The following is a 144,179-nucleotide window of genomic DNA, read 5'->3' on the forward strand; positions in this document are numbered from 1 at the left end:
TGTGATTTTTCAATGGAGCATGTAGCACATACAGCTAAAATAAGCCATTTGTAGGCTGATTTTGGCAAAACTTGAAAACATTGTGACTTTGTAGTGCATTCAGCAGAGATGGAGACTTGCAAACAAAATTTGACATGACAGACATGTAATCAACTAAAATAGAATTGACTTGCACTCTAAATTAGAGACTCTTGAACTCCCTGTGTATTTATACCCTGTGTTCTCCCTCATTCTCTGTCCATTCTCATTGATGCTTTGTCATGTATGTTAGTTCCCTTTCGAGGGAACTTCCGCTGCGTCGAAAATCGACACTATGGGGAACGCCTTCAGCGTGACGCGTCTGAAGCCTGTATGGAACTAGTCCAATCTTGATTGGTGCTGCGTGATGACGTCACTCGTGACGCCACATGTGACGGTGAACCGGAAACTATAAAAGGGCACCGGCAGCATAATGGCGCCAGCTTTCTGATCTTCAGCAAGCGTTCTATGTGACTGTGTGTCTTATTTGGTGTTGTTTGTGATTGTATATTGTATTGATGGCAGCAAAGAAGCAGTTCAGACAGTGTGCGTCCCCTTGTCCACGCTTTTTGAGCGAGGGTGACACACACTCGCTCTGTGTTGTTTGTTTGGGAATGGACCATGCACAGGCAGCACTCGAGGGTGCTGTCTGTGCAAATTGTGATCTCATGCCCATGAGAACGCTCCGTTCCCGCCTGTGCCTGTTTAGTGAGAAAACAGGACAGGCACGCGCTCCCCAGGGATCGGGTCCCGCGTCTGCCGAGGCAGCGCGGCGCCTGCATTCTTGGGGATCGCAAAGGGATCTGGTTGGGGATGTTGAGACGGCTGAGGCCCTTTCTCAACATTCATCAACCAGTTCCCATGGTCGCGCTCACGGTTCGGGAGCCCGCCCTGCGGCTTCTCCCGCCCGTGATGAGGACCAGATGCTCGAATTGTCTGCCTCTGAGGAGGTGGATGATTTGAGCATCGATGCAGGGGAAAGTGGGGATCTGCCACCCCACTCTCCTGCATCTGAAGAGCTGCTGGAGGTTGTGACCAGGGCTGTGGCCAAATTAAATATCAGTTGGCCACCAGAAGTGCAGGAAGCGACAGTAAAAAGCAAACTCGATGAGTGCTTCCTGCATACCCAGTCACAACCTTCACGCCGGAGTCTTCCATTTTTCCACTATCTCCACACCGAGGTGTCGAGATCGTGGGATAAGCCCTTCTCCTCTCGACTTTCCAGCCCCAATATAAATATATATTCTACCATAATGGGGTCGAGAGAGATGGGCTATGGGACGATGCCTCGGGTTGAAGAGACGTTTGCTTCTCATCTCTCGCCCGAAGCTGCATCGTCCCTGAGGGCTCCGGCGCTTCCCTCCAAGCCCTGCCGTACAACATCGGCCTTGGTTGGGAAGGCATATATGGCGGCAGGTCGGGCTGGTGCATGACTGCACACAATGGGGCTCCTGCAGGCATACCAGGCCGACCTGTTAAAAGAGGTGGACGATAGCGGGGAGGTCGCCTGCGATGACATCCAAGAGATGCGTCGTGCGGTTGACTTGTCTCTCCGTGCTACTAAGGAGACGGCCCGTGCAATCGGCCGTTCTATGGCAGCCTTGGTAGCAACGGAGAGGCATTTGTGGCTGAATTTGTCGGGCGTCGGGGACAGGGACAGGGCCTTCCTCCTCGATGCCCCGATTTCGTCTTCTGGCCTTTTCGGCGACGCAGTCGATACTGTCGTCGAGAGGTTTCAGGAGACGAAACGACAATCAGCCGCATTAAAACAGCTAATCCCCCACCGTCGTCCCAAGTCTCGTGGGTCTGCTGCCAGGGGGCAGTCCCACGAGGCGGCCGCCAGCTCCTCACATATGCAACAGCAGAGAGAGAGTGTTGCTTCTCGTGCTCCCCCGAAGAAGGTCTGGAGCCAGAGGCAACCCTCTCAACCGAAGTCTTCCGTGCCGAAAGCGGATCTTTCGGCCCGGTCGAGTTCGCTTCCTCTCAAGAGGCCTGCAGAAAAATTATTTCAGTTAAAACCTGCCAGTCATCTGCTTCAGGTCACCGAGGTTTTAAATATAACACCAGAGGTCAGTCTCGAGAGACTGATCCCCCTAGTAGAATATTTAGACTCCTGGAAGGATCTTCAAAATATATCTCAGTGGGTCCTGCACATAATAGAGAAGGGCTACAGAATCCAGTTCGAATATCGCCCGCCAAGATTCAGCGGGGTCGTGCACACACTGGTCAGCTCCGAGCAGGGTCAGGTTTTGGAACAGGAAGTCCAGTCCCTCTTAGCGAAGGAGGCCATAGAATATGTTCCTCCTCAAGAGCAGGAAACCGGGTTCTACAGCCGGTACTTCATAGTTCCCAAAAATAATGGGGGTTTACGTCCCATATTAGATCTCAGGGTATTGAACCGGTCTCTGAGGAGATACAGGTTCAAAATGTTGACCATACCTATGATCGTAAATCAAATCAGGTCCGAGGACTGGTTTATAACGATAGATCTAAAGGATGCGTATTTCCATATTTCCATCCTTCCGCAGCACAGGAAGTTTCTAAGGTTTGCTTTCAGGGGAAAGGCTTACCAATACAAAGTTCTTCCGTTCGGTCTAGCACTGTCACCACGCACCTTCACCAAATGTATGGATGCTGCTCTTGCTCCTCTCAGACTTCAAGGTATTCGCATCCTCAATTACATCGACGACTGGCTAATTCTAGCAGAGTCGGAGGTATTAGCAGTTCAACATCGAGATGTTGTTCTGCACCATCTAAGGTGCTTGGGACTGAGACTCAATGTCAAGAAGAGTTCATTGACTCCTTTGCAAAAGACTATTTTCCTGGGAGTAGTTTGGGACTCACTCACGATGCGGGCACAGTTGTTTCCTGCTCGTGTAAATACCATCTTGACCACAATAAAGAGTTTCAGGCTGGGCCAAACCATCACTGTCAAGCACTTTCCGAGAGTGCTGGGTCTCCTGGCGGCAGCGTCCAACGTAATTCCTTTTGGCCTGCTGCACATGAGAGCCTTACAGTGGTGGCTCAAGACCAAGGGGTTTTCCCCGAGGGGAAACCCTTTTCGCATTATCAAGGTAACGCGCAGATGCCTTCATTCCTTGATAATGTGGAAGAAACCTTGGTTCCTCTCCCTAGGTCCTGCGTTGGGGGCACCGTGTCAGCGAAAGATTGTGACCATGGATGCTTCCCTAACAGGCTGGGGTGCGGTTATGGAAGGCCGCTACACCAGGGGTCCTTGGAAAGACCACCATCTATCTTGGCACATCAACTGCCTGGAAATGTTGGCGGTAATTTTGGCTCTCAAGCACTTTCTTCCGGACCTCAGGGGCCATCATGTTCTGGTGCGAACAGACAATACGGCAGTGGTCTCCTATTTAAATCGACAGGGGGGCCTGCGATCGCGCCCTCTGTGCAGACTGGTGCACCAGGTCCTCCTGTGGGCCCAGGGCAAACTTCTCTCAGTCAAGGCGATGTTTATCCCTGGAAGCAGCAATGTGGGAGCAGATATTCTGTCGAGGCAGGGGCTGAGGCCCGGGGATTGGAGACTCCACCCAGAGTCGGTCGAGCTAATATGGAAGGAGTTTGGACAGGCCGAAGTGGATCTATTTGCCACTCACGAGAATACTCACTGTCCACTCTGGTTCTCCCTGTCGCATCCAGCTCCTCTGGGACTGGATGCCATGGTACAGACGTGGCCGAGGCTACGTCTGTATGCGTTTCCCCCTATCACTCTGCTCCCAGGGGTTCTAGAGAGAGTCCGGCGGTACGGGATCAGCTTACTCCTAGTAGCCCCGTACTGGCCGGCCCGAGTATGGTTTTCGGACATCATGGTTCTTCTAGCAGGCCCTCCTTGGCAAATCCCGATCAGGAGGGACCTTCTTTCTCAGGCCGAGGGCACGATATTTTACCCTCAGCCGGAGTTGTGGAAGCTGCGGGCTCTCCCCGTCCACGCTTAAGGTCTATGTGGCGGCCATAGCTGCCTTCCACACGCCTCTAGGGGTGGGCACCTTGGGGAGACACCCACTTATTGTTCGTTTCCTTCGTGGAGCAAGGAGGATGAGGCCTGTCGTCCAGTCCAGAGTTCCCTCTTGGGACCTGACAGTGGTCCTCGAAGGGTTATCCCTGGCCCCCTTCGAGCCTTTGGATGAGGTGTCTGAGAAATTTATGTCCTTTAAGGTGGCCTTCTTGCTAGCAATTACGTCCCTCAAGAGAGTTGGGGACCTGCAGGCTTTATCGGTTGCTCCCTCCTGTCTCGAGTTCGCTCCTGGCCGGGTAAAGGCCATTCTCCACCCTAGACCTGGCTATGTGCCTAAAGTGCCGTCAAATGTGGCACGGTCTATAATCCTTCAGGCGTTTCATCCTCCACCGCATGTGTCGGATGAGCAAGCTAAGCAACATTTATTGTGCCCGGTCCGAGCCCTGGAGGTTTATACTCAGAGGACCTTGGGCTGGAGGAAGTCAGACCAACTTCTTGTGTGTTTTGGGTCAATTAAAAAGGGTTCTCCTGTTTCTAAACAGACTATCAGTAGATGGATAGTAGAGGCTATATCTTCAGCTTACGAGGCGCGCAGTTTGCCTTCGCCTCTTCTGGTGAAAGCCCACTCGACTAGAGGAGTGGCTTCCTCTAAGGCTCTACTGTCAGGAGTTTCTCTTCAAGAGGTCTGTGATGCCGCAGGCTGGGCCTCCCCTCACACCTTCATAAAACATTACAGTTTGGATCTGCCCTCTACACGGGGATCACAAGTTCTCTCGTCTTGAGTATGCCAGATTTCATACCAGGGCGTTTCTCTCAGAGTGGCGCAGTGGGCATTCGTTCCCCATAGTGTCGATTTTCGACGCAGCGGAAGTTCCCTCGAAAGGGAACGTCTCACGCTGCGTCCCTCGGCCACTCCTTCGCGCTCCTGAGAACGACTTGCTTCGGCCAATTGAAAGCTGGCGCCATTATGCTGCCGGTGCCCTTTTATAGTTTCCGGTTCACCATCACATGCGGCGTCACGAGTGACGTCATCACGCAGCACCAATCAAGATTGGACTAGTTCCATACAGGCTTCAGACGCGTCACGCTGAAGGCGTTCCCCATAGTGTCAATTTTCGATGCAGCGTTTCGTTCCCTTCTCAGGGAACGAGGGTTACAGTCGTAACCCGAGACGATTTACCCCTCTGATCTCGAGTTTGTCATTAAAGACATTTATCCTGTTTCTCCTTCGTTCTGTGACACTGTTCGATTGGTGAAAATACATAATTTTATTCAGCAAGGCTGTGTCAGCAAAGACCTTTACATTGTTAGGGTTAAAGTTTTTAAAAAAAATTTTACTTTATATTCATCAAATAATCCTGAATTTTTTTTTCAGGGTTTTCACAAAAATATTAAGCCTCACAACTGTTTTGAAGATTGAGAAAGATAATGTTAGAATGATTTCTGAAGGATCATGTGATGGCACTAGACCTTGGCGATATGAGCCGCTGAGCATGTGTAGTAATGGCTGCTGAAAATACAGCTTTTCCATCACAGGAATAAATTACATTTTAAATTATTTTCAAATAGAAAATATTTATTTTAAATTATAATAATATTTCACAATATTACTGATTTTACTGTTTTTTTTTTTACTGTGATCACATAAATGCAGCCTTGTTAAGCATAACCATTTAAAACTTTTGAACGATAGTGAACATTAAATATTTGAGCAACTTTGGGAACTTACATGGACCCCCAATGTCTTTTCATTGTGATTCATTTCATTGTACATTTGCATTTAGAGCCCAAAGTCTCAAAAAGAAAATATATTCAAATATACATTTTTAATTTATTGATTTTAAAATTTACTTTAAATTATTACAATTGTACTGTATTATTGATCACATAATGCCTTGGTAAGCATAAGAGACTTTTTTTTCAAAAAATATTAATATGAATCTTAAGCCCCTTTCACACAGCGCTTTGAACCCGGCAAATTGCCAGAGTGCCTTCTGTGTGAACACAAACACGACCCGGGACTGATGCCGGGATCGATGCCGGGTTGGGGACCTAGTAACATTGCCGTGTTCAGACCCGGAACGCGCGCTGTGTGAACAAAAGCCGTAACCAATGCCGTGTCGTAATGATGACGCTGAAGTGAAGTGAAAGCAGGCTAGTGAAACGGTACGTAATGCGCTAGTTTATGATCGAATCAGAGAAAAAAATGCACAAGCGTGGTTTCTCCAGAGAGAAATCGCAGCTCATAAGCAAACTATACACGTTGCTGAGACATTACATGTCACATCGATGTCACGTGTCTTTCCGGAACATACACGGGTTGTGTGTGAACGCGCTCTCTGATTCCGGCAAATCACTGGCAGTGTGAATGAAGCAAAATCAAACGAACCCGGGTCAAATCCCGGGTCGCTTTATCCGTGTATTTTCCGGAATCTCTATTCAAAAGTTTGAGGTCAGTAAAGCCCCTTTCACACAGTGTATAATGAAATATCACATATTTAAAAAATATATGAAATGAATTGAACTTTCTGAAAAAGGGTTTAACAAACTAAACTGCAGCAAAATTATATATACCTATATGAAACTATTTTATGTGACAAAAAGGAGTGATTTGAATACTGCAGCAGAACCTGGCAGTTAATGCTCAAACAGAAAAGAGAAAGGCTAATAAGGTGAGAGTAGTCTCTGCCTGACATGGATGGAGGTCATACACTTCAAATAATTTCCTAAGAGTGAAAGAGATTGAGAAAGTGAGGGACCAAGAGAGAGAGTGGTGAGGGTGAGAGGAAGAGGACAGAGAAGAGGATTAAGTGAAAGAGTAGACACACAAATCAGAATAAAAGGAGAGGTGAAATGGACACTATAGCACTGAAGTAGGTGAAGGTGGGAGACAGATGGAGGTGTGAAGTGGAACAGAAACAGAGATAGAAACCTCTCGAAGGACGAGAGCGAGAGAAAAGAGATGGTTGAGAAGACAATTAAAGAGTGGTTAAAGGTGAAAGCGTGTCAGGAATTCAATGAGAAAGTTTGGTTTGGGAAATAAAGCAGATTGAAAAATATCCAAAGATTGCAAGTAAACTAGATAAAAAATGTGACGTATTTGCCACTCATGTAAAACTTGCTGCCACAATGCAAGAAGGGTGAGGGTAGATGGAAGAGCCCTGAAGTGCAATTGCTAAGGTGTTCTGCTAAGGCGTTCAGAAGTTTTTAGAAGGTATGGTTGGTGTTTAAGCTGTATGGTTGCTAGAGTATTCTGGGTGTAAATTGTACAATAGCTGCTCTCCGTATCCTTTTCATTTGATTCCTTTCCGAAGGAGAAACAAGGGACTGTTGACTGTGACGAAACAGAGGTGCAGTCACATTTACTGTTGTTCATTTCAATACTGTTGTTCAATTCCACGCTATCTGGAATTTTGCGTGAGGGTGAAAGGAGTTCTGCTAAGGTGTTCAGGAGTTTTTAAGATGTTCAGATCCCGCAACTGCATGCCAGTTGTACGTGGCCCCCCAGCTGGTGGCGGAGGTATCCGTGGAGACAGCAGCATGCCTGGACACTTGTTCTAGGGGAACTCTTGCCCGTAGAAACGAAGGCTTCGACCAAGGGCTGAAGGTTTGGCTGCAGGCCGGAGTGATTGTCACATAGAGCGTGCCGCGTTGCCACGCTCATCTCGGGATCTCCACCCGTAAGACCATCAAGAAGAGAACATTGCTCTTGGAGAATCCCGATTGTCGAGTTCACGCGCGATCATTAGTTATATTTGTTACCAATGATCGCGCGCGCGAACTCGACAATCGACTACTGTGGACTTCGAACGAAAACAGGAAGTAAATACAGGTATGTGAGCTGGCTGAATTAACATCATTTTTATTAATATCTCTCACATCTACTGCAGTAAGATTGACCGTGGTCACTCTTAATAACGCCACTCACATGGCTGTGCACTTGTAATGACACATTAAGGCAGGGCTGGACTGGCCATCGGGCATACCGGGCATTTGCCCGGTGGGCCGACGTGCTTTGTGGGCCGATACATCTCATACTTAATTTTTATTTTTTATTTTTTGTCTGAACGGCCCATAAAACTCGTATATCGGCGGCCCATTGCATTTAGTTTTGTTTAATTGGCGGCTCTGGGATCTTTGTGCCGGTGTAATGCATTGGACAAAAAAGTCAGCGTAGGTTTTTCTTTTTCTCACAGACCGGCGCATGATGAAACGCGTAAATCAGCAGCCCATTGGTTATTTTCTTGATTGACACTGGGCTGGTCCAATCACATCTTTAAACTCCTCCCCCTTTGAGCTCTGAGTGAGCGAGCAGTGTCAGTGTGTATCTGTCAAAATAGTCAGAGCGATGGAGAAGAAACGCAAGGAATGTGCAGAGAAATAGCGTGAAAAAAAAAAGAAACTTCAAAGGCCCTTCAAGTGTCTGATGAGGATAGTGAGGAGGATAAGGAGAGAGATGAGTGAGTGCAGAGAACTGTGGTAAGCAGAACTAGGCTACTGTCACAACAACACTTATGGTGTGTTCACACCGAACGCGAATAGAGCGTCAAATACGCGTCTATCGCGTTTAGTTAGACGTTTGAACATTCGCTCGAGTTCAAATTTTTCAACTTGCGCGGAAGACATTCGCGGCAAACGTGTCGCCCAATTCGCGTCATTCGCAACGCCCGGCGCGAATGATGCGTCTATTCGCGTCTTTGCATTGACTTTGTATGTAATCTACTCGCCCAAATAATTAAATTCGCGTTCGGTGTGAACACACCATTAGGCTATGTAGGAACCCACTACCCAGTTACGCATTATTTACACATCTGCATATTTGACGATTACGCATTTTATTAGAATTGTAATGAGACAATAATGAGTAATGAGTTTGTAAACCATATTTTTCTTCAAAATAAAAGCTCGATGCTGTTTCCGTCAAAATAAAAGATCATGTGCTTATCTCTGTATAGAAATTAGTACGAAACTAATTATGAAAGTTGCTTTTATTTTTCAGTGCATTTGTTTTACAACATATGGCTATTACTGCCATGGGATTAATATTATAACTATTATTATGTAGTAGTGTAATGTAGACAGACACTATATCACAACTAAAAGAGTTTTGAGTTTTTCTTTGTTCAATTTGCACACTGAATATGGGTTGGAGCTCTTTATTTTTAACTCTCAAAGTGCACCAGATTGATGAATTAACATAAAAAAGCACAAAATTTTCTTACGGGGGAGCATGCCCCCGAACCCCCCTAGAGGGACAGAGGTGCACTCACCACAGATTTCACAAAAACCTGTGGGAAAAACCCGTATTGCTATCCCAGCTTATAGCTTTCTTTAGGATTCATCACTGTGGAGTATAGTTCAACTTAGTAGTTATTTTTTAATCGGTTAACTCTTACTCACTCCTATTCACTTATGGCATTAGTGGTTTTAATAGGAGTTGGTATACATATTCAAGGGCGTGCAAAGTTCGGTTGTGTTATATAGTGGGCCAGTCTGGGCCAAAATGCCCGGGCCGATTTTTTGTCCCAGTCCAGCCCTGCATTAAAGGTTGTTAAGAGGCTAAAAGCAGGTTTAGAACTTGCCCCATTGAAGTCAACAGGGTGCGAATTTTAAAAAGAGGATAACACGGTGTAGGCAACACCGATTTTTGTCGTTTTTGTCTGTACTGACAGCACTCCAAATGTACAAAAAAATGAGCTCAATGTTAAAATTGACCGGAGTTCTCCTTTAAGTGTGCCCAGCATTAGGTTTGTTACCCAAATTTCTTTAAGAGTTGCTGCACCAATATGTTAGTATGTATACAACCAGATCATCTAATCATATTGTTTTTGTTTCCTTCCTTTTGTTTTTAATTGTCCTTTTTGAAATTTCTCTTGGATCTGTTTTGCCTCCATTTATGCTTAAACAAGTGGATCCCGTAACTGCCTAGCTTAATGAGAGTCTACAAATTAGTGCCTGACGAAAAAAATATATATATTTCCAACATAACGTTTATTTATCTCTCATCCACTCGCGACCCACCCACAAATGGCCCGCCCGAGCCTAATGGCCTAATGCACACATTTTTAGCGTGAGAGCTTGATTAAACATGGGGAGAGTGACAAGCAAAAGAAATAATCACACAATAATCTATATAAACATTTTAGTAGTGGTTCTCCTAACTTTTTTCCGGTTTTTTTTTGGGGGGGGAAGATGGGAGCACCAGTGCTACCAATTATTTTTAAAAATATATATTTCCAACATAACGTTTATTTATCTCTCATCCACTCACGACCCACCCACAAATGGCCCGCCCAAGCCTAATGGCCTAATGGACACATTTTTAGCGTGAGAGCTTGATTAAACATGGGGAGAGTGCCAAGCACAAGAAATAATCGCAAAATAATCTATATAAACATTTTAGTAGTGGTTCTCCTAACTTTTGTCTGCTTTTTTTTTTTTTTGGGAAGATGGGAGCACCAGTGCTACCAATTTTTTTTTTTTTATTTCGAGCCCTGGCGCAAGCCCACCCTCCAATGCTGCAATAGACAGCTCATCCTCATCGCGAACCACAAATGAGAAACTAAGCTCAACCTGAGGCGAGCCGTCATGCATTTTAAATGCATGTTAAAACCAGGTGGAAACAAGGCCATGGTGAGCATCACTAATGTAAAGTGTAAGACAGCATGCGTGTGAGTGCATAAGAGAGACAAAGAGAGAGAGAAAGCAAGGATACAATTAGAAGTGTTCCCTGCTCAGCGGCTCCTACACACCACTTCACCTCACACTTAACTTTACCACACACACATATTCTGCCTCACCTCAAACATTGCTCTCTGACTCCAATTAGATCCCAATCCTCTTGCCCAGATTGCTCATTTACATTTTAATAATTTAAAATCAATCTCTCTTCACACCTGAGAACTCTATACACAGACACACACACACACACACACGTGTGATCATGTGTGAATGTATATTCCTTATAAATCCACTCAACTGTTAGTAACCCACCTGGTGCTCTGGAACGTGTGTGTGTGTGCGCGCACGTGTGCGTACTTCACTTCTTCTGCATGATCTCATATCTCCTGCAACATCAGCCATTAAACCAGACCCTTCCTCATGCCTCATGAGAGATTTCAAAGTAATTTTGCTGTGTGTGTGTGTGTGTGTGTGTGTGTGTGTGTGAGAGAGAGAGAGAGAGAGAGAGAGAGAGATAAAGAAAGAGAGAAAGAGAGAGTTACAGAAGCACGATGAGCTCCATCCAGCGTGTGAACTCAAGTGCTTCGCTCCCATATGGTTGTTACACGAGGTCTATCTGTCAGCCCCTCTCTATCACTGACTAGAGAGACATCATACCCACACCCAAACTCCGCTTTACTGCCGCTCTAAGATTTCAAAGCACACTGTATTGTATGTGCTGTGCTGCAGTTTTAGAGGTGTGAGGTTGTACGGTTATAAGGGAGTTGCCTTACACGTAGTTTTACTATCCCTTTATTCGACTAGAAAGTCTGATGTTGAAAATCTGACAGTGATGATGCAACCGGAATGTTTGCATAATCAATAATGGGTGTTTCCTCTTTCTTAAGCTGTCTTCACACTGCAAAGGTGGCACACTGGCCACAGAAGCTGCCTGTATCTATTTATCCATTTATCCATATATACTGCATATTACTATTAGTGGGCAATCAATGTGGGTTTTTTGATAGTTGGTGCAGACATCTTATAGAGCAGGGTGGCCGACTGCTGATATAAAGTCTATATATTTGATATCACACTATTTAATTAAAAAGACAGTAAATATCACATGCATAACCAACGCTACAATAAGTTCTCTTACGAGAGGTTCTCTCGTATTGCGTAAGCTAGCTTACGCTACGGGAAAGATTAATCTTTTCTGAGAAATAACTTTTCTGAGAAATAACTCTCTCTTTTCACACACACACCCTCTGGGCATCAGGGCTCATTCCACTAGAGGCATGGCCTCATCGTGGGCATGGTCCAGCGGAATTTCCATTCATGACATTTGTGTGGCAGCGGGATGGGCTTCCCCCTCCACCTTTGTCAGATTTTACAATCTGGAAGTTCCCGCCTTGCAGGCTAAACTACTAGCAGTCTAGTATGTTACAGCTCTTCTGGTTGAGCTGCACTATAGGGAGTTATTCACACAGACCGGTTAAGCTCGGTCCCTCTCTATCATGTGCTTATGTACTACACAATCTCCGGCCCGCTCTGCTGGCCTTTGTCACATGTACATATATTTATTCCCACTCATAAGGGTTCCCTGGGGTCTCCCCTGGGACTCATAGTGGATGCTTAGCACGCACGGCGTTGACCAGGTGTTCCCGTAGCGTAAGCTAGCTTACGCAATACGAGAGAACCTCTCGTAAGAGAACGAATCGGTTACCTAACGTAACCTCGGTTCTCTCTAGATGAGGGAACGAGTATTGCGTTCCTGGCCGTGCTTGTGCTACTAGCGTTCTCGCTTCATTCTATGAAAACCAGAGTTTACAGCCTAGGACGGCAATATTATACTCTCTGACCACGCCCGTTTCGGCGGGCTCTGACGCAATGAGAGCATGTCAGACTCTCATTGGCCGAGAGTTCATTCGCGAGCTTACTCTTCTTGATTCTGTAGTATTATACAATGTTTATAAATAAAGATTTAGTTAAAAAAAATGAATAAAGATGAAGTAAAGACTGTCAGTAAGTCTGTGAGCACTGGGGATCAAATTTTTCAAATAAATACAAGGAAATAGTCATTTTAAATACAGCAGTGTTTCTTGAAAAAGTGGGCTTCAAGACCGTTCCGAGTGCGTCACCGAGTGTGTAGTCAAAGAAACAACAACAACAAAATGTTAATGTTTTTCTGATGCAAGACTTTTGAAAGATTTTGAAAGATGTGCACGAAAGCTGTTGACTCTTCTGCAAAGACTTTGCTCTTTTGAGACAGAACACATTTTTCCATTCCACCGCGCTACTTTTCCATTATTTTTCTATGTAAATTCACTAGATTGATGTGTTTGACTGATTCAGTATCTGCTGTTAGATGAGATGATGTCAGGCTATATGTCAGTGTGATAATACAAATGTTATTTTCCTAAATTGTTATGGCCAGTTCACGCAGAAAGCGTTATGCGGTTAAAATTACAGGCGTGCAACATTGCAGTTACATTGTCAATTACGAAAAGTACGAAAAGTACCAACAAATTACGTAAGTCGTATGTTGTGTCTAAGCTGGGAAGGATTTGCATGCAGGTATGATGTTCATTCATCAGGATGAGTGTCTATATGTCTTGTGTCTTATTAACAGCCCATGTTAATATTGTGTATTCACCATGGCAACTGTAGTTTCCATAACCGTAACCCAAAATACCACCAATTCTATATTTTTGATGATGTATTAGGGATTTACAACATGTTCCCTCATAAAGTTGCTGGTTTAGGGTTTGATGAAATGTCATATATACCCACAACAAAGCATGGGCCGGCTGCAGTCTTCAGACATTCTTCCAGTAGTTTCATCCGTAGTCTCTGCAGCTCTGGACTATCCCACTCCTCTGGATCAATGCCCCAGTACAGGTCCACCACCTGGAAAACACACATACACAGATGTTTAAAACATCAAGATGTAGCCACTGAAACATTACAAACTTTTACCTAAACATTACACACACACACAATTTCCGGTTGCAACTTGCAAGATATAAATAATTTTCATTAAATTAATTCTAAAATGACTTATTTTATTGAACTCAAAAAGAAAAGTTTAGCTAAATGTTCTAGCTACTCTTTTTCTTTTCAATGAAAAAAAAAAAAAGGGCATAGGATTCAGAGAGGGATCATTTCCGTAGACCCACTGTATATCAACACCCTTAACTAATGCCTAATTCTTTTTTATTACCAAGTAAGAAAGATCTGGGGAGTAATGAATGCCTGGGAGAGTATGAATTTCCACACTCTTTCAGCACACATTAGCACTTTAAAAGAAACCATAGGGAGAGGAATGAGGGAAGAGATAGAGAGAGACAGAGAGAATGAAAGAAAGGAATAGGGGAACGTAACAAGAAGAGCAACGCTGAGAATGTGCACTGTAAAAACTAATCTATAGAATTTACCCAATAAATGTGAGGTAACAATTTGCATCGACTTTGGTGGGGTAGATTTAATCCCATATATTGAGTATAAACTATCTGAAGTAAAAAGCTATTAAATACTTGCATAAATTGGGTAACAATACCTCACATTTATGTATATATTCAACAGCTACTTACTCATTAAAATTAGGTAAAAATTATCTCTTCAAATCAAAGTTAATTAATATCAGTTAATAACAATTACTTATTCAGAGAAGGTAAAATGTACCCCCCACAATAAAGACATTCAGATGGTTCATCAGATCAATGTTTTTAATCCAAAAAAATCCTATGAAACACTCAAAATATAGTGCAGCACAACAGCTTTACACAACATTTCAAGTAATGAACATGTTTTATAACTCACTGATCTATCAAATGTTGTTTCAATAATGTTGGAAATAAAACATATCCCTGTTTTAGGACATCCGGATCAGAGCAGAAAAGAGAAATGAGGAAAGAAGGGAGCAGAGAAGAGAAAATGAAAGGAGAAGTGAGGAGATCAGAGCAGTAATGGATGTCCAATCACATTTTCTTGTATCTAAACTCTTAGACTAAACTCTTTGGCCCGGTTTCACAGACAGGGCTTAGATTAAGCCAGGACTAGGCCTTAGTTAAATTTGGACATTTAAGTAGCTTTTATAAACGTGCCTTAGACAAAACATTACTGGTGTGCATCTTGAGACAAAACATTAGCAGACATATTTTAAGATATTTCAGTGCAAGTTGCTTTCAGTTAAAACAGCTCAAACATGCATTTTAGTCTAGGACTATCTTAAGCCTTGTCTGTGAAACAGAGGGGTTTGTGTCTCTTCAGATTTAAACAACAGTGACTGACCAAATCTGTGGTCCAGGTACATTCATATAACAAATAACCGAACAGCCTTGTTTATATGCAGCAATGATGCACCAAATTATAAAAAAACACAGAATTAAGTGCTAAATAAAGTACAAGGGAAAAGAAGAAAAATATAAAACTACACTCCATTACAACTCCATTAAAAGTATGTCCAGACAAAAGATCCTCTTCGAACAAGAGGGGAAATGTGTGTCTACTGCATGAGCTTATTTTTGAGGCTGTGGACCTTTTTCAGTAGTTTTGCCCCGTCAATTTCCCAAAAAAGTTTTTGAAAAGCTTCAAACGTGTTCTTCAGCTCCTTTGGATATTCGATGTCGATTGCATAAATGAGTCCCATCAGCAGTATGCATGCCTTTGTTCGGCTTCCACATCCTTCCATCACTTGGTTTCCCTCGATCACAATAGACAAATCTGATGGATCCTCCTCAGCCATGACATTGCTTCACAATCACCTTCATCGTTTTGTCTGTGTAGTCCTCCTCACATTCCTACATGTTAAAAAGAAACAAACAAAAAGCATACACATTTTTATTTTATTTAAGATGCTGTTTCAATATATTTCAGTTTATCTAAAAGGAGAGCAGAGGGGGAGTGGAAGGCAAAAGGAGAAGGTGGATACGAGAGGAGAGGAGAGGAGGATCCCTCGAGTTAATCAAAAATCTGTTATCAATATGACATACCTGGCAGTCATGGAAAAGATCTTCTAGTCTTTCACCGAGGTAGTTAATGAGGCAGCAGACAACAGCATCTGTTTTTTTCTCAATGTTCTGTGTCTGTAGGGAGATACAATTTAGTGATAAGACTGTTAGCGGAGTGGGGAGTGATTTACATATACTAAGACCGAATTCCGGCCCTGCAACAGACTGGCGACCTGTCTAGAGTGAACCCTGCCCCTTCGCCTGATAAATGTTGGCGTTGGCTCAAAAATCACTATCATAAAGATTATATCGATTAGCATTACATTATAAATATAATCTATTATGAAGATATCTGCATGGCTTAAAGAACACAAATACATCATAAATCGTTGCAATCATGTTTATTGCGTCCAAAACATCCTTATCTGCATGTATTCAGCGATCTTTGGAAACGTTGTTGTGGTCAGGTGGTTTCAGGTGTCACATGTCATGTGGCTCTTCTTCGTGATATAGCTATATGGAGTATAATAATATGCACACGGCGCCCCCCGGCCCCGGCTGCCAGTGTGTATTGACAACACACTACGTCTGAGTATCCAGCGCTCTTATGATTACATCGGCCCATTTTGGGTATATTCAATAAATATAATTCCTCTATACAGAAATCTGACATAAACCTATTGATAATCTATAAATATTTCTCCGAATCTGCATATTTTTGAGCAGAAAGTACTGAGGGACGTTATTAGGTCGAGCTCTGTCATGACGACAACAGAATGGGAGCCGATGGGAGCGGATGACGCGCCTAATTCACATTAAAGGCATCGACTGTTTTTTTATTGCATAACATAACAATACATAACGGTCACTATAAATTTCTCAGAATAAAATAGTGGTCAAATACTGAAACCTGAGTCTTATAGCTGTTTAATAACGTATAATTTGTCAAGGTAATCACATTAAATCTGATTTTTGAACTTTGAACACGTTGCCCAACGGCCGACCGTCGGCTTGATGTGTCCCGGGCCATGGTGACGCCAGCAACAGATTCAAACTTTAATTTCAAGTAATGGCATGTTAAACAAACGAAAGCCGAATACAAGTGAAGTGTAATATCTCATAATTAAAAATATATATATATACAGCACTCCTATGTAAATAGCTTACCTTAACTTAGCTGTTCGATAGCAGCCAGAGAGAGGATCCAGCGTCGTCCACACTCACTCAAAAACGCGGGCTGACGCATGCGCAATTTAAATAAAAAAAAACTCACGGTTTGGGGGTAAATTTTACTGCATTTTTCTATGTGATGGTTCTTACTGTTCATGAATGGGTAGCATATGTAGAATTTACCCATTACTTTAGAATTCGTTGGCTAGCTGCAATAATCATGTACATTTTATATGGTTTCCACAGATTATATTTACCACTCTCCAAAATCACTTTTTTCAGTGTGTTCCTGCAGTCAGCTAAACGCTGTACTCATGCTGAGACACATTTCATTGCTAAAACATTCTGAGTGTCTCACACAAAGCCATTCAAAAGGGTTATCATTTATACTGATTATTATGAAGAACAATATGCTGGGCTGCCATATTATTTTGATTCAATTAGTTGAACTCATTTCTCCACATACACCGATGAGCCAAAACATTATATGACTACCTGCCTAATATCCTGTGTCTGCCAAAACAGCGCCGACCCGATGAGGCATGGACTCTACAAGACTACTGAAGACGTTCTGTGCTATATGGCACCAAGACATTAGCAGAAGGTCCTACAATTCCTGTTGGTTGCAAGGTGGAACTTGTTGGTCCAGCACATCCCACCGATCGGGGAAGATTTGGAGGCCAGGACAACACCTTCAACCCTTGCCACTCAGTGTGGCAGGGTGCATTATCCAGCTGAAAGAGGCCACTTCCGCCAGGGAACACCATTGTCATGAAGGGGTGTAACTGCAACCCACAATCCTTTCCATTTCAGAAATACTCTGACCCAGTGGCGTAGGCACAAATTGTATTTTGGGTGGGCCAGTGAAAATGTGACTGGGCCTATAGTTTTTCCTAGAAAAAAATGACTTTAATAATAATTATTGAAAAATGACTTCTAGAATAATTAACATTTAATAGACAAACTGAAAAAAGTTACACCTTTATAATCATCATGTTCAACCAACAGAGCTCAAAGGCTGGACAAACCAGTATAGACAATAACCTGTCTATTTTATTCTATTCAGCAGTGCAAATACAGTTCACCCGAAAATAAAGTAAGCTAAAATAATAATATCACACTCACAGTTAGATCGGCGGATAAACCCGCGTCAGGCTGACGGGGAGAGAGGGAGCAAGAAGCGGCCGGCGCCAGCACCTGACTAACCTTCTCCTGGGGTAATGAGTCGGAAGAACTGGGCTGGGTGGACTCGGAAGATGAAGGCAGTGGTGTGTCTTCTTCCTCAACTCTTGCTGTTTTTCAAATAGCACATTAAAGAAAGTTGTTTAGCCATTATTGTGGCGCCGACGCCTCTGAGAGTTTTCCTGTCGGAACCCCCAGCAACCATAGCGACCAATAACGTTCCGGAGAGAGGCTATATCTACAACTTGCTTCACCAGTTAAATTTTATTCGGAAAACAAATTAAACACACACAGCAGTCAACAATTAATCAGGTATATATTAATATATTTTCACAAATATATTTGAATAATAAAAATAAACTAAAAATGTATTTTTATCAAACTTGCCTGGGCGGGCCAGTGAGTAATGTGGGCGGGCCAGTGCCGCCCTGGCCCAATACTGGCTACGCCCCTGCTCTGACCCAATTGCCTTGCCATTACAATTTGGCCCCTGTCAAAGTCACTCAGATATTTATTCCTGCCCATTCTCCTTAATCTAACATGTTGATTACAAGAACTGATTGTTTCCTTACCATCTAATCCCAGACCTTAATATGTGGCCTTTTTAGCAGATGATCAACGATATTCGCTTCACCTGTGACTGCACATAGTGTAATCAGCGTATACTGTATACATCTTAAAGGGGATGTCACATCTTGCTCATTATTCATATTTTTGGCAAGCAGGGCAAGGTTAAGAGCTGTGAGAATACAGCGAGGTCGCAGAAAGGAGCGCTGCAAAGCAAACTGGTCTCGATTTCCACGGAAGAGCTATACGGAAGGACTTAAGAAAGAGTTACAACAGTGGAAGGGAGCGAGTGTCAGGGTTGAGTGCAGGTTACTGAATACGAGGACACGGGCACTGCAGAATAGTTGCTTTAATTACAAACTAAACTTAACAGAAACAAATGAAAACTCCAGGAACTCAGAATACACAACCATTCAAAGACGACGACCAACAAACACTGAGGGAAAACACAGGGCTTAAATGAACAGGGACTAATGGGATAATTAACAGAACACAGGTGAAGGGAATTACTAATCAGACAGAGCGGAAAACTAACAGGACTGAACCAAAAATCACAAAAGACGGGGGAAACAAGATCTCAAAACTGAACTAATAACAGGACTAAACCAAAATCACAAATACAGGGGGAAATCAGATTACAAAACAGAACTTAAACACATTGAAACATGACAGCGAGAGGGAGCCACAGATTCTGTGGCATTTATTTTGTTGTTTCTTTTATCTTAATGTGCAACAGTCATTTTGTTTTGTTTTGAATTTTATTAAGTGATTCAAATGTATGATAATATCCAGACAGAATTTTATTTAACATATTTATGGTACACTTCCGTTCAAAATTTTTGATTAAGTAAGATATTTTAGTGAAAGAAATTATTTTTGTTTTATTAACTGTTTTCATCATTAAGAACAAGAAATATTTCTCAGCACCAAAGAGCATATTAGAAAGATTTCTGAATCATGTGACACTGAAGGCTTTGCCATCACAGGAATAAATCACACTTTTAAAAAATAAAAATAAACTATTATTTTAAATTGTAACAATATTTTACTTTATTTTTTATTTTTTACTGTATTTCTGATCAAATAAATGCAGCCTTGGTGAGCTTGATTAAAAAAAATCTTACCAACCCCAAACTTTTGAATGGTAGTTTATTTATTGTATTTGTACTGTAAAAGTGGTTGTTAAGGCCAATTTCATAGAAACCAAAAGTTTGTATGATTCATTATATCTGGGAGCATGACTGAATTTAATTTGCTGTGGTGTTTGGGCAGAGAAGTACGGAGCCCCGCACATGCATGACATGAGGGGGAAAACAATATATTGTGGCCACAAATTAGGAATTCATTCCCACGAATTAAGAACTTGTTAGTAAACCATGGCCACAAACTAAGAAATAGTTCCCATGACTTAATTCGTTCCTTCATTTTGATTTAACTAAAACAAGTGAACAAATTATTACGTGACCACGATTTAGTAAAACGAGGGAACAAATTAGTAAAAATGTGCTGACGTATTAGTAAATCGTGGGAATTAATTGTTAATCCTTGGCCACGACATAAATGCCCCATCCCCCGCATGTCATGTACATGCAGAAGCACAAATTAGCTGCTTAAAACACACAAACACAGATACATTTACACATACACACACTTTTATATCCGCACACCAAAAAAGCTGTACCTGAACTGATGGTAAAATAATAGAGGAACAAGAAATCGAGATAGAAAAATGGCTCCTGTCTTTGTGTGTGTACTTAATGAAGAGAGACAGGAAATTTCCTCAGCACCAGTATGACAGGACACAGGAATATCCCTGGACACATTTGTCAGAATCAATGTCACTGGCGCAGATAATTCAAATGGCAAACACGCTTCAGGGGGAATCTCTCCCTGCTGCACGCATGCGAGCGTGTCTCGCTGAAGGACTCGGTTATCGAGTATGTGTTTCTGTGTGTGCTGATCACGTCTTTTCAATGTGTGAGTATGAGTGTGATTTGTTTAATTTGATGTTGATTTAATGTCTATGCTGGTCACGTATTTCTCTTTCTCACAATCTAAAGCAAGCCCAATAACATTCTGGTGTCATTCACATAGCTCTTTAGGACCCCAAACACATTTATTTTGCTCGGCTGGCAAAAACCAAGCCACTGTGAGCCCTGCCTTCCTTCCAGACTTCATTTAACAAATTCAATTATGGCTTCCATCCAAGAGCACATAAGCACAAGAGGCTCCCTACATAATGTGAACTCTACACTCAAGCTTTCTATGCTAATCAAACTTCTAAGAAGAGAGAAATACTTCATATGAAAAATGTCTTGCTTCTGTAAGTATACATTATAATGTCAAAGGGAAAATCCATGCCAATTCCCCCCCCCAATCCATCCATCTAAATGTTCCCTCACTGTCATGCAAAATGTATTGGTAACACTTTACAATAAAGTTAAATTTGTTAACATTATTAGTTCATGACCTAAAGGATTAACTAATGATTTTTTGTTTGTTTTTGCAACATTTACTACAGTAAAAAAAAAAATTTACACAAATTTAGATTCAGATTTGTAAGACTGACTTTATTTCAATGACTGACTTCATTAACTCCTAAGTAAGTAACTCTACTTTGTTTCGTCAATTTTAATTTGTTTATTCACTAAATGTAAAATGCCTGGTTGACCAATACATTTGTGAAGGCAACTACAGATTTCTTTTTTTTTTTCAATTAGTAACAAACTGATGTATAATATATACTATAGTTTTATAGGACATTTCACATGCGAAGTAAACTATGACATCTTTGTTTCTGAATGAGCAAGTAGGCTATATCAGACAGTAGCTGTATCCTACAACAGTAAACACATAATTTATTCATGCTTCAGTGCATGCTGGGAACTCACAACCCCCTAAAATTTCAGCTTGCTCATTATAAAATGATTTGTTCAGACAATTGTTTCACTATTTGGGTCAACATTTGGGAGAATTCTGTTGGTCTAACATCTGTTTTTATGTACAGTATTTGTTACACATTACACAAGTAATTCACATTTATTAGTATTTGCGAATCAAAAGGTCCCATAAAACTAGAACATATGTCGCTTCTTTTTTTTTACAGTGTGAAAGTCAATGTTAATTTACATGTTAATTTATAGGTAATTTAATACATATGCTAGTGTTTATTGTTAATGCCTCTTGTTCATTCTTAATAATGTATTAGTACTTGTAAATGTTAACATGAATCTAGATTAATAAATGCTTCAAAAGCACTGTTCATTGTTAGTTAATGATATGCATTAAAGAATTCAGCCTTATCGTACGTGCTACCAATTTATTAATTTTCATATCGCAAATGTGTTTATATACAATGATGTTTATCTATCAGTTCACAAAATGAAATTTGAGTAATGGGCAAACATCTCTAGCCTGACTACGTCAGACTTCGTACTTCCGCTCAATTTCATTTCGCTTCTGTACTCAGTCTGAGACAGCGGCCTATCTATCAGTTTTCCTCCAGCCTGAAAACAGCCGGCCAATCAACGAACAGAGGGCGGGCTGAAAGCAGTGACGTAGTCGCTAAGCGCCGAGTTTAAGATTAGGGAAATCGAAAACGACTGCGGATATGGAGACGCGGATGCAATTCGCTCTGTTGTGGAGAATATTCCCGGCATTAGCAAACTGAAGCCCGAACAAGAAGAGTGTGTATTAAACATGGAGGTGATGTTGTGGCCCTACTCCCTTTGGGAAAAGTTTAATTTATCAACTATTACCGATCGTCAGCGAGAAACTGGGGAGCCTTTTGACAGGTCAGTGTCTCCTTTCTTTTCCAGGTCTTAAATATTGCCATGACATGCTGTAATCTTGCAATTAAGTTGCAGCATTTCCGACAGACTCGAGATGAACAAGGAGCTGTGTTTAACAGAACTAATCCTAACTTTGACAGTTGGCTGCAAATATTTTTTTGTTTCTCTCTACTGTCAAATATCAGTTTAGAGGCCCTGATTGTACCGTGGATGTGTAGATTAACTTCGCATAATCTGCAAAAGTCGTTTACAGCCATGTTCACTCCGCTATTTCGCTTGCATCATCAAGTGTTTACAGCAGGTTTACAGTGGAAGTTCAATCATAGATTTGAGTTCGATGCATGATGTCTGTGGTTCGATGCGGCTGTGTTGGCACATAACATACGTCATATATAAGCTTATCTGATTGGCTTACGGGTAACCGATGATTTTAAACTTCAGACAAGCGCCCCCTAGCGAGAGAGAAAACACTTCTCTATTATGCCATTCCAGACTCTGTCTACGAAGCAAAGTGAAGTAGCAGAGTCTGGTATTACCAGGCTAAAACATCTCTGCATGCTGTTAAGGTTTTGAAGGAAATTACATTTGAAATGAAAAGGTTTTTCTCTGGTCTTGATGTCAAAATGCAAATACTGTAGACATGTGCACCTCGAATAAGCCAACACAATGCCATTAAAGATGTTTGAAATCAGGGTAATGGACAAAACTCTGTGTGGCAATCTGGTTTTGTTTAGACCATGTCAATGACTTTATATGCTGTTGGTTTATTAAGCATAACCAGTGTAAATTATGCATGTAAACAAACTCATTTACCTTATACATTGTCATCTGGATTAAGAACCTGGCAGGCATGTTTAATCCTAGAAATGACAACCCTTACAAAAAAATAAATAAGTATAGGCTACTTCAAGTTAATTTTATTAAGTATACTTCAGTAAAGTTCAAGTATATTTTAAGTATTATGTAGTAAGTATACTAATATTAATGTACTAGAAGTATACTTGTAAGTGTACTATTTCAATACCACTTGAGATTAAATTGATCCACTTTTTTGGTAAAAGTATACTTTTAAGTATACTTTAAGTGTAACAGTAGTCAACTTTGAGTACACAACAAGATTTCTTTAAGTGAACAGCATCATACTTATAGTTTACTATTTATATATTATTTTTGCACTTAAAATATACTACTAAGTTTTTATTTAGGTATTACTTTGTTATACTTGAAATATAACTCCAACTCTATAACTCTTTTCATTTCATTATAGCTTCATGCATTATTTTTTATCAATACTTGAATGTAGGTACGTTTTTATGTTGCTTTTTTTAAACAAAACGCGGAAAACATTTTTCGCATTTTTACTCGCAAATACTATGTCCGGATCAGATTCAGAACAATGGTCAAAAAATAGTAGTTGTATCCATCAACGGGATAACAACATAGCTTCACAGTCGTTTCCTCTTCATGGGTTCGAAATTTCATTCGCTAACGTTAGGCAGTTTTGAATTTATATACTGTTTAATGTTTGATGATAGTGTTATTTTACATTTGCGTAAGCAATCTTCAATCACTTGTTTCTGCTTCTTCATCTGTGTTTTGATCCAGAGATTCTGTACTAGGATATGTGAAATAGCACCCCCTACCATATAACAGTGAAAACATGGATAGCCGGAAAATTCAGTCAATGGCGGGGAAAGAGTAAAGCTGATTTGAAGTAAATTCCTATGTACACTTAGCCTGGATGCCAGCCCGAACCCCGCCCACAACATTTTTTGGTCGGGAAGTTCAGTCTGGACTCGATCCATTGAGGAGTAATTATGATCGGTTCAGAATTAGTCGGGCCAATCAAATTGCCAGGGCGGGCTTTATACGATGATGGACAGATGATCTGCAGTTACATAATCATCACGTTATCTAAGAGTGCTTGGGTTGAACTGGTTTCCCTCAGAGGTGACTGCAGCTGGAGAATTGAGATGTATAGATTCCGCTATCGTGTCTGTTGTAAAGGAAATCGACAGCGCATTAACTTTAAAAGACGAACAGAGAACTGCAATCAAGGCATCTGTCGATCAGAAAGATGTGTTTGCCGTCCTTCCTACGGGATTCGGCAAAAGTTTAATTTATCAGCTGGCTCCGATGGTCGCTAAGAAGATGGGACGCAATGAAAACCCTGTGGTCGTTGTGGTTTCTCCTTTGGTCGCACTCATGGAGGACCAAGTAAAAGAAGCAACACTCATTATTTTACTACTTCTTCCAGCGTGCGTGTAGTTGAGGTCTGTTGTCAATTTGCGTAGCTCATAAAAAAAAACACTTACTGCGTTGCTCTGATTGGTTGTAGGTCTATCCAATTGAGTGCAGAGTTTTTTTTTTTCTGGTTCGGTTAAGACACGCCTCATAATCAAAGCCCTATGGAGCAGTTTCAGACTCACATTCTGACTAGAATATGAGTATGACGAAGTCAGGCTATTGTACACTACCAGTGGACTCGCCTACACAAACATCCAGATACTCAAAAGTAGGAACATATTTGGCTTCTTTATAAATCAATATTTTCAAACAATGTAAGTTTATAAGACAGTATGTAAAACTATGTGAAAAAAAGTATTTAATTGGCTACTCAATCAAAAGATTAAACATTTCTACAAGCCAAGTATACTTAGAATACTTAATTATGCTTTTATGGATATCAAGATTGAGTACAAGAATGCCAAATATACTTAAGCAAATATACTTAAACTTTTCTGTCAGTACAAGTTAAGTATACTTAAGTGCAATTTTAAGTATATTTCTGAGAAGTACATAAAAAGTAGACTGAAAGTATCCCTACTTATTTTTAGTTTTAAAGAAGTAAACTAATAGTACACTTGAATAAACTTTTTCTTAAGGGAACTAATAGGCTTCAAGTGACCTGGTCATGCCTTTGATCATGCTTTGTGATTGGCAGATCACAGTAAAGACTAGCCAGAAGTTTTCTAATTGGCTGGATTGTGTTTTGGCTGCTGGCTGTGGAGTAAGTGGTGGAAGAACTGTTTTCACTCAAACAGAGTGAGTGCAATCAGTCATGCTTACACACACACACACACACACACGCGCGCGCGCTGACACTCGTGCACAACACTTACACACATTGAGTTTGATGGATCTGAACTATTAACTAACCAAGCAATTAGAGTGTGACAGCACAGCCCCCGGGAAAGACTGATAACAAGGTATATAGACGGTTTAGAAGCCCAAACATCTGGACATGACAACACAGACAACAAACACATCCTGCTCAGGTTTCACTGAATGACTGAAAGAGGGACACAGGGAGATAATTAGCTTGCATCTGATGCTTTTCATAAAAACAAACCTGAGAAAATTAATCAAGGAGCTGACAGACAGTAAAAAAGCTGTGATGTTTAGCAAAACAATGATATTTTGGGGACCTAAAGTTTTGTAATGAGTGGATGAGTTAGCAAAGTCCACCATAGCATATTAGCGTATTCCCTGTATGCTAACATGAAAAATATTTTATGAACGCAGCGTCTGCCACTGATTCTTTAAATTACGACAGCTGTCATCTACTTTAATGATGCCCATATCTGTAAATGACAACCTAATCATTGTTATGAACTATGAAAACAGCTAATTTTTTACTAGTATCATGAGCAAAGAACTCATACAGATACTGACTTCTGTTTGATTGCTTTCCTTAAAGTCCCACTCCGATCATATTTTTAGCTATTTTTAAACATTCCCAGTGGTCTTTAAATTATGATTATGCCATTTTTAGCCAAAATCACAAAACCTGTGCCGTTTTCTGGGACTTCGCTTCAGCAGAGCGGCAGTAGCTCATTAGCAATTCGCCTCTGCGTTGTGGGCGGAGCCGTTGGCACGGAGACGACCCTCCCCCTTCCCGTTGCTGAGAGCTCTGTCTCTCCCGCTAGCTTACACCCCCAATACCGGTGGGGCAACAGTATTATATACACGTTAATTATTATTATCCGTAGTTAATCAAAGTTATCACCGATCACCAATCATTATTTCACTCCAAGACGTCGCGTGTGGAGACGCCCAGTGGAGTTACTACGTCACAACTCCAGTCTATTTTAGCCGGCATTTTATCGTCTGCTACTGATTCACAGCCATTTGAATGTAGAAATACTCAGAAATACAACTTTGAGCTTATTTTTCTCAAGGTATGTCCTCTAACATCAGAAAAATGCCACAAGAACATGTTAACACCTAGAAAAACATTATTTTCATCGGAGTGGGTCTTTAATGCATTAAAGCCCATATCTAAACCACATAGGGCTACACAATCATGATTTTCAAAGAAAACACACATGCATAATGGGTATCATTAAACACAGTATATAACACCCCGGCGTGGAGTAAAAGAGACTGAAAAGCTGTCATTTTCCACTAATAGTGCATCCATAGAAATGATGATGAGGTTTACTCAGCTACTGAGGGCTCTGGCCATAAAATTTCATAACATGAGGCAAATATGACTGTATTTACATAATTGCACAGCTCAAACTGAGGATTTGCAAACATAATGCTCCATAAATCCCAAATGGCTGGTGATAAAGGGTGAAAGAGTATCAATGTCAATGCTGCAAAAGTTCTACATTTAAATTCGAAACTTGCCCTGGTAAGACATTTGAAGTGACATCAAACTAGGTAACCATAAACTAGTCTCTCAAACCGAACCATAAGAAAATTCACAGACAAAACAACTCAAGCACTGTTGTTGACAGGTTTTAATACTTTCAGGCTTCACTGCATCTATAATCTGTCTTCAAAGAACCACGTCTCGCGCTTCTTCTCTTTTCTCCTCGGTTTTCACGATTATACAGAGAACTTTCAGATGATGCCTTAAAGATGGAACGAAAGGGAATGAAATCATGGAGAAAACTCTCAGAGAAAACAACCCACAGAACAGCCTTGAATTAAAGAACAGGCACGTCTTTGCATGTGACTGGAGAAATAAATAAAAAAATCTGCTGTTATGAACAATCTGGTTTAACTAAAATGGCTAGGCATCTGGTGACATGCTAACGATTTCTTAATGGTGACATTAATTTACTGTTACAAAAATGTAGGGGTAAACAATACTATATACCAGGGCCATATTGGTTAGTTATTGTTTATATATAGACAGCCAGTTTTGGGGTCTGTAATATTTTCTATTTTAATGTTTTGAAATGTCATTTATTTGTTATGTCTATGTCTATGTATGTCTTTTTTAACATAGTGTTACTTAGGAGTTAATTATTAAGTCAACCGTCGAGCTAAATCATTATTTTAGGCTTACCATAGTAGTAATATTTAAGGGTAATGTTCTGAACACAAATTTTTATGAAAAATGAAACAAAAACAAATCTCCAATAGTGTACTTTTAAGTTCCAGAATGTAATACATGATATACTTTGAGAGAGAAAATAAAATGTTGCTCTTTTTTCATTTATTCTGAACTAGCACACTGACTCATATATAATAACACAGTCTACAAACTGCTATACTGTATCAGTAAGCAAAAATTGTAATCTGAGATTTGGTTTGGCATGGCTGCCTGCGGCGATCACAACTTCTGCAAAATAGAAAATGATCATCTGATTGGTAAACACCACAAGACTCAAATAGTTTGATATCCCGAAGTTATGAGCAGATTTCATGATGAGATTCAAAACGACTGAGAGGAGGATACAAACATCTTTACAATGCAGTTGTCAGTTTCAGCCTGATGAAAAGGCCCACGGATTCTCCTGAGAAGAGTTATGATTTATCATCCTTCTGGCATCTGTCTCTACATGAACGGATCACTTTAGAAGAAGACAAATGAGTCCTCTGATGGCCCCCATTAAGGACCAATTAAAAGAGAAATATGATACTCCAACATGTATGGTGGTCGAACACTATATCTACCGCTTAAAACGTTCAATTATCGAAAACAAGAAGATAAGAAGGAGCACAACCATCTATGAGAGCAAAAGTTGGAGAGGAAACAGGCACGCCAGGAAATGAGAAGAGTAAGATAGAGAGAGGCAGAAAGCAAGGAATAAAAAGGCATGTCAGAAGTCCCCTGATTTAAGAGGCTGTTAGCTCCCCCACCCGGAGAGAGAAGCATGTTCCTCAACCCCTCGGAGCAGTCACCAATCTCCATGCCTTCATTTCATCTCACATACTACCCACAATGCACTGCCCTTGAGTGCCTCTGCAATTAGACTACTGCTATGGCAACCAGCTGCCTAGCCTGCTTGCCTTTTCAATTTAGATTGAGAGAGAGAGAGAGAGAGAGAGAGAGAGAGAGAGAGAGAGAGAGAGAGGGGGGGGGGGGAGGTGAGGAAAGAACAGACAAATGTCAAAACCATAAATCCTTTACATCAATCATGTCTATGCCTGGAATGAAATGGCTGATTTTTTTTTCTGCAAATGGCTAATCGATGCTTTCCAACTGAAAATGTAGAAGCCCACCTCAATTCCATGCAAATCCATAGATCAACGAGCCAACAGCAAGTCATAACCTCCAAACCCTGAGATGAATGAGAGTTTGTATCTCGGTCCTTCTAGCTTTTCATCTCTCTCTCTCTCTGTCTCTTTTTGTTTACCCTTCGGCTGTTTTCCATCCCTTTTTCTCACCTTCTCATCTGCTGAAGCACCAATGAGTGCTGACAGATCCAATGTGCTCTCACCAGCATGGAGCACTTACACAACAGGGCATGAATTCTCAGGGTGACCAGAGGGGTTGGGGTTGGATTCATAGCCTGCCGAGGAGTGCGAATGAGCCACCAAATGATGGTTGCATAGGTCATAATCCCACTCTACCACTTTTATAACCTCAAGCAAGGCAATTAACCCTGGCACAAACTGCTTGTATGCTTTTTCCCCCAGTACATTTCCTGGGTTAACTCACGTATTCAGGATGTCATAAAGTCCAATAGTTACACAGGAAAGTTCTAAAGGACATTCATTTGATCACAATAACATAACAAAAGATAAGTCCAAATGTGCATTTTCTCCAGCAGTAGTCTAGTTCGTGATTAAATGGAAATATTTTGGCATACATCCAAATGTAACGAATTATTGAAAAAGAAAAAGAATATATAGGGCAGGGTCTTGGTTTTATTCACTGGTTGTTGATTGGATTTGGAGATATGGCTGTTGCACTTAAAAATAAATGCAAGCATGAAGTTGATTGTGGAGGGGCGGGGTTCAAGCGTACTAAATGATTGAAGAATTCTGGCATACGTCATCAGAGAAGTCTGTCATTTCACTTGGAGATTATGAGTTATGACATTTTAATGAAAGCTACACTAACTTTTTTTTAAATAAACAAAATTTTAATAATGAGCGAGTACAACATAAAACCATCTCCCAAACAGTGTTTCTCTTTCGAATGGGAACTTGCACTGCGTCCCCGGCCTAGAGGACACTATGGGGAATGCCTTCGGAGTGACTTGGGAGCACTTCGACTCGGCGCATATCTATGGACTCTATGGACGCAGTAATATCATCACTCCGGAGAGGGAGATGGGGGAGAGGATTTTTCAGGAGTGATGATATTTCTGCGCCGACTCGAAGTGCTCCCAAGCACTTGCTATGGTATTCTGCCATACATTATAGTTATCCACTTTACACGCTTAGAAAAGCGCAACGTTTTATTTTGTGTCACCATTCTTGGTCGAGTTACACTACTCGTGTAACTGTATTTAAATAGGGAAAACGTGGAGGTGTTTGATCGCTTCTCTTCTTGGATCCTAATGAATGAACTGGGCTAAGCTAAGTGCTATCAAAGTTTCGCCGCAAGACAGAGCGATTTAGTGCACGCACTGAGACGAGAGAGGTATGTATCAACTCGTCTTAGTTAAGGGAATAACATAGTTTAATATGAAAAAACCAGCCCGTTCTCATCCCAAGGCGTCATACATGTGACGCTTTTGACATTTCGTCGAAATCTTACGCACATGGCATCCTTTAGCGCCAATATGAGACGCAGAACCCAAGGCGTCATACAGGTGACGCTTTTGACATTTCGTCGAAATCTTACGCACATGGCATCCTTTAGCGTCAATATGAGACGTAGATCCCAAGGCGTCATAACCGTAACCCTACCCCAGACCTAAACCTACCCATAACAGTGCGTGTTATATTGACGCTAAAGGATGCCATGTGCGTAAGATTTCGACGAAATGTCATATGGCGTCACCTATATGACGCCAAAGGATGAGAATGTGTTGGAAAAAACGGTAGAGTATCCCTTTAACATCTAGTTTTATGCATCAACTGCTAGACGGTCAAACATTACTATAGTAGCTTTAAACATTATGTGTCACGGAATGGAGGAATCAAAGAAGGCAGGCAGAGATGAGGGATCCAAAGGCAGGGATTTTTGAATGAAAATAAACAATCGTAACATAATTCAGGAACAAAATAACACTGAGAAAAACAAAGAAAACACGGGGAACCGCAAAAAACCTGCATGACATCAAACAACGACCGGCAGAGAATCTTCTTCTTCTTTCTTGTTTTACGGCAGATGGCATTAACGCCACCTTCTGCTCCGGAGTGTGGATCAGATAATAGGTTTACAATCTACTTTCCTCACCCTCTTTCCCACTAATACACTCAAATTTACCCTTTCACTCATACCCACACACACATATCACCCACAAAAAACAAAACAAAAAAAACCTTAACCTACTTCATTTTCCAAAATACCTAACTCTGTTCTTCTATACTACTTATAGCCCATTACAATACCTCCCTTACATTCTACTAATTATACTTAAAATCCTATCGAAAACCCCTGATTCTCTTAAAAACATCATCAGTACTCTGATCTGTGCCCTATCTTTTGTGCTCAGCAACCTTTTGAACGTGAACTCCTGCACCCCTATCTCCCTCAGTTCTTCCCAGTTTTTTTATTTAGTGTACAATGTCCCAACCTTAACCTCCTCAACACTATTTCTTCACTTCGATTCCCACTTCCCACCCGATCTCCTTTGACATTCCTTTGAATTTGATACAACTATCTCCCTTTCTCCTCTCCTTCCCACCTTTCTTGCCACCTTTGATTTATTTTCTCCCATATAATGCTTTTAATCTCTGCTTTGCTCATTTTTATTTGCATTTCTATGATATCTTTTAATAATGCCCTCTTTGCTTGCTTATCTGCCATCTCATTTCCCCTAATCCCTGCGCTGGCACCCACATAAATATTACCTGACTACCTTTATTAACTATACTTGTAATTAGCTGAAGTACTTTATACAGGATCTCTTGCCAGCTTTTTGAAAGAAATGACATTAAACTAGCTAAAGCTGATGAGGAGACATATCATTGCTTTGTCCTGTCCTGTCTTTTCCACCCACCTTAATGCAATTATTATTGCCAACATTTCTACAGTATACTCCTAATTTATCCGATGTTCTTCTAATTATTCCAATTCCTTTTGCTGGTATAACCACCCCAAACCCTGTTGTCTCTGTCTCTGTTTTTTTTAGCCCTGTCCGTATAAATCTGTGTAAATTCATTATATTTTCCTCCTACCCGATTTTTAAAAACTCTTACCAAATTAATTTGCTCCGTCGCTTTCCTTTTTTTCTCTAGCACAAACCAGTTTACTTCAGGCCACACCATCTTCCACGGAGTTATCTCTGGAAAAACTACCGTAGGACTCATCCTTAAATTAAAAACTTCTAGATCTATAGCTACTCTATTTCCAATCCGCCCAAAATTGTCCCTTTGATTTCTTGCATTTTCCCAGTACTCCTGGAGTACTGTTTTTGCGGGATGGGAGTCCTTATGCCCCTGCAAACTAGCCCAATAGTTTCCGACAGAGAATCGGAGAATACAAGGGCTATTTAAACAGAGGGGTAAACAAGCTTAACAAGGGAAACTGACACACAAGGAGCAGACTAATGAAAATGAAAAAAACTACAACCTGGCCACATGAAACAGGACACAGGAAAGAACACAGAAACGAGGCACAGAGAAACTTCAACATAAAAGTCATACAGAGCACAAGACACAGAAGCAGATCTGACATTATGAGGTCAAATTGTTTTTTGTGTTTTTTTTATAAACATATATATGGTTCACAATAAGATCTATAACATACAATTACAAAATGGACAGGGAAAAAAATCTGGGTGCTTCTCATTGTTAATTTTTGCATCCTTTCCTTGCTTCCGTTCCTTGCGTTTTAGCTCCACCCCCTTAGGATGCGAGGGAAGGCTGCAAGGAAAGAACGGAGGAATCGAAAGGAAGGCTTATTTGTATATTGGGATGTGCTCAGAGGATCTGCCCTTATGTTGTTGAAGTTTTATTATTTAAGAAATTCATATAATAATGAAGCAAGATGCCCTGTTGAAAAATGTGTGATATATGGTTCATTTAAACTGCAAAATTATTATTATTATTAAAATTATTGTGACATATGTGAAGGGGAGGAGAATTTATACTTGCGTCAGGCTTCTCTACAAGAAAGTCTTCCGCATGGGATACACCTGTATAACCTCACTCATAGCTTCTTTGGAAGCCTCCTCGCTCCTCGCCTCCTCACGGTGCAGTTAGAGAATTGAAAGTCCTTCAAGATGGCTACCTTTGATCAGTTTCTGGGTCACAGACTGGAGGACGGAGGATCGAGGAAACGAAGAAGCATCAATTTGAATATTGAGAAGCTCCTCTAGTCGGGGTTTATTTTGCGATAACAACCAACTGGATGTGCATTATCCTTTACAGTTTATTTGTTACCCAAATAGTATTTTTTTGAACATTTGACATTTTTGTAGTTTCATAAATTGAGTTCTGTGTTGCAATTGTTTCACTGTTTAGAATTCCTGAAGAGTCTATAATAGGCAGTTTAATTGCAGGTTCCATTGTGACCCAATGGAGTGTGACAACACGCCCCAGAACTTAAAGCGTCAGTCTTGTGTTCAGCAAGATGAACCTAATTACGATTATCACTCTCAAAAACTGTATGAACATACAAATGCTTTTCATATGCTTTTCAGCATCTTCTGCGAATCCAACTCAGTCTTACCAAACTCATGGGTTCATCAACATTTATACATGTGTTTGTATGCAAATCAGTTGGTTCAGTAGGCTACCTGACACATTTAGACTTGACTTCAACCCTGTAATCAAACCTCGCCGTCGTCATGGCAGCCAAACAGTATTACCAGCAATGTGCATGTGCCTACAGCTCTTTTGCGCTCTCATTGGATTATTGAGCCCATCATTAAGAAGTGTTGTTAGAATGAAAACAGGACTTCTTGCTTGTGTGTGTGTGTGATGTGTGAAGACTGGGCCTGTGTTGATGTGATCAAGTTGACTGGAAGCTAATCAGGAGTTAGTGAACAGATTACACAGTTGTTCAAATGGTCAGTTGAGGTTTGAGTAAGAGAGTGAGAACCTCTGTGGCCAGCGAGGCGGTCATATGGGGGAAAGAGATCTTATATTTTTGATCTCTTTGAGATTTGTTGTGTTTGCAGGAAAATAAAACAATTAAAGATTTACAAATTGTTTGGGTTCCATTATTACATTAAAGGTCGACTGATATACCACTTTTACAGATTAATGGCACTGATTGTCGCTTTGTTGAACTATCAGTTAGATTCATTAAACTGATTCATCACTGAGATTTTTTGAGACATAACTATGATCATCCAACGTACTTTTGATTTTCTGATTATTTGCTTCAGAAGAAGTCAGTAGTTAGGAAGCGATCCACTTTAGACATTCTACTAACTACACTCACCTAAAGGATTATTAGGAACACCTGTTCAATTTCTCATTAATGCAATTATCTAATCAACCAATCACATGGCAGTTGCTTCAATGCATTTAGGGGTGTGGTCCTGGTCAAGACAATCTCCTGAACTCCAAACTGAATCTCAGAATGGGAAAGAAAGGTGATTTAAGCAATTTTGAGCGTGACATGGTTGTTGGTGCCAGGCGGGCCGGTCTGAGTATTTCACAATCTGCTCAGTTTCTGGGGGTTTCTGCGAAAATGCCTTGTTGATGCTAGAGGTCAGAAGAGAATGGGCCGACTGATTCAAGCTGATAGAAGAGCAACTTTGACTGAAATAACAACTCGTTACAACCAAGGTATGCAGCAAAGCATTTGTGAAGCCACAACATGCACAACCTTGAGGCGGATGGGCTACAACAGCAGGTACCCCACCGGGTACCACTCATCTCCACTACAAATAGGAAAAAGTGGCTACAATTTGCAAGAGCTCACCAAAATTGGACAGTTGAAGACTGGAAAAATGTTGCCTGGTCTGATGAGTCTCGATTTCTGTTGAGACATTCAGATGGTAGAGTCACAATTTGGCGTAAACAGAATGAGAACATGGATCCATCATGCCTTGTTACCACTGTGCAGGCTAGTGGTGGTGGTGTAATGGTGTGGGGGACGTTTTCTTGGCACACTTTAGGCCCCTTAGTGCAAATTGGGCATCGTTTAAATGCCACGTCCTACCTGAGCATTGTTTTTGACCATGTCCATCCCTTTATGGCCATCATGTACCCATCCTCTGATGGCTACTTCCAGCAGGATAATTCACCATGTCACAAAGCTCGAATCATTTCAAATTGGTTTCTTGAACATGACAATGAGTTCACTGTACTAAAATGGCCCCCACAGTCACCAGATCTCAACCCAATAGAGCATCTTTGGGATGTGGTGGAACGGGAGCTTCGTGCCCTGGATGTGCATCCCACAAATCTCCATCGACTGCAAGATGCTATCCTATCAATATGGGCTAACATTTCTAAAGAATGCTTTCAGCACCTTGTTGAATCAATACCACGTAGAATTAAGGCAGTTCTGAAGGCAAAAGGGGGTCAAACACAGTATTAGTATGGTGTTCCTAATAATCCTTTAGGTGAGTGTATAGATATCATGATATCAATTAAGGTGAGGGTAAAATCTCATAACATATAACCAACTGAAATAAACCATAAATTAACCATTTGTTTAAAATACATATACGCAGAAAATAAAGTCTTATCATTATAAGTTGTCATATAAAGAAGATTATGGTATATGGTCCCACACTGTCATGTTACAGTGTCTGATATCCCACCACTGCTAAAGGGATTGAGTGTGTGCATGTGTGCTGTGTCTGGACTAGGAGCCTTCCATAGATGAACACACACACACACACACACACACTCAATCCAGCATCCATCCCTCTCAGGGACGCCACAGGAAATAGAATCAAATAACGGTGACCAGAAAGAATCGCAATTTGCCACATCATATTTTCTGGTTGAGAGAACTCTCTTCTTTTCATGTCTGTCTCTCATTTATCTCACTCACCTTCTCTCTCTCTCACCCCAGTCGTTTCACTGTTTTCCTCTTCCTTTCTGACAATAACTTTGCTTTCCTGTCAGTTTATATTAAATAAATATGTAATAAATCAAATGCAAAAGAGTAATTTATTAGCCAACAATTATTTGGCCAATTTATTGACCAACATATCCAGTAAGATAATAAAAACCTCCTTAAAACAAGACACATTTACTTGTGATGCAACATTGTGCAAGATAAAAAATAAAAACTCTTGAATTAATTTTGAAATATAAATTAGACCTTATGAATATCAGGCCACAAAACGAAAGTTCTGCAGATATTAACAACATTAAATGTATCATTTAAAATTATCAAAACATTAGGCCAAAAAACTATAATCTGCTGTTATAAGCCTACTGGACAAATAATCATTTAATTCAACTTATAAACACTGAGATCTGAGTCTCAGCAATAGAACATGACAGTTTCAATGGCAATTTTTTATTTACAGTTAACGAAATTTTAATTTGACCAGTTACTATGGCCACTGTAGATATCTATTGGATTCATTCAACACCCCAAACATGTATAACACAATGGATCAATGAATAATTTGGGTAGATGACTGACCTTGATGTCTCATCTCACTCTCAAATCAGTCACACCTGATGTGACTAAGCTGTCATGAAAGGATAAGCAGTGATAGAATGGTTCATCTATGTTAAAGGATGAGACAATGATACAACCAGGACTCCAGAGGAGGTCAGTTAATGCTACAGAGTATCCGTTAATGTCACCAGAATTTCCAAAAACAAAGACTGTTTCCAGATATGTAATACCAGTATTCCTGTAGCTAAAACATTAGAGCATGGCGCTTACAATGCCAATGTCATGGGTTCAATTCCCTGGGAAAGCAAGAAGTGAAAATATGTCTAACTTGAATGCATGTGGTGGTATAGCGCAAATCTTGAGCTGAAGCGGCTAGTACGCACATTATACCTAATTTTGAAGTATTCTTTCTTTCTTTATGTTATTTTAAACAAGAAAAGATACAAATAAAATAAAATATAAAAATACAATAAGTATGTTGCAACATACCAAAGAAAAAAACAATATCTATAAAGTATTATAAACAATAATTACAATATGTCCGAAAAGGAGCGGGATGAAGCAGATTAAGTATTAATGTAAACATGGCCATTTATGTCTTAAGGCGAGACACGGCAGGCAAAAACATCGTTTTTTTTTTCATCGGTCAATTTTGAGATTTTGGGCTATTTGTCTTCAATAACATGTCTTCTTTCAGACTTGTGCTGAAAAAAAGTCCAAAATACACATTTAGGTCTTTATTTTACTACACTTTGTCTGTTTGCGTGTGTAGATTTCACATAAATTCATCAAAAGTTGGCGTTCTAAATCATCCCTCTGCTCCGCGATCGCGATCTGCACCCTGTCATCACACACCGTTAGAAAGCTCTCTCTCTCCTTTGCAACGCTATCTGATCCAAATATGGTAATTTCCTGTTTATCAGCAACCAATCTTGAAAGTAAAACCGGTGATTTAACTCGAAATGCACATCTCATTGGCTTATGCCAATTTCTGACAATGTGATTCGTTCAGAATCATCACGTGACGCGCTCTGACATTATATACATGCATCACATAATACTATACTTTACACGCTATATATACAAAACAATTGACGGCTTGAGACGAAGAACCATATAAGTCCATATTTTCAAATTTTGAATAATGACATTTTTTTAATTTGGACTCTGAATATTATATATATATTTTTTTTTTTACTTGAAGATAGACAACAAAAGTTTCACAATTCTAATGAGATAAGATTTTTTAGTATCAATCTTAAAAATAAAAAGTTAGAGTAATTTACATTTCTGGAATGTGGAAGAACGAATCGGTTACCTAACGTAACCTCGGTTCTCTCTAGAAGAGGGAACGAGTATTGCGTAAGCTAGCTTACGCTGCGGGAAAGATTCATCTTTGCTGAGATATTGAAGCCAAAAAATTATATCATAATTTTGTATCCATACACAACGCAGTTCCTCTGCGGCAGACCTAGAGCGGGCTAGCTAGCAGCTCATTGGTTCGCTCAGAGAGAACTGCTTAAGCCTATGGGAGAGCGGGGCTGAACCCGCTTCCAATGAGAGGCGCCCGCGCGCTCATTGCGTCATGACCCGCCAGAATGGGCGTGGCCATGGTGTATATAAGGAGCTCTCCCAGGCTTATATGTTGATTTATTTCAGCGTGAAGCGAAACGCTAGTAGCGCAAGCACGGCCGGGAACGCAATACTCGTTCCCTCTTCTAGAGAGAACCGAGGTTACGTTAGGTAACCGATTCGTTCTCTTACGAGAGGTTCTCTCGTATTGCGTAAGCTAGCTTACGCTGCGGGAACACCTGGCCAACGCCGTGCGCGCTACGAATCCACTCATGAAAAAACCCAGGGATATACCGGGGAAATTTTTTAACGTGGAGTGAATGTACAAAGAGGCCGCAGAGCGGGCTCATGAAGTGTACACATAAGCATGTATGGGGCCAGCAGAGCGGGCACATGAAGTGTATAAGCATTACAGGAGAGCACAAGGGGCGAACCGGTTGTGAAGGACCTCCAGAAATGCAGCTTCTTAGAGAGCTGTTCGTCAGACAGCTAGTAATTTTGCCTGCAAGGCGGGAACTTCCAAGTTATAAAACCTGACAAAAGTGGACGGGGAGGCCCATCCCGCGGCCACACAAATGTCATGAACGGAAATTCCACAGGACCATGCCCACGATGAGGCCATGCCTCTAGTGGAGTGCGCCCTGATGCCCAGAGGGCAGGGCAGGCATTTAGATGCGTAAGCAGAGGCGATAGCGTCCACTATCCATCTAGACAGTGTCTGTTTTGAGGCGGCCAGACCCTTGGTGCGCCCCCCAAACGACACGAAAAGCTGCTCAGCGCGTCTGAACGCGGCAGCGCGCGTAGTGTACAATCTCAGAGCCCGCACCGGACAAAGGAGATTGGCATCGCGCTCACTATCGGATGAAGGCAGAGCCGATAGGGAGATAATCTGAGCCCTGAACGGGGTACCAATCGCCTTCGGGACATAGCCATGCCTAGGTTTGAGAATGACAATCGAATCATTCGGTCCAAACTCAAGACACGCGGCGCTGGATGAGAGCGCGTGAAGATCCCCAACGCGTTTAACTGAGGACAGAGCCGTCAGGAAAACGGTTTTGAGCGAGAGGTATTTCAGATCCACAGACTCGAGCGGTTCGAACGGGGGTGCTTTCATAGCTTCAAGGACTATAGAAAGATCCCAAACCGGAACCGACGGGGGCCGCGGAGGGTTCATCCTCTTAGCTCCCCTGAGGAAGCGGATGACTAACTCGTCTTTGCCCAATGACTGAGCGCGTCGGGGTTCCGCGAACGCCGCGACGGCTGCCACATAAACCTTGAGAGTGGAGGGGGACCTGCCCTTGTCCAGCATCTCTTGAAGGAAAACAAGCAAAGACGGCACCTCGCACGACCGTGGGTCCAGCTGTTTGTCGGTGCACCATTTTGAGAACACAGACCATTTAGACGCATAGAGCCTTCTCGTGGAAGGTGCTCTAGCCTGTATGATAGTGTTTCTTACTCCCTCTGGCAAATCAACGAATAGTCGTTGATCACCCATGCATGTAGCGCCCAGCGCTGTGGATGGGGGTGCCAGATCGTGCCGCGAGCTTGAGAGAGGAGATCTGCTCTGACTGGGATGGGCCACGGGGCTGTCTGTGACAGCTGCGTGAGCTCCGGAACCCAATTCTGACTCTCCCAACGCGGGGCTATGAGGAGCACCGAGTGGCGTGTGTCCCTGATCCTCTGAATTACCTGTGGTAACAGAGCGATCGGAGGGAATGCATAGAGCGGGCGGCGAGGCCATTCCTGGGCTAGCGCGTCCTCGCCCTTCGAGAAATATATTGGGCAGTGAGCGTTCTCTTCTGACGCGAAGAGGTCTACTTCTGCTCTGCCGAATAGTCGCCACAGTAACTGGACCGTTTGTGAGTTCAGGGACCATTCTCCTGTGGAGATGAGGTTCCTGGACAGTATGTCTGGACCGTCGTTCAGATGGCCCGGCACGTGCGTCGCTCTGAGCGAGAGCAGGCGGCTCTGAGACCAAACTAGAATGCGGTGCGTCAGTAGACAGAGATTTCTGGATCTGACACCGCCCTGACGGTTGAGATAGGAGACCACGGCCATATTGTCCGAACGGATCAGGACGTGGTGTCCCTGGATGCGCGGGAGAAAGTGCGAGAGCGCGTTCTCGACCGCCAGCATTTCCAGACAGTTTATGTGTAATGGGCTTTCCTGAATCGACCAGTGGCCGAAGGCCGGTGAGCCCTCGCAGACTGCACCCCAACCCGTGTTGGATGCATCTGTCGAGATGACTTTTCGGCAGGAAAAGGTCCCCATCGTGACGCCTAGACGAAACCATTCTGCTACTGTCCATGGCTGCAGCGCCGTGAGACACGTTTGCGTAACCCTGATCAGCTGGCGGCCCGTGTTCCACGCGCGGTGGGGTACACGGCTGTTCAACCAGAACTGAAGCGGGCGCATGTGCAGAAGGCCCAACTGAAGTACAGCGGAGGCTGAGGCCATGTAACCCAGCATCCTCTGAAAAGTTTTCAGAGGCCTGCGGGTGCCCATCTGGAACGAGGCGGCTAGACGCTGAACACTGCGCGCGCGCTGTGTAGACAGGCGAGCCGTCATCGTGACCGAGTCCAAATCTATTCCTAGGAAGGAAATCGATTGACTGGGATGAAGGGAGCTCTTTGTCCAGTTGACAGAGAGGCCCAGCGTTTCCAAATGGTCGAGGAGAACTGTGCGGTGCGACAGAAGCTCCATCTGTGATTGGGCCAAAATCAGCCAGTCGTCCAGATAATTCAGAATGCGCAGCCCCTGGCTTCGCAGGGGGGCGAGCGCCGTATCCATGCACTTCGTGAATGTACGGGGCGCCAGAGATAAGCCGAACGGGAGAACGGCGTATTGATAAACAAGACCCTCGAAGGCGAAACGTAAGAATGGCCTGTGACGGGGATTTATCTGGATCTGAAAATAGGCGTCTTTCAGGTCTAGAGATATGAACCAGTCCCCCTGGCGCACCTGCGCGAGGAGTTTCCTGGTAGTGAGCATCTTGAACGGTCTCTTCATGAGCGCTTTGTTCAAAGACCTGAGATCTAAGATCGGTCTGAGGCCGCCGTCTTTCTTGGGAACCAGAAAATAACGGCCGTAAAACCCCGACTCGGTCATAGATGGCGGGACTCTCTCTATCGCGCCCTTTTGCAACAGCGTCGCAATTTCTGAGCGGAGCGTGCCGGCGGCCAGCGGGCTGACAGAAGATTCGAGCTGCGCGCGCGCACGAGGCGGGCGGCGGCGAAACTGTAGCAGGTAGCCGTTCTTTATAATGCTTAACACCCACGGGGAAATGCCTGGAATGGCTTCCCACGCTTTGGAGCATGCGGCTAGTGGCCGAATGGCTGTATTGCCCTGATTGCTGCACATAGCGGGCTGGACACAGTGTGTGGGCGCGCTTTGAATGTGTGTGGCAACGGGATTTGCACTCAGAGAGGAGTCTATGGGCCGTGACACAGAGCGAGCAGAGAGGGGACACGTGCACGAGCTCGTGGGCGTGTTTATGTTCTCTGATATTAGAGCGGGCTGTGCCCGTTTCATGTGATGGGGCTCTGATAGAGACACGGGATATGTTATGCTTGTGTGTATGGGTGAACACATGATTGTGGGCACATTTTCTACACAACTGGCAAAATTTCTCTTTTTGAGATTTCTCTGGGTAGCCGTAAAAACGGCTTTTTGTCGCTCGCAAGCGGGCTGGGACACCGGCTTGTTTGTGGCGGTCAACACTACAGCAGTCGGCGAAATAACGGGGACTGGCAGAGGGCGAAGCTTTGACGGCGGTCCGGCCGCAGCGGGAGAGCACCGTCGTTTTCTTGACATTGTTAGGCAGACTTCTGATGATCAGGCTTCAGCGTGATCTTAGGTCGCGGGCCACGGGGGGGCGGCGGTCTGCGGCGGCTGTCAGAGCGAGAGCGAGGGCGAGGGCGGCCGCTCTGACTGCGCTGAGCTGTTTGAGTCTGCGGAGGGGGGCGCTGTGATGGGGCTCTGGCGGAGGGCTCGTGAGAGCGGCCCGCTGAAGAGCTAGCGCGGCGGGGTAGAAACAAGTTCATCGCCTGAGTAGCTTTCTGTACTTCAGAAAAGCGATCGACGATTCCCGTGACGGCAGATCCAAACAGGCCCGTCGGGGAGAGGGGCGCGTTGAGAAACGCGGCGCGCTCAGAATCTCCCATGTCGGCGAGCGTGAGCCATAAGTGTCTCTCAGCAACACAAAGGCTGGCCATGCATTTCCCCAGAGCTTGTGCGGCGGCTTTAGTGGCGCGAAGGGCGAGATCCACTTCTCAAATCCAAATCCGTAGCACTTCTCAAATCCGTGACGGCGGGGGGGGTTTTTCTACCGCCTTCGGCCCATTCACGGAGAATATCGCTCTGTAACACTTGGAGGACAGACATAGAGTGAAGCGCAGCGGCGGCCTGACCGGCGGCGGCGTAAGCGCGAGCATGAAAGCTCGAGGTCGCTCTGCAAGCTTTCGAAGGAAGCGTGGGTGAAGAACGCCATCTAGCGGAGGGCGGGCAGAGGTGCGTGGCGACCAAGTCCTCGACGGGCGGCATGGCTGCATAGCCTTTCTCGGCGGCTCCGTCCACCGAGCGCAGCGAGGCGGATATATCGGAGCAATTTCTAGCCGAGAGCGGTGCATTCCAGGATTTTGTCAGCTCTGCGTGAAGTTCAGGCAGGAATGGAGCGGCCCGGGTGCACGCGGGGGTCGAGCGCCGATGAAAAAAGCTACCGTCCATTCGGTTCGGGGCCTGCTCGGGTGGAGGAGACCACTCGAGACCGAGGCGTTCGACGGCCTGTGAGAGGAGGCGCATCAGCTCCTCTTCTATCCCGGCGCGGGTCCCCGTCGACTCTCTCGCGGATCCGAGAGATGACCAGTCTTCACTGTCAGAAGCGAGCAGTGAACAGGAGTCCTTCTCCTCCGCGGCGTCATCGGAAACAACAGAGCGGCCACTCGGCGGCAACTGAATGTCCGGCAGGGGGGGGGACGCTCGGCTCTTTTAGATATAGAGAAAAGGATACAAATCGTCGGATGGCCTAGCTTGCAGGGCGGCTGAAGGTGGCGAAGACGGCCGGCTTCTTCAGGGTCCTTGAGCTCGCTAGAGGATGCCTTCTTCGACGGCGATGGCTTTTCTCAGGAACAGCAGAAGCGTGCAGCTTGCTGAAGATGAAATGAATCAACATATAAGCCTGGGAGAGCTCCTTATATACACCATGGCCACGCCCATTCTGGCGGGTCATGACGCAATGAGCGCGCGGGCGCCTCTCATTGGAAGCGGGTTCAGCCCCGCTCTCCCATAGGCTTAAGCAGTTCTCTCTGAGCGAACCAATGAGCTGCTAGCTAGCCCGCTCTAGGTCTGCCGCAGAGGAACTGCGTTGTGTATGGATACAAAATTATGATATAATTTTTTGGCTTCAATATCTCAGCAAAGATGAATCTTTCCCGCAGCGTAAGCTAGCTTACGCAATACGAGAGAACCTCTCGTAAGAGAACAGTATAAGTCCAGTTAATGTGGAATAACAGTATAAGTCCAATTCATCATATCACTTAAACCACTGGAGATTTGATTCCTTTATCTTAGTTTTAATACAGTGACAGAACCTTAAAGAAAATATTAAACATTTCTTTCTTTCAATTTCTTTAATTTTTTTACCAACATAAATCACAGAACAAAAACACAGACAATACAGTACGAACAATGAACAATACATAGGCCTACTTATAGTACAGAAAATAAACGTCATTACAAACAATAAACCGTACATACAATCAACAATACATACAAACAATAAACAACAGTAATAACTGTAAACAATACATATTTACAATACAGACATACATCATCATCATTCCTTGCTATGGTTCCATATGCTAGTTTACCATTTTATAATACATTTCATAAATCACCCCATTCATTCATTTACTAAATAAATAACTATATATTCCTATTATACAACATAATATAAGGCATACAAGATAAACTACAACTACTATTATGATTAATTTTACACAATATACACAATATACCCCACCTTACCCTGCACATGACCTACACATACCAGGCTACTCTTCGCATTCTAATGCCCCATAAAATGCTTGGGCCTCCGGTGGCATGTAGGCTAGCATTTTCATAAGATCCCGGTGCTTCTCCTTCTTGACGGGCAGAGGGTCCTCATAAGCACGAGCATACGTGGTGGAGAACAAGGGAGCTGGAGGTGGTTGATTCTTCCTCTGTTTGGTGATCAGCCAGGTCTTCCATCCCTCGTAGAGGCTGTGGCTCCCTTTTGTGTGGACACACCATGGATCAGCAGCTGAAATCATGATTCAACAAGAAATTCAATAAAGATTCTTCTTTCACGCACATATCCCCAACACTGTTAATCTCAGAAGACCTACTCTTTTGTTTTTTACCTGTCACTTTCAACCACATCATGGATGTGATTAGCAAGCCAGGTGGACGCTTTAATGTTGCATCAGGGAGCTGCCTGAAGTCCGGACATTTCATCTCAATGACTTTGAATGGATGCTGCTGCCTGGCTCCACGGATCATCTCGGCGACATCGCTGGGGGTGTGGAGTGTGGACACCTTACGCCTCTTGTCCAGCGTGGCAAAGGAACGGTCACAGGGAAGGAAGGAGTGACCAGACACCATGAACTTCTGCTCTATCTGACTGAAGTACCTTCTAGATACGAGCAGGGCCATGAGGTTTAGGACTCGCCAGTTGTTGTTCTGCCCACAGCATCGGTCACTATAGATGACGAGCTTCCGTTCCTTTGCCTGGACTAGGGGAGCAAAAGATGTTTCTGCCCACTTCAAAAGACAGCTTGCCACCTCGATGGAACCTCTGTGAGCGATGCCCTCATGCCAGAGGCACATTGTAGGAGGATCGTCAGTGCCCATCTCCTGGATACAGAGGTTGTAGTTGGCCAGCTGCCGTTGATAGTACACGTTGGAGTGTGTCAGGTTTGGCGTGAACACTACCCCCTGCATGTCGATACAAATGACATGGCAGTCATCATTGGCTTTGGCCCACTCTGTGTCAGCCTGCAACTGGGTGTACGCTTTTTCAGCTTTCCGGTGGTGAAGCTCACTCTCGGCTGCGATCTTCAACCTTTCTCCTTCTGTTGTAGCAGCTGTTAATTTTAAAAACAGGGCGTCACATTTCGCACAAGTGTCACTTCTTGGCTGCCCAAAACTGAGGTTCTGCTGCTTGAAGATGTCCCTATAGAGCCAGAACTTTGCAGTGGATGTTGGATTGTGTTCCTTGTACAGGCGGAACATGCGGAGCAGGTTTGAATCAGGGCTCAGGTACTCCCTCTCCACATCTCCCTTCATCCGTGAGTAGTGGTTCGGTTGGCGTGGGAAGCTCAAGATATGCTCTCTTATACCCTCTCTCACTGCAGGATGAATGCTATGAGGCCTAAAAAATAAACACCACAACTCATGAACAAGGGAAATATTATAAACTATGCTGGTCTGTTTTGCACAATTGCATTGTTTCTGTGACCATAAATGTATAATTATAAACATTCCTCTAAACTATAGGATTTTGTTTTTCACATACAGTCATTAAAGGGATACTTCAAGATTTAGCATTAAGCTTTGTATCATTAGAAAACCGAATTCTTTTTAGTATTTTCGAATTACAATGCTTTTCTCCCTCATATCCCCCTGAGATGAGAGATTTATGTATTTTTTGTCTGGGAAAAATCCTCCGATGACGCAAAAATTGTCATTGTTTACATGCACATCTTTTGTTTCAATCTAACTGAATTTATTCCGATTTGTGAATCTGAATGTAGTGTTTACATGGATGCTAAACATGTGATTGATTGATGTGTGCATTTTAGCATTGCAATCTGGGAGTTGTTGTCTTTCATCCCCATAAATCAAAAATACATTTTCTGGCTTTTAGAAGGCTCCATTCAAAAATAATTTCACATTTCTACTACATAAATGACCCATTTTAAATACACATTAATCTTTCCAGAGCTGAAGTATCCCTTTAAGATCCACATGTTGTAATGATACAAAGAATAATCATACATTACATTTGCATAGCACTTTATCTCTGATATCGATTTCAAAGTGCAAAAATATGTTTCCTGACTGGGCAACAACAGTGAGCTGAATCCTAACCATTACGGTATGTGCACACTGGCGTTATAGGGTGGCAAGGCACCCAACGCTCTATAATGCCAGCGTCCAGTGCACCATTAGACCAGGGAATGTTGTAGGTGTGACAATGGTGCAGCTTTAAAAACTAACAGGACGAGAGCATGAGGTCCTTCAAGATTTGTTTTTTTTTACTTACCTGTTCTTATGTTTTCCTCTGAAGTCCTCTAATGGAGACCTGACTTTAGCTACCTGCTCTGTTCCCTCAGACTGACTGCCTAACTTTTCTTGAATAACCTTTTCAAAGATAAGTAACTTTAAATAAATATGTTATGGACAATGTATCTAATTAAAATCATGCATGTAATAAAAAGTTAACAAACGGAAAAGGCTAGGCTATATAAAACTTGCCTGTAGGCGACTGTTGGTCAGTTGAAAGACTGACATAAATGTGAGTTTACAAACAGCAAGTCTTTGGCCTCCTTGTTGCACATGGTACTTGAAGGTGTACTTCCTCTTAGTAATCTCAGTGTCAGGCCCACGTGGTCGTCTGCGACTCACCTTGTGCTAGAAGTAAAAAGACATGAAGTAAAAAGACATTTACCATAGCGTAGCAGGCTAGCCGTATTGTAGAGCTGTCAGGTTAAGGTCATTAAGTACGTGAGTAGGCTTTGGTTAGGAGAATGAATAAGCATTTTAGGGCACCAAAGCGCTGTGGTCTGACTGTAATGCACTTGGTGGCCTACTTGATGCTGATCATCCTTCATCCATCCTCACAAAATTTAACATTTACAGTGATCAGGCACATGTGCAGTCTTAGTGAATTGAAGGCATACAGTAGTATTCAATTCACTGGTTATTTCATGGGCCTACATTGTGATGCATTGCATACTGTTGACATGATATGGTCATGAATTGCTTAAGTTAGCCTACCTGCTCCAAACCAGAGAGAATGATAGCCTGCTGCCTCTCATAAGAGACAGCATAAAACTCTGTGAAGAGCTGGAGTTTTCTTTGTTCTGTTAGGCTTGAACACTGCCTGGGATACGTCTCCTTGCACACCTTGCCCTTAACAAAAACAAAGTCACATTAGAGTTTTTTTTGTTACATATAGCTATAGAACACTAGAGCTATTAGCAGCTATTAAGGTTACTACCTATAATATATAACGTAACAGCTTACACAATCAATGCATTTTTTTATTATTACCTTTTATTTATTAAAAAATGAGTAACAAACAAATATAGCATACAATATCACAAAACAAAGTGTTGCATAAATGGTAACATGGGATCCAAAAAGTATATCAAAATATTTTAAACACGTCAATGACTTTTTTATTTCAGAGACATAAAGCAATCAAAGTCTAATTTTCTCAGCTTTCATTTCGACCCATTCATGACTTGATTCGCTAAACAGTCAGAGCTGTATGAACATTAGTAACGTTAGACGCCCAGTAATATGCCCCCTGACTGTAACCAGCTACGTTACAAAGTAACTGGCTAGCCAGACATCAAACGCAGCTATAATGTTTCGATTCATTTATCCTCGGTTATAAGGAGTAGTAGCCTACAGCATTAATTTCGACCCATTCATGAATTGATCCGTTAAACAGAGTGAGCTATATGAATGAACTGTAGTAACGTTAGACGACGCGCAGGAGCCTACACGCCCCTCTGACTGTAACAGTAGCTGCTAAGTTAGATACTTTGTATACGGTTCTTTCACTCACCTCTTTCGGTGGACTTTTTCCTCGTTTTTGCTCTCCTCTCCGGTTCACATATGGTTTCCCAGCATCCCTCAAAGACTTCCTTGCTCTGTCCTTCCATTCATTCATGTTCGCTCTCCTTTTTTTGCCGAGGTTTTGCCGTTTAATGTCCGCAGCGGACATGAAAGCAACCGGCGTCTCCATTTTTCGTTAGTGGACATAAACGGTTTTTCCGCGAGAGACTATTTTAAAATTTAAAATACAGAGTTTTGGTCGCGCGAACACACCCCCAAAGTGATTCTGTATACAAAGTGGCACACATACATTCAAGTCACATGGTTATCTCAATTTTTGTTTTTTTGGACTTATACGGTTGTTCGTCGCATGAACACAATTACATTACACAACACATTTCAGTTTTTGTATAATATAACTACTATATAATACTTAACAAATCTGTAATTGTGGGATCCTAAAGTGGTTGTGAGTTCCTCAGGCAGAAACATATTCACCTGTGTGATGGACTGTTGATGTGTTGTTTTGATGTGTTGAAGTGTTGTTTTGGATGTTATGATCAGTGATGGATGAAGCAATGATGAGTTTTGGATGTTAAACAGTGTGATACATTGATTTTACTTGGACCTAAAGCATATTTTGTCTGTAATTCATGGCTTTCAATAGAAATTAGTGGAATTTTGCCATACAAATCTTTAAAGGCCGTTTTCTCAAAATGAGTTTTTTCTCACACTCCTAGTGACGATTTTCCACTTCAGTAGCACCTACATACACCAAACTTTACAGTCCTATTCCTAACTATATTCTGAAGGTTTGTTCAGAGGGATTTGTTGATATATCATTTTTGGCCTGATTTGTATGACATTTTATGCCTAAAAATAGGGCGGAAATCAATTTTTTAAGACTATTGGCAGTATTTTCTGATTTACAGGGTAACAAAAGGAGATATTCATAATCCCCTCTGAAAATGTCTTTTTATTGAATATATCAACAAAATGCAAAAATAATTTTGAACCTTGTTTTTTTCATCTTCAAAAAACGTCACTTCAAAATATAGGCAAATTAGCGCATATTTAATTAGATATAGCCTGATTAGCATATTGAAACAAAAAATTACAAAAAACTTGCAATACATTTTTTTCTCCAATTCATGTGAGTAATCAACTGGTAAAGTTTCATGGTGATATCTGTAAGTTAAAATTTTTAGCCTATTCACCTGTAGTGTCTCGCCTTAAGTCTATGTAAACAGATGGGAATTTTCAAATATCTGCAGTGAAAATGCAGCCTAAAATAACTGCTGCTGTCTATAATAATTACATGAACTAATTAATAACTAGTTAATAACTAGATAATAACATTAACTAAACCATATTGACAAGAAAAAGAGAAAACCCTCACTGCCCTTGACGGATAACTTTAGATTTAATAAGCCATTTAGAACTGAGCATGTTAGACTAAAGAAATTCACAATAAAGCTATTTTACCTGCAATACAGTAGTTCATTTTCAATTCTGAAGCGGTGATAATCTATTATTTTGAGAATAAGACAATGCTAATAATTTAATTAGTTTTACTTCTGATTACTTTCTTATCAATTTGTGTATGTTTACTTGAAAACTTGCTATTGTTAAATGCTGCTGTTAGGTAGGCTACTTAGGGGGAAAAACAAGCATTGTTTACCTCATTTGTGTCTTTGTAATATTGCTTGTAATTTGTTTCATTGTTCTTTATTTTATTACTGATTGTCTTGAATAACTGTTGTATTGAATAACTATGTTTACTGGACTTTTGGAAGGTTTAATGTTCCACTTGGTAACATCTGGTCACATCTCTGCTCACATGTGTTCAATAACATTAAAGGGTTAGTTCACCCAAAACTGAAAATTCTGTCAGTAATTCCTCACCCTCACCCTCACCCTCGACATTTCACGTAGTGGAACTGCACAAAGCTTCTGTGTTGTACGTCACACGTAGGCTCACTATTGGCCGACGCTGGTCATGTGTGTGATGCGTGTGACGTACAACACAGAAGCGTTAGTTCCACTATGTGAAATGTCGAGGCCCACAGGGAAGGAAATGAATAGTTGAATAAAGTCGTTATTTTTGTTTGTTTGTTGCGCACAAAAAGTATTCTTGTCGCTTGATAAACTTAAGATTGAGCCACTGTAGTCACTCGGACTATTTTAACGATGTCTTTCATAACTTTTGGGTCGGCCAGTTTCGATCCCTTAAGAAGCCTATGGAGGAGTGATCCAGCTCTCAGATTTAATCAAAAATATCTTAATTTGTGTTCCGAAGATGAACGAAAGTCTTACGGGGTTGGAACAACATGAGGGTGAGTAATTACTGACAGAATTTTCATTTTTGTGTGAACTAACCCTTTAACTTTTCTGGTGGTTATGGTACTGAAATTGGAATAGAGACTTTTTTGGTACTGTGACTAAAACGATCTCAAAAAAGCGAGAGATCACGTGAGATCTCTTGAAAGTGAATGGGGTCATGTAATTTTGATGTGTTGCTTGCAGCATGAACGGGGCTTAAGGATGCATGTTATTGATCTTATTGTGAACAACTCATTCGTGCATTTTTTCATTTTATTTAGCTACCTCATTATTTTTTATCAAAATGTTTAAACTCTTCTGGTGAAACGTCAGAGTTCTCTCTTGACTTGAACTTGCCCTTAATTGCAATTTACTGCAAGCTCACATTTTGTCTCCTTCAAATCAACAATACATTTTTTTTTCTTTTTCGATAATCCATTTCATTCAGACGTATGTCACAATACGAAAGAAGATCTATCGCTACTTCCATTTCATCACTACTAATTTAATGACAGTGTTAAATGTCAGGCCAATTTAAAAAATAATATCCTTTTTCATACTGTACAGCATGATTGTTCACTAAAGGGTTCCTTGTAGTTTCTGCAAAGAAATATTGTGACAATACACATTTTATCATTAAAGCAATTTAAATTCAGACGAAATATTACAGAAATTAAACAAACTACAATTTTTTTTTTTAAAAATCTACAAAAGAGTTTTTCTTACAATTTCAAAGAAAACGAAGGATTATCACAATTTTCAATGTCACTACCTCTAAATGTCACTAACCATCAATGTCAGCTACATCTAAAAAATCACAGAATAGATTTGAATTTAACAAGGCATAGTCTTATACATAAAGATCTGTTACTTGAGGGGGTCCCACACCAATGTAGCCTCAGTTAAATCTCAGCACGCTGTCTGCGCCAATGGCCTCTTCTAGGACAAGCATTTGTTTATCAAATTGCATGATGAAAATCTCCCCACTGCTCCATTCTCTATGACAACAAACATTTGCATTGTAAATATAACTCCAGAGGAGAGAAGGGGAAGAGAGAGATGGATTTCGGGCCATGCTCCTGTCCTGAGGGCGAATATAAGAGAGACATGCTTTCGCCTTACATGAGAATATCAGTGTTGAGATCACATAATAGTCCCTGAGAAACTTTATCTTTCCAGCCCACAGAGCAAAATAAAAAAAGGTAGAAGGTTAGGAAAGAAAAAAGAGAAAGAAATCTGTTTGTCTTGAGCTTAATGGTTGCTGTAGAGTATTTACGGCTGTATTACCTGAAATTCAATGCCATAGTTCTCCCTGCAGAAGTCTCGTAGTTTGGGATAGACATGTTCTTTCAGAGCATTTCTCTCTGCTTCTGTATCTGTGACAACAAACAAAACACAAACAAACATGAATATTCAGAAAGGGAAAACAATCATCTGTAAATATTCATACATCTTTGTTTGTAAGTCTTAGGGCCAGATTTACTAAGAGCTTGCGCCAGCGCAAACCCTCTTTTGGCGTTAAAAAACTACTGTCAGGATTTACTAAAGACACGCAGTGAAAAATTGGCGCTGAAAAGACGTGGACGGTTGTTTTTGCGGCTAACCTTATTGCATATGCATTTGTAGGAGTTTCCCTTTCAGGTGCAAAATGTATGGGAGGAGAGTATTTAAATGAATCACGCAAGGTGATTTACTAATGTTTGCGCTCGTCAATGTACTGGTGTTTGCGCCATTATTTACCACCCCAAAAAAGCCCGTCTTAAACCAGACGCTACCTGGTAGATTGCGTTGGTCATTATGGAAATGATCTGACTGCGTCTTTGTCCTTTAATTTGCGTGTCGTCAGTAGATCACGTGCAGAACTTTTCACTCCCATCTGCGCTGTTTTGGAATTGCGCTCTCACACTAATTTGCCCTGTTTAGTAAATCTGCGCCTTAGTCTGTATATGGATTTATTCAGACTTCTAAAAAAGGTGCATTTACAAAAATGTGTGTCAGTAACAAGGTGATGGTGATTAAAGGTACAATATGTAAGAATTTTGTAATAAAATATCCAAAAATCACTTGCACAGTGTGATATATTTCCTGCAGTTGTGTACTTACAATATCCCAAAAGTCTCCAAAGATTTTTTATTTCAGAGAAATTCCGATTTTAAATAAATGGCCATCCCGGAAATAAATGTCACCTGTCAATGACGCAATATACGCGCTATCCTCGATTTCCGTTCATACTGGCATAGCCATGACGTAACCATGGCGACAGACGTGGACAACTGCGTAGTGCGTAAGGATTAGCGGCACGCAGTTCTTGTTACTTTCAAACAAAGTGAGGATCAATATCAGCGTGGCATTTTTGAGATGCCGAGAGCTCCACGTCCGCGACTAACTTGGACTTGACAGCTTTATTAGACAGGTGAGCAAATGTACATAGTAAAACAAATCAATGTTATATAACGTTAGCTCAACATGATGAAATGTTTGAATATGGTCAGTATGTTATTCTAATGTTGATCTACTGCTAGTTTCGTATAGCAAATGAACTAACCCATAGTATCACATTATAACTTTCAACACACATTTAAATGCCGTTTAGTGTGATAGTTTAACGTTAGACCAAGTGAAGCAGCGCTGCGTTACCTCACAAGTTTAATTCGTCTAATAAACTGACCTGTGTGAGTAATCCAGCACTTGCGGGTAGTTTGGTAGAATTAAATGTCCTTATTCCTTTATATCCGTGGGACTCACGTGTGATATCTGTCTCTTTAGCAATCACGACCTGTTTCATACCACTGTGATGTTAAAAAACATGAATGTTTGCACTCATCCATAAACATTATTAGATCCATTAGCTTGACAGCAAGTCCCATCATTCAGCTCATCACTGCGTCATCAACCTACGCCTTGTTATTGTTGGAAACTGCGCCCTCTTGTGGTGAAAAAATCTTACATATTGTGCCTTTAAATCAGTTTCATTTCATATATTTTTATTTTTTATTATTTACATACTATTATAGTAAGTTTTAATATTTTGATTAGCTTTTATTTTTTTATTTGAATATATATTTTAAATTTTATATATATTATATTTGGTTTCATTCTTTTAGTAATTTTGTTATGTACTTTTGTGATTTTTTAGCCTCTGTTTTTTTATGACTTTTTTTTTCAATTTTAGTTTTAGTTATTTTAGTACTTCAACTTAATCTATTTTTTCATTAGTTGCCAAAGCAACATTTCTAATTTTCGTTTAATTTTAATTTTTTACTTTTCATCTAATATTTATATTTTATTTCAGCCTTTTTTTTAAATTAATTTTTTTAATTATTATTTTTTTTAATTAATTTTTTTATTTTTTAAAATAGTTATAGCTTAATTTTTAGTTAACAATAACAACCCTGTTAATGAATGATTACTGTAGTCATGTACCGTGGTATTTCCATAGTACTTCAAACAATTCTATGGTGTTTCTGTCCAAAATACCACTGTAGTTCTTTCCCTCTCAGATACTTTCCATCATATGCATGAATGCTTATGAGCAAATCACATACAAACACTTCCAAACATCTCTCTTTTAGTCCCTGTCTTTTGCTGTCACCTCAACACTCTGTTCTTTTCTCAGGGGATAGCTGCCAGCAAGGCTTGAAAACAGAGATTCCCCGGCTTACACTGTAGTCACTACTGTTCTCTGCTGCTAGTAGCAGAGTAAAAACAAACATGACGTCTGTGATCACATAGAAAATCTGGGATTCAAAACCTGGAAATAAACAGAAAGTTGCAGGATTTTGAAAATGGTTGTTTATGAAATATTTCTGTTCACGAGATGACATAAAACTAAGAAGTATTCAACTCAAATAAGTAAATTAGAGACATTGATCATGTGACTCTTGTCTTGGTTCAGATGGTCAATGTTCTTCTTCCGTTGAAGATCATCTCAAATCAAGCTGGAGAACCTGATGATCAGGTATGACAAACAAACTTGTGCACTTCATGCGGCCTGACTGTCACTAAAGCAAAATCACTAAATTATTCAATTATTAATTAATTTGTAGTGAAAAAAAGTGTTACATAATACAAATGCAAAATAGCAGCATTTCCACTAATGCCTTCAGAATCTTGCACACAGCAGCAGTGTATGTCGTTGAATATTACATGATGCCCTTTGTCACAGAAAGTCAGGGCAATATGAGACAATATGAGAGTTGACACATTGAGGATACTCAGCCTTACTGTATTTACTACTGTACACAGCTGCTAGTACCAAGGCAAAAATAAACAAACACTCCCAAACACCCCCAGTACCCTATATTCACAAACCAATTAAAGCTGCAATTACAAACCTTTGACACCTAAAATAGTCTCTCATACGAATATGAAATTTGCTTTGCTAAGACGACAGTCTGATTCCAAGGTCGCTTAATAGATGATGCTTACTTAGTCAAACATCTATTTTTGCATCTTCCTTTCCCTTTACACATCCTCTATGCCTTTCTTGGTCTGCTAAGCTTTGATTTACCTTGGAATGAGAACGAAAGGTAACTGAACTTGATTCTGAAGCATGGTTTTCTCTTCTACTTGTCAGTATCAGTTTGCTATTGTTTAGGCTCTCTGCTGATAGTTGATATTTCGACTGAGAACGGGAAAATCAGACTGGAGAGCTCTCTGTGGAAGATGAGGCCAATCATGTGCTCTGAAACCTCTGGCTACAGGCAGCCAACACAGCGTGTCACAGCTCACTACAGCAACTGTATCTGTGTCAGCCTAGTCAAGATTTTTGGTGGGTTCAACCGCTCGTGCGGCTTTCATGTTTTAAATCTTTTATAACGTTCCATTCAGTTCTTTTTTGGGCTGTCCTATAAAGTATCTAGTCTCAGCCTTTTACTTTTCTCTTGCACTATGTTTTTCTGTGCAATTTTGTTGTTCTTTTCCAGACTTTCTCAATGATAAATGCTGTGGAATAAACTTTCCATTCTTTATATCTTTCTATACTTTCATCTTCTCTTCACCCTGACAAAAACGATAACCTAACTATCCAAGCAAGCAAAGAACTTAAAAACATGTGGTCACATAAAAGATAAAAGGTGAATTATCTCTTGTTCACTTTCAAACCAAGCAGCTTTCTGTTCAACACGGTGAATTTACGTGACCAACTTGAACCTGTAAAATAAGCAAGGGGAAATCTTTCATCCTCACGTGAAATTCATGATTGAAATGATCGGATTTCGCTTACAATATTGGTCAAACAACAGTAAAAGTGACCGCACCATTAGACCTTTTATATAAACACAAACAAAACAACAGAGGAGTTTAAACCTGTAACATCACTGGGAAGCTTCTTTTTAAAAGGTTATGGTCTTCTACTGAAACGTTGAAATAATCTCCCCACATGTCACAAACCATCCCCAGAACAAAAGAAAATCTTTAGACCACATTAGTGTCCAGTTAGAAGACAAGACACGTATAGACTGGCAAAACACCAGGGAAAAGCACCTCGTAAGTAGATACTTTCATATAGTCATAAATGAATTAACGTGCCACGCACTGGGGAGCACTTTATACAGTGCATTTCCATAACAGATTGAAGCTTTCAAAGTGTATCCATCAGGAAATTGTGTCAAAGATATAGGTTTGAAATGTGCATAGACAGAAAGAAAAAGAAAGGAAGAAAAATAGAGAGACAGAGAGAAATTAAAAGAACCATCAGCTATATGAGCCGATGTACTGGCCTTCACATTTACATGTTGCATGTTTGAAGTGTCTGAAATGATTGAGAATCATATAGAAAGATATTAAAAAAGAGGAGAGAAAACTAGTGAGCTCATTCACTATGGGGGTGGGTGGTGCCGGTAAAGCTTGTATTGAACCAGATTGCATTGAATGGATAAAGAAAGGAAAGCGAGGAAAGAAGAAGGAGGGTGTCGTGAAAGGCTGTAAGAAATAAAAGACTTGAACAAGACTTATAATTTCTATAATAAAGCCTTGTAGCCCCAATCAAAGCCCGAAAGGCTGACTTTAAACATCTCAGATGTATAGAAGAATTCGATTTCTTTTTTTTTTAGCTCCCATGCATTTAAAATGAACTTTAAATTTAAAGTCTGTTCACACACAGAATTCATTTTTGTTGTTTTTCAATTGTTTTTCTGTCTAAACATATGCTAGATGCTAGATTTTTGACCATTATAACGTATCACATGGTTTTCTTTTTAGATCTTTTTTTCCCCTTTTCACTCGCTCTATGCCTTTCTTGGTCTGCTAAGCTTTAAATATCATTGGAAATCTGAGCTTCTTTGCCATTTTATATGCCTATTTCAACCCTTCTGAAGCATAGTTTTCTCTTCTACTTGTCTGTATCAGTTTGCTATTCTTTAGGCTCTCCACTGATAGTTAATATTGCAACAGAGAACAGAAATATCATGCTGGGGTTTTTTGTGTCTTTTCTGTGCGTTTTAGGTAACAGGTCAAAAAAATTCTAGATTTTTTGAAACGCAATAACGCATTCTGTGTCAATTTTTTTTTTTAATGTTTGGGTTAGCAAACTTTTGTCAAAAAGGAATAACTAATGTCACAAACCCCTACCCTCCAACCACCTGGCTCAATTCTGGCATGTATGCTAATGTGTCATGTGCCAATCATTTCTCAGTTAATAAAATCAGGTCCTGCAACATATTTCTTGTTGAATATTCTCGAATGTCCAGAGCCCTACACAGCCAAGATATTGTGGCTACAAATTAAAAATTTGTTCCCACAAGTTATACAAACCTACATTTTATAACTGAATGGTATGTATGGTCTAGCAAAAATAGATGTCACACCACATTACCATCAATGACATTTTTTTTATAGTCACTTAACGTTTTAAACGCCTTAATAGTTTATGAATATTGGTGTCATTTAGAATCTCAAGCAGCAAGCGTACATCTCAATGCTGTGTCTGTTCCTGTCTATAATCTGGGTTAAAGCCTTTGTTCAGTCCCTCCCATGGGGCTCTCACATGTGTCTCCGGCAGCACGGGCCCTGAACGGATGGTCGCATATAGATGAGCTCAGTATTGATACAGCTGTCTGATGCTGAAGCACAAGACTCTGAGGGATTAGGTGAGGTCGCAAGATGGAGGACGATGCAACGAGAATTGCTCCCCATCAAAGGCGCCTGACCGAGTGTGCTTAGCGACTGAGTGAAATCCCATCTGTGACTAAAACACGTTCCTTTTGGCAATCCATTAGCTTCATGGCATTAGCAAACTAATTACCAAAAGCTCAAAAGGCAAAATAAAATTATCTCAATATTCAGAGCACATAATTATCCACCATTATAAGCCATTTTAGTGTTTTTTGAATACAATGCTTATTAAATAATGCTGTATTAAAGGTGAAGAGTGTTAATCTTTTCAATGTTAAAATACTATCAAAGTTTAATATGCCGTTTAATAAAAGCATTGTAAAAACTGTCCGACAAGCCCAACACAGCAATCCTGACTCAACCAGGGATGTCTATCATGCTATCTCAATGGCAATTGCTCAGCTGGCATAGGTCTGCTATCTCTGCTCATGGGAGATGTTTTTGAGCCAATCACTTGAGCTTTAATTTAATGCCATGTGACTAATCAATTTGGAGCCTTTGAAAATGAAGTCATGGCAATGCTAAATGTCTCCAATAACCCTTATTACAGTTTTAAAAGTGCATTCAGTAGTTATTTTGCTAGTGCTAACATTGCTGTTATTTGTGTACTTCAAGTGGAGATAACACAATAGTGTAAGATACTGTACTGCCATCTACTGATGTGGATCAGTATGATTGTATCTGTCACGGTTTATGAATTCACTGTTTCCTTCTTGTCTCGTGTTTCTGTTGTTATCTGTGTGGGTGTGTGCCAGTGGGCGTTGCCACTTCATTCAGTTAATCAGCGCTCCAGCTGATCCTACTCTACTCACCAGCTGCAGCCCATTCACGCGCCTATTTAATCTCACTGCATTCTCATCTCTTTGTCAGATCGTTGTGTGATGTCCCTCGTGTGTGTTGGTCCTGGTCCTGTCGGCGTTTCAGTTCTTGTCCTGTTCCTGTCGTTGTTTACTGGATTTCCCCGGCATTGGATTACATCACCACTCACCACTCATCACTCATCACCTCACCATTCTTCAACCGGACGCCTGATCATCTTGTCCCTGCGTCACCAGTTATTCTGACCTTGAGAGTTCAATAAATAGAGTTACTTGCATCTTTGCTTCCGTGTCCTTGTACGTGATAGAACGATCTGACCTACAATGGAAGCAGCAAGCGATTCTACACCGATGGAGGACTTCGTTCACTCTAGCATCCAGCGCATGGACAATCAAGAGAAAAGCTTGAACGCAAGCTTTTCAAGCGCTGGTGACGCAGGTGTCCGAGCTCACCCAGCAAACACAACAGCTACGAGTTCCCACTGCGCCACCCACACCAGCCGTTCCTCACATCCCACCCGAAGATGCGCCCCAGTCAGAGCCCCGCCTACCAGTTCCGCAGACCTATGATGGTGAGCCCAATTTTTGTCGAGCATTTCTCACTCGTTGCTCAATGCACTTTTCTCTGCAGCCCCGAACTTTTCTTCATGAAGGAGCCAAAGTGGCATTTGTGCTCATCTTATTGACTGGGAGAGCGGCACTTTGGGGAACGGCGGTGTGGGAGAACCAAGATCCATGCTGCGCCTCGTTCCAGACACTCTCCGCGGAGATGAAAAGAGTTTTCGACAGAGCGGTCGCCGGGAGAGAGGCGGCTCGGATGCTCACGGAACTCAAACAGGATGAGAAGTCAGTATCAGATTACTCTATCGAGTTCAGAACCCTGGCGGCAGAGTGTCACTGGAACGAGGAGGCGCAGTGGGATATGTTCCTGCATGGGCTGGCTGACCGCGTTCAGAGGGAGATCTACGCCCTGGACCTACCCACCTCACTAAATGGACTCGTGGATCTGGCCCTCCGAGTGGACGCGAGACTGACCAGGGTTGAACGCAGAGCACTGCCTAGTCGGGGCTTGGGAGGAGCCGAGAGTCAGCGGTCCAGCGGCGGGGACGCGGTCAGCCCCGTCTACGATCACGAGCCCATGCAGGTCGGGCGAGCTCGGCTTTCCCGGGAGGAGAAGGAAAGGCGGAGATCCCAAGGACTCTGCCTTTACTGCGGAGCAGCAGGACACTTCGCTTACAAATGTCCAGTAAAAGGGCCAAGCCCGACAGTAAGTATGAGGCTACTGTCGGGTGGGATCTCCGCTGAGAAGACCTCATCTACATCTACGCTCCTCCCGGTAAGACTAAGATGGTCGGGCCACAGTCACAACTGTCAGGCACTGGTGGATTCTGGGGCAGAGGGTAACTTCATGGACCATTCATTTGCTCAAAAGTTCCATATTCCCCTCTTACCCCTCACCAGTAGGATAGCTGTTCATGCACTCAACGGTCAAGATCTTCCCACCATCTCTCTCATCACTGAACCAGTCACACTCATCACGTCAGGCAACCACGCTGAGACACTTTCATTTTACATACTGGACTCTCCACTCACACCTGTTGTTCTCGGACACCCCTGGCTCATCAAACACAACCCTAAGATTGACTGGCAGCAGAGATCAGTGTTGGAATGGAGTGGTGAATGTCATGAGTCCTGTCTTGTGTCTGCCTGTTCGTCTGTTTCTGTCTCTATGTTTCAGGAGAAGGCAGCGGATTTATCTAACGTGCCCGCGGAGTACCTAGGCCTGAAGGAGGTGTTCAGTAAGTCTCGTGCTGCTTCTCTCCCTCCGCATCGTCCCTATGACTGTGCTATAGATTTACTGTCAGGTAAGTCTCCGCCTAAAGGCAAGTTATATTCACTTTCTGTTCCAGAGAGGGAGGCTATGGAGAAATATATTTCTGATTCTCTAGCATCAGGGTTCATCCGCCCTTCCTCTTCTCCAGCGGGGGCGGGGTTCTTTTTCGTGGGGAAAAAGGACGGGTCTCTGCGACCTTGTATTGACTACCGAGGGTTGAACAGCATCACGGTAAAGAATACTTATCCTTTGCCGTTGATGTCTTCAGCTTTCGAGAGGTTGCAGGGAGCGTCTATCTTCACTAAATTGGATTTGCGTAACGCTTATCATTTGGTCCGCATTAGGAAGGGGGATGAATGGAAGACTGCTTTTAACACCCCGAGGGGGCACTTTGAATACTTGGTCATGCCTTTCGGGCTGTCCAACTCCCCAGCAGTCTTCCAGGCACTCGTCAACGACGTGCTGCGAGATATGGTTGACCAGTTCATATATGTTTACCTGGATGACATATTGATATTTTCATCTTCTCTCCAGGAACACGTTCAGCACGTCCGACGAGTGCTTCAGAGGTTGCTAGAGAATGGGCTTTTTGTCAAGGCGGAGAAATGCGTTTTTCATGCACAGTCTGTTCCGTTCCTAGGATACATTGTGTCGTCTGAGGGAATTCGCATGGATCCTGAGAAAGTTAAGGCTGTGGTGGATTGGCCAAGTCCAGATTCCCGTAAGGCCCTACAGAGGTTTCTGGGATTTGCCAATTTTTACCAGCGTTTTATTCGCAATTTCAGCCAACTAGCCACGCCTCTGACCGCTTTGACCTCCCCCAGAACTGCGTTCAGGTGGTCAGACGCTGCTGAGGCAGCGTTTGCCAAACTGAAGGACCGCTTTGTTTCGGCCCCCATCCTCATTACCCCTGATACATCACGTCAGTTCGTGGTGGAGGTCGACGCGTCAGAGGTGGGGGTAGGTGCAGTGATATCTCAGCGTTCTCCCACAGACGACAGGGTTCATCCATGCGCGTTTTTGTCTCATCGTTTATCCCCGGCCGAACGCAATTATGACATTGGTAACAGAGAGTTGTTGGCAGTCAAGTTAGCGCTGGAGGAATGGCGTCACTGGTTAGAAGGGTCGGGGGTACCTTTTATCGTCTGGACCGACCATAAGAATTTGGAATATATTAGAACCGCTAAAAGATTGAACTCCAGGCAGGCTCGGTGGGCACTTTTTTTCGGACGTTTTGATTTTACTCTCTCGTACCGCCCGGGTTCTAAGAACATCAAACCCGATTCTTTGTCACGCATTTTTGATCGTTCCGAACGCCCGTCTACTCCCGAGTGTATTTTGCCTGAGACTCTAGTTGTCTCCACTCTTGTGTGGGAGGTCGAATCGAGGGTCATAACGGCCTTAGAAGGGGTAACGCCTCCGCCCGGGTGCCCGCCGAATCGTTTATTTGTGCCGGAGGGATTACGGTCTGACGTCATTCAGTGGGGTCATTGTTCCAACGTGGCTTGTCATCCAGGAGTTAACCGCACTAGTTTTTTAGTCAAGCAACGGTTCTGGTGGCCACTTATGGCTCGTGACATTCACAGTTTTGTTTTGGCTTGCTCGGTTTGTGCCACTGGTAAGACCTCCAATCGACCCCCAGATGGGTTACTTCAACCGCTGCCTGTCCCTTCGAGACCCTGGTCCCATATCGCTCTAGATTTTATTACCGCCCTCCCACCCTCCCAGGGTAACACAGTCGTTTTAACTGTGGTGGACCGGTTCTCGAAGGCGGCTCACTTTACCCAAATTAAGGCTTCCCTTACCCAAATTACCCTCAGCTAAGGAGACAGCGTTGACAGTCATAGATCACGTCTTTCGTATACATGGCCTCCCGACAGACGTGGTCTCCGACAGGGGACCCCAGTTTGTGTCCAAATTTTGGCGAGAGTTTTGTAGGTTACTGGGAGCGACTGTTAGTCTATCCTCAGGGTTCCACCCCCAGAGCAATGGTCAAACCGAGAGAGCCAACCAGGATTTGGAAAGGGTGTTGCGATGTTTGGTTTCCAAGAGTCCTTCCTCATTTAGCCAACAACTGTCCATGGTGGAGTACGCCCACAATACGTTACCAGTGTCATCCACGGGTCTGTCTCCGTTTGAGTGTAGTATAGGGTACCAGCCACCAATTTTTGCCAGTCTGGAATCCGAAGTCGCGGTCCCCTCCGCCCACGCCTTCGTCCAGAGGTGTCACCGCACTTGGACTAGAGCCCGTGAGACTCTACTCCAGGTGGGGGCACGCACCAAGGCTAAGGCCGATCGCCACCGGTCAAAGCCTCCCGTATACGTCGTTGGTCAAAAAGTGTGGCTTTCTACTAAGAACATTCCTCTTCGCTCCGTTTCTAATAAACTTGCTCCCAAATTCATTGGCCCGTTTACTGTCGCCAAAATCATTAGTCCGGTGGCAGTCCGCCTCAACTTGCCTCCAGTGTACAGGAGGATTCATTCCGTCTTTCATGTATCCAAGATTAAGCCCGTGTATTATTCTCGCATTAACCCGCCAGTCCCGGTTCCTCCCCCGCCGCGACTCGTAGAAGGGGAACCCACTTATTCGGTTAATCGTATTCTGGACTCTAGGCGGAGGGGACGCGGATTCCAGTACTTGGTGGACTGGGAAGGTTATGGTCCGGAGGAGAGAAGTTGGGTACCTGCTAGAGACATCCTGGATCACTCCCTTATTGATGATTACAATCGACAGGTAAGGGAGTCTGGGAACGCCAGGAGGCGTTCCTAGGAGGAGGGGTACTGTCACGGTTTATGAATTCACTGTTTCCTTCTTGTCTCGTGTTTCTGTTGTTATCTGTGTGGGTGTGTGCGAGTGGGCGTTGCCACTTCATTCAGTTAATCAGCGCTCCAGCTGATCCTACTCTACTCACCAGCTGCAGCCCATTCACGCGCCTATTTAATCTCACTGCATTCTCATCTCTTTGTCAGATCGTTGTGTGATGTCCCTCGTGTGTGTTGGTCCTGGTCCTGTCGGCGTTTCAGTTCTTGTCCTGTTCCTGTCGTTGTTTACTGGATTTCCCCGGCATTGGATTACATCACCACTCACCACTCATCACTCATCACCTCACCATTCTTCAACCGGACGCCTGATCATCTTGTCCCTGCGTCACCAGTTGTCTTGTTATTCTGACCTTGAGAGTTCAATAAATAGAGTTACTTGCATCTTTGCTTCCGTGTCCTTGTACGTGATAGTATCTGAGTTTTATGTAAATTAAACTGATACTAGTACATTTTAGAGAGCGGTTTACACAATAACTACCTTACCGAACAAACAAAAAATGGCAACTTGGGCAACACTACTCCCGTGCCAATGTTTATGCTTGTGTTTTGTCTTGAGACCTTTTCTGCTTCTTAGGCTGTACAAGTACTGATTTTCCCATTGTCTTGACTGGTAAAGGACGGTCCATTTTCTAATTTCAGCTCTTCGCATCACCAAACAACTCTACGCTACTAGCGTATCTACAGAGACTGCAGCAAATGAGCGTGAAACATTGCGTGAAAGTTGACGTTTGACAAGCATTGAGGGGGTGACCCACACTTTACATGTTTGAAACCCATTTTATGGAAAACTACAACAGTCTTTATCTAAAGTGACTGTACACCATTCAGAAGATTATTTCTTTATGCGTAAAACTTTTTAATAAAACGCAATTGCTGAAGCAACCATGCCCTTTTAGCTTGATTCTTTGAGCTCTTCTTTTGTAACTCATGTTTCACGGGATTCGTACCTGAGGTCTTCACATCAGAAGAACAATTCTGTACCAGCTGAGCAACCGAGCAAGCTTAATATGTCAGAAAAGCCAAACATATGGAGCTGGTCAAGTGATGCAAACTCCAGAGTATTCGTTGACAAATCATGCACAATGGTAAAAGGTGTTTTGAGGTCCTAATACAATATTTTGCAAGGAGCTGCGTGAAAATAAGTCTTTACAAATACATAATTTGCCCATAATCATAATTTTGTATGAAAAGGATAAAACGAGCTTGGTGTTTTACTGCCTGCAGTGTTCATTTCTTTTGGAAACTGCAGTGGTATGTATTGGTACAGGTACGTATTTTTGGTTTTGCGCAGCACTATATTTGTATTGGTACGTATTTTGCGTTTTTCCAATAAGCCTGTGTTGATTTAACCCATTTAGCCCAGCATTGAAAACAATCTAAATGCACCATAATAAATCACGATGGCTAACACCACTCATGCTGTTATAACACGGTGGCATTAAATTCAAGGTCCTTAAAGCAGAATAAAACTCCTGCATATACAACTCTAGTTGCCCTTGGTTACCCTACTAAGAGACAAACAACAACAACAATAAAAACGAGCACATAAATGTTATCACATTCATTTCCTCAAAGCCTCAATCTCAACCTCAGCAAGACTCCAGCAACTGCTGTCCTAACTGCCCCTAGTAGACCCCCTAAATCACAGAGCTGACTTATCCAATAGCTCTAACCAAATTGAAATCACTCCTCTCAAGTCAAGGGATGTATAAGAGTGAGAATAGTAAGACATAACAGTTGTTATGAGACTGTGTGCAAGGCCAACTCCCTTTTTGTAAAATATGTGATGTCTAAATTGCTCCCTCTAGTGCTTAAGGGGGAAGAGCATTGCACCAAAGCCCAGCTGGCTTGTTCAGCCACTCAAAGTGTCATTAACTCTCTACCTTGACATCACCTCTAAGTTGTGCATCTACAGGTTCAGTACATTAGATTCCACAGTCCACCTCACACTCTCTCAGTCAGCACACACACCGTCACCTCTGCCTCTCTCTAAACCATTTTCAAGCAGTTGACTTTCCAGGGCTTTTGACTGCTTTTGACCAGAACAAAATCTCTCTAATCTCCTATTTCAGTAGAAAATTGACTTCAGACTCACTCTATTTATAATATTCCAGTATAATACCAAGTTACACAGCATAAAGTGTGTTTTCAGCATGGTGTTTGAATGTGGAAACTATTTAATTTAAATGAAAGCCATTTAATTAATTAAATGAAAAATAAAACTGCACAAAATAACAACCATTTCAAGCAGGTTTTTCCGAAAAACTCCATCTGTCTGCTACTGGTCAAACAAACAAACATATTCCTGCCACAAACTCACACATTGGTTGAGCCAATGTTGCTGTATCAGCTGGTCAGGATACTCAAACAAACTGAACAGTGTTTTGACAGCACTACAGAGCCACAGTGTTTACACCCTTCAGGAAAATCAATCTACTGAATGAATGACTTATTTATCGTCTCTTCAAATTAAATTAGGGTATATGAGAAAGTATTTAACATGACACATTCCACCTTATAATTTAAAATAATTATAAAATAATTACAATAATATGTTTTTTTAAATAATAATGAATTAATTTGGTCACACTTTTTATATTAGTTGGCCTTAACCTGGATATACTGTGTAACTATGTTCTATATTCCCACATTTACCGCTAATGAGTTTGAGGTATGTTTAGGTTTAGGTTTAGAGTTATGGTTGGGGTTAAAGAGGTAAACATGTATTTACATAAGTATATTGTAACAAATGCCAAGTACACAGTAGTTATAATATTAATATTATAATATATATACTGGATACTATTATTTACCAGTAAATAATGGCCTGTTTTTTCATTATTATTATTATTATTTAGGAATAATGCATGTAACCACATCCATTTGCATCAGGAACGAGTGCATCTACAGGTAGAATATGACGAGGTCGCCTATGTTATAGCTTCGACTTAGAGGAGTCTTTATCGTGAATCCTTCAGCTTGAAAGGTCATCATTTTATTTAAGACGTCCTTGCGCCGATCTAATTTATTCACCGGTATCTTCCCTCCTTTCACTTCATCCTCACCTCTCTGTGCTCATTTCTGCATCCCTCTTTCTCTATCTCCCTCCTAACCCATTTTATACTTTCCCTTGGCTTGTTTACTCCTAGATTAGAAGTACTATTTTAAGGTCTCCCTGCAGCCCATATTTAAATCTATGACTGCATACTGTATGTGCCGCCTAGTTCCCCTGGCACTCATTAAATCTGAGGTCAATTCTAAGTAGCCCTGGGTTTAAGCCTTAAGATGTAAAAATGAGCAATCGATGGTGGAAATGATGACCGATTTCTCAGGATAGGAGCAAGAAATTCCCACTCCGTTAACCACTTTCACACAGCCACGAGCAAACTGAAGACTGAGAGCTCCCCTATATTAATATTAGAGAGTGTATGACTGTAAAGCAGCACCATATTTTGTGTCACGGTTGCTTGTCCAGTGTTTTTGTGGATTGTTGAAACCCATGTTCAGTGCTGAGACAGACGGCTCCACTAACTGCTGTCACTGCTGCTCTTGTCAAAGCACACGGGACAGCGGTCCTGCAGACATTAGCAATGACCATATCTCTGAGGATGGCAGCATGTGTTATGAAACGGCATGATGTGGAACTGTCATTGCCATCTGAATTCATTACTGTAAAATCTTTTTCATTAACACATTGGATGATAAAGCACGTCTTGCACATCGCTCGCGCATTAACAGGTGTCAGTCTGGTTGACAGAACAGTGTGTTTGTGCACTGCCGTCAGTATGGTCCTTGGGTTCAGGTGATTCTCAAGTTCTCATACACACATATTCATGCACCTATCATGAATAATCTAAACTATTTAAAAATGAAAGATATTTGATCTTAGGTATTCCAAAATGGTGCCTCGTCATCACATAGGCAAAACCTTCTGGAGAACCTTTAGGCCCAATTTTAAAGGTAAGTTCTCTGGGGAATTTGCAAAATTGAGAACTCTAAAGACCATAACCGGTTCCTCCAGTAAGCTCATTATTAGGAATGGATATTTGGTGCACCTTCAAATGACTTCTTTGAGTGTGGCACTATGAAGAACCCAAAGTATTTTTTTTTTCACATATACAGTGAGGGAAAAGGCTACTTACCATCAGGGTTGGCACAGATGAAGACCCGGACACTCCTGCCCGTGGGGACATGGAACGGTGGGAGTGCAAGGACGTTCCCACTAATGGCTGCCTTACGCAGAGCAGATTCACGGGGACAGGGCTGTCTGCTGCCCACTACGGACGGCCACATGGGTGGCGACTTCCAGCGAGGCTGCAGACAGAATTCAACAACTTTAGAAATCCAGGACTGGAATGGATGGATGGTTGTGTATGTACACACAATTTGGAGGAATCTCTTTAAGACTGAGGATGTGGTCAATTTAACAAAATTTAACAAGCAAAAGAAATGTCCACTATTGTCAATGGTGTAATGAATTATAAAGTACAGTTGCCACTTTCAACCCGAGCAAATTTCTGTTGTCATTGTGATGAATCTGAGTAACCAACTTGAACTAGTTACAAAATCAGTGTGGAGAAATCTTTGAGCCTCACATGAATTCCCTGATCGTGTGGATTCCTATTAAAATGAGTGGGTTTCGCCCACTCATTTTGCTGAACAGTGGTAACAGTCATCTGCTGAAAAGTGGTAAACATGACCACACCTTGACAATCAAGCACTAGTTTCTATATTCAGAAGCAGTTCCATTTGAATTTACAACGCAAAACTTGCAGAGACCAGTGTAGTCTGATTCCTGTAAAAATTACTCTTGATACAGTTCTTTTAAGTTTATCAAAAATATAAAGTATGGCCAGACTCCCAAAACAGTGTGTCTTATGAGCTGCTTTGTTTTAATTAATAAAAAATTACATTCACACAGTCAAGTGTTTGGGATTAACAAACATAACGGTTCTGACTGTATAAACAAATTACTGAAGGGTCTTTTTTTAATTATATTTTCGTAACCATAGTGACAGTGGCTGAATTCGGAACAGAATTCTAGATTTGACAGATGAACTGGCATCTAGATTGGATTCGTTTATTAAATGTTGAGTAAGATTTTCTATGGCTCGTAAGATTTTAGATGTTTTAATCTTTTAAATAATCCATGTTGTGCAAGATTGTCAAGCATACTCAAGGCTATATGGCAGAACTAGTAAGAGTCTATTTGACTAAAGAAAAGATGGTGGCGTCCATAACACGTAAATAGTTTAACAGTAAACAACCTTATTTAATAAATGAGTAAATACCCGTAAATTGTAGCCTAGTGAATGAAGTGACATGCAAGTTTGTCCTGTACGGTTCCGCACAAGTTTGCTTGAATGTCAGTTGTTAAAATTAAAGGGAGTCAGTTTGGTATTAAAATGAGGTTGTCACTGTGGTTAATCACCGAACGGATGTGTAAAAGTAAGAGTATTAGCATTCTCTTAACGACAACCTTATCTGTAGCTGTGTGAACGTGCACAAAACACATCGGTCAGTGTATGCGATTCTCGAACAAATAAGCCGGATTTACACCGAATTCTATGCTGTGACCCATCGAAATTATGTGACCGTAGTGGGCGTTGTAGTCAAAACGCTTGATAGCGTTCAATGTGCTCTTGTCTTTTCCAGCTCGTTTTTAGAACGCTGTCAAGTTGAAAGAAATTCCCCCAAATGAGGCTACTTCATTTATTTAAAGATGCACATTATGAGTTTTGTTAGCTGTATGCATTTGAATGAATGAATGCATGAATGAATGAAATGGTATTTGTATTTTACTTAGTTACTTGTATTTTACTTAAACTGTAGTTGGGCCAATTATTTGATAAAAGGAAAATTACAAGTCTGTGTAAACGTTCTTTGGAATTCCTATATTAGGCTACCTATATATTTATTATGGAAATGCAACATACTGATGAATGCAATTAAAAATTGGATTTTTCTTTATTAGCCTACTAAGAGTTGCTACTGAAACCGTTAAGGAAACTGAATCGTTAAAAGGATTCAGAATCGCATCCTGAATCGATTCCCATTTCTAATTAATTGTAAATTACTTATGCTTGAGCAATGCCTGCAATTGCCTTTGTAAGAAGGCACACTAGAGCATGTAGCCTACTTTCTCACTTTATAATGATTTTCAGTGTTAATGATGTAGCCAGAGAAAAAACGCGTAAACGCACCCGGTCACGAACTGCATCCGCACAAATGGAACGAACAATCGATAAATGTCCAGCAAACCACGAATCTTAATCCTTGTTTCTAAGAGTTGAAGATCGATTTGTCTTAGTCACGTTTCATGCCTTAACATTACACCTAAAACGCACCCAAAGACCATAAAGTTGCGCGTTAATCGTACAGTAAAGCCAATTCCAAACAAAATAAACTCAGCCGCGCTTCAACACACACAGATTGCAGGCAGCATGCTTGCACAGTAACACACTTGAAGTGCTTACGTTCATCCTCTTCATCCTGAAGCCGTGTCACACAATATCCGAGCAGGTATCCACGGAAATCAGCGGAGACGGCGATACAAACGCCCATTCAATATTTTTGACCGAAAATCAGTCCCAGGGGACCAGGAGAGTGACGGTCGCTGGCCAAACCCCGGCGGTCCGCATCCTCCTCGTGCCGTGTCTTATAAAGCTCCGCGCACAGCGTTTTCTGTCCGCAGTGCTTGAGGAAAACACAAGTGAGGTGACAGAGATGAGAGTAGAGGGATATTCCTCTCATCGCCAGCTGTCTCTTAATGCGCAGCGGCGAACAGGAGTACGAGAGGAGGAGGAGGAGCGCTGTGAATTCATTATCAATAAATGCTTCTCTTTCGCAGCGCGCTGGAAGTTTAAGTGAATTGAATTAAACGTAATTGATTGGACTGCATTGCTGCTCGCGCTCGGGGAAATGCTCAAACCTCGCCTATTTGCTTCGCAAAGATGGACCAAAGAATGCTATTGTTCCGGCTATTGCGCAGAAAATAACAAATGCTAAAATATTTTTATAGCACAAACATGTTCTCGTAGATTACAGACTGAGAAAATAGCATAAAAAAAACTCAGCAACATTTCTCGATCCCATCCTTGTCAGGTTTGCTGGCTGGTTTTAGAGGGTTTCTGACCACTTTTCAGCTGGTCAGACTGGAAGACCAGCTTAAACCAGACAAGACAAGCAGTTTAGGCAGTAGGCTATATATAATGAGCTCTATTCTTAGGCACATTTCAAATATCACGCAGAACAGAGATTTATCTTGAGGTTAACCTGGACAAGTCCACTGCTGACTGCAGATGTTATCAGCTTTGAGAGAAAAAGCTTAAAATTGCATGAATGCCTTGGTTAGTCATGACATTCAAAGTATTCAAAGCTACATAAAGTAATTTGTGCCCATAGGACACTCTATCTATCTATCTATCTATCTATCTATCTATCTATCTATCTATCTATCTATCTATCTATCTATCTATCTATCTATCTATCTATCTATCTATCTATCTATCTGCAAAATCTGTAAAAAGGCATTTCATATGGCTTCAAACCTATAAAATAGAACAAGCGTGTTTCATCAAACACATGTTTATTAAATCAAACATTAGTTTAGTTAATATATATTGTTAGTTAAAATAAGTAACTTACTGTTCTCAATGATTGCTGTGCTGCTGTTTCCCCTCTGGGTCCTGTTGACGCTGTGCTCTAATATAAAGGGCCAGACCCTCTGCGTGAGGCGCACATGAACACTGCAAAAAGAAAGGTGCTGAATCTGGCAACCAACAGTGGCTTAACCTTTCTTTCCTTCCCTCTTCCGGTAAAGCTGTAATCCCTCCAAGGCGGAAGGAACTGCCCTCTTCTGATTCCAGTTCGGTTTTGCAGCCCCACTCGTAGTGGTGTTGGCCATGTTTGGGTGGTTAGTGCTGATCACAGAGCAGTGCGAAAGATCCTAACCGCTCACATATACCGAGCAGTGTGAAGCTAATGTGGTGGGGTTGTGTTTAAACAGTCCCAGCATGCCATGGGCAATTAGGGAAAGTGAAGTGTTGACACAACATTTTTTATATGGATCCCACTGAATGATTGCAAAACATGCTGAAAACACTGCTTTGAGGTTTTGTAGTAACAGCACAAGTTGAGCAAAAGCGCACACAAACTGCCTTCATTCTGACCATATAATCTACATCTGCAATAATGTGGATGTATCATTATGCATCATTACAGAAGCAGCCATGCAAAGAGAACAGCTCTATAGGGACAATGCGGCCCTTTTGAATTATGGTTATCTAATCAGACTCAATGTTTTTTTGGTGTGCTTTTTTGCCACACCAATGCATTACGGCTTTTGAGAGTGTGAGGAATCTGTTTGTTTGTTTGCAGAAAAGCAAATTTCTTGCGAATGGAGATATAATCTGTACATAAAACATGTGCAATGAGCTTTACAGAACGAGAGACAAGCAAGAGATAGCATAAGTAGGGTTATGTCTATGTCTATATGTGTGTGCGCACACATGCATGTTTGTGCATTCATCCTCGTATACCGACATTGTCACCAGAGACACCCACTTGCCAATGAGACCCATAAATCAAAGCCCATCTTCCTTTCTTTTCCCCATGCCCGTCCTTTGTCTGCTCAAAAGCACCATATACAGCTGCTATACCACCAGCACATCCTCGCCTCAAGATAACCCCTCTACAAATCGATACCCTCAATCCCCAGACAAATGCATGCACAGCTTCCATAGCAGGCCAGAAAGAGGCTTTGTCTCCCTCTCTGAATCCATTGAGTGCGAGAACATTTTGCCCCAGTCTGAGATTGTAAGAGAGTCAAGGTGAAAGTATGTGACCAAAGAGAAAGTGTCCGAGGATTTGTGCTGAAAAGGCTTTCATTGATGGATGACCCATTGACACTTTAGCAATTTAGGAGAGAGTTTAACGGAGTGGAATAAATTTTGGCATGAAATACATTTGCCGGCCGAGTTGAGAAAGCCAATATGTGTGGACAAAAGTATTCAGAGTCAGACTGATGTAATTTCTGGTCATGTTTGTGAAGTATTGGGGGTGTTTCATAATGTAGCTGTCTTGTTATGCTGGAGTATTGAGCCACTTTGTCTCCTGTTGTATAAAGGTAAATGTGTAATTTTGTTTGTCATGGACTTCGGGAAAAAAATGCAAAAACACAGAAACATTTTGAAAGACACACAACATGGAGAGCTTCAAGTGGAACTATTTTTTTAACACATAGCTATGCAGAATTAATAGTGTTGTCTTCAATCTGTCCTATTCATCAGTATGGAGAGTTCTGGATAATTCAGAACCACGGACAGCAACTTAAAGCTAGAGCAGAAGCTTATAACCTTCTGGTCTCTAAAGAGAAACCAGAATAAGTTTGTATAACAACAACTCAGCCTGGCAAGTCTAATGCAAAACAAAAACAAAAACGAACAAAAACCACTTTAATCACAAAGCTGTCTACAAATGGAAATGTTCAATGGACAGACATCTTGTTTCTCCACATCGGTTTATTTCATTTACTTATATTTGTACATGTCTGGTAAATTATGATCTTTTTTTAAATGTTACAGCTGCTTTATATTCTATATTTTGTCTAATTAGATTAAAATTAACACACTAAAAACAAACAAACAAAAAAATAAATGCTACAAATGAGTTTATCCATCACGACATTATAATGTACACTATGAAAAATGGATACTCATGTTAAAATTTGCTAAAAATTACATTTAACTCTTAGTGTTTTTAAGGGTTAACTTAAAGTGAGCGTTAAATTATGTAAACGTATAGGGGAAATGAGCATGCATACACAATTAATTAACCAATAATATACAGATAAATTAAGAACTCTTTCATATCAACTGGTAATGATATGATAACAAAATATCAGTCATCAGTCATCAAAAGTCATTTAAACTCATAACTTTGGTGTTGCTAGTGCCATGTACTGATGGAGTTACAGAAACATTTCCAATTCCTTACTGAATGTATGAATTTTAGGGATATGAGTTTCATTATGGTTATTAATCGTTGACCATTTCATCAAAAGCAGCTTGTACCCACTACCTTTGACATGTATTAAAAAAAGCTTGAAAATTAGTATTGCGTCTGTCCTTGGACAATTTATTGACTTTACAAGCTGAACACCACTTTTATTCTTTTTTTTTACATTTTTTATTTTGAAATAATTTATGTGTGTTAATGTATTATTCTCTTCTTTTATTTAATTTCAGAGTATTTCATTGCTTTATTGTTAATTGGTTGGGGTTTTGTTAGTTGTGTTGTGCTTATAATATTGCAGAATTTCAATTTGTGTTGTATGTGTTTGTTATCTGTGCATTTGTTATCCTGTATAGAATTTTTTTTTAAAAGCAGCTCGTAGTGGCAAAAAATGCTCAATCAAATGTCTTTGGATGTTAAAATATGTTCTCAAAACTCGTAAGACGGATATGCATCACGTTTATTTGTAGGCAGGTTATGCAGTAGGCTAACATACTCATCGTTTGGCTCTGGAACAAAGTCAGTGGAAACGCTGCCCGGTTCTGAGAGAGGTTTGTCGATTCGCTAGCCAAGCACTGACTCTGGCAGGAGAACCAAAACCATTTTGATGGAAAAGGGGTAATTTTCTGCCTCTGTAAAACAAGACAATAGTCATGCCTAGCCAAAAAACACAGACTTGTGACGTTAAAATCAAACCTCCCCAGAAACACTATTCAGCCAATTTTGTTAATTCATTGAATGCAAACATGCTCATCCATTCTACTTTGAAATGGAGAAACAATTGGTTCTGGTCGCACTAAATATGGATTACAAATCTCAAACGTACTGAAACATCGAGCACATTGCCAACGCGTGAGAGCCGGATAGCCCATCCATACAATGAAATGGTTTCGCGTGCCAGAATTTCCCAGCACTCCTGCTAAGCATGCCTGCTAATCCTGTCAATGACTCTGCAATCGTGAATGTTTTTGTTGAGCGTTTTTATGTGCCTCACATGCCGATAAAAGCCTGAATGATGAATGAGATCCCCTTTACACGCCAGGGGGAAGTGCCGACCTAATCTAGCTATTAGCAATGACAGGACAAAAAGTGTGTAAGAGTCCTCGGCTGGGATTAAGAGACGTCAATCAAGGCGCTAGCATCACCTTCTGCAGCAATTGAGTTATAATGATCAAATTGAGGCATTACAACAGGTTGACTGGACAGATGTTGTTTACATGCTTTACACTTATTTTCCCTCCTGAGAAAAGCCATCAGATAAGTAAACAGACATTCTGATAGCAGAGAAGACTCATCCTGATGTGTTGTCATGACAATAAATGTAATGGCGAGGCATATAGTGCAGCGAGTCAAGTCAAGTCACCTTCATTTATACAGAGCTTTTAACAATATAGATTGTTTCGAGAAATATTTCAGCTCCAGACAATTGAGTGTGGAGTGAGAGAAGGATCATGTGTGTGTGTGCATTCAGCAACCTTTTATATTGTAGTAATTGTGGATGTTACTCAGAGCTCACAGGCCTTTGAGGTTTCACTTGACAGGTCATCCCACATAAACATACATATAAACATTAGGTAACACTTTATTTTGACGGTCCACTTTAGATATTCTACTAACTTTAAGTAACTTTGCAACTACATTTCAACTAAAGACAGGTTCACACTGTACGATTTTGGCCATGGTTTTGGCCATCTGAGACAAATGTTGAGAAAAGATTCCTCTGATCCTAGGCCAAAATCTGAAGTCTTTGATCGCTAGTTTGACATGTTGACAGCCGAATAAAGAACCAAACGTTACATCAGACGAAATTCTGGCAGTGTCATAAGATTTGATGAACATTCCTTATCCTTCGACAACCTTCAAATCAAAAACCAATAGGAGTGCAGAACCTGATGACGCAATTAGTGGGACAACAGCAAACCACCACTTGTGCACACCCAAAGTATGCACCCAAATGCAGCTCATTCACCGAAAGTGTCCCGGATTCATGATGTAAAACTCTGGACGACTCTTCCTGCATTCGTCTTGAGGTATGCCGTACAGTTTCACATAAATGAAAACTGAGATCATAATGGCTTTCCGTGGGGATCATGTTCTACATTCTGACAAGCAACAGTCATAAAGGACTATTGTAAATCGTATGTGTACACCCGGCTTTACTCTCGTTCGAATATTTAGTAGACTGTATGCTAGTGCTAATATCTGCTAACATTTTATTTTGATGCCGCCCCCCCCCCCCCCCCCCCCCCCCCCCTTTTACTGACTATAAGTACTTTGCAACTACATGTCAACTTATTCTACAAACCTGAGCCCTAACACCTACCATGACTCTAACCTAACAGTCTACTAGTCTAGGCTACTAATGCTCTAATGAGAGTTAGTTGATATGTGTTGCAAACTTTCTTATAGTTTGTAGAATGTCTTAAGTGGACCATCAAAATAAAGTGGAACCAAGCATAGTTTTCTTAGAATGAAATGCAACTGGAAAAATCATCCATGGTGGATACTCTCTACCCATTAAAATAAGTATATGTAACTTTCAGATTATGATGCTGGAACAACAGCAGTTTTTTTTCTGTTCAATTATAAAAAATAAGTTCACAACAAAACATTTTTCTGCTACCTTGATATCATACAATTTCCACTGCACCTCTTATAGACATTAAACCCTCTTTCTGTCACAGCATTTCTCACTTTGATTTTAAGCAAGTGGGATCCTTTTGAAATATCGATTTAAACTAATTAAAGGAAGACAGTGGTTGTTTAGTCTCCTCAATCGTGATACATGCTCAAAAAATCAACAAATGATAAAAAAGTCAAACAAATGATCCTAATGATTTTTTTCCCTTCATTACAGCGTTATAAGCAGTGTTTTATTGAATCTCTCTCATGGAATAATGATTGTGAGTTAACCTGTTTTGTTTCAGAAAACCACATATGCAAATTCATTTTCCATTTTAACTTTAATTCAAGTTTTTTATATAGTACATAGATTAATGAGCTACAGAAAATGATTTCCCAAGAGAGAACCACAGATATTGAATGATGGGCTTTTCTTTTATTCTTTTAGGTGTGTGTGTGTGTGTGTGTGTGTGTGTGTGTGTGTGTGTGTGTGTGTGTGTGTGTGTGTGTGTGTGTGTGTGTGTGTCAGAAACATTGTATAGTTCTAGAAAACATTTATTTCTATAACATTTATGTGAACTTAAAAAAGCAGCTTGTTATCGATTTATGTTTATCAAAATTTGTGTGGCTGACAAAGGCCTTAGATTTGAGTCTTGGAATGGGATATCTTTTGGGAATGATGTAAATGTAATATTTAGCTATTTACTGTTTTTTCCCTGTTCCTGTTTTCCATTTCTCTTTCTCACTCTATTCCCTCTGTCTTTCTCTCACACACATACACATTATACTCAATTGGCAAGTGAGTAAAATATGACTATGGGGCAGAAGAAGTGGGTTGTTTTGGCTTACCATTGTGACATTTAAATTGGACGCCCTCAGCTCAGTCTATGGAAGTCATTACTGACTCACTACCACAGGCTGTAAAGAGTGAACTAGAGAAAACAGTGAGATTTCAGAGTTCAAACTAAGTTTCGTCCAGGTTTAGAGGCAGATAACCTGGCCAATGAAAATAATTTAGCTAGTTTATGAGTCATTGCGCTCGACATTCCAATCTGCATTAGATTTAGGCTATAAAGGTTTTATCAGGGTTTAGTTCTTGTTTTAAGACTTTTAGCTTGAGCCTGAATTTATGTATCTATGATAAAGGATTAGTTTATCCAAATTCTCTCAGCATTTACACACGTCATTTTAAACCTGTATAGCTTTCTGCAGAACATAAAAGATGATATTTTGATCCAAACAGTTTCGGTTGCCATTGACTTTCATTGTATGAAAAAAATAATTATTTTATTTTACACCAAAAACATCATACATCTTTGGAACAAAATGAAGGTGAGTAAATTATGAGAACATTTTCATTTTTGAGTGAACTATCTTTTAAACTATTAAGTTATAAACTATTATAAAAAAAATGAACTCACACATATTTTCTTTTTTTACATTAATTAAATAATTCAATTCTTCATAAAAATGCATCTATTTTTTAAATACATGTTACATATGATTTTTTTTTTTTTAAAACAATGTTTTGACATTAATGTTTAATCAGAATGTCAGGACTTTCGGGGGAAAGCAGCAGACTTGTCTCTGGTGGACTTCTCCAATCATTTTAGTCTGCATCAACACCGCCCCCGCAAGCTCACATTCATTTATGTCCACTTTTTTATGATTTTAGGTTGAATAATTAAGTGAATTCTTTTTTTTTTTTTGGGGGGGGGGGGGGGGACTGTTGGCATGAAAATAAATTGCAGAGAGAAGCTAATGACATAAGTGATTGAGCTTATAGCAGCAGGCCTGAGCGATGTGCTATTTTTATCTTCCTTTTAATCAGATCAGGTTGAATCTACATGGACTCATGGGAGAATCTATCTTGCTCTCTCTGTTTCTTTCTCTCTTTCCTCACTTGTAGTTGAAAGGAAACCTGTTATAAATTCTGTAAAGACAGTATTTGCCTCTGAATTATCCATACTGTCTTTCGGATGAGATGGTCCTTACAGTATGTGGTCATTAAAAATCCCAAGGTACTTCTTGTAAAAGAGTAGGGGTGAAACCCTAGTTCCCTCACTGCCCCTTATCAATCATGGCTTCCAAATAATCCCCATCCACTCAATTGCTCTATCAATCTCTCTCTCCTTTCTACCTAGCTGGTGTGTGGTGAGCCGTTGCACCGTGGCTTCAGACCCCTGATATGATTGTAAAGCACTTTGGTTGTACAGTATTAGTAGAGCACTATATAAATGCCTCATTCATTCATAAGTGTGTAATTTTTCAGCATTAAAAAGTGTTAGTTAACCCAAAAATGTCATCATTTACTCACCCTTACATCATTCCAAACCCATGACGTGTTCTCAAAACACACGAAGTAGATTTCTGTCCCTCCATTGAAAGTTCATTCTACCAAACTAAAAGTAATCCGTATAAATTAAGCGGTTTAATCCCAGTCTTCAGAAGAGACACACTTGTTTTGTTTTTTGATCAACAGATTTAATTTAGGCTTTTATAAACATTGATCAACACACATACACAGAGCACATCAAATATGGTAAACGGAAGCTCAAACATGTTTGCTTGATGGACAAGAACTAATGAGGTTTGTTTTAGCACGTCAAACAAGCATGGCTGAGCTGCCGCTGACCATATTTGATGAGTCAAACTTCTGACTTTCAGTTTCATTAAAAATATTTTCATTTGTGTTTCAAAGATGAACAATTTTTATAGGTTTAGAACAACATGAGGCTAAATAATTGATGACAGAATTTTCATTTTTGGGTGAACTATTGTCACACGTTGGCTGTACAAAGTGCACGATGAACAGAGTTGGAAACAAAACCGTCTTTATTGTAAACCACATCGCAAACAGGACAACACTGACGATGCAGTTCAAAAAACTAAGGAGAACTCAGGGCTTATATACAAACTGGGCAATTAAGGTAGAAACAGAACAGGTATGGCAAACTAATTAACAACCGTAGAAACAAACCAGTGGCGGGGAAAATGAGAACAAAGGAGACAGGAACTAGAAAAAACAAAAAAAAAACAGAACATACACGTGTCAACTATTCCTTTTAATTATTATTCCAGGTTAAAATTCAGAGACAAGTAAATCATTTGTAGATTGATTTCCCTTAAAGTTGTAAAGTGTAGGCACTATACAAATATTTCTGTTGTTTTTTTGGAGCCCACATAGTCAGTTTAACCAATTGCTTGAGTTTATCTGATTATCTTATTTCCCAACCTGACAGATGACGGGAGTGTTTGAGAAATCTGTTTTAAAAATAGTCTTTCCTTTTTTTCCCCAGTTTCTTTGGTGACACTAGTGCTGCAAAAATTACATACTTAAACAATAATTTTCTTTGCACGTGCATTACTGTACTTTTTCTTGGTTTTACATATTTTGTATACAATTCCTGTAACAACTAAGTTAGTGACTGACATGAGTTTCTTTTAAAAGATATAGTCCAAAAATAGAACAGTACATGTGTGTTTGACAAGGCAGGATGAAATCTCTTTTGAGCTTACCTGTCGTAAATCGCACAGGATGACCAAATGACGGCGAAAAGGATGATGAGATTGTTCTCCTTTCTCCATCCCACCTCTTGATCTGATGACAATCACAATGATTGGAGCTGAAGTGCTTTGTGAATGAGTGCACCTACTTCAATTAATCATGTCAAATACGATGCCTTTTTAATGTTGGTGTTCCCATCAGCTCACTGACATGTGGATGAATACCGGTAACTTTTACACATCTGGAAAAAAGCAACAACATCATTCCATCTTTGAGATCTTCACTTTTAATCAGGTATTGTTCTATAGAAACAGCGTTGGCTGGTTTAGGGCGGTTGAGCCAATTGTGGGTAACCTCGTCTTGATCGCCTAAGCTGTTCCCATGGCAATGGGGCACCTGTGGGTTGCAGGCTAATCTGAGTGAAAATAGCATAGACCCTGCGTTCCCTTGATGAAACCTGTCACTGACAGGCTGAAGATGACCTGCATGTTACTTTTTGACCTCTTAGACTTTTGTGGGAAATGTTAATATGAGCCTTTGCTGCTATAGTATGACAAAACATTGAGTAGAAATTGTCCACAAATCAATAAAACATTTATTACATTCTTCACTGATTTAATTAGTAAGACTGGAATATGATTCCTCTGTGAATTTGTTTCACAAAACAACCAAACTTGTACTTTAGTGAGCGCTTAGCTCTTTAGTGTTTTCCCCCTTTTTTTTTTTTTTTTGGTCTTTTTTTTTGTCTACCTAAAACTGAATCAGACATCAGACTAGACATTCAAGTCCAAAGCCAGAGAAATTAGGTAGACCAGAGAAGAACTCATATAAACAGAGCCGGCAGAACATAAAGGTTGTCTCACAACAGTGCTGTATAGCTGACTTTAGAATAAAAATGTGGGGTAGCCTATACTGTACTTCTAATTATCATTCTGCTCTGTTACACCTTTGCATTCATGTTTCCTCTTTCATATTATTTTCCGCAAAGACTGATCTTTCTTTCATCTACAAAACTCTCCAACTCAAGTAAAAGAGGGAAAACACTTTCACATTGTACGTTCCATATGCTTTGTTCACAAATATAACATCAAGGTGTCATTGGTTCCAACGCCTTCTCAGGGTCTTCGTCTGCAATGGACAAAATGGGATATGTGGTTTGCAGAATAATTATAATAATTGTTCATTATAATATTATTCTTATTATTATATTAAATAATTAAAATATTTAAAACAATTGCAATGGGATTTTGTGGCCAAATGAGAATTTAGGGTATGTTTGCACAACAAAGATGTACTAAAAACTGAAACGTTTTTCCTTTGCGTTTTTCGTGTACAGAAGCCAGCATTGACAAAACGATCCCCGTTCACAAGGATCTGTGAAAACGACACTTTGTAAAAGAATCATTACTTACCTATAGACTGAACATGTACAACCCGAATTCCGGAAAAGTTGGGACGTTTTTTTAATTTGAATAAAATAAAAACTATACGACTTTCAAATCACATGAGCCAATATTTTATTCACAATAGAACATAGATAACATAACAAATGTTTAAACTGAGAAAATTTACACTTTTATCCAATAAATGAGCCCATTTCAAATGTGATGCCTGCTACAGGTCTCAAAATAGTTGGGACGGGGGCATGTTTACCACGGTGTAACATCTCCTCTTCTTTTCAAAACAGTTTGAGGACGTCTGGGCATCAAGTTTATTTGTGTCTGGAGTTTTGGTGTTGGAATTTGGTCCCATTCTTGCCTTATATAGGTTTCCAGGTGCTGAAGTGTTCGTGGTCGTCTTTGACGCATTTTTCGTTTAATGATGCGCCAAATGTTCTCTATAGGTGAAAGATCTGGACTGCAGGCAGGCCAATTCAACACCCGGACTCTTCTACGACGAAGCCATGCAGTTGTAATAGCTGCAGTATGTGGTTTTGCATTGTCCTGCTGAAATACATAAGGCCTTCCCTGAAATAGACGTCGTCTGGAGGGGAGCATGTTGCTCTAAAACCTTTATATAGCTTTCAGCATTCATAGAGCCTTCCAAAACATGCAAGCTGCCCATACCGTATGCACGTATGCACACCCATACCATCAGAGATGCTGGCTTTTGAACTGAACGCTGATAACATGATGGAAGGTCTCCCTCTTCTTTTGCCCGGAGGACACGGCGTCCGTGAAATCCAACAAGAATGTCAAATTTGGACTCGTCGGACCATAGAATACTTTTCCACTTTGAAATAGTCCATTTTAAATGAGCCTTGGCCCACAGGACACGACGGCGCTTCTGGACCATGTTCACATATGGCTTCCTTTTTGCATGATAGAGCTTTAGTTGGCATCTGGAGATGGCACGGCGGATTGTGTTTACCGACAGTGGTTTCTGGAAGTGTTCCTGGGCCCATTTAGTAATGTCATTCACACAATCATGCCGATGAGTGATGCAGTGTCGTCTGAGGGCCCGAAGACCACGGGCATCCAATAAAGGTCTTCGGCCTTGTCCCTTACGCACAGAGATTTCTCCAGTTTCTCTGAATCTTTTGATGATGTTGTGCACTGTAGATGATGAGATTTGCAAAGCCTTTGCAATTTGACGTTGAGGAACATTGTTTTTAAAGTGTTCCACAATCTTTTTACGAAGTCTTTCACAGATTGGAGAGCCTCTGCCCATCTTTACTTCTGAGAGACTCTACCTCTCTAAGACATCCCTTTTATAGCTAATCATGTTACAGACCTGATATAAATGAACTTAATTAGTTGCTAGATGTTCTCCCACCTGAATCCTTTCTATTTTTTTGCTTTTTCAACCATTTGTTGCCCCCGTCCCAACTATTTTGAGACCTGTAGCAGGCATCAAATTTGAAATTAGCTCATTTAGTGGATAAAAGTGTAAAACTTCTCAGTTTAAACATTTGTTATGTTATCTATGTTCTATTGTGAATAAAATATTGGCTCATGTGATTTGAAAGTCTTAAAGTTTTCATTTTATTTAAATTTAAAAAACGTCCCAACTTTTCCGGAATTCGGGTTGTAGTTCGCATGCACACGACGTCACCGTTTTCACAAATTCAAGTTTTCGTTGTTCACATGGAGATGATAACGGTATCGTTTTCAAAAACTTGCACTTTGAAACCCGATTTCAAAAGCTTGGGTTTTCAGTCCGCCAAAACCTTGTTGTCGCGTAGGAAAACGAACGGCCAACATGCATAAAACAAGTTTTTTAAGTTCTCGTTTAAAGCGCTGTGTAAACGGCCCCTTAGTAGTGACAAACTGGCCAGATAAGGACTAGTCATGTCATTTCAGGGAAGTGTTGAGCTTGTCGTCCCAGCTGGAGGTTAGAGCAGAGAGTGAGACAGAAGTGCCCTTCAGGTGGTTGATTGCAGATCAATCCCAGCTGATGAGAGAGCTTCAGAAGAGATGTGAAGCACCTGGCACTGGTCCTGAAAAGGTGTCATGGTACTTGATGCAGGTAGATTTGTTCACTGCACTGAAACTGGTGTTTATCACTATGCTGATAGCTGCCACGCTTGCCTTTGAGGAAAGGTTAACCATATGCCTCATAACCACATGCAATATGACAATATCAATATGCCTCATAACAATATGACTTATTTGACTCACTTAAGATTTATCTTACGGAGCATATGGTTTTATGAATGACTGACACAATAATGAAGACAACTAATCTTACATTAGTGTGTGTGCGCGTGTGTGTGAAACTGATGATTCAGAAAGATCCATCTGCTGTCTGACAGAGAAGTGTCTTTAGTGGAGAAACAGGCTAGTAGCTACATTTTTAAAAGAAACAATTGCAGAAGATACAGATTTTGCGATATACACAAAATTATGTATGGAAATGACTCAAGGCTATTTCTTTTGTGCTACATTAAAAGTTAAGGATGACATTATTACATATACTGTTTTGTCGCTTTGTCGATAACAGAACAGCACAAAATGTGGATGGAAACATGTCTATAATTACAAACAACATCTCACTGGCATAGGCTGAATTTTAAGTATACCGTATATTAATTTCATAACATTATAAGCAATTGTGTATATCATTATACAATTTAAATAATTGTATTTTTTTTTTGTTTAATTTGATAGGCCTATATGTAATTTAATATAAATAATTATTTCATTATATTCTTAATTATATTTTAATGAATGAACAGTTTATATAAATTTTAATTTATATTTTAATTGTATTTACTACATTAACATATAGTCAATATCATTGTATACTTCATAGCACGATACACATCTTAAGACTTTGGTAATTTTTTACAGCACATACAGTATTTGTAAGCTAAGGGGGCATAACACTGTTTTCAACAACAAACAAACTTTTTATGCGTTCTGGCCTTTCATTTACACAACAACAGCGTTTTTGGGGCCTGAAAAGGTTTTTGAAAAACATGTTTCAAAGTGCAAGTTTTGAAAACTATACCATTACCTATACTAGGCTATACCTATTATCGTCTTAGCGTAAAATACAAAAATGTGTGAAACGGTGACGTCATGCGCATACGTACAGTATCAAATGTTCTGTCTATAGGCGCATAGTGTTTCTTTACAAAATAACATCGATAACTACTGGCCTGGCATGCATGACACAGCATTTTTTGTTATTTATTCATTTTAGTCGATTCGATCAGATCTCTTTCTCTTTTAAGCCCTATTCCGAATGGGACTAGTTTTCCTAATGACATTTGAGTTACAATTTTTATCACTCGACTTTTGTGATTTCATATACCGATTCGGACAGGACACACATCTCCGTGGTTATTACAGAGGTGGAAGTATGTGTTTTCATGTGCTGTGCTTGCGTGCATCACGTATGACCTATATGTCTTAAGTTATTATTTATTGATATCCTTTTAATTTATTAACCCTATTTAAGTAAAGTTCACGAGTTTATAGAAGTGGCTGTTTATAATAAACCCACATAAGTGAGCAGCGAAAGCTAGACAAGCATCTTACTCTTACCTGACACTGATATTAAAATGGGCAGTCTTTTTGTGATTTGGCTCTATTTATTAATTGTTTATTAATCCAGACGTTTGTCGTGCTGGTCCTGTAGTTGCAGCCGTCGCGTGCGCTGACGCACCAAGTACACTGCTGCCGTTAACGCCGGACAGAAGGGGAGTCACACCACCTTATGGAAAGAAGCGTAAATGGATGGAGAAGCATAGTTTACTGTAAAGCTACGTCTTAGTTTTGCTTATCTTGGCGAAAGCCGAGTACAAATCAGCATGAAGTTTTAACATCTACTCTCGTGTAATGGAAATCATGTTAAATGTTTTTTTTTTTGTTGTTGTTGGAAAAGTAGCTCGGGTAGGTAAAAAAACACACGATGAGAAGCGTTATAGGATAATACAACAGACATGCGCATTCTGACATTACCTGAGGTAATTTTTCCAGACCTTTTTCCAGAAGGTAAAAGTCACCGTAATTTCTGAGATGGCACATTTGGATGGGACTAAAATCACTGAGAAGCTATGGTAATAATTATTTTACCCCACCTCTCCGTGTAAAACTATTCCAATCCGAATAGGGGTTTAGACAGCAAAATTGTGGTCAAACCCTTATAGTTGTCACAGTTGTGTTCTGTCTGAGTCTTGTTTTCATTAGTCACATGTCTGCCATTGTTCTGTTTTCCCGCCACTCCTTTGTTTCCACGGTAACCCTCATTAGTTCATTTGTCACACCTGTTTCCTCGTTAGTCTTGTCAGCTGTGTCTCGTTTCCCTGATCTGTTTCCCTATGTATTTAAGCCCTGTGCGTTACCTTGTTCATTGTATGATCTATGTCGTACTAAGTGTGTGTGAACCTTCTGTCTGTTTTAAATGTACCAGTTATGATTTATATTGTGAGTAAAAGTTTGCATTGGAACTTTTGATTCTTCTTCTGCCTGCACCAAACCGTGACAGAAGATAGGACCGCCCAAAATGGACGATAGGGTTAAAATTTTCGTCATGGCTCAGGAGAGCCAAAACATTTTTTTCCTTTACCAATGATTTTTGCTACCTTGCCGTCACCAGCGCCCTCGATGAGAGCCTGAGTACCTTGTTCCAGATCGGGGCCACATTCAACCATCCCATCGACCTCCCAGTCACCACTGGACTGGAGGGAGACCGTCATCCGGTGTCTGGAGAGCATCGGCCGAGATGGCCACCGCCTCGCCACTTGAGCCCTCAGCCAAGATGGCTGCTGCCTCGCCGCCTGAGCCCTCAGCCAAGATGGCCACCGCCTGTACTCTCAGCCAAGATGGCCGCTGATACCTGTTCCTGCCCCAAGGACTGTCCTTATTTCCAGACCTGTTCCAGAGTCTCGCCTCGCCAAGACCACCCGTCCAGAGACTCGTCCCGCCGAGGCCCCCCGTCCAGCCAAGACCCCCTTCCTGAGTCTTCTGTCCCCGAGCCTGAGTCTTCTCTCCGCGAGCCTTTATTTGAATCTGTTTCTGAGTCTGTTCCCAAGCCGGAATCTGTTCCAGAACCTGAGCCTAAGCTGGTTCCTGAATTCACACCCAGCTTCCCTCTCCCACCTCTTCACATCTACCACCTCTCAACCCTTCTGTCACTGCCTGTCAGCCCCTCAGCTCCTCAAACCACCTTTGGGGAGGTGGGGTCGCCGTGGGTCTGCCAGCCTGCATCTCCATCCTGGTCGGTGGATCTCCGCCTCCGACCTTGGCTCCACCGTGGCCCATCAGTTCACCAGTTACGCCAGGCTCCCTCATCCCCCCCGGATCCACCTTGGTCGCTCGTCGGCCTACCCTCGCCTCTGGACCGCACTCCTCTGGCTACGCCCCGACCTCCGGCTTCATTGGACTCCTCACTCCCCTCTGTCTCCACTGCGCCCTTCTGTGACCCCGCCTGCACCTCAGTCGCCAGAGCCATTGGCTTTGCCATGTCCCACCGGATCCTCTGCGTCGCCTGGGCTCTCCGACTCCACCCTGGTCTCCTCTCCCACCTGCTCCGCCCCCGTCAGTCGGCCCCCTGGAGTCATCAGCCCTTCCTCCACCATGGCTCCTCTCTCTGTCGGCTCCCCCTGGCCGCCTGCACAGCCTGCTCCCTCCCGCCTTCCCTTCACCTACTCTTCTTCCTCCTCTGTCCGCAGTTGGTCAATCGAGAGGGGAGAGTACTGTCAAAGTTGTGTTCTTGAGTCTTGTTTTCATTAGTCACATGTCTTCCATTGTTCTGTTTTCACACCACTCCTTTGTTTCCACGGTAACCCTCATTAGTTCATCTGTCACACCTGTTTCCTTGTTAGTCTTGTCAGCTGTGTCTCATTTCCCTATGTATTTAAGCCCTGTGTTACCTTGTTCATTGTCCGATCTATGTCGTACTAAGAGTGTGTGAACCTTCTGCCTGTTTTTGATGTACCATTTATATTGTGAGTAAAAGTTTGCATTGGAACTTGATTCTTCTTCTGCCTGCACCACATCGTGACAATAGTGTGCACTATAGGCTATGTGAAAATCAACAAAAATGGCCACTTCCTGTTATACAAACACTAGCACGCTTCATTTCTGAGCTATGGAGCTCTAGTCAGAGGGAGGGAAATGAAAGCTTGTATAACCATCAGAATTACCCTACAGATGTTATTTTAGTAGTTGTAATGCTGTTATGCCTCAGGCTTGCTATTATTGCAGCCCTGCTCTAGCATTTAATTACTAATAGTCACTTAACAGAACATCATGTATTGGCTTGTGTTGAGCAAATGAGAAAGGTCTGAGAGACAGAGCTAAAGTAAAGTGTGAATTTTTTTTTGACAATGACAAAAGACAATGCACCATCACTTTTAAACAAATTTTCACTGGTAAACACTTTTTTAAAAGTTTTATTTAAAAGTTTGTTTTTTTAGTCTTCACGTTTGGCTCAGTCAACACTTCTCTAGGCATTGGTGGAGCTGGACCTCGATTACATATCACTGCCCAGAAAAGGCCTTGCAGTTGTTCAGGTTAATGCCAGACTTTCTCAAAATCCTGTGTAAATATCTGCTCTGACTCTTCAGCTTTGCCACCTTCCTCTCTGTCAGCTTTCCATTCACATTTCTCATATGCCTCCTGCTGTTTTCCCATTAAATCATCAGTTGGGTTTGTGGGCTAGGTATAACTTTTTAATATGTTGTCCTATGATGATTGTAGCTTTTTTGTCACTGAAATGAATTTTCAATTGATATGCTCAGATTCTCAATAGACACAAAGAGCGGAATTCGCTATACGAATGATGCGACTCATTCTTGTTATACAAGACCATTTGAAACTATAAAAAATGTCCATGATTGTGTTTTAAGGAAGTATTTCTATAAAAGATGTGCTCAGGAATTTGGATATTTATTAGAATATTTAGAAGAGAATGGAACCTGACAGGATGGAAATAAAAAGCTAGAGTTAGCCATTGAGGAGTTTGACAGTTAGCATATGGTGTAAAATTGTACAAATTGTGAAATTTTGTACCATATAGTTATGTCTTTTTATTTAAGGTTTAAAAAAACAAAGCAACGTACACCACAAAACATCACTGGCTTTAAAAAGAAAAATAATCCAAGCTATTATTTACTATGTTTATGCTGTTGTTTTCAGGTTAAGAATGGGGCAGTTTTTTTTTTTTTTTATTCATCTGTTTGCTCGTTCCTCTCTGTCTCTGAAAACAGACGCTATTTTTGGCTGACCTTGCAGACTCTCACGTTCCCCTTCTCAATTCAGTCAGTCACAAAAGGGGACAATATCTGAGTGACATAATGAGACATACAAGCATGAAAACACATGCATGCACACACAGCTAATCAGTGTAACAACAGACTGCACTTTGCTAATGAGTTTCCACCATAGACAGTATAAGAAGTGGACAGAGCCATCTCATTGGAACTCAGTTGAGACAGTTGAAGCCCATTTTTAGCAATTTTTGAGCACTTCCGTTCCTGACGCGCAGACTCAAACCGACTCAAACTAAGCTTGATGACGTGAACAACCTGTCTGACAGACGTTAATCTTCTAGTAGATGTGCGTGAAAATTGCCAACGTTAATCTTGCAGAGACGGGGAACTTGAGCAAAGAGTTCTTTGGCGTGAGTGAGCAGGAGTAAGTATTCCGTTGCTTTTATGGACTCATTATCTATGGGCTTCTCCCTTGACGGGACGTCCCCCCGATTGCCTGCGAGCTTCTCCTCCTGTCTGTACGGTAATTTCTGTACAGCGCGACAGAGAGTCGAGTGGTTATGACGCAATCGTTAGTCTATTTTTACTAAATCTGTTTCTACGGGGCCATAATGTAACATAGAAGGTAATGGAGCCCTTTATACATTGTCGTGTGTCTTTAGAAATAAACAATGGACAAATGGAGTCTTTAAACGCCTCAGATGTAAAGTTATTCGCTGTCAAAGTGACGCCAAAATGAATGGGAGTCAATGGAAATGCTAACGCAAGTGAAGTTCTGCTACAACATGGCGGCATCCGGCCGGCTTCAACTTCCGGTCGATGGATTAACCCCTTGGTTTCCACTGGACAAACCTGGTAGTTTGACAATACAGAAACACACACTTACACACACACACACACACACACACACACACACACACACACACACACACACACACACACACACGCACACACACACACACACACACACACACAAAAAAAAAACGGTGGAGTTAAATCCTGCACAACTTATTTCTTGGATTTCTATGATTTATGAGGACATTACATAGATGTAATGATTTTTATACTGTACAAACAATATTCTATCCCTTACACTAACCCTACCCCTAAAACTAACTATCACAGAAACATTTCAAAAAAGATCATTCTGTTTGACTTATAAGCTTGTTTCCTCATAGGGACCAAAAAAAAAAAAAATGTTTCCGCAAGGTCAAAATTTACATTTAGGTTTTGCTGATGCTATTTACAATGTATTTTTCTCCAGTGACTTGAAATGTAGGGAAAACCAGTGATAATCATCTACCACCTCCCAAAATAACAATTTTACAGCAAGGGTGTTATGAATAACTTTGCTCTTTGTGTATGTCTAGGTTAATTATATCTAACTTGATAAGATACTATATACATTTACAGTATAAATAGGTGCTAATATGTAAATAGGATTTCTAAATAAATTAACAAAACAAAAAAAAATATTGAGACATGGTGACAAGTGTACAAGTGAGACATGGTGACATCACAAAGAGATTTGGAGTACTAAGACATGCATTAATAGTAATACAGTTACAGTTATATATATATAATTGATTATACTGGCTGTAAAAAAAAAAATCATATTCACCCTCATGTTGTTACCAAAGTCAAACCTGAATGACTTTTTTCTTCAGTGGAACACAAAAGAAGATATTTTGAATAATGTTGTTAAGCAAAAAGTTTTGGTTCAAAAAGCACAATTTTAGCAGGACAAAGATGCCGTCTCAATGTGGACGGAGGCCAAGACAGAGAAAGAGATGTTTCCAAAATATATCTGGAGCAAAGAAAAGTGAACATACTGTTGCAAGGGTGGTATATCTTTTTGGCATAATTTATTGCACTATTTAGGTTCCTCAAACATCTCTTTTCTATTTTCCATCAGGCATTTCGGACTTCTGCTCTTGCCTTGGTGTGTTGCCATAAAAATAGGTTTCAGGGTGTTTCTTTAGGTTAGTGGTTAGTCCTCTGCGATAGTGTGCAAATGAAGATGGATGCTCTGTGAAAACAACATGCACACACTGCTTGGCTGTTTGTACTCGTCTGTTTATTCACAGTGAGATATTTTGAGAGCTAATTCTTTATTATGTAATGTTTCATTTCAGGAAATTACTTCTAAAAGTCATTTTTGAAATATTTGCAGATAATTAGTCTTCTCTTATCACTGCACTCCAGGTGTCCTTCCATATTGATTGAAGGGTTTCATTTGGTTGCCATGATAACAGTTTCAAATGATGTCCAGCTCTTAAGGTTCTCTCGTCTTGTCAGAGTCCACAACCATACACAAACAATGAAGACACACAATCACTTTATTGCTGTAAACACTGGGCATTTCGTCATCTTTCTTTCTTAATGTATTCTTAATTTCTGCCAGCTCTCCTGCTTGTGTACTGCATGCTTAAACAGCATTGTCTGCTTGTATAAAATTAATCAAAACTTTTAATAAAATAACTACTGGAGCATTCAATTTCGATAGCAGTTTATTTAGCATTTGCTGAGCTCTCCGCTCTCTCTGACTGTCAGCAATTCAAAACCATGTTCCCATCTCAAATCCCCAAATCAAAATGAATGGCTGGAGACTTCCCTCTGTGCATTCCCCATCACCTCACACCTTCTGTGAGGAACTTTTGAGAAGATGCACTGTAACTTGAAAAATTATAAATAAGTTCAGTTGAGTGAAATGTAAAATATGTATATAATTACCTGGGCATCTAAAATACAGAATTTTGGACATGGACATGGTTGTTAGTGAGAGCAATAAATGGTTGAATATGCTCACACACTCTTGGAAAGCTGTTCAATCAGGGGTGTTTTTTTTCCAAATGCATTCGTTAGCCAACTCTGGTAAGTTATGTCGTTACTAACAGTTCAATGATTGACCATTTCCAGAAACCAAATTTGCAAACCGCATCTCAAATTAGTGTGGTTGGAACTACAGCTCTCGACCTGCTCAATAGCAAGCTAACATGCACCTTTCATTACACTTAAATATGTAAAATTCAATCTATATATTTTTTGCATGTTAACAATCATCACCGTTTTTGAAGAGTGTGCATGTGTGTAAATGCGTAAATAAACCACATACTGTAAATAGTCTACAAGAGTGCAGCAGTTACATACTGCATGTAAACTTGATTAAAACACAGCTTTCTGTTGTTTTGCATAAATGAAATATAATAATATAAAATCAATTGAGTTGTTGATCCATCACCTGCATGCGACGTCATTAACAACAGTATAATGATGGGGGTGCAGGGAAACAGTCGCAACTAGCTAGTGCATTTCTCCAACAATGCATTGTACTATAAATAATCAGATAGTTTTGACTTTATATGGGAAACGTACCCCAGATACATTTAACTGTTTTAGAAATATTTTATTTTTAGTAATATGTGGTATTCAATGTTTTATAACCATACAACCAAACATGAAGACAATTTTAATGGATAGTTCATCCAAAAATCTAAATTCTGTCTTCATTTACTCAACCTTCCAAACTTTTTTTTCTCTGTGTAACACAAAAGAAGATATTTTAGGGTTAAATGATAACATAATTTTAATTTCTGGGTGAACTGCCTCTTGAGGAGTGAGAATAACGTCTCTGGTTACGTATGTAACCCTAGTTCCCTGAAGGGAACGAGACGCTGCGTGAAAACGCTGTGGGAACGCCCTGCATGAGTGCGTCATGAAGCACGTATGAAATCAATCCAATGGTGAGACGGAACGTTATAGGCGGGTGACGTCATCGACCAGGAAACTATAAAGCACTCCCAAAACACAAGCGCGTCAGCTTCTGATAGACTGAAGCAAGTGCTCTCAGGCATGCCGGGAGTATGGCATAGACCAGCAGCGTCTCGTTCCCTTCAGGAAACTAGGGTTACATACGTAACCAGAGACGTTCCCTATCAGGGAACTCGAGCTGTGTGAAAACGCTGTGGGAACGCCAATACCCACAACGGCATACGAGCAAGTGTCCGTCGTGTGAAGTCAGGGCGCACATTCTGACGAATGTGCCCTGGAGTGGAACTGAAATCAAGATGATAAAATCTGACGAATGTATGTGGTGAGGACCAGCCTGCCACATCACAAACGTCCTGAAGTGAAACTCCTGACAAAAGAGCTTAAGAGGCAGCCATACTCCTAGTCGAGTGAGCTCGTACAGCCAAAGGTGAAGGCTGACCAGCCGAGTCGTAAGCAAGTGAGATGGCCTCAACCACCCACTTGCTCATCCTCTGCTTAGACGCAGGACACCCCTTCTTGGGTGGTCCAAAACACACAAACAACTGTTCAGAATTCCTCCACAGGGCAGCTCTGTGGACGTAAGCATCTAAAGCCCTAACTGGGCAGAGCAGATTAAGCTTCTCCTGGTCCGACGTCAGAAAAGGAGGAGGACAGAAGGTTTGCAGTACAATAGGCCTAACCGTATTAGTTGGAAGCTTAGGAACATAGCCCGGTCTAGGGTGGAGAAAAGCTTTTACCATGCCGGGCGCGAATTCCAAGCACGAGGGAGAAACCTAGAGAGCTTGAATGTCACCAATTCTTTATAGGGAAGAAATAGCAAGCAGAAAGATAGTTTTGAGAGTAATACATTTCTCAGAAACCTCTTCAATGGGCTCGAAAGGAGCAAGGGAGAGGCCTTCTAAAACAATGGCCAGGTTCTCGGCACCCTCGTGCGAGCTGCTGGCCTCAGCCTCAAAGTGCCACGAAGGAAACGAGATATAAGTAGGTGTCTCCCCAGAGAGATTCCACTTAAAGGGACATGGTAAGCAGATAAGGCCGCCACGTACACCTTCAGTGTGGAGGGGGATAACCCTGTGGAGAAGCGCTCCTGCAGGAATTCCAGCACTGCACCCACCGGGCAGTTAACTGGGTCCAACCGGTGTTCTCCACACCAAGAGGTGAAAAGTTTCCACCTCAAGGCATATAATTTCCTAGTGGCCGGAGCTCTGGGGTGGAGGGGGGTCTCCACGACCTCAGTCGAGAGACCAGATTCTATGAGCTGGGCCCCCTCAGAGGCCAAGCCCAAAGTTTCCACAGCTCTGGGCGGGGGTGAAGTATCGACCCACTCGCCTTAGAGAGAAGGTCCCTCCTGATTGGAATCTCCAGAGGAGAGCCTACAAGGAGAGACACAAGGTCCGCAAACCATACTCGGGCCGGCCAGTACGGGGCTACCAACAGTAGACTGACCCCGTCCCGGCGAACCCTTTCCAGAACTCCTGGGAGCAGAGCAATCGGGGGAAATGTGTACAGACGTGACCTCGGCCACGCCTGTACCATAGTGTCCAACCCCAGAGGGGCTGGATGACTTAGATAGAACCATAGTGTATAGTGTGATGTCTCCTTGGATGCAAAAAGGTCTACTTCGGGACGACCGAAATGATTCCAAAGGAGCTCCACCGCCTCGGGGTGGAGTCTCCATTCCCCGGGCCTCGGCCCCTGCCTCGACAGGATGTCTGCCCCCTGATTTAGATACCCTGGGATATAAATCGCCCTCAATGACAGAAGTTTCCCCTGGGACCATAGAAGGATCTGGCGAGCCAGCTTGTATAACGGGCGCGAACGCAGACCCCCCTGATGGTCGATGTAAGAGACCACCGACGTGTTGTCTGATCGGACAAGAACATGATGACCTCTCAGGTCTGGGAGGAAGTGTTTCAGAGCCTGAAACACTGCCAACATTTCTAGACAATTTATGTGCCACGAGAGATGATGGCCCTGCCACAGACCCTGAGCTGGGCAACCACTCATGATCGCCCCCCAGCCCGTGAGGGAAGCATCCGTGGTTAGCGTTACGCGATGACAAGGAGCTCCCAGCACGGGCCCATGGGACAGGAACCAAGGTTACACCCAGAAAAGTGGTCCTCTGAAGTGGAGATAGCACACTCTTCTTGGGAGTGTGTTTTTGCCTTCTCGAGTGTACACGAGAAGGCAAAAATCTTTCATCCAATTTACTCTTAGATCTGGACTCCTGCCTATCAGCTGGCCACTCAATGATTAATTTCTCAACAGCTCGAGTGAGCACCTCCATAAGCTCCTCACTAGCGGGAGACTGAAGTGACGAGTCCCAAGTCTCTGCTGTGTCAATACTTTCAACATCCAGCTCCTCAGAACTGGATAGTTGAAGAACTGGTGCCTCAGCCTGGGCGGAAGAAACCGCAGCGTGTGCTTCCAAACCCAGGACTGGGGCACTGGATCTAACAGGTAAAGGCTGAGATAAGGCAGAGCCCGTCTCAGACCCCTCTGTTAGATCTATTTGCGATCCCCACGACAAGCGCCGCCGCTCTGCCTCGACAGCAGAGGGACCCAAGCCGCGAGGAGCGCGCACCGAACCGCCCTCCTCGAAGAGCGATCGGCGGGAGCGCAGCGTCCGTACAGGTAGACGCTCGCAATGCTCACCCTCAGCCCCTTCGAGAGCTGACTGGGCATGCTGATAGGGAACTTGGGATTTCTCTGGAATAAAAGACTTGGCATCTTGATTGAGTGTGTGTGTGTGTGCGTGTTAATCTTGATGAAGAAGATCATATTCGATATCTCACACTACAGATAAAAAAAACGTCAAGGTTTTAGTCCAGTTGGAGGCTGAATGGTCAACTTCACTATCACTATGCTAAAACTGGACATGATTTATATACTGGATGTGCGTGTATGAGTTAGTGTTGGTTATGTCGAGTTTGGCATAATTGAGTGTTGCTGTCAGAAGAGATTTCATGTATTTTAGCATGCACATCAGTCATGATTAATTAGTTGACAGTGTGGATTTTAATAAGAAAGTACAGAGATGTGTGTGTTTGGAAGTGTGTAAGAACCATTAGCCTAATCTCAGCTCCTTTGAGACAGGCAAACACACAGTTGTGAAGTTGTAAAGTCGAAAGTGCATGATAAATAAAGTTATTTATTGTCTCCCAAAAGAAAGAATCGACTCTGAACCACTTAAACGAGTCATCTGTAGTTCGAATACCACTGCGTTACAGTTCCACATCACTAGATAAGTAATTTGCATAATGCCCACCTATGTTGTACTTTGTCTGCCCATGAACAACTTGACCAGCCCTCAAACGTCATTTTACTGACAACTGCTTCTAAAAACTCTTCTCAAAGAGTTCAACGCGGGATTTACAAAATGCTTGCTCTTGATAGATGGGTTAGTACCAGTCAGTTCCCAGTTTATTTGGACCAGCTTGGTCCTCAGAATCACAACATGTAAGTAAGAATAATTATTGATGTATACATTTTCTACCGGGTGTTCAAAATACGTAGTTTTGTGTTTTATATTGTGTACGTTTCCGGCTAACTGGCTGACTCACGTCATTAATGTCTTACTGTTTTACCAAAATAGTTCTGCAAATCAGCTGTGGGCCACTATTACCTAAAACTGTCTATTAATGCAGATTGTCTGTCGTTCTTACTACTTTGAGTAAAGATAAAGGACGTTATAGTGCCTGGCTAAGGTATGCACTCTTCTTTGCTCCTCAAATACATAAAATGATAATGTTACAGAAGGAACGCATGAACAGAAATGTTAAAATACTGATTCTGCTCTGCTCAAAATGAAAATTCTGACATCATATACATCGGTTGTTTCAAACCTGTATGAATTTATTTATTCTGCTGAACACAAAAGAAGATATTTTGAAGATTGTCGGTAACCAAACAGTTGATGGACCCCCATTGACTTCCATAGTATTTTTTTTCTATACTATGGAAGTCAATGGGGCTCATCAACTGTTTGGTTATCCATATGCTTCAGAATATCTTGTTTTGTGTTCAGCAGAAGAAAGAAATTCATACAGGTTTTGAACAAGTCGAGGTTGAGTAAGTGATAACAGAATATACATTTTTGGGTGAACAGTCCCTTTAATCCCCAATGAACTAATAATTGAAGAGTGAGGGGATATGAGAATAATCAAATGTCTAAATTAACATTGAAAATAAAATTAGTAATAATCTCAGTGTCAACTTTATAGTGATTTAAAATTGGCGTCAGACTGAGTACAGAGCTAAAGTAAAATTGAAACTAAATTCCCATTAATCAAGTGAACTCTACAGAAGCGCAAGTAAAAGATCTACATGCATTATACCTTCGCCCACAACGTTAGATTCCGTCGTTGGGCCAATGGGTGGTCCTTACACAATAACATCAATATTTTTCTTCAGCCTGTTTCCACTTGTGCACTGATCATCTTCTGTTAACAAGGAAACTGATCAAAATAGCAAGCTTCGTTAAACAGCTGTCTGCAGTGGGTTGTTTATGAGTGTATGTCTGCGCGTGAGTTTGTGTAATAATGCCCTTGCCAGTCAATAGCACTTAATAAATATCAGTAATTATGAGAAACACTGGGTTTAATGCCAGTTGGCTTGTTGTAGCCTTGCTGCTCATTGCGCCCATGTAGTGTGTGAGTGTGTGTTAATGCTCAAAATTAAAATGAGAGGATTGCATGACAAAAAAGCCAACAGAATGATGTTTTCCCCTGTTGTGTTGCATGACCTTGTATACAATATTTTCTCTCTACCTCTCTCATTGATAAATGTCATTTCTCATAATGTCTCGGAGGGTTTTCTGCTCAATTGTTTCTTGAAGGTTGATGGGCATCAGAACTTCCCACGGGGAAGAGTGTGCAGGGAACTGCTTGTCTGGAGTATGAGTGCCTACATAGCCCTATTATACAGTATATGGATGTGCTCACGTGTTTCATGTGTGTATGTGTGTGTGTGCATGTATACCACCATGCTCATGTGCATGGGACCACACATGTACAGCTGTGAAAATAACGTCTATTTTTGGTGCCAGTGGCCCCTCAGGATATTGAGCGCTTCAGAATGGCGCTCCTTTGAAGCGGTTTATCCTTAGCCAAAGGACACTTTCTCTCCTGGCAAAATATGGTTCAAAATATATCTAGTGATAGCCAGTTCAATAAAGATTGCTGTAAAACACATGGCTCTATATATTCGTTGTCTGTCTTATGACACTATATCATCCTGCTTCATTTGATATCTCTAATAAAAAATAAAGAAATAAAGAAATAAAAATCAGTGGTTTCTCAATACTGATCACATTCACACAATTTGACTCATTGGATTGTGGGAGCTTGGTGGGGATAAGCTTGCTGTGTTTGTACATAAATATAAGTATTGTTAATCAATTAAACAATTAAAGAGAATTACATTATATGGTTACTGATTCAGCAAATTAATTTAATTAATTTGCTAAAAAAAGCCCCCAAATTATGATAATTTGAGGCATTATATTTCTGAGCCAGAAAAATTAATATATTGTTTGTTATTTATATGATTGAACATAAGCTTATCAAAGTTGTTGTGTCCCTATACCATCGGAAAATCCTTTATTTAATTTTAAGTACATGTCAGGGGGCATTATTAATAAATAAATTAATTAATTACTTTAAAAAATGTACATGATATTTTTATTTGGTTGGTAAAGTGGTTGCAGGTTAACCACCACTGTCGATTAATGGGTACATAAATCACTCAAGATTATGTATATCATTTTTAAAATGTCTCAAAAATGGTCTTAAAGACCAGTTTTGTACGTTTTTTGTATTAACGTTTTTTTACGCAATTCGGTGATGACGTCACGTTGGGGGAGGAAAGTGGAGAAAAGGTAGCCTCAGCCTAGTATTAGAACTATGGCGACTGACTGGGATGAGGACGAGGTGGCAAGAGCCAACATGTATGATGGCCCACAGCCGTATAATTTCGAACCTGCCAAGAGGTGAGAGGGCAAATGAGGAATAGCTGGGTTTCAGTCACGTGATTATGATGACGCGCGGAATTCAGATGGAGGGCAGGGGAGTGAAGAGCGCAATGGACGAGATGGAGGAAAGTCCGTACTGTACTACTTTACACGCTATTACAAGAGAAAGATGTAAACAAAAAATCAAACATATGTTGGACGTGATCCTTACGTTATGAAGAGGTGCGATTTTCAACTGAATTGAAAGATTTTCCTGCCATCGAGGCGGTAGATATCAGCAACTACCTCGTCTTACAGACATACTTTGACTTTACAAAGTTCGTAAATGTTACACGTTACACAAACATAGCCACTTAAGTTGTATTAACTCACCATTGACGAAGTGATCACTGCACAAACGAGCATTTTCCCATTCGGCTCCTCCCGACCGCAGACGTAGGTTTGCAAGCCGTTTTTCCGGAGTTTTTCGGTCAATTTCTTTAATTTTCCCCCTTTATGAACAACAACTTTTGGTACACGATAAAAACTCCTCGTGGTTTGATCGATTTAAGTAACCATAAACGACGCAAAACATAGGCATTTTGAGTTTGTTATAGTGCTTTCTAAATACAGCAAATCACTTCCTGCCCTCCATTTGCATTTCGCGCCATGGCAACGCAGTGGCGTGACGTCATATGAAAACAAGCTATTGCCAAGAACTGATGGCCGTCAAAGCCAATTAAATGCATGGTCCGAGGAGAATGAGTGGAGAGTTGGTGAAGTGTCCTGGTGAGTTGCTATCATTTAGCAATGCAGCAATGAGCACTGGAGCTAGTCTACGAGCAGCAGTGCACAATAACGACACATATTTTTTTTTTGACTGTCATTGAATAGCACCGAGTGAAAAATCAACGTTTTCTTTATATCTAGTGGCAGTGGTCATGACTTTAGGTCAGATAAGTACCGGTAGCCTTTGTCATAGTGTCGTAGTACTGGTAAACTTTGTCTTTGTCATCTAGAAATAGAAGGCATCATGCTAGCTATATAGGTGTTTCTAAGCGTATATCTCTTCCTCCGGTGAAAATGTAATAACTAGACGCGGTAGGCGCGAATTTGACGCGCTATTCACGTCTGGTGTGAACGCAGCATAGCACGGACAAATTGTACCCACTGTTTGAGGGTTGCCTTGTCCTTCATAGGGAAGTCATGGACCCTGTGTCCTGTTTGGGTGGAGTTTTTACACCCAGCACAAACACAGTAGTTCACCATTGTCAATCTACCTACTATATATTTCTATCTATTTATCTATCTAGCTGCTAGCTATCTATGCTAACGTTATGCTATCTGGCTGTCTGCCTATCTCTCTCTATACTAGCTTATCTATCTATATCTATCTATCTGTCTCTCTATATCCAGTCTATCTATATCTGTGTATTTATATATTTATCTATAATCTGCTCTATCTGAATACTCTCGTCTACTACTCGTCTCTCTAGTCACTCTCAATGCTCTCAAGGCGGACTTTGGTAAATTCTCTCCCCAAGGTGACGTAATGCAATGCATTGTGGGGGAAAGGAGAATCGTTGTAAACCGCTGTAAGATAGTACCTACTTTTTCGTAGTAAAATGTCTTTATACAGCTTAACTATTGAACCGGGGGGAAATATTTAATAGATATTTAGGAGATACATTGATATTAGTTAAAAAAATATATTTATTTTCAAATAACACTACAGGCTACATGCCCTTATCCTTTATAAACTGTCATTACATTTACCTAGGCGTCATCCATTAATCTATTCTCTCACTGCTTTGCATTGGCTAGTGACCTGTGGCATCAGATGGCCTGTTATTGATTGGGCTATGTTTGGCTCACTGTGATGACTTTAGGTTTTGAAAACTCTGTGCCCTTTTTAAATGACACAAGATAACTTTGATGTTTGCCAATATTCTCTTCTATAATGGCAAAGATAGAAAGTCCGATGTCTGGTCAGTTCTTGAGAGGGCAGAGTGGCTAGGTGTTTGAAAAGCTTAGCCCATAGTCACTGTTTGGGGTCATTATGACCCCACTGGACTTTTCCTTGATTTTTTAAAAATGTTCCCTTCATCTCAGGGCCATAAAACTCTGTGACTTTTCCTACATAATCTATCTAAATATGCACAAAAAAACTGGGTTCGATTCGGTTGTTCTAAAGGTGTGTAAATTTTTTTTTACCATTTAAGGGGTTTGGGGTCAAAATGACCCCAATTGAAAATGAATGGGAAAATGAAAAAAATGACTTTTTTTATTTTGTTTGTCAAAAAAATAAAAGTAAATCCATTATAAATCTGAAATGTTCTACATATAAACCAAGGTCTGGTCCTAGAGCATAAATAGAAAGTAGAACAAACTTTTTATCTCATACACACACACTGACACACACACACAAACACACACATGTCCTGACTGCAACAGAGAGCATTTTTACAGAAATTGGCAAATAAAATAAACAAAACTGGCATAAATTAAAAAAAAAAAAGACATCTAAATCAAGGTCTGGTCCTAGAGCATAAACACAAAGTGGAACGAACTTTCTATCTCATACACACGCACACACACACACATACACACACAGACACAAATCTATGTGACTGCAACAGAGAGCATTTTTTTTACAGAAATTGGCAAATAAAATAATCAAAACTGGCATAAATAAATAAAAAAATTACATATAAATCAAGGACTGGTCCTAGAGCATAAACACAAAGTGGAACGAACTTTCTATCTCATACACACACACACACAAACACACACAAACACACACATGTATGTGACTGCAACCGAGAGCATTGTTACAGATATTGGCAAATAAAATAAACAAAACTGGCATAAATCTAAAAAAATATATATTTAAATCAAGGTCTGGTCCTAGAGCATAAACACAAAGTGGAACGAGCTTTCTATCTCACACACACACACAGCCACACACACACAAACACACACATGTATGCAAATGTATGCATCCTGTTCATTACAGTTTATTGGTGCTGTTGTTTTGTATTATATTGGTTTATTTACTTGGTTTATTTAATTTATTTTGTTCTAAAATCTCTTGTTCTAAAAAAATAAATAATTCTTGATAAATAATTTTCTGAAATAAATAGTGTGTGATTACAATCATGTCATAGTGCTGACTTGTAATGTTTATGCAAATGTATGTATAATAATTTGCAAAAACAATAATTCAAAATATATCAGACAACAACAACAAACTCTAAATTTGACATATATATTTTGTGAATTGCATAAAATATTTTTATCATATATATCAAGTTGTTAGGAGAATTTGAAGCATCAAGACAAATGAAGGGAAAATGAATGAGTCTCTATGGACCTCTATTGGACAGATGTGGTCATTGCACAATAATTCCTTAACTGTAAGAAAAACAGTTTTTCGACTAACCACCAGATGGTAGTATTTTATCCCTAACACATAGAGCAATGTCCAAAAACTATTTAGATTTAATTATCATCATCATTTAAGTGATTTTTTCTTTAAAAAATCATTTTTCATGTGCCAATTTATGGCCTAGTTATGTAATTGTGCAGTAAATATGTAGAAAACCTAAAAATTTCCCAAAAAACACAGCATTATTGTATAGTTGAGAAGTGAATTAAAAAAATTATATATAGTTTTCCATATAAAAAATTTATATTTCCTTATGCAATCACTCTTTAAAAGTTTGGGGTCAATACGACCCCAAACCACTTAAGCGTCGTCCTTTTTAAACAGTGACTAAGGGTTAGATTACCACAATAAAAACATGTTTGACCTTCTGAAATTCTGAAACTGCTAGCATAGGAAAGTTCATGCTTAACCCATTGAGAAAGAAAACATACTTTCAAATAATATAATAATAATGAAATAAAAGACCACTTTGTTTCTTAACACACTTAAGTACACTTTTAAGTACATTTTAAATCATTATGCTTAAACAGTCGTTTGTCATGCTTTACCCCTTAAATGCATAACTGTTTTGGCAATCATTATTACATATTTGGGTCTTTAGCGACCCGAATATATATATCAACACAAATGGATCTCTACCTATCGCGAGTTAATATAAAACTCTCCTGATATTAGAGTAACAATTACAGAAGAATAAAATAAAACATAATTTGTTACTTTTTATAGCTTGGAAGGGTCAGTTTGAGCAGAAGTTTATACCATCATCATCACTGTCCTCGTCAGAGCTCATTTCCAAGTACATTCAGCATCTGGCTCATATTCGCGATCTCAAACATCATTTTCAACATCTTCAAAATCAATATTTGATCGCTGACAGCTTCTTCACCAGATCCACCATCAAGTGATAGTGACACTACTATTTGATTGCATAGTAAATCGCAGAGCCATTTCAAGTTTTACTATTCTTTTATTTTCTTCCTGCGGTAACTGAGTAAAACATCACTTCATTATTGAGTAAAAAATATACTCACACAGTTAGACACCTCGGGTTGTTAGCGACCCTATAGAATTGTTTTTTACAAAAAATGAATAGGAAAACAAACAGGCATTCTTTTATAATGTATTGTTTGTTTATAATGAATTGATTGAGGAATACTAAGAAGGTTGATGCCTAACTTTAAAAAATGAATGAGAAGGAGGGTAGTGAATGACTTCCCAGGTCACTAAAGACCCGAGGAAGGGTTAAACACTTAAACAAGTCCTAATATACCATTTATGTACACTTTTGGTACCAATATGTACCTTTGAGGTACTAATATGCACTCTTTAGGTACAAAGGTTTACCTCTTGAAAGGGTACTGCCCCAGTGACAGCTTTTACCTTTGGAGGCTTTACCCAAGTAAAACATTCCTGGAGAAACCTGTTAGCACTCACAGATGTTGTATGGCATTAATCAGCAGACGCTAACTAGGCCGTTCTAACCAACCAAACCTTGATCCCTGGACTTTACCTGTCACAATGCCTAAAATAGACCACATTTATGGAGTCATCATTAAACTGTTTGTATTTGATAAGAATTGCTGAATTTAGCGGTTTAAAAACAGAGCATATATTAGAGCACAATAAAGCCGAGGTAAATAATTCAAAAAAACAAAAAAACAAAAACAAATCAGGGCTACACTTGACCCACTTTTAGTTCCATATGGGAACTAAAATGATCTGAATTACGGTTGTCTTGTGTACTAAAGGAAAGAGAGTTCAGGCCTAACATTTATTTCCTGAAACCCAAATTAAACCCTCCACACACTCACACAACAGCTCACATGAACACAAGCTCCAAAAATAAACCTTTTCCACTTCCTACTGTGTTCAAATTACTGAAATTCTCACTGCCTAGCCTCCCCCACTCTATCTTTATTTTTCACTTTTCTGGTACTTTTTCTCTCGCAAACACACATACACAATCGTTGCTGTGGCCTTGGTCCAGCATCGCTACCTCTCAGCAAATTACCTCTGATTACTGAAAGAGCCAGTGCGCAATCAATACACTCAGCCAAGGGGAAAATCTCTCTCTCTTTCTTTTCTTTCGTTTGTCTCTAGGTCACCCTTTTGCCCTCTTATTTCTCATGCATTTCAATAGGTCATAAGCAGGACCAGATGAACTCTGCAGACAGTTTCCACATTTTCAATATTGGTTGTGGAAAAAAATAAGTAAGATTCTGTAAAATTATGTTCAACATATTTATTGCAGAGCCATAACCAGTATAGACATTGATGGGGACTTGCCCCCCAATGTTCAGATTAGTGTCAATTCCTTCCTTCCTTCCTTCCTTCCTTCCTTCCTTCCTTCCTTCCTTCCTTCCTTCCTTCCTTCCTTCCTTCCTTCCTTCCTTCCTTCCTTCCTTCCTTCCTTCCTTCCTTCCTTCCTTCCTTCCTTCCTTCCTTTTCTTAATGCATGTTACTGGTCTTATTGGGATGAATTGCTCATTCATGTATTTTTTGACTTTGTAATTTTTATTCAGAATGTCCTATCCTTCTCTTAATAATCATACTTAATCACATGTTGATTGCAAGTAAATAAAAATGTATGATAGTTTACATGTATTTTAAATGCAATTAGAATAACTACTAGCTTAACAGTGTTTTTGACCCACTTAAGTATAGGACTTAAGTACATATTTATAAATAATATTATAATAACTTATATTGTCTTTGAAATATGGTTATATATATATATATATATATATATATACAAGTATTTATGGATAAATTAAAATATACTTTTATGTAATTTATACTGAAACGTGTACTTGTAATTACACATGAATTGTATTGAAGTTGCAAATTTTAATTTCATTGAAACATTGGTCACACTTTATATTAGGCGTCTTTAACAACTGCACTTGTATTAAAAACATTGTTAGGTACAATGCATGTATTGTGTTCATGATATATTGCAAAACACTTTTGCTGCTATTGAGGGGGGAAACAGATACAGTAGTCAGGGACAGGTTTAGTGCTATAGGTTTAAGGTGTAAGGTCAACAGTGTAAGTGTGACGATCTGCGGCTGGAGTGCCCGCTTGAGCCTCTGGGGGGCACTCCTTCCTAGTTTATTGTTTCCTTTAGGTTTCACCCTGGACTGATTTTGGTTGATTTCATGCACCTGTGTTTGATTATCTTGTTTAGCGCACCTGTCTTAAGCCTGAGTTTTCCCTTGGTTCATTGCTCAGTATTGTATGTGTCTCACTGCATCCTAAGCGTTTTCCTAGTTCCTTAGTGTTTCCTAGTTTCACGGTTCCTGGACTCCCTGCCTGTTTCTGGTCTTCCCGTTTGCCTCATCCTTGCATTATATGTTTGCTGATCTGGACTGCTCACCTGGTTTTGACATCTGCCTGTTCTCTCGTACCTGTTTCTGGATTGTCCTCTCAATAAAGCCTGCATTTGGATCACCACTGTCTGTTTCCACCGAGCAGTTCATGACAGAATACTGAGCCCCTACTGATCCAGCGGCTGAGAGGAACACGGACCTCGATATGGATCCCACAGCGCAGATCGTAAGCCTCCGTCAAGGAGAACGTCCTCTCAAGGTTTTTGTGACAGATTTTTTGAAGCTCGCTCGTCAGTCCTACTTGAATGATTTCTGTTTGATGATGTTCTTTCGGGGAGGACTGTCTGAACCACTCGGCTCTGCTATACCGTTTCCGAGTTCAAGCTGGACTCTTACTCAATATATTGACCTGGCCTTTTCCATGAGCGGTTCGCTTTTTACTGTGGATTTTTTGGAACTTTTCCTTCACAAAAGATCCGACGATTCGCCATTGTACAAGGTACCCACTGAATCCACGCATCAAGTGTCTCCCGGTGAATCAGCGCTTCACACGTGCTCCGCCGAGTTTGCGCTACATGAAAGCCCACTTGAACCAGCGCTTCGTAAAGGGTCCGCCGTATCCACGCAACATGTGAATCCCGACGTTCTAACACTTCACGTAAGCTCCGTTATATTCCTGCCTCAAGAGTTTTCTACTGAGTCTGAGCGCGTGCCAGCCGAATCTTCTGAGTCTTCCAGTGAGTCAAGTGCATCGTCTTCTGAGTCTTCCAGTGAGTCAAGTGCATCGTCTTCTGAGTCTTCCAGTGAGTCAAGTGCATCGTCTTCTGAGTCTTCCAGTGAGTCAAGTGCATCGTCTTCTGAGTCTTCCAGTGAGTCAAGTGCATCGTCTTCTGAGTCTTCCAGTGAGTCAAGTGAGTCAAGAGTCAAGTTCCAAGTCAAGTTCCAAGTCAAGTGAGTCAAGTTCCAAGTCAAGTGAATCCAGCCAAGTGAAAGTTTCAAGCCCAGTGAAGCGCCGTCGCAGGAGGAGGACTCGTTTGGCTCGCCAGGCTCCGGAGGGCGTTCCCAGATGCCTCGCCCTGCCGGCCCCGCCTCTGCGCCTCGCCCCGCCTCTGCGCCTCGCCCTGCCGGCCCCGCCTCTGCGCCTCGCCCTGCCGGCCCCGCCTCTGCGCCTCGCCCTGCCGGCCCCGCCTCTGCGCCTCGCCCTGCCGGCTCCGCCTCTGCGCCTCGCCCTGCCTGCGCCCTTCAAGCTCCGGGAGGGCTTTCCTGAACCTGTGAATTTCCCCAAGTATTTTTTTGGGGGGGGCAGTAGGTACTCTGTGAGGGCCATGGAGGTGACGCTGACATGGACCTCATCTGAGTCTGCTCCGCCCTCGTCTCCCTCCGAGTCTGCTCCGCCCTCGTCTGAGTCTGCTCCGCCCTCGTCTCCCTCCGAGTCTGCTCCGCCCTCGTCTGAGTCTGCTCCTCCCTCGTCTCCGTCCGAGTCTGCTCCGTCCTGGTCCCCTTCCAAGTGTGCTCACCCATGGTCTCTTGCCCTGCTCTGGTCTCCAGGCCCCAGGTCACTCCATGGGCCTGGCCCCCTGCCTCTCCACGGGCCTGGCCCTCCATCCCATCCCCCGTCGACCTCCCTCCGGAGCTCTTAGGAGCGTCTGGAAGCCGCTCCTTAGAGGGGGGGTTATGTGACGATCTGCGGCTGGAGTGCCCGCTTGAGCCTCTGGGGGGCACTCCTTCCTAGTTTATTGTTTCCTTTAGGTTTCACCCTGGACTGATTTTGGTTGATTTCATGCACCTGTGTTTGATTATCTTGTTTAGCGCACCTGTCTTAAGCCTGAGTTTTCCCTTGGTTCATTGCTCAGTATTGTATGTGTCTCACTGCATCCTAAGCGTTTTCCTAGTTCCTTAGTGTTTCCTAGTTTCACGGTTCCTGGACTCCCTGCCTGTTTCTGGTCTTCCCGTTTGCCTCATCCTTGCATTATATGTTTGCTGATCTGGACTGCTCACCTGGTTTTGACATCTGCCTGTTCTCTCGTACCTGTTTCTGGATTGTCCTCTCAATAAAGCCTGCATTTGGATCACCACTGTCTGTTTCCACCGAGCAGTTCATGACAGTATGATAGATGTAACTAGTGTCAATAGATGTAACTAAAGAAATTTATTACAGCTGTAAGCATGCAATTTTTAAATATAAAAAAATCCATGCACACAATTGTATTAAATGATTTTTTTAAATAATATACAAATTAATATCCATGTACATGCAATATGCACATAGTAGCATTTAATATAAAGTGGAGCCGAAACATCTCCCTATTGGTACACTTTTTATTTAATAATATCATATTTTCTGCATGTACAGTTTAAAAAAAATACAAGGGATACCTCCCAAAGTCAAGTTGACCATTCCTGTTCTGCAGAGAGTCCAGTAAGTGCAGATTTATTGTGGGCTTACTAACAGTCAAGAAATACTGAATATGACCAAAATATGATCCATTTAATGCATTTCTTTGCATCTCAACATCTTTTGCAGTTTAAATCATTTTCAGTAGTTTAGGCCTGCACTCCAAATGATACTACAAGTACCCTAGAAATTCTGATCATGTGTGGCTCATTCACAGCCATATAATCTCCAACATCAGCATATGGTGAAAATCCAAATATTTACTGTAGAATTCCCTGTTCAGTCAAACCATCGCCCTGCATTTATGATTGCATTGACTGTTTTGGAGCGCCTGTCAGTTGAACAGATAAGCTGAGCGAGTCAAGTAGCTCTGATGAGAAAAGGTATTTCCCACGATTCATCGTAAAGTAACTAATTAGATTCTGCAGTCCTCCAGTATTTTATGTACTGTACATATGTAAGTGTGACAGGCCCAATCGGATGAGCACAGGACTGTGATAGAGGGTTTTACACACACACACACCACACACACACACGCACGCACGCACTCACGCACGCACGCACGCACGCACGCACACACACACACACACACACACACACAGGTTTTAAATGGGTAGATGAGAAGAGATGAGTCAATAAAAGATTATGGCACATTTGTCATCGGTTAGACAAACAGCCAATGCAGACAAAGAGCCTAAAAAAAATTGTTGAAATGTACACAGACACACAAGCACGTAAACACAAACATGCACTTACTCACACAATAAAAACATAAAACACACATACACAACCAAAGAGCTCCATTACACCTGAAGAGCCATCAGCAATCACATTCATCTCAGTGGCAGTTCTTCGGCTTCAAAAATGCAATATTTTGAAGAATGCCAGCAGCCATATCACCGTGTAGCCCAAGACTGTTTGCCCACTGAAGCTAAGCAGGGCTGAGCCTGGTTAGTACCTGGATGGGAGACCTCTTGAGAAAACCAGGTTGCTGCTGGAAGAGGTGTTAGTGAGGCCAGCAGGGGGTGCTCACCCTGTGGTCTGTGTGGGTCCTAACGCCCCAGTATAGTGACGGGGACACTATACTTTCAAAGAGCACCGTCCTTCGGATAAACCGAGGCCCTGACTCTCTGTGGTCATTAAAAATCCCATGGCACTTCTCGTAAAGAGTAGGGGTGTTACCCCGGTGTCCTGGCCACATTCCACCCATTGGCCCCTGCCAATCATGGCCTCCTAATAATCCCCCTTCACTGAATTGGCTCTATCACTCTCTCTCCTCTCCAACTATAGCTGGTGTGTGGTGAGCGCACTGGCGCCGTTGTACTGTGGCTGCCGTCGCATCATCCAAGTGGATGCTGCACACTGGTGCTGGTTGAGGAGAGAACCCCTGATATGATTGTAAAGCGCTTTGGGTGTACAGTAGTACATATGAAAGCGCTATATAAATGCCTCATTCATTCAATATTCAATACGGTGAAATATTGTTATACAATTTAAAATAACTATTTTCTATTTTAATATTTTAAAATGTTTTTCCTTTACAGCTTTTTACGATTGCTTACACACTAAAATGAAACTTTTCCCACAATTAGCAAAACCTTGTACTCAAGGAGCAAAACACAAGACTAGATTTGCACAACTGTAAGCACATTGTCAGCTTCACACTATTTGCAAAACATTACAGTGATTTGCAAAACACTAAACACACTTGTATACATCAGACACAGAAGTATATCATGATGTCACTTCCTTGCAATTCCAAAGCACTGCCTGTCAAATTACCACACCTATGAGCCAATCTGTTAAACACAGCCATCAGGTGCACTCCAGATTGGAATACACTCCAAAAATCTTTGAAACTTGAATCCATTGTCCCGTTAATCACTTTCAAATTACTGTTAGCAAATTTACTGTCGGACCATTGTACATGCTAACCTGATCTGTGTACTTGCTCTACGGATCTGTATATTACATTTTTTACCAACTGCTTACACACAAAATCTTTTCATGTCACACGATTTTTGAAACCTCTCACTCAAAGTGCAAAACTACATGCCAAATCTTCAAAACCATAAGCTATTTCTCAGCCTTTGACTCAGTTTTCAATTGCATAAAACACTTTTTTCAAAACACTACACACAATTCTCTACCTAAAACACAAAGATCTATCAGGAAGTGACTTGCTTTCCTTTTCCAAACACAACCAATCAAAATGCTACACTTATTGACCAGGTCACACATATACTCACTTTTCTGGATGCAATTCATACAATGCTTGTCCCTGATCCAGATCAGGTGCCTGCTAGATTTGTGGTTGTGTGGGACAATGTTAGTTTTCACTGGGCTGTTCTGGTCCAAAACTGGTTTGCCACCCATCCACAATTTGTAGTTTTGTACCTAGCCCCATATTCACCTTTTCTAAATCCCATAGAGGAATTCTTCTCAGCCTGGCGCTGGAAAGTGTATGATCGCCAACCCTATGCCCGCATGCCGCTTCTCCAGGCAATGGAGGACGCATGTGGGGACATAGAGGTTGCCTCTGTCCAAGGTTGGATACGCCATGCTAGGAGATACTTCCCTCGATGTTTGGCAAGAGAAAACGTATCTTGTGATGTGGACGAAGTATTGTGGCCAGACCCAGCTCGGAGAAGAGATGAAGCTTAGCACTGGGAACTGCACCCCCCCCCCCCCCCCCCGCCAATTCCTGGACCGGGACCCCACACAGAATTTACTGTATTTTACTGTAAAGAATATACTTTTGGTTTACGTAAATGTTTACGTAAAAGTTCTGTTGTATGCTAATGTATACAACAGTAATGTTTGGCCTAATCAATATTTTCTGTTTCTACATTGCATTGGCGTTTCCGGTGTACTTGTTACCACTCTCAGCAGATTACTTTCACTGTAGAACATTGTATTGAAATGTAGATATAAGCCTATGAAAGACCAAAGAGCTTTAGATTTAGAACAGCAGTGTTTACATGGTATATCCAAAAATGTGTTATTATAAAAGAAGTGTTTGCCATTTGATGCAAATGCTTCATTCTGACATGTGTTTATGGCATTTTGAACGCAGTGTTGCATTTTGAAGGAGATGTGAGGCATTTTGCATTTTGTGTGTGCAGTTTTGAGAATTGTGTGTAGAGTTTTGAAAAAAGGAGACTTAGTTTTGAAAACGTGTGTACGCAGTTGGTAAAAACTGTAATTGAGTACTACTCTGTCTTGTAATTATATGTGTAACTTATGTTTTTGTACCTCGACGCTTTTTTGGCCAGGTCGCCATTGTAAATGAGAAAATGTTCTCAATGTGCTCACCTGGTTAAATAAAGGTTTTATTATTATTATATAGGTGCACAAACACATGACTGCTAAACTGTAGACACACCAATCAGGTTTAAGCACTATAAAAATGCAGCAGGTTCACCTGCCTTTTTTCAGATTATTTTTTATGTTTGTTGTTGTTGTTATTTACTGTAATTGTAACCTGTACTGGATACAGTATTTTACGTTTGTCTGTTGTTTGCTGAGCTAACAGTGTAATGCACACTACTGTAGTAGCATGACAACTGGGTCATGTTTTGTTGTGATTCTCCATGTTGACTGATTTGGGTATATGGAGAGAAATCAATTATATTTTCCTCAGTCTGCAGCATTGGTCTTGTGTAGTGGTTGGTGAACTATTGTATAGTTGCACTTTCTCTGTGTACTTCATTTACAGTACTCTAATCACTGAGAATTAGACTTGCTAAAAGTGTTTTAGGTTAGCAACAGCAGTGCGTAACTGGTTCAAAAAGATTGAAGTCATATGAAATGTGTTTCGTATGGTAACAAAATATTGTTTTTATGAAGTCGTGTAGTTTTGACAAAAGTGTTCCATTTTGCAAATGATCTGAAGTGTTGTGCTACTTTGGTGTAGGGTTGTGCTAATTGTGTGTAGTGTTTTGACAAACCGGGCCCTGTTTTCAAAATTGTGCTTAAAGGTCCTATATGGAACTTTTCTTCTAAAATGAATCCTTTTTTTTATTGCCTGTTTGTGAAGGGGTTGTAATCACACATTACAATGATCCACTTGTCGGGTTCTGCTATTACCTCTGAAGGCCAATATTCCTATTTCTATGTGAAGTCTCCGGGTCGGATTTTCTGCGAAATCCATCGGATGTGACGTGCAAGCGCGCTCCCGAGCCTCTCTCCTTTTTATATACAGTCTATGCGACCGCGACGGCACTGCAGCTAACGACATGGAGTCTGATAACACCAAAAAACGACCTGCCTCCAGCACAACACAGACTCCAACACAAACTCCACATAAATATAAAAAACAAAACAAAAATGTATCTGCTGAAGCTCGTCAGGCCAAACGTGAATCGGATCGACTTAGGACGAAAACACGGATCAACATCGGCAGAGCGTTTGAATTATGGAGAGACCTCCGCTATTTTTATTGTGATAAATTACAAGTTTTCAGATATGCTGAAATAAATAATGGTAAACTGTAATGAAATAGCAAAGTAAACTACAACATACATGAGTTATAAAATGAACACAAAAGAGTGTTCCAGCATAACAAAAAGTAGGTGCTTTAGGATGTAACTTTTATTTTATGTACTAGATCTACTGTCTAACGTCACTCATCCCACTACTATCATATTGTTTATAATACACATTTCCAGACACGTTCAGTACAGTAATGTTACTTCCTACGATCTTACTGTTACACTTAAATTGTTCAGTCTAGTCACTAACCGTTTTCGTTATCATATTATACATTCATCTACGTTGACATTGCTGCCTGATTGTGAAAGACACGAATAGTTAGTGAAATGCCTTATGCTAACACCACATGCCGGCTAAATGCAGTCAATGTAACGTTATAATGGTACGAGCATGGAGCATTAGTTCAACGTCAAGCTGATAAAAGTAGCCTATTATTGTAATGTTGCAGTGGGAGTTTACATGAGTTTCCAGCATGTTGTGTGATGCTTTCTCCAGTGTGTTGAAAGTCTCAGTGTGGCCGGTACCATGAGTGCTCGCTCTTGTGTTCGAGCACGCGCAAGAGCACGAGCGCTCTTGTAAAAATTGGTTGCAATCTGAAACATCACCGATAGAGGCCGCTAAAAAATACATATAGCACCTTTAAGCAAATGAAAAAAACTGTAATGGCAAACTTGCATTTTCATCAGCCATTACACCACTCTCCAGTCTGTCACACGATCCTTCAGAAATCTTATGTTAAAAATCTTATGTTCCTTTATTATTACCAATGTTGAGAACTGTTTAATATTTTTGAGTAAACCATGTTACATTTTTAAGGATTATTTGATGTATAGAAAGTGCAAAAGAACAGGATTTATTTGAAATCTTTTTAAAAATGATAAATATCTTTAACTTTTTTTTTAAATTACTGACCCCAAACTCTTAAAGAGTATAGTTAAATTTACACTTTTAAGAACCTTCCAAAAAGAAAAGTGGACACTGAAGAAACATCTACTTACTGTAATGTAATTAGAGAATGTAAGAATGTAATGTATTGAATGGCTGATTTTCCCCCCCTTCAGATGGTGTAGCTAGTGTACTGGTAGATATCAGTTCAACTGGGTTCTATATAAGAAGAAATTTCTTGAATGATCGACTCCTTCCCTGCACAAAATTTTTACAATATACATAAACAAAAATAAACACACAAAAATAATAAATAAATAATCCTCATATTTGTTTTGTTCCTTTGAGAAAAGCAGTAAATATGCAGAGGATTAGTGTTATGCGGACACGCATATGTGAATGTGTGATATTTATTGCATATCCTAAATGTTCCTATATGAAGAAACAAGTTTATCCTCTGTAGTCACGTTGCTATGGAGACAGAAGGAGAGCTAAGGAGTTCATGGACATGCTTATCCTTAATATTAACACTGAGGCCTTTGAAAAGTGTCTCTGTGTGTGTTTGTGTTTCAGCCACTTCAAGGTCGAGCAGTATATAATCAACATAAAGGAATTTGATTCTGTACATACAAATATATTTTTTACGTTCTTTTTCTTAAAATAGGAAATGCTATAATCGTGAAGAGGGAATGCTAATGCAAAGCTCATAATGAGGACTTAGGTACCAAGCATGAAAAATAATACAATTAAGAACTTTTTTTTTCTCCCAGCTGCAGTGCTCTTGATCCCCCCTTAGTTCAATTGCCACCACTTCATGAACTACATTTCCCATAATCCATTGCCTGGACTCATCATGTTCTGATTACTTCCACCTGTTTATCATTATCGTGTTTATGTTTGTCTATTTAAACCCAGTGTGTGTATTTACTCATTGCGAACTTTCTGAACGCTACTTCACGTTTTCATGGTCTTGATCTTCTGACTGTGTCTCCCTATTGCCTGTGCCTTGGACTTTTATTATTTTCTGGATGGTTTGTTCTGTGGTTTTGATGTATTGCCTGTTTTATGGATTATGATTCTGGATTGCCCCAATAAAAGCTGTGTTTGTATCAACCTTTGTGTTTCAGAGCACTTGCGTAACAAATATAACAAATAAATAAGTTTTATTATATTTGTATTTCCTTGTCTGTAAATGCTTTATGATTATTGTGTAGTTAAAGTGACAGTGGCAGGTGTAGTTGTAGAGTAATGTTAAATTTATATCCAGTGTCAGAAATTAAATTTTATATTAAGGGACAGTAATTTGTTTGTTTTATACTTCTGAGTGCATCTTTCTAACCAGTCCTTTTACAGTATGATGAATACTTTAGTTGAATCATTTCATTGAAATACTCAGTCTTAACAGTGTAAGGTTGTTACCATCATCAAATACAAAAGTATCTGTAAATAATGCACTAAGATAATAAACAATCTTCTAGGATATGTTTGAAATAACTGTCCATCTCTTATGTGTCACTTATAGCTAAAGTAAAGCACAACAAGACAAGGAATCAAATGAAAACAATCTTTAATAAATCCAAAAACCGAACACTCAGAAAATTGCAGGAGAAGAACGCAACATAACCACATTAACATTGACGTTACCAGACAAATTAACTTAGGAAACTCATAACCTTATGCTGCCTTAACGAGTTTCATGAAATACGAGATTCCTAGTTACAAATTGGACATGAATGCCCTCTCAAGTTGTATTTACCACTGGGAAGTTTGGGGATAATTTTGATTCCCAAGTTCCTGAGATGGGCAGGCCAACAAACTTTAAACATTGTGGAGGGGAGAACGATTGTTGCTTTGACTGGTGTTCTTTATTACATTTTTCCTTTGTCTTGTCGTTAAAGTAGTGCATATTTACATATATGAATAATCATTTGAAGCATATTGTATGTATTATACACACCAAAAATAGCCTATATTTGACCAAAATTCCAGAATCGTCAGCAAGCTTACTATAGTGTGGTGAATGTTTATGTGGTTGACAATGAATGGGACACTAAATATCATTTGGCTTTAATAAGATTTTCCCAATTAATAGCCAAGAATAAACTAACTCTGAACACAGCCAGACAGACAGGCAAACAGGGAAACCAAAACACCATGGTAATAAAACAGAACATATTTATTACATTATGTTAGATTAGGTATATTTTTATGTATGTTGCTTCAGTTTTTAGAGTTCTTGGAAGTGTTTTCTATTTGTTTAGTGTTCTCAGGAGTGGTAGTTTATTCATGGAAAATCACATTAGCGATACAACACTCTCCTCAGAGACTGATAGTTGACAGTTACAGGGCACTGGGGTGTCTGCAGAGGTGTCTGATCATTCTAGACAGGCCAAAAATCAAATGAAATCTATCAAATGTTAGATGACAGATAAAAACTAGAGGGGCATTTTTGCCTGCATATTGGAAATATCAAAAAAAAATATTTTTGTCACATTTAGTGCCTTGAGCCCTGGTTCATTTCTGACCCAGCTGCCAACCCGCAAAATATTTTATTTCAGAAAAATGTCCATTAGTGTAGTTTGCATCCATGAGCTTACGAGAGATGCCTAGCAACAAAACAAAAAAATCCATAAAGTTTGTTGAGAAATACCAGTAACCTTAGGTTGTTCCAGGGGGACAGTGGCTGTAACAAGCTTACCGAAAATCATGGATAAAATGTTCCTGCCATTCTTTGCCTTGTACAACTTGAAGACAAACATGCTCTTGAGCAGCAGAGGAGTTTAATTCAATAGTTGTTTTCAAACACAGCACGCTCTTGCTCTGAGTTTTCCCATGGTAAATACATATAAGATATCATTTGATTGCCTTTATTAGCATTATTTACAATTTATGTAGGTATTTTCCTTCCTGAAGGGTCTCAAAGGAGTTGAATTTTCATTACATTTTAAATATCCCAGACTAGACAGTGGTCAGCACTAATTATATTAATGGGACTGTGGCTGCACAGTGCAGTCTGGGAGTCAATGCAATCATGGTTCAATACGTAAATAAGGCCTCATGAGTCCATTCATGCACGCACGCACACACACACACACACACACACACACACACACACACACACACACACACACACACACACACACACACACACACACACACACACACACACACACACACACACACACACACACACACACACACATTCTCTGAGAACCAAACAAGTTTAAGTCAAAAGAACTGACTAAGACTATAGGTACCAATCAAATGGACACTTTCTCTTTCCTTTTACTTGGTCTGTTGTGTTTCCTGAGTGTCTGATATGCCAAGTTCACACTACAGGATTTTTAAGCCCGATTTAAGCTCGATTTGAAAGTCAACGAACTCACCGACAGGTCGGGGTGTGATCGGTGGGCAAATAGTGGGTGATCAGCGTTCGCCAATCTTTATGTGGGAAGTACTCAACGACGCATCAAAGAGGCTCGTCGACGCCAACGTCCATTTTCAAATAAATATTAACAACGGTTTTGCGTCACTTCCCGTTCCAATTCTCGCGTGTGTTTTCATGACAAAATGTGGTTTGAGGACCGGATAGAGTCGTTGGGTGACAGAGTTGTTGTCAGCTCGTGTAGTGTGTGACCCCCTGTTGCGGATAATTTACGTAGTGTGAACACCACAGCAACTTCAGGACTCTAGATTACAGACAGCAAGTCATGTAGTCTTAACAGCACAGCGAGCTGCTGACGTTTAAAGTCGTGTAGTCTGACTTGGCATTATATGTGTTTTGTATTCATCTGACACATGTACCCAAAAGCCATCCTCACTGATAATTACTGCCTGACAGCTTCACCTCAGGCTTTGCCAAAGGCATGCTTATACAAAGATACAAAATGGATCGTTTCATTTAAACATTATTGTGAAACATCATTGTGTCTATTGCCATCTTGTTATGTGTCTATTGAGATTAATTTAAATGACAGTGAGGTAATTTGGGGACTTTTTTTAATTACTAGCATTTCAGTCACTCGTTGTATCTTTAGCCATTTTATCTTAATGAAATATTCTTTGGTTTTTCTCAATGAAAATCAATCTAGTTGAATCTATGTTTTATTCATTTCTAAACAGTATAAAACAAAGGGAATAACTCTCTACCAGCATGGCCAAACACAGATAACCGAACATTGAGGAAATACTCAATTAGTCTGATTACCTGACAGCCCAACATTAGCATATTAAAAAGCTCTGAACAGTACACACTAATGCAAGGTGTTCATTTGAAGATAATTTTTTCCCCTCTGCAGTCAAACTTCTTTTTATCAGCTTCCATCTTTTGAGGATTATGATATATTTTGTGAATCAGATCAGAAAAAAGGCTCAAATGCTACGCTAACAAAATGCTGATCATTCAGTTCTCTCAAGCCTAAGTAAAAACAGCTGCGTTCGCATACTTGGCAGAACTTTGATAGTGATGTTTCTTTGAGCTGGATTTGCATGTGACAACTGACAATGACAATGCGCTTGCCTAATTACTTTCTCTCTGTCTTTTCCATCTTCCAGCTTCATCACACTCTCTTTTTTTTTTACACAGACACCTATATAGTAGATGTAAAAGCAAAAATGGAAATTTGGGGGGTTTTTTTTAAAATATTTTAAATAGCTGACAGTTTGCGAAATATTGCTCTTTTGGAATGGTCTTGACATAACATGCGTTCTCTATTATCACAGAGAGGGAAAGGGATGATTGCCAGCAGCAGGCCTGTCAATATAATAACTTTACATCAATTGTGAGCAGAAATACAATGTTGCAATATGATTAACATATAAAAGGCACTAAAGCCAAACAAGTAAGAGCACTTTTCCATCAGTTTACATCAATAAATGGCCTGCTGATGTATGTTTGTGTGCATATTTGTGAGTGTGTTAGCTCAGACCTAAGGCATCAGACTCACCATTGCCAAAACCCAGGCCGTCACAATGGTTTAACTCAATGTAGAGAGATAGCAAGAAAAAGGGAGAGCAAGCAAGAGAGAGAAAGAGCATGATTATGGTAACCATCCAACATCATGGTAAAAATAAATGGCTGGAGAAAAATGAACGGGTAAGAATGGGAAAGAGAGCACACACAGAGATAATGAGTGGTGTGGTTGGATGTGTATGGCCACAGGTTGTGTCTTTACAGCTCCCTCCCTCTCTTTCTTTCTTTATTTCCCTCCCTCTGATGCCTGTCAGGGTTATCCGGTCTGGTTATTTTAAGACTGCACAACAGATCACACATAGACTGTTATGACAGTTGGATGCCCTGTTAAATTAGGAATAGCTCTTTTCCTTCTTCCCCATTCCCTTTCCGGGCTCAGTTTAATTAATTTAATGAGGTTTAATTTATTTAATTTCAACTTATTCAAATTACAACCCCAATTAAAAAATGTCTGTTCTGTTCCTTTAAACTATGGCACATTGTCAAACTTTATTTTACATTTGCTTCAGCCTAACTGTTTCTCTGTAAAAATTTGGACAACTTTTGTGTTTTGGTGAATGCAATTCAAATCTGTTTTTGTCAAACAGTGACGTGTAAAATGCCTCTGTCACTTATGTTGCCTCATGCATCTTGTGAGTTCAACACTACGGCAAGTTGTCATGATAGACATTTCCAGTTTTCCGTCCTGTCTTTCCATTCTGACAGCTACTCACCGTTGTAGTATAAGGAAGTATCTTGGTATCGCTGAGGCTTACATCTACAGTTGCATTGCTAGCAACTGATGCATACTGTATATTGATACCAGATATTGAATGCACTGTCAGAAAAAAAAAATACATGTGATTTAACATAACATAACATATCCATACACTGACATACTTATGTAAAACAATGGTCACGAGCTGGTTGTCACATCAATTCAGTGTTTCAGCATTCTTTATGATACAAAAATAAAATAAATAAATTGACTGTAAATGTCTGAAATAATAAAAATGTTTAAGTATAATCAATATAAAAAAAATTCTTAGCAACAGAGTATATATTAGAAATGTTTTTCAATATGTCTGACAGCAGTTAATGCAACTAGACCAGTTTGATTCAGTCTTGAAGCTAAAAACTATTATAGGATATTTGTAAAATTCATATGAATTACATTTTGTTACACACTATTTTCTGCACGGCCCCTAACTTGTGAAAAATTGGACTGGATGTAAAACAGATTGTCATTGGACACTGACAAGTGAGCCTCTATTATCAGCACAGTTGGAATTTTTTGTTCTCAGAGTAGTTTATTTTTAGTTTATTTTTTTATTTTTTTAAATGAAACTTTACTTTAATTTGAATTACACATACATAGATAATTTAAACACAATAGGGCTTTTCACACTTGAAATAGTTAACCCTGGATCATTCAAAACCCAGGGTAAACTGAATCCTGGGTTATCTTGCTTCACGTTTCGCACTGCTCATAATTGATTTGGGGTTAACAATTAATCCTGGGTATTGATAAGCTGACATTTCAGATTGTACATTCCTAACCCTGGGTTAGCATTCTTACATGCATTTTTGAGGATCAGTGTCATTGATTGGATGAATGCAGCAGGCGACCTGTTTACATAAAAGCTCTATTGTGCATCCCCGTATTGCCGAATGTACTATGGAGTTTAAACTGAATGGATAGTTCGGACTATAAAGGTAAGAATGAAACGGTCTCTTCACTCAAATTGACACAATATCTATTAGCATTTGACATTTTTCCTCTCAAACGCTGAATGTACTGTTTATATACAATGTGCAGTGTTTCCTTGACTGTACAAAGCACGCAAATATGTACGCAATTGGTTGTCTGTTGCTAAGCATCTAGCTTAAACATTTTAACACTGCATACTTTTTTACACTGCTCTGGAGCAGGGTTTCATAACCCGGGTAAAAAGCGGTGCTAACTCCGCTTCTAAATTACAAGTGTAAAATGTTCCTTTACCCGGGGTTAAAAGCGGTGTTTAAAACTACGATAACCCAGGATTCCCTTTCAAGAGCGGTAACTCTACATTGCGTAGCTACGCTGCAGGAACTTCTCCCTTCTGAACTTTTGTTGAAATCTTATGGGCTAACGCCAGCTTGGAACAGCTGGCAAATTGTCGCGAAGTATGCAAATACTGACAGGCTCGCGGGCAGGATAAAATGCACGGGCGCGACAATTGCGTCAGAATCTCTTTATTCACGCTGTCATCGTTGAAGTTGCACCTGAGGACTAGTTACCTTTCTTCCTCGCATCCGATGGCTAACCTTTGCAGGATTTGTGCGGGCCCCATCGACCCTCCCCACACCTACGAGTACTGCGCCGCCTGCCTGGGCCTGGCCCACTCCGAGGCGGCCTTCTTGGACTCCACGTGCGTGCACTGCGCCGACCTCCCTGTGCGCACTCGAGATGGTTTTTGCTATTACGGGGTCGAGGCCCACTGCCGCCAGCGAGCCTAACCCACCCAGAAACGACGGTGACGATGAGGCCTGGGGCCATATTCCTCTGCCGTCGCCTGCGCGTCCTTTTCGCGGACGCGCAGGACTCGACGCGAAATGCTACGGTAAAAAGGAAGTAAGTCTGGCATCTCCAGTCGAGCCACTGCCAGGCTGCTTCGAGGAGGAGGACTCTGTTCTTCCACGACGTCCACGAGCACGTCGTAAAGTCGTGGTCTGCACCACAATCGGCGCATGTTTAAAGGGACGAGGCGGAAGCCCACGCCTCTGTGCGCATGCCCCCTGTCGAGGAGACCGTCGCCGTGCATCTGTGCCTGTCCGTTCATCTCTGGTCGCGGATCTCAGCTTGCAGTCCAAGCCGTGCAACGGCTCATCTGGCTGAAAAAGAAAGGCTCCAATCACTCCCTCCGGCCTCCTTGGTGAAGCCGTGGAGTCAGTTACTGAGCATTTCTCTGAGGCGCAGAAGTGCGAAGGCTATGAGTCACGAACATTGCCCCGTCATTCGTTCCAGCCCTCGTCAAGGTCTCTCTCTTCGTCGGCACCTCGTCCCGCCTAAGATCGTTTTGAGCAGCCCGCTGCGGCTCCGCCCTGAGCCGGATGTTTGCCGTGGGCAGTAGGCGGGACCGGGAATGTAGTGTCATGGACCATGGAAAGCACCGTCCTCGGCTGCCAAGCCTTCGTTCTACGGACCATCCAAAAGGAGGAGAGAGTTTGTTGGAGGCCCCGGCCCCAAGCGCCTTGTTCTGCATCATGCCCCCTCTGTAAGAGCACATATCCTTTCACACAAAGGGCCATTTCCTCCTCATACACTCAACACTGTGTCACTCGCCCTGCCCCGAGCAGCGTGGAGACGCAGTCCATGACTATTAGTGGCCACCCGATGGAAAAACGCGAGAGTGCCAATGTTCCCCCGCCGTGCACGACACCGCTCCTGCCCGATCGGAAGCCAGCCTGGCTAGGGCAGGGCTCCAGGCTACAAACTCGAAACATCGGCCATAGAATTAATACGGCCGCGGTGTCATTTTCTAGACGCGTGGACAGTTATTATAGGCGTTTCACCTTGGCTAATGGGGATACCGGTAATTCAACACAAGTATTTTCTTCAGTTCAGACGCAGACCACCCCGCTTCAGAAGTGGGTCCGTCACAGACTTTGCCTCAAAACACCCCATTCTGAGAATGGAAGTGCACAGCCGCTATTTCGTGGTGCCCAAGATGGATGAAAGACTCCCCTTAACGTGAGCTCACTCGTCGAGGTCTATTGCCTCTTCATGGGCCATGTAGGCACGTCTTTAGGGTTGTTTGTTTTGTAACCGGTCTTGATCTTCACAGAACAGTGCTTTCGGTGAGTGATTATCCTCAATTATCTCCTAGTCTTGAGTCTTGACTACGGGTTTGCGCAGTCGTTGCCACTTCGGCTGCTGACGCTGTGCTTATGTACATACTGATATGCGTTTATGCTGTTATGTTGCCCTGTATCCTTCAGTGCAACTGGCTATTCTGATCTAACTGTGTATTTTCACAGTTGTCGTTGCTACGGCCGCTGACACTGTGCTTATTTACATACTGATATGTGTTTAGGCTGTTATTTGCCCTGTATCCTTCAGTGCAACTGGCTATTCTGATCTGACTGCGTATTTTCACAGTTGTCATCGCTACGGCCGCTTACGCTGTACCTATGTACATACTGATATGTGTTATGCTGATATATTGCCCTGTATCCTTCAGTGCAACTGGCTATGATCTAACAGCGTATATTCACAGTTGTCGTCGCTACGGCCGCTGACGCTGTGCTCATGTACATACTGATATGTGTTTATGCTGTTATGTTGCCCTGTGTCCTTCAGTGCAACTGGCTATTCTGATCAAACTAAATATATTCACAGTTGTCGTTGCTACGGCCGCTGACCCTGTGCTTATGTACATACTGATATGTGTTTATGCTGTTATGTTGCCTTGTATCCTTCAGTGCAACTGGCTATTCTGATCAAACTGCATATATTCACAGTTGTCGTCGCTAATGCCGCTGACGCTGTGCTTATGTACAGACTGATATGTGTTTAGGCTGTTATGTTGCCCTGTGTCCTTCAGTGCAACTCTCTATTCTGATCAAACTTCGTATTTTCACAGTTGTCGTCGCTACGGCTGCTGACGCTGTGCTTCTGTACATACTGATAAGTGATTATGCTGTTGTGCTGTTATGCTGCTTTTTGTATTATTCAGTACAGCATAAGATTCAAACTGATATGCAAATTCTGGTGTACTTGAGCTGAGCAGCTCATTGGTCAGGCCCTGCCTATCAGCTGTGAGCTCTCCCAGAGGAGCGACGCTATTGGCTGTTGTTCTACTCTGTGATTGGTGTAAATGGTGCCAGGATACTGACGTTAACCCCGGTGGTTCTCCCCGTGTCAGATGTTTGGCTCTTCCTGCAGCACAGACTGGAAAATAATGTGAGTGCACCCACGCTGAAGGAATACGTGGCCGCTACTGCTTCGTTTCGTTCCCCGGTTACGGGCAATCGATCGGAAGGCATGCTCTGGTGGTCAGATTCTCAGGGGAGCGAGGAGATTATGTCCTTCACGACCGCCTTCAGTGGCGCCGTGGGATCTAGCTCTTGTTTTGGGGGCTCATTCTCTACCGTCTTTCGAGCTCTTGGTTTTGATTGCTATTAAGGAGCTCTCTCTGAGAAAAAAAAAAACCTCTCTGCTCCATGCCCTTGCTTCATTGGAGACTTACACGTGTTCTCATGGACGGTGATATTATCTGTTTCCCGACCCGGCAACTGCAGTGTTACTCTCCGGCCGAGACGGGGCTACGTGTCTAAGTCTCTCTCTAACGTTACGTGCTTAAACTTCATGTAACATGTATAGCATAGCCTTCTCTGTCAGCACAGGATTTACATGTGATAAATGCAGGGAGATAGTCAGGTTGATGGAGAAGATTTCAGAACTAGAGACAAGCATCCAAACTTAAATTGAGGTTAATTGTAAGAGTGCAAGGGCTTTAGATACTGCTTTGGATGCGACTAGCTTAGTGAACACTGTACATTATTCGGTCGCAGCTGTAGTAGAGCCCGTGCAGCAGGGCAATTGGGTGACTGGGAGACGCTGTAGTGGCGGGACAAAACCTGACATCAATCCAAATTTAAAAGTGCTGGCTAATGCTAATCGTAAATTCTCTAAGATTATTATTCACGTCGGCACTAATGATGTTCGACTTCGCCAGTTGGAGATCACTAAAATTAACGTTAAAGAGGTGTGTGAACTTGCAAGTACAATGTCAGGCACTGTAATTTGCTCTGGCCCCCTTCCTGTTCGCCGAAGTGATGAGATACTTAGTAGACTGTTCTCATTTAATGGCTGACTGTCTAAGTGGTGTCCTCAAAATAATATAGAATTCATAAAAGTTTTTGGGGCAGGCCTGACCTGTTGAGAAGAGATGGTATTCATCCCTCCTGGGATGGTGCTGCTGTTCTCTCTAGAAATATGTCACATAGTCTTAGAGCTCAAACATGAATTGGGGCTCAGGTCAGGAAGCAGACAGACTGGATAAACCGGCCGTCTGCTAGCTGTCTCACGTCACTAAGGTCAGATAAATCCCATCACATAGAGACTCTTTCATCTAGATATCATCATATAGAGTCTCTTCCCAATTAGGAAATACAAAAAAACTTCCAAACTCATCTAAGGGTAAAAATTGAATTGATGTTCAACAAATAAAAAACAGATATAACACAAATGAAAAAATTATAAAGCTCGGGTTGCTGAATATTTGATCCCTTAACTTCGAAAGCACTTATTGTTAATGATATGATTACAGACTATAACCTAGATGTGCTGTGTTTGACAGAAACCTGGCTAAAACCAAACAACTACATTACTTTAAATGAGTCCACCCCCGAAGATTACGGTTATAAACATGAACCTCGTCTGAAAGGCAAAGGGGGAGGTGTTGCTGTAATTTATAGTATTATTTTCAGAATTACAAAGAAGTCTAGTTTCAAATAGAATTATTTTGAAGTGTTGGTGCTTAATGTAACACTATCTTGTGTAAATGATAAATCACGTTAGAGATTTGTGCTGGCTACTGTATACAGGCCACCAGGGCACCATACAGACTTTATCAAAGAATTTTCTGACTTTCTATCAGAGTTAGTACTGGCTGCAGATAAAGCCCTAATTGTTGGTGATTTTAATATACATGTAGATAACGAAAAAGATGCATTGGGATTGGTATTTAAAGACATTCTTAACTCTATTGGAGTTAGACAACACGTGTCAGGACCTCATTGTCGTAATCATACTCTAGATCTAATATTATCACATGGAATCAATGTTGATGCCGTTGAAATTCTGCAAAAGAGCAATGACATCTCAGATCATTATCTAGTCTTGTGTAAACTTCAACTTTAGCCAAGGCTGCAAAGCCGACTCTGTGTTACAAATATGTTAGACCTATCACTTCTGCCACTAAAGATTGCTTTATAAATAATCTTCCTGATCAGTTTCATCATCTCAGCATCCCAGACAGCTTAGATTAACTCGATATTACGACATAAACCTTTAACTCTTTCTTTTCCAGCACTTTAGACACAGTTTCTCCTTTGCGCTTAAAGAAGATTAAAGAAAATAGTCCTACGCCATGGTACAATGAGCCCTTAAGAGAATGGCCAGAAAAATGGAGCACAACTGGAAGAAAACAAAACTAAAGGTATTTCGCATTTCATGGAAAGAGAGCACGATTGCATACAAAGAGGCCTTAAAAGCTGCTAGATCTGCTTATTTTTTAATCCTATTAGAAGAAAATAAACAAAACCCTAGGTATTTATTTGAAACAGTGGCTAAACTGACGAAAATTAAAGCGTCAACCCCAGACGTTTCCAAGCAGCACAGCAGAAATTACTTTATGAACTTCTTTACTTACAAGATTGATAATATCAGGAAAAAAATTATAACTATGCAACCGTCTACTACGGTATTGCATCAGGCAGTGCATTGTAGTCTCCCTGATGAAAAATTCGATTCATTCATTGCTATAGGAGATGAAAATTTTTTCAAACTCGTTAAATCATCTAAATCGATAACATGTATGTTAGACCCTATACCGACTAAGGTACTGAAAGAGATGCTTCCAGAGGTCATAGATCCTCTTCTTAATATCATTAATTCATCTTTGTCATTAGGATACGTACCAAAATCTTTTAAGCTGGCTATGATAAAACTGCTTGTTAAAACACTGCAACTTGATCCTACAGAATTAGTCAATTACAGGCCAATCTCAAATCTACCTTTACTGGAAAAGGCAGTATCTTCACAACTACGTTCCTTTTTAGAAATAAATGATATCTGCGAGGATTTTCAATCAGGATTTAGACCGTACCATAGTACTGAGACAGCTCTCAGCTCTAAGAATGCATAGCAGATATAAAAAACTGGATGACTAGTAATTTCCTACTACTTAATTCTGAAAAACAGAGTCACGTGTCTAGTATCTGTAAAACCGCATTTTTTCATCTTAAAAATATATCTAAACTACGTCATATGCTCTCAATGGAAAATGCAGAACAATTAGTTCATGCGTTCATGACATCAAGGCTAGATTATTGTAATGCTCTTATGGGTGGTTGCCCTGCATGCTTAATAAACATACTACAGGTGGCCCAAAACGCAGCAGCTAGAGTTCTTACCAGAGCCAGGAAGTATGACCATATTAGCCCGGTTCTGTCAACACTGCATTGGCTCCCTATTAAACCTCGTATACATTTTAAAAAATTGCTGATTACTTACAAAGCACTAAATGGTTTAGCTCAGTACTTGAGCGAGCTCTTAACGCATTACAGTCCTTCTTGTCTATTGCAATCTCAAAATTCCGGCCAGTTGATAATACCTAGAATATCAAAATTGATTGCTGGTGGTAGATCCTTTTCCTATTTAGCACCAAAACTTTGGAACAATCTTCCTAACATTGTCCGGGAAACAGACACACTCTGTCAGTTCAAATCTAGATTAAAAACACATCTCTTTGGCCTAGCATTCACATAACACATTATAGACTTCCATAATTCAATGTTAGGCTGCGTATTTTAGATCAGCCGGGACCGGGAACAATTCCCATATATCCTGATGTAATTGGTACATCATAAAAAGGATGGCTTCTACGCTAATATTAGTCTCTCTGTTTATCCCGAGGCTTACCGCAGTCCACCGGATCCAGGCCGTATCCAGATCTGAGGAAAGACCAGTGCCTGGACACGACGCCAACGCAATCCTGTAGTGTCAACTAGTCTCTCCCCTAGGTTTGCTGAAGTCAGCCGGAACCGGGCTGTATCCAGATCAGATGGTGGACCTGCGCCTGGACCCATCCACAACGCATTCCTGAAGTGCCAGCCTCATCAGCCCTGTAAAGGCCTCATCGACTCGACAGCCATCGGCACTGATCCTCAACAAACTCATCTCCGACTTCCAACCAGATGGAACTGGATAAATATTCTGATCCAATCTGACTTCTGACCTGTAATGCTGCCTGAATCATAATCATACACAGTTCGTTCGTTGGCCAGAGGAGAACTGTCACGGTAGATGTATTCGCTGGTTCCTTCTAGTCTTGTGTTTATGTTGTTGTATGAGTGCACGTGTGCAAGGGGCGTGTCTGTATGTCATTACCTGATCCACTCCAGCTGTTCATCATTACAATCACCAGCTGCAGTTCATCTCACCACGCTTCTTAAACTCACCGCTGTTCTCTCACCTTTGTCAGATCGTTGTTTGATGTTCCCCTGTCTTCTGGTTCGTGTTCCTGCCTGGTGTTTCCTGTTCGTCGTCTTCCGTGTGGATTTGGATCGTCTCACCGTTTGTCTGCACGTCACCGGTATTGACCATCGAAGTCCCTGCGTCACCTATCTCCACCTGGCTCACTGCACCCTGGACTTGTGTGTTTTGTGCTTCAAATAAATATTGTATTATACTCGCGATTGCTTCCTGTGTTTCTGCCTAACATGACAGAACGATCTGACCATGGTATGGAAGCAGCGAGCGCCTCGTCATCCTCACTCGAAGAGTTCATCCATCACAGCATCCGTAGAATGGACTCGCAAGAGAAGGAGATTGGAGATACGGGCCGTGCAGTTCAAGCCCTGGTGACGCAGGTGTCCGAGCTCACCCAGCAGATCCAGCGCCTACGACCTCCCACTGCGCCACCCACACCGGCCGTTCCTCCCGCACCATCAGGAAGCCCCTCCCAGTCAGAACCCCGGCTACCCACCCCAGAGGCATACTCAGGTGAACCGTCATTTTGTAGAGCTTTTTTGACTCGATGTTCTATGCACTTTTCCCTGCAACCTCACACTTTTCAGACCGAGCAAGCCAAAGTGGCGTTTGTGCTGACGCTATTGACTGGGAGAGCGGCACTCTGGGGAACGGCGGTGTGGGAAAACCAAAATCCATGCTGTGCCTCGTTCCAGACCCTCGCCGCCGAGATGAGACTGGTTTTTGACCGTGCGGTCACTGGAAGAGAGGCGGCCAGAACATTGGTCGAGCTACGGCAGGGAAGAAGATCAGTGTCCGAGTTTTCCATCGAGTTCCGGACCTTGGCGGCGGAGTGTGGATGGAACGAGGAGGCGCATTGGGACATGTTCCTGCATGGGCTGGCTGACCACGTCCAGAAGGAGATCTACGCCCTGGATCTTCCCACTACCCTCAACGGACTCATTGATCTGGCCCTGTGGGTGGACGCTCGGCTGTCCAGAGTCGAGCGTCGAGCCACGCCCACCCGCACACTTGAGGCAGCCGACGGGCTACGATCCAGCGGCAGGGACGTGGTCAGCCCCGTCTACGATCACGAGCCCATGCAGGTGGGTCGAGCTCGGCTTTCCCGGGAGGAGAGGGAGAGGCGGAGGTCCCAGGGCCTTTGCCTGTACTGCGGAGGAGCCGGACACTACGCCTACAACTGTCCGGTAAAAGGCCCAGCCCGATAGTAAACATGAGGCTACTATCGGGTGGGATCTCCGCCAGGAAGACCTCATCCACGACAAGATCTACCTCCACCCTCCTCTCGGTAAGACTAAGATGGTCAGTCCACCAGCACGATTGTCAAGCACTGTTGGATTCGGGGGCCGAAGGTAATTTCATGGACCATAATTTTGCACGCAGATTTCAGATTCCCATCAAACCAATCCCACAGCAGATTGCAGTTCATGCACTCAACGGACAAGAACTTCCCACCATCTCATTATCCACTGAAGAAATCACTCTCATCACCTCTGGCAATCACTCGGAAACTATTTCATTTTTTATTCTGGATTCACCCCTGGCACCCGTTGTTCTAGGACACCCATGGCTCATTCAACACAACCCCCGAGTGGACTGGATACATAGATCTGTGCTGGAGTGGAGTCAGGAATGTCATAGGTCTTGTCTCGTGTCTGCTTGTTCGTCTGTACCTGTTTCTGTGTTTCAGGAGGAAGCAGGGGATTTGTCTAACGTGCCCGCGGAGTATCTGGACCTGAAGGAAGTGTTCAGTAAGTCTCGTGCTGCTTCTCTCCCTCCGCATCGTCCCTACGACTGTGCAATAGATTTACTCCCAGGTAAGTCTCCGCCTAAGGGCAAGTTATATTCGCTTTCGATTTCTGAAAGAGAGGCTATGGAGAAATATATTTCTGATTCTCTAGCAACCAAGTTCATTCGCCCTTCCTCTTCTCCAGCGGGGGCGGGGTTCTTTTTTGTGGGGAAAAAGGATGGTTCTCTGCGACCTTGCATTGATTACCGAGGGCTGAATAACATCACGGTAAAGAATACTTATCCTTTGCCGTTGATGTCTTCAGCCTTCGAGAGGTTGCAGGGAGCATCCATCTTCACCAAATTGGACTTACGTAACGCTTATCATTTGGTCCGCATCAGGGAGGGTGATGAGTGGAAAACTGCGTTTAACACCCCTAGGGGGCACTTTGAATATTTGGTCATGCCGTTTGGGCTGTCCAACTCCCCAGCAGTTTTCCAGGCACTGGTCAATGACGTGTTGCGAGATATGATCGATCAATTCATATATGTCTACCTGGATGACATATTGATTTTTTCTGCATCTCTCCAGGAGCATGTGCAGCACGTCTGACGAGTGCTTCAGAGGTTGCTAGAGAATGGGCTTTTTGTCAAGGCGGAGAAATGCGATTTTCATGCACAGTCTGTTCCTTTTTTAGGATACATCGTGTCGTCTGAGGGGATGCGGATGGACCCTGAGAAGATTAAGGCTGTGGTGGATTGGCCAAGTCCAGATTCCCGCAAGGCCCTGCAGAGGTTTCTGGGGTTCGCCGATTCCTACCGGCGATTCATTCGCAACTTCAGCCAGCTGGTCGCGCCTCTGACTGCCTTGACCTCCCCCAGAACTGCGTTCAGGTGGTCCGACACAGCCGAGACTGTGTTCAAGAAACTCAAAGGCCGCTTTGTTTCAGCCCCCATTCTAATTACCCCTGATTCATCACGTCAGTTCGTGGTGGAGGTCGACGCATCAGAGGTGGGAGTAGGGGCGGTGTTATCTCAGCGTTCACCTGTAGACGACAAGATGCATCCTTGCGCGTTTTTGTCCCATCGTTTATCTCCAGCCGAACGTAATTACGACATTGGTAATAGAGAGTTGTTGGCAGTCAAGTTGGCGTTGGAGGAGTGGCGTCACTGGTTAGAAGGGTCGGGGGTACCTTTTATCGTCTGGACTGATCATAAGAACCTCGAATATATCAGAACTGCTAAAAGATTTAACTCCAGGCAGGCTCGGTGGGCACTTTTTTTCGGTCGTTTTGATTTTTCTCTCCAATATCGTCCGGGTTCTAAGAACATCAAACCCGACTCACTTTCTCGTATATTTGATTTTTCCGGTCGCCCGTCCACTCCCGAGTGTATTTTACCCGAAACCGTATTTGTTTCAACACTCACATGGGAGGTCGAAGCGAAGGTCAAAGAGGCCTTGGAAGGGGTAACGCCTCCGCCCGGGTGTCCACCGAACCGATTATTTGTGCCGGAGGGCTTACGGTCTGACGTTATCCAGTGGGGTCACAGCTCCAACGTAGCTTGTCATCCAGGAATTAATCGCACTGGATTTCTCGCACTGGAGGCGTTCTTAGGAGGAGGGGTACTGTCACGGTAGATGTATTCGCTGGTTCCTTCTAGTCTTGTGTTTATGTTGTTGTATGAGTGCACGTGTGCAAGGGGCGTGTCTGTATGTCATTACCTGATCCACTCCAGCTGTTCATCATTACAATCACCAGCTGCAGTTCATCTCACCACGCTTCTTAAACTCACCGCTGTTCTCTCACCTTTGTCAGATCGTTGTTTGATGTTCCCCTGTCTTCTGGTTCGTGTTCCTGCCTGGTGTTTCCTGTTCGTCGTCTTCCGTGTGGATTTGGATCGTCTCACCGTTTGTCTGCACGTCACCGGTATTGACCATCGAAGTCCCTGCGTCACCTATCTCCACCTGGCTCACTGCACCCTGGACTTGTGTGTTTTGTGCTTCAAATAAATATTGTATTATACTCGCGATTGCTTCCTGTGTTTCTGCCTAACATGACAAGAACTGGCCCCCGACTGAGCCTGGTTTCAATTTTGATAGGGCCGGGGATGATGTCTCATTGGTCTAGTTCCGCCTATCAGATGCAAGGTTATAATCGTTAACGAAAACTAACGAAAAAACGAAAACTAGGTGGAAAAAAACATTGTCGTTAACTGAAATAAAAATAAAAACGAGGCATTACAAAAAAACGATAACTAACTAAAACTGTAACGTGTGTTTGGCAAAACTAACTAAAATAAAATAAAATGATAGAGTAAATGTCCTTAGTTTTCGTCTTTGTCAATGTCCTTAATTTTTTAACGCAATTTAAAACACGCAGTGTATTCGTTCAGCTGCATTTCCTTTCCCTGCTCTCCCTCCGTCTCTCTGTCACATGCACGCGCTCACACACACACACACACACACACATACACGCACACACAGCCCCTCCCCTCCGTGCAAACCGCGTCTCCATGAAAACGAGGGCTTTCGACATTGAAAGCAAGTTCGCGAAAGGTTGGTATCTCGTGAACACCTACACAATCACACATTAAAAAGTGGTGTACAAATGTTTTAAATTCTGAATACAATTTTGTCAGTGTGTTAATGTCGACCCGAGAAGCGATTGCGCTTTCTTTAGAAAGTTAACTAACGTTAGTCGCAACTTTGAGGTAAAATGCACTTGGGTTGTCGATGTCAAAACACTATATAAGCTGTGATTCAAATACTAAATAATGTTATGCCATTATTTTACTCTTACACTGAATGTTTGCTGCTTCAATCCAGATGAGTATTGTATATGGTAAAGTAGGCCTAATGTTATAGGGTGTGACAATTGTACTGTTGTGGGATTTGAATAGGGTGTTTTTTATATTATATTATATATATTTTATATATTATATTTTATTATAATTTTATATAGAAGATGTGTAGATTTGGTATGGCGTGTGGATTTTGTAAGGTAAAGGAATTTCAATGTGGTGTGAATTTTGTATAGGGTGTTAAATGTGTAGATTTTGTATAAGTTGTGAATCATATTTAATATAATAAAATATGATTTTATTATATTAAAATAATATTTTATTTTAATTCCCCCCCCCCCCCCCCCCAGAAATTCCAACATTCCATGGCATCATGGCGGTACCGAAAGTTGGAAGAAAGCGGCAGAGTCCTATTTGGGATTACTTTGAATATGACTGTGTGTCAGATAAAAGCAAGTGCCTTGCAGTGGAAGGTGGTAAAATATGTGGGCAATTTATGAAAGGGAAAAATCCTACGAATTTGAAAGTACATTTGAGAAGCGCGCACAAGGAGGCCAACCTAGCTTACCTCAACAAGGTAAAGGAGAACGCGTGAACCCCTCCCCTGAAACAGAGCCTAACCCCGGCAACGTTACAGGGCCAGGCAGCATGACGGAGACATCCGCAGGACAGAGAACACAGGAGTGCTTTCACCGGCGACCCGATAGCTGCTGGTTAGTTAATACGCAGGAACACCACAAGCGGGAGGAAGCATTGGTTAATCTGTTTATTGATACTGGGATGTCTACACGTCTGTGTGAGTCGATTGCCTTCAAAAAGTTTGCCAATGTACTCGAACCAAAGTTCAAAACACCTGGAGCTGCAAGAGTCAACAGCCTTATTGGGGCTAAGATGGATACGGCAAAGCAGAAATTAAAAGAGATCATTAAGAATGTGAGGAAGTTGACCTTATGTGTAGATGGTTGGAGCAAGAGAGGATTAACATCATCTTTCATGGGTGTGTCAGCTTGTTTTTACCATCCGCCCGGAGGCCAGGTTCACCATGCCCTGCTTAACCTGCACCACTTGGAGCACCCTCACACAGGGGAGGCCATTGCTCGCTGCATTGATCAGACATTAGATGCATGGGGTATAGGAGAAGATAAGGTGCTGCTCATTGTGACAGATAATGGCTCCAACATCGTCAAGGCTGTGCGGCTTCTCAGGGATAAAAAGCGAGAGCAGAGCCGTGAGTCAGATGGTGCTGTCTCTCAGGGGCAGCCAAGAGGTGTAGGAGACGAGCAGAATGAACTGTGGATGGAGTCGGAGGGGTCAGAGTCAGACGAGGAGGATGAGGATGAGGAGGAGACTGAGATTGGCGTTGGTGAGTGTGGTTATAGTGACAAATATATTTTTGAATGTTAAAAATGCAGTGTTTTTAGGGCGGTAAATTGGCAGTATTTCTCAGTCACTTTGGTGCATTTCTCAGATCAACTTCCACACCATGTAGTCACTTGAGCACATAATAAAAGCAATGTTCTTATTCTTTTTAACACATCAAATGCTTTTTGTTGTGATTAATAAATCATTGTACATAATCATTTGCATTTCTGATTCCTGCATTATCAGTTGCAGATAGATAGATAGATAGAGATCATGTTGATCATAATGTATTCTGCAACCGTGTGCATTTTTAAACATTTTCATTAAAATCTTAGTCATAGTTTATATCAGAAAATACTTATAAAACAAAATACAGTGTTACAAGTACAACATGCTGAACATATTGACTGTGTGTAAACAATGACACAAGGACTTGTCATTCTGATGCACTGACATGTTCACTGACATTCAGATTTACATTTGAGAGATACAGAAATGCACTTACTGCATTGCAAATGTTAATGATTCAAGAAATTTACTGAAGTGATTGAGAAAAAACGTTGTGTTTAACTGCTTAAGTGGGATTATTACAGAAATGTACGACTATTTTTTGTGAATTTTATATTTAATGCTTAAATTATCTAATTGTTTTCTCTTTTTGCTTTGCAAAGAACTTGACCTGCCAGAAGATGGGGAGAACAAGTTCCAGAGAATGCCATGCCTGGCCCACACCCTTCAGCTCACGCTTAAAGATGCCATGAAGCACACAAGTGTTCACTCAGTCATAACAAAAGCAAGAAAACTAGTACACAGTGTGAGAAAATCATCAGCGGCTAATGAAGAATTGATCAAAAGATGTGGCAAAACTCTTGTCCGGGATTGTAGCACACGCTGGAACAGCACTTTTGATATGCTGAGAAGACTGCTGGAGACCAGAACAGAACTAAACCAACTACTTGAGAATTTTGGCATGGACACTCTTCTCACAAGTGATTGGGCTAAGCTAGAGAACCTTGTCAAGCTGCTTGAGCCCTTTGCGGTTCACACAGACCAGCTTCAGAGTGACAGTCAGTCACTCTCACAAGTAGTGCCATGCCTGCTCAACCTTGAGGCACACTTGCTGATGACTGCTGTTGGAAAGCAACTAGCTCAAGTACTGCTGAAGTCCTTGCGAGAACGTTTTGCTGGCATTCTTAGCCCTGATTCCATACATTTTGATGCAACACCAGCAGGAGCCTGCCTAATGGATCCAAGTGTTTCGCTGGTTCTTCAATCACCAGACACAGTGCCACTGAAGAGGGCAGCACAGTCCTTTGTGCAAAACCTGGCAGCTCAGTATCACCCAGCTGATTCTCAGTATATTGGTGCTACTGCAAGGGCCACTCAAACTCCAACAGGAGCCCCTCTTTCTGTCCTTGAGAAATACCGCTACCTTGCATCCCGTATAGAGGTCAACATGTCCTCCACAAATCAGCCTAATCTGACCGATGGTCTGTTGTTCGAAATGGAGAAGTATTTCTGCAAAGTCAAACAGGGAGTGTTTAATGAGACACCATTGCAGTTCTGGAGATCTAGAGAAGCTGTGTATCCAAAACTTGCCCCTGTGGCATTAGATCTCGTTAGTGCCCCTGCTTCACAAGCCTTTGTGGAGCGCATCTTCTCTTTGTGTGGACTGCTGTCATCTGGCCTGAGAAACAGAACCACCACATCTCTGGAGCAACGAGTTTTTCTCAAGATCAATAAGAAATTATTGCTTGACTGAAGTAAAGCCATCTCTCTCTTTCTAACCCATCCACACTCACTCAGGCACACACCCACTAAAAAAAAATAAAAGCTGTATTTGAAACAGCTGATTCATTAATGCAAGGAACTTACATTCTTTTGTTTACCATGTTGGGACACAAGTTTATTTTTATTTTTCATGTTCTTTTTCTCAGATTGAGCTGCCTGACACTCTGACAGCAATGTCTTGTGTGGCTCAAAAATGGGTTTCTAAATGCTGTTCATGTATGTCTTCTTTAGTCTGTTGGCTATTTAGTTTTTTCCTGGCACACGTCACTTACACATTTTGCACTTACTGGAGTCTTGTGTAGACTGTTTACATATTTGTGCCCACATGTACATTTTATTGTTGAATAGATATTTCTAAAATTGTATGATGTTTTTGTTGAGTTATTTTTACACAATTCTTTTTCTGACCTATTTGAATCTTGCCCCTGACAAATAACCCAAATTACAACAACAAAAAACTAAAACTAACACTAAAACTAATAAAAACTAAACTAAAACTAAGCATTTTCAAAAAATAAAAAATAAACTAAACTAGCAAACCCACTTTAAAAACTAATTAAAACTAAACTGAATTTGAAAACCAAAATTCAAAACGAAATAAAAATAAAAACTAATGAAAAATACAAAACTATAATAACCTTGATCAGATGCGAGCACTCCTAGCAGCGCGGCTATTGGGTGACTGTCTTTCTCTTCCGTGGCTGGTGTAGCTTGGCCCCGTTTTTCCCGGGCTTATCTTCCCTACTCTCACAGCGGGATTTAATACAGTTCCCTCAGCGTAGCTACGCAATGTAGAGTTACCGCTCTCAAAAGGGAACGTCTCCGGTTACTATCATAATCTCGGTTCCCTGAAATGCGGGAACGAGACATTGCGTTAGCTGCCGTGTTCGCTGTTCGATCAGCTGTGCAGCGTTCAGTCGTGATTCTGATGCAATTGTCACGCCCATGTCAGTATTTGCATACTTCTCGACAATTGGCCAGCTGTTCCAAGCTGGCGTTAGCCCATAAGATTTCAACAAAAGTGGAGAAGGGAGGAGTTCCCGCAGCGTAGCTACGCAATATCTCGTTCCCGCCTCTCAGGGAACCGAGGTTACGATAGTAACCGAAGACGTTACGCGCAGTGTGAAAAGCCCCATGGTGAGCTATGATAAAAACTATGATGTTATCAAGCTCCAAAAAATGACCATAAAAGTAGTCCATGTCGAATCTAATAGTCATAGTTGAGTAAAAGTAAAGATACCTAAATGGAAAGTTTATGGAAAGTAACTAAAGTTAAAGTTACCCATGGGAAAAAAATTATCTATGGCTTATTATTATTAAGCAGTGGGGGTGGCAACACAGTGCTAGAGTCTGTGCTAGGATAAGTAGGAGTTGTAACTCGAAAACCACTCTGGCCGATGCAGTGATTAAATAATTGTCTTACTACAGTGTCCCAGGTTTGCACAACACAACAAAATAACCCAGGTAACAGAAGTTGAAAACATAGTGGAATTGAGCTTTCCTGTAGCTCAAACAGTAGAGCTTTAGCCCTTGCAACGCCAAGGTAATGGGTTTGATTCCCTGGGAAAGCAAGAACTGATAAGAATGTAAATGTGTACCTTGAAATGCAATGTAAGTTGCTTTGGATCAAAGCGTCTGCCAAATGCATAAATGTTAATGAGTTGCTCTAAAGTGGATTTTACAAGAGAAGAAATATTTGTAAAAAAAAAAAAAACTAATCCGTTACCTAACGTAACGTCGGTTCTCTCTAGATGAGGGAACGAGTATTGCGTAAGCTAGCTTACGCTACGGGAAAGATTAATCTTTTCTGAGAAATTGAAGCCAAAAATTATCCTATAATTTTGTATCTATTATCAACGCAGTTCAGCTGCAGCAGAGCATGAGCAGGCTACCTAGCAGCTCATTGGCTCGCTCACAGGGAACTGCTTAAGCCTATGAGGAGACACGAATGAACTCTCGGCCAATGAGAGTCTGACCTGCTCTCATTGCGTCAGAGCCCGCCGAAACGGGCGTGGCCAGAGAGTATAAATTCGCCTCTCAGGCTGTAAATTCTGGTTTTCATAGAATGAAGCGAGAACGCTAGTAGCACAAGCACGGCCAGGAACGCAATACTCGTTCCCTCATCTAGAGAGAACCGAGGTTACGTTAGGTAACCGATTCGTTCTCTTACGAGAGGTTCTCTCGTATTGCGTAAGCTAGCTTACGCTACGGGAACACCTGGTCAACGCCGTGCGTGCTAAGCATCCACTATGAGTCCCAGGGGGGACCCCGGGGAACCCTTATGAGTGGGAATAAAATATGTACATGTGACAAAGGCCAGCGGAGCGGGCCGGGGATTTGTGAAGTACATAAGCACATGATAAGGAGGGACAGAACGAGACCGGTTTGCGTGAATAACTCCCTATAGTGCAGCTCAACCAGAAGAGCTGTAACATACTAGACTGCTAGTAGTTTAGCCTGCAAGGCGGGAACTTCCAGATTGTAAAATCTGATAAAGGTGGAGGGGGAAGCCCATCCCGCTGCCACACAAATATCATGAATGGAAATTCCGCTGGACCAAGCCCACGATGAGGCCATGCCTCTAGTGGAATGGGCCCTGATGCCCAGAGGGCATGGCAGGTCTTTTGAGGCGTATGCGGCTGCAATGGCATCAACTATCCATCTGGACAGAGTCTGTTTCGAGGCGGCCAACCCCTTGGTGCGCCCACCGAACGAAACAAAAAGCTGCTCAGCTCGTCTGACCGGAGCAGTGCGAGTAAAGTATAATCTCAGGGCCCTGACCGGACACAGGAGATTAGAGTCAGATTCGCTATCGGATGCAGGCAGAGCCGATAGAGAAATAACTTGTGCCCTGAATGGGGTACCAATCGCTTTTGGGACATAACCATGTCTAGGTTTGAGAACGACTAAGGAGTCATTGGGCCCAAACTCCAGACAGGAAGCGCTGCTGGACAGCGCGTGAAGGTCCCCCACACGCTTCACTGACGCGAGCGCGAGCAGGAAGATAGTCTTGAGCGAAAGGTATTTGAGCTCCACGGCGTTTAACGGTTCGAATGGGGGGGCTTTCACAGCTTCGAGAACTATGGAAAGGTCCCAAATCGGCACCGACGGGGGGCGTGAGAGGTTCATCCTTCTAGCTCCCCTGAGGAAGCGGATGACTAAGCCATCTTTGCCCAGTGACTGGCCGCGCCGGGGTTCAGCGAACGCTGCGACGGCTGCCACATACACCTTGAGAGTGGAAGGGGACCTGCCCTTATCCAGCATCTCTTGGAGAAAAACTAGCAAGGAAGGAACCTCGCATGACCGTGGGTCCAAGTTTCTGTCGGTGCACCACTTAGAGAACACAGACCATTTAGACGCATAGGGCCTTCTAGTAGAAGCCGCTCTAGCCTGCATGATCGTGTTTAACACTCTTTCTGGCAAAGCAACGGGTAGTCGTTGATCACCCACGCATGAAGCGCCCAGCGCTCTGGGTGGGGATGCCAGATCGTGCCGCGAGCTTGGGAGAGGAGATCTGTTCTGACTGGAATGGGCCACGGGGCTGTCTGTGACAGCTGAGTGAGCTCCGGAAACCAAGTATGACCTTCCCAACGCGGGGCTATGAGGAGCACCGAGTGGCGTTTCCCTGATTCTCTGAAGCACCTGTGGTAGCAGAGACACCGGAGGGAGTGCATAAAGCGGGCGGCTGGGCCAGGTCTGGGCTAGCGCGTCCTCGCGTTTTGAGAAAAATATTGGGCAGTGGGTGTTTTCTTCTGAGGCGAAGAGGTCCACCTCTGCTCTGCCGAATATTCGCCACAGCTTTTGGACTGTAAGAGTGTGCAGGGACCATTCGCCAGGGGCAATGGGGTTCCTGGACAGACTGTCTGGACCGTCGTTCAGATGGCCCGGCACGTGCGTCGCTCTGAGCGAGAGCAGGTGACACTGGGACCAAACTAGGATGCGTTCTGTCAGCCGGAAGAGAATTCTGGATCTGACTCCGCCCTGACGGTTTAGATAGGAGACCACAGCCATATTGTCCGAACGGATCAGCAAATGGTGACCGTGAATGCGCGGCAGAAAGCGCGTGAGCGCGTTCTCGACCGCCAGCATCTCCAAACAGTTTATGTGGAGGAGACTCTCCTGAGCTGACCAGGGGCCGAAGGCCGGTGAGCCTTCGCAGACCGCACCCCAACCCATGTTGGATGCGTCTGTCGAAATGACTTTTCGGCGAGAAAAGGTCCCCATGGAAACGCCCCGCTGAAACCATTCTGTCATGGTCCATGGCTGCAGAGCTGTGATACAGGTCTGCGTTACCTTTATCAGCTGGCGGCCCGTGGTCCACGCGCGGTGAGACACACGGCTCTTCAACCAGAACTGAAGCGGGCGCATGGGCAGTAACCCCAGCTGGAGCACTGCGGAGGCTGAGGCCATGTAACCCAGCGCCTTCTGAAAAGTTTTCAGAGGTGTGAGTCTGTTCATCTGAAAAGATGCGGCGAGACGCTACACACGGCGCGCGCTGTGTAGACAGACGAGCCGTCATTGAGACCGAGTCTAGCTCTATACCCAAGAAGGAGATAGTCTGACTGGGTTGAAGTGCGCTCTTTGTCCAGTTGACAGAGAGGCCCAAACTTTTCAGATGGTCGAGGAGAACTGTACGATGAGACAGTAGCTCCCTCTGTGATTGTGCCAAAATCAGCCAGTCGTCCAAATAGTTCAGTATTCGCAGCCCCTGACTCCGCAGGGGGGCGAGCGCCACATCCATGCACCTCGTAAACGTGCGGGGTGCTAGGGATAGGCCGAACGGGAGGACGGTGTATTGATAAACCTGGCCTTCGAAGGCGAAACGTACTGTACGAATGGACTGTGAAGGGGATTTAACTGAATATGAAAGTAGGCATCTTTCAGATCTAGTGAAATGAACCAGTCCCCCTGGCGCAGATGCGCGAGGAATTTACTGATAGTGAGCATTTTGAACGGTCTCTTCATGAGAACTTTGTTCAGAAATCTGAGGTCTAAGATTGGTCTGAGGCCGCCGTCTTTCTTTGGAACCAGAAAATAACGGACGTAAAACCCCGACTCGCTCATAGATAGAGGAACTCTCTCTATAGCCCTTTTGCACAATAGTTTTGCTATCTCTGAACGGAGCAGAGTCACTGCTTCTGGGTTCACAATAGTTTCTAGCCGCGCTCGGAAACCTGGAGGGCGGCGGTGGAACTGTAAGCGATAGCCTAGCCTTATTGTGTTTAGCACCCACTGGGAAATTCCCGGAATAGCTTCCCACGCTTTGAAGCGTAACGCTAAGGGGTGAATGGCTACATGGTCCCCGTTGCTGCACACAGCGGGCCGCGCGGGCGCGCTCATAGTGTTTATGACAGCGGGACTTACACTCAGAGAGGAGTTTAAGGGCCGTGTAACAGAGTGAGCAGAGGTGGGACGCGCACACGGGCTCGTGGGCGCGCTTATGCACTCTGAAACTCGAGCGGGTTGGAACCGCTTTATGAGAGTGGGCTCTGTGAGACACACGGGAACTGAAATGCTTTTGTGTATGAGTGAACACAGTGTTGTGGGCACATTTTCTACACGTGAGGCTTTTATGCTCTTTTTGAGATATCTCTGGGTCGCCGTGAAAACGGTGTTTGTGCACATGCAGTGCTTTGTGTATGAGTGAACACAGTGTTGTGGGCACATTTTCTACACAATAGGTTTTTATGCTCTTTTTGAGATATCTCTGGGTCGCCGTGAAAACGGTGTTTGTGCACATGCAGTGTTTTGTGTATGAGTGAACACAGTGTTGTGGGCACATTTTCTACACAAGAGGCTTTTATGCACTTTTTTTTTTTTTTTTTTTTTTTTGATTTCTCTGGGTCGCGGTGAAAACGGCGTTTGTGCACATGCAAGCGGGAAAAGAGACCGGCTTGTTGATGGCGGTGTACACTGCTGCAGTAGCCGTGTGAACGGGGACTGACAGAGGGCGAAACCTTGATGGCGGTTCAGCCATGGTGAGAAATAGCCGTCCTTTTCTCAGCTGAGGCTGGTCACGTGAGCGGCCTGCAGCGGGATATATATATATAGCCTGAAATCGGCTGCACTTGTGACGCGCGTCGCGTGCAAGTGCGTGTTAGAAACAGCGGGCACGAGACTATTTTTAGCCTGCAGAGGCTGGACTTGTGACGGCATAAAAATTATCTGCGAGAGCCGGAATCGAACGCGGGTCTCTGGCGCGAAAAGTTTTGTGATACACCACTGAGCCACAGGGGTAATGACACAAGCACAGTAGCGCGAGCAGATAAGAGGGCGTGATAGCAGTAACAGGTTCGCCTCGGTGGAATTAACACACTATAACCCATTTGTCCAGCTTTATGCTCGGAAATGAGAACGTTTCTCATGAGCGCAGGAGAGCGCGGCCGCTTTCTATCACGTAAGAGAGCTGGGCGCGAGCTCAGAGCTGCATAAAGATTATCTGCGAGAGCCGGAATCGAACACGGATCTCTGGCGCGAAAAGCTTTGTGTTCCACCACTGAGCCAGGGGTAAAGACACACACATAACAGCGCGGGCAGATAAGAGGGCGTGATAGCAGAGACAGGTTCGGCCTCAGCGGAACTGTACACTATAAACGCTTCATGTAGCGGCGTTATATGCAGGCGGGAGAGCGCGGCCGCTTTCTGTAACGTAAGAAAGCTAGCCGAGAGCTGCATAAAAAAGTTATCTGCGAGAGCCGGAATCGGAATGAACAATACAATAAGACATCAATGAACGAGAAATGCATAAAGTTTGGACAATGGATAACGTACACGCGTGAGCGAGTAAGAGAGAGAGGAAAGGGGATGGGGAGAGAGAGAACAGAGAAATTGGGAGAATTTCATTGGCAGGAAGACATTCACCTCTCCGATTACAACACGAAACATCATCTTAAAACTTCTTAGAAGCTCTATAAAGAGATTATACTTGCAATCAACTTATCTTATGGTCTCTCTCTGTGTCGAAACATTCCTGTACGGCCCTGTCTGGCCGCGTGAGCTGAGTCCTTTGGGTGTGAGGAAGCGTCACGTGGGCTGCTTGGCGCGCGTGTTGAACGGAGGTTTACAGTCTTTGTTGTAACATTTCCAAAGGGAAATAGTTCGGCTAAGTTCGTTTCACTTCGTGGAAGTGAACTGAGTCGGCTACGGAAAACAAAACTTTGACTAACAAAAAGGGAATAAAGATCTCTACGGGGAAATCACGCGGAGTTAACGTTGCATCTTTCCATGGCTTGCGAAGAAGCGTGTGTGTCACGTGGTCACGTGCGCGTGTTTCTCCTTCAAAGAGAGCGCGCGCTCGTTTAAAGGTCCCTTGTAGATGGATTTGCTGAAGAGATATGTCACGGGGTTTTCTTTTCAATTGTCGATTGGAGTTAAACACAGAGACTTATCTACAAATGAAAAACACAACTAAACTAGAAACAAATAAAAGAAAGGCGAAGAGCTCGCCCGGAGGCGAGACGTTACATCATGACACGAGGACACGGGAGAAAGAGAGCGAGCGAAGGGGAGAAGCGTCATTTATCACTTTTGAAGAAATCCAGCCTCTTCCTGTTGGCTTAGCCAATTAGAGGGTTGGAAGTTTACAGGCGGGACTTTGGGTTTTATTTCTCTTTGTCTTGTCAGACTGCTTGTCTAATTAAATTATGACCTGTGTTAGGAAGGGTCATTTCTACTGCAGAGATGTGTTATGCACATAATCATACCTTTTACGGTGTGTTCATACATATATCTGGCTGAGTCAAGTCCAGGGCATTTTTAAGATATCAAACACGACTGTTATAGGTAAACATTTACATTAAAATACACCTAGGGTATTTATAATTCACTTTTAAATTACGGACAAATTATAGTCATTACAATGTGACATGGGCAAATGGACACACATAAAAACACATCGAATATATTGGGTTAAATGTCTTTTAAAGAAAAGAAGTTTCTTTCTCTTTGAACATCAAATTCCAAGTCAGTCATACAAGTGTCTCGTAACAGGAAACCACGCTCTGTCCTGAGCAGGCTTAGCTTGTGGGGGATGCGTGCGTGTGTGTGGCTGTGTGTGTGTGTGTGTGTAAATTTACATTCCAGGCTTTTTGGGTCTTTAGCAGGATGTATTTAGTCCTTTCAGATTCACCCTTTTAGCCCAGTCCTTACAGCTTCGAGTCGAGCCCGCAGGGTCGACAACAGAAGCCCATTCACAGAGATCGCAGCCGCCATCGGCGAGGGCGAGCTCGGCGTGCTCCAATCCGAGGCAGAGAGCGCAGATGACGTGGCGGTCTCCAGTCTCGAGGGGAGCGCGGCAAGAACCACAGGAGGAAAAACGAGACATCTTTACAAAGACGCTCGGCTCTTTTAGATACACACACACAAAACAAGAAGCTTTTGGTAAAGGATATGAATCCGTCGGATGGCGCTAGCTTGCAGGACGGCTGAAGGTGGCGAAGACGGCAGGCTTCCTCAGACTCCCAGATGCTCGCTAGAAGGTGCCTTTTCCACGACGGCGGCTTCTCTCAGGATCAGCAGATGCGTGTAGCCTCGCTGAAGAGATGAAAATCAGAATTTACAGCCTGAGAGGCGAATTTATACTCTCTGGCCACGCCCGTTTCGGCGGGCTCTGACGCAATGAGAGCAGGTCAGACTCTCATTGGCCGAGAGTTCATTCGTGTCTCCTCATAGGCTTAAGCAGTTCCCTGTGAGCGAGCCAATGAGCTGCTAGCTAGCCTGCTCATGCTCTGCTGCAGCTGAACTGCGTTGACAATAGATACAAAATTATAGGATAATTTTTGGCTTCAATTTCTCAGAAAAGATTAATCTTTCCCGTAGCGTAAGCTAGCTTACGCAATACGAGAGAACCTCTCGTAAGAGAACTGCATGTTTTCACTCTTCTCTTCTCAGATTCTTTATTATGAGCTTTTACTTGTTTTTACAAATTTTCGTTATTGGGTAGAAACCATTTAATCATTTTTAATTGTTTTCATAAATCATTACTCTCTTGGTCACCATTGTAGCGACTGAGACAGCTCATAATTGTTGTTTGGTATCTATGAGTTTCCTTAGTATATTATTACTGCAACAAAATCAGTAAAAACAAATCTAACTCTGATGTTTCTATTTTCAGAATTAGGTTGTTTTATTTTAGCATAATCCAGCTAGTTCATGAACATTGTTGTGGTTGATTGGGGGTTGCACAAATGAAAAGGTTGGGAAACACCAATTTAGAGCATACAGAGCATATGCATTGGTTCTCTATTGCAAGGGTAATCATTTTCTTAAATAGATAAGCTTTAAACACTGTCCCAATCATCCAAAATCATGCTCACCCATCCACCCAAACTGTAAAAGCCCATTTACCTTTATTTTTTATTTTACTAACTGTGTAGTGTCTACTATTGTTGTCTCTGTGTACTGGTAGCTTTTTCTGTCACCAAAACAAATTCCTTGTGTGTGCAAACACACTTTGGGAATAAAGCTCTTTCTGATTCTGATTTTACATAATGCATGATAAGATGCCGGCCATAATTTTATTTTAATGTGTCTCAACTGAAGGGTAAATCACATAAGATAAAGACCAAATGTGCTTGTCCAACCCCACATACACCCACCAAGCCTCACACACGCTTGTCACAGACTGTTTATCCCTCTCACACATAAGTGCTGCTTGTCAGGTGGATTTTCACTCATACATACAGCTGATTATTAGTGCTGTCCTGATTAGCACGGTGGATCTGATTATCAAATTATCAGTTTATCGCCTGTCTGAGGTGGAATGGTGTTAAAGAGGGGGAAAAAGAGCGTGACCTTCAGAAAAACCCAAAAGAAAAAAATGTCCTGGTGACTCACAATGCTTTTGTTAGCTTATTCTGAAGGGGACAAATGGCAGGCCATTTAAAGCCAATAGTGAAGGTTACCTTTGTCACGGATGCATGGTTGTCACAATTACGGCATACATATTCACCATGATAGGATGTGGAAATTAATGTCCTGCATGCATTTAATCATTTAGCAGATGCTTTTATCCAAAGCTTTAGTTTTATTGTATGGACGTATTATTCCAACTTGCCATTACTTAGATTTTAACATATTTTTTCTATAATATTTAACTATAAATTTTGACAAAAAGTCTGTGTGGAGTTAAATAAATGGATATTTGGGTTTTAGTGGAGCATTTTTTCGAATCCAAGTAAAAACGGGAACGCTAACGTTTGCTAACTAACGCTAAATTTCAATAGCACATTTAATGGATATACACTAGGTGTGTAACAGTACATGTGCTCATCCCGAAACGTCACGGTACGGACTTAATGGTTCGTTGCATACAGTCAGACAACGAATACAGTCAGTCACAGGCGATCCACACTCCAATCCAGAAGGGGACGCGCACGGTAATGCAACACTGTTTGCTAACCTCCACAATAGGAAAAAGAGCAGAAGAAGAAGAGACAATCTATGCACCAACCCAAAACAAGATCTTAAAACGTAGGCAGCTGACTTGTTGCCTCGCTGCAGCGCTTGCGCACGAAGGTACCTCACAAAACTGATTTCGGACAGACTTCTGAGGCACCGTAACGGTTTAACCCTTTGACTCGTATCGTCATATCACAACTATTGTTTTCAACCACATGTTTATTTTAGGTTTCATACATTTAAATTCACATAAGTAGTAGTAAAACAATATATATATATATATATAT

General features: G+C 41.8%; 1 protein-coding gene across 2 annotated transcripts; it reads right to left on the reverse strand.

Moving 5' to 3' along the window:
- Positions 1 to 13,336: 13,336 nt before the first annotated feature.
- LOC130072924 (NACHT and WD repeat domain-containing protein 2-like) lies at positions 13,337 to 70,452 on the reverse strand. Of its 2 annotated transcripts, none has more exons than XM_056238249.1 (4): positions 70,171 to 70,452; positions 66,666 to 66,837; positions 51,223 to 51,311; positions 13,337 to 13,564 (listed from the first exon to the last, which is right to left on the reverse strand). In XM_056238249.1, the coding sequence occupies exons 2-4, from the start codon at positions 66,814 to 66,816 to the stop codon at positions 13,400 to 13,402; spliced, it is 405 nt and encodes a 134-aa protein (XP_056094224.1). In that variant the 5' UTR covers positions 66,817 to 66,837; positions 70,171 to 70,452; the 3' UTR covers positions 13,337 to 13,399. The 2 variants fall into 2 exon arrangements, with proteins under 2 accessions (XP_056094224.1, XP_056094223.1); XM_056238248.1 differs by lacking the exon at positions 70,171 to 70,452 and adding an exon at positions 69,000 to 69,354 and having other exon boundaries at positions 13,339 to 13,564.
- Between the last annotated feature and the right edge of the window lie 73,727 nt (positions 70,453 to 144,179).

The sequence above is a fragment of the Rhinichthys klamathensis genome, unplaced genomic scaffold (assembly GCF_029890125.1).
Source record: "Rhinichthys klamathensis goyatoka isolate OS25496 unplaced genomic scaffold, OSU_Roscu_1.1 h1tg000512l_1, whole genome shotgun sequence".
NCBI classification, from domain to species: domain Eukaryota; kingdom Metazoa; phylum Chordata; class Actinopteri; order Cypriniformes; family Leuciscidae; genus Rhinichthys; species Rhinichthys klamathensis.

Excerpts from the sequence above, each read along its gene's own strand:
- LOC130072924 (XM_056238248.1), bottom strand. Across the intron at positions 51,312-66,665 it reads CATCTGTGCCAACCCTGATG|ATACAGAAGCAGAGAGAAAT; the intron begins GTAAGTAGCCTT and ends TTGTTGTCACAG. Across the intron at positions 13,565-51,222 it reads ACTATGGCATTGAATTTCAG|GTGGTGGACCTGTACTGGGG; the intron begins GTAATACAGCCG and ends TGTGTTTTCCAG.